At 47.6% G+C, this 142140-nt stretch overlaps 3 protein-coding genes and 1 pseudogene across 8 annotated transcripts; 2 read left to right on the top strand and 2 right to left on the bottom strand.

Moving 5' to 3' along the window:
* The first annotated feature begins 37121 nt into the window (after positions 1-37121).
* On the top strand, positions 37122-42214 carry PTMA (prothymosin alpha). Of its 2 annotated transcripts, none has more exons than XM_030874667.2 (5): positions 37122-37359; positions 40192-40263; positions 40515-40611; positions 41119-41192; positions 41470-42214. In XM_030874667.2, the coding sequence occupies exons 1-5, from the start codon at positions 37315-37317 to the stop codon at positions 41515-41517; spliced, it is 336 nt and encodes a 111-aa protein (XP_030730527.1). In that variant the 5' UTR covers positions 37122-37314; the 3' UTR covers positions 41518-42214. The 2 variants fall into 2 exon arrangements, with proteins under 2 accessions (XP_030730527.1, XP_030730623.1); XM_030874763.2 differs by having other exon boundaries at positions 37123-37359; positions 40518-40611.
* Positions 42215-55394: 13180 nt separating this feature from the next.
* On the bottom strand, positions 55395-107409 carry PDE6D (phosphodiesterase 6D). Its single transcript, XM_030874453.3, has 5 exons — positions 107142-107409; positions 59386-59474; positions 58710-58835; positions 57867-57972; positions 55395-55983 (listed from the first exon to the last, which is right to left on the bottom strand). The coding sequence occupies exons 1-5, from the start codon at positions 107189-107191 to the stop codon at positions 55902-55904; spliced, it is 453 nt and encodes a 150-aa protein (XP_030730313.1). The 5' UTR covers positions 107192-107409; the 3' UTR covers positions 55395-55901.
* Positions 107410-107771: 362 nt separating this feature from the next.
* On the top strand, positions 107772-135926 carry COPS7B (COP9 signalosome subunit 7B). Of its 5 annotated transcripts, XM_030873854.2 has the most exons (8): positions 107772-107961; positions 111102-111259; positions 114919-115096; positions 119440-119515; positions 121774-121862; positions 124708-124910; positions 126796-126901; positions 132820-135926. In XM_030873854.2, exons 1-8 carry the CDS (start codon positions 107899-107901, stop codon positions 132976-132978), a joined length of 1032 nt encoding a protein of 343 aa, XP_030729714.1. In that variant the 5' UTR covers positions 107772-107898; the 3' UTR covers positions 132979-135926. The 5 variants fall into 5 exon arrangements, with proteins under 5 accessions (XP_030729714.1, XP_060157720.1, XP_030730194.1 ...); XM_030874334.3 differs by lacking the exon at positions 111102-111259 and having other exon boundaries at positions 107842-107961; XM_030874249.3 differs by lacking the exons at positions 107772-107961; positions 111102-111259 and adding an exon at positions 113075-113234.
* Positions 116547-116952, bottom strand: LOC115851635 (large ribosomal subunit protein eL28 pseudogene; annotated as a pseudogene).
* Positions 135927-142140: the final 6214 nt, after the last annotated feature.

Here is a 142140-nt window from a genome sequence, read left to right as displayed (position 1 = left end):
GAGCAAACGAGCTTGGGAAACTCAAGTAAGGCAGTTATGACCTGAGAACGTGCTATAGCAGAGAAAGAAAGGACAGAGGAATAAGGAGGTTTTTCCTCCCAAGCCCCAGAAATGATCACGAGTCACGAGAATTCTCTGGGATCACCGGATGCCAACATTCTAGAGCTGGGGGTCTCCTCAGACATCACTTAGTGCAGACACTTCCCTGGCGGTCCCGTGGCTGGAGTTAAGACTCTGCGCTCCCGACGCAGGGGGCATGGCCCGGATCCCTGGCCGGGGAACTAAGATGCCGCATGCCACAAGTTGTGGCCAAAAAAAAACCCCACCTACTGCTGTCTCCGAATTTCACAGGACCAAGAAGCCCCAGACACCGAGCAACAGGGGCAACAGGAACTTCCGCGGCCCCTCCGGGCCTCGGAGCCTTTTCCATTTGCCCACCTACAGCTCTCCCAGTTAATCAAAAATTGGGCATGTATAACATGAACCAAACTTCTTAAGGCAAAAAAAAAAAAACACTGGCGGGAGCCATGCCAGCTTATTAAAGAGTGGTTGTCTTGTAAGGTGGGTTCACTACTTTTCCTGCTTTCCTGTACTTTAAGTACTTTTGTGTACTTAACCTCTCTGTGCTGCACTTTTTCCATCTGTACCTGGTTACGAAAATCAAAGCACTTAAAAACAGGACCTGGCATATAAGTAGTCGGTGAATGCCGGCTATTATTTCTTTCGAAATATTCTACGAAGAACATGTATTCCTTGTATGACGAAAAATGGTTTTTAAAATGTTTTATTGCTCTTAACAAACCTCTCTTTAATGGAAAAAAATTTACTTTTTGTTTATCAGTGTCCTCACCCTTCCCCCAAATCCACAGTCCCAATCTGAAGTAACAAGTTAAAAACTATAGTAATTTGCGGAAGGTGCTTTTCTTTTACGAAAAACTATGCGAGTCACATCTCAAAAACTTTCCGAAGAGCTACATCGCCCCGCTTTAGCGCGGACAGAAGAAACAATTTTTGGAGAAGGCCTCGGGCGTTCCCGGAGGCGAGCCCTTGTTCCGCTCTTGGGGAAAGGTGGCTAGCTCCCGCCATTAGGACGCGCGAGGGAAAATGGAGGCTCCCGGCCCGCCCCGCGGCGGCGGCAGCCACGAGCACGGCGCCTGCGCCCTGCGCGCCCACCCCGGCCCGCGAGGCCCTTACGGCTGTTGAGGGCGGGCGAGGGGAGGGGCAGGAGCGCCGCACCACGCCCCACCCCGCGCCCGAGCGCGCGGTTCCGGCGAGTCCGGCCCCGGCCTTGCGGTCCGCTCCAGGCCGCTGCGGTCCGCTCCAGGCCGCTCCGGCCCGCCAGCCGCTCCGTAGGCGCTATCGCGCTCCGTGCTTTCCCTCCGGCCCTTTGTGTCCTGGCGCGCGTCGGAGGAAACGCGGGAACGCGCGCCGCGCTGTGCGCCTGCGCCGGAGGGCGGATGGCGCGCCCTGCCGAGAGTCGGGAATGGGTACCGCTCCCGGACGCCCCGCCCTCTCCCCGCCCCCTAGCCGCCATTTCGTGCTCCGGCGCGCGCGGACACCGCGTGATGGATGCCCGGAAACCAGGACAACAAAGGCCCGAGCGCCAGGGCTACGCGGGCTGCAGGTCCTTCCGCTGCCCGCCGGGCGAAGATGGCGCTCGGAGACTGCAGCTGTGCCCGAGCAGGGAGGGAAATGGATGCTTCTACCTGTTTCGGTTGGCGTCAGGGCCACGCACGGCCTCGTGTGTGCACCATCGGTAGTGTGCACCTTTCCGTGTTTGCTCAACCTCTGGAGCTTGCACAGCCGTAGTATGCCCGAACTCGTGTTTGCACCCTCTGGCATGCACGAACCCGTGGGTTTCCACGCATTATTGTGTGTACGACCTCGAGAATGTGCTCGCACCTGAGTAGGCGCTCGCACCTGAGTATGCGTCCTCTTGCATTTGAACTGCCTGCCTGCTTACACAGGTCCGGGTGTGCACGGACTCGTGTTTGCACCAACCCGGTATGTGTATAGATGCGTGGACTCTTGAATCTGTGTATTCACCAACTTGTTTGCATGGCCCAGGATGTTTTCAGACCCAGGAGTGCAATCCCAGCCTCCCGCGATCTGGGGCACCCGGGAAAACTATCCCGTTTATGGCCTGTTTTAGATTCTTTTCTCTTTTGCTGAGTTTATACGCAACACATAACCACCTGTCCGCTACCCTATGCTGTTCTTAACCTTTTCTCTGTTGTTTCCGCCCCGTTTATCGGGCTCCTGCTGTGGACCTGACTTTGCACTGGGGGCATGTGGTGACAATGATGCAGGGCTAGTGAGGGAAACAGAAATGGGCAGTTAAGGGCATCATGCTGCAGCTTTGAAGGAGGCGCCTGGTCCAAAAAGGTCAAGAAAAGCTTCCTGGAGGAAGCCATGAACCAAGGCCAGCCTAGCCGGTCAGGCCTTAGCTGAAGAGGGTATCAGGGGTCAAGCCCCAAGTTCGGGCTCAGGACTGAAAACCTTATTCTAGGAGGCATTTCGACCGGAGATACCATCAAATTCGCACTTGAGAGAGCACAGGGGGTTGAAGTAAAGTGGGTAGGTGATGGAGAGGAGAGTGTGTGGGAAAAGGAGGCCTCTTTGTGGAGCCCAGGAGGCGAAAGACCTGGGGACCCAGCTCAGCAGGGAAGTGGCCTCCCCAGGGAGGAGATGGGAAGGGAAAGCAGGATGGGGAACTGTGGTCTCTGGTTTACACCTCCTGCTGCTTCTGTGTTGCACACACTCTTCTCCCCAGGGGAGGGGCACAGACTCAAGCCCCAGCACTGCCCTTTACCAGCTGGGCCCCTGCTCAAGCATCTTTGTCAGTGGGGATGGAGGGAGATACTGCTTCCAAGAGGACAGTGCAGGCACAGAGGAAGTGTTCAGTGAACATGGGATGCTAGCACTTGAACTGGACCGACTTTGCAAGTCCCCTTGTCTGGTTCTCCTTTCCCTTCCATCAGAGAACCACCTCATTTGTGTATCTTTCCTATGGTTAGGGATATTCTCCTGTTGTGCTCAGTATTCCTAGGTACATTTTTAATATATTTATTTATTTATTTGTTTTTATTTTTGGCAGTGTTGGGTCTTCGTTGCTGTGCGCGGGCTTTCTCTAGTTGCAGCAAGCAGTGCGTGGGCTTCTCGTTGTCGTGGCTTCTCTTGTTGCAGAGCACGGGCTCTAGAGCACGGGCTCAGTGGTTGTGGTGCAGGGGCTCAGTAGTTGCTCCGCGGCACGTGGGATCTTCCCAGGCCAGGGATCGAACGGGTGTCCCCTGCACTGGCAGGCGGATTCCCAACCACTGCGCCACCAGGGAAGCCCCCTAGGTACATTTTAAGGGTATAAAAGTCCATCTCTTCTAACATTCCCATTGAGAATCCCGCTAAAACATGGAGCGCCCACACACAAACCCACCCCCCACTCCCCCATTGAATGTCTCATGACGGAGAAAGGGCCACTTCACAGGATAGTCTTTTTAGTGAGACCCAGATCTTTGCAATCTGAAATGGCTTTTATTCCCCATCACCCAAAAGGTACTTTCTGAGCACATGCTGTGTGTTAGGGCTAGGAATATAGCAACCAAACAGTTCCTCCCTCCAGGCGCTTATAGACCCAAATTGCAGGATACCGGGCTCCGAGAGCAGACAGATAGCTCCTTTTTTTTTTTTTTAATATAAATTTATTTATTTTTGGCTGCATTGGCTCTTGGTTGCTGTGCGCGGGCTTTTTCTAGTTGCAGAGAGCAGGGGCTACCCTTCGCTGCACAGCACAGGCTTCTCATTGCAGTGGCTTCTCTTGTTGTGAAGCACGGGCTCCAAGCATGTGGGCCTCAGCAGTTGTGGCATGCAGGCTCAGTAGTTGTGGCTCACGGGCTCAGTAGTTGTGGCCCACGGGCTCTAGAGTGCAGACTCAGTAGTTGTGGCACACGGGCTTAGTTGCTCCGTGGCATGTGGGATCTTCCCAGACCAGGGCTCGAACCCACGTCCCCTGCATCATACTTGATATGTTCATGCTGGAAGTCCATGCAGTGTGTACTACCGCACACTGGGCTGCCCGATGCACCTTGAATTAAAACTGTAGGGGGCTGTGCGGGTGGGGATTGGATGGGCACACGCACCCCGCCCACCCCACCCCCCCACACACACATACACACACACAAGGGGAGTGACCTTGTCAAGCACAGCCTCCCTCTCCCCCACCCTGTTCAGGGCATGGTCCATAGTCCATGCTACTGGGGGTCAGGGGAGCTGACGCATGCTCGGAAGCACCAAACACTTTATGCAGAAAAAACCGGCAGGGGCCCTCCTCAGACGGGGACTGTGGGCACGGAGAACACCCCCGGCTGTCCTGACGGGTGGGATGGGCTGCCTCTGCCGAGCGCTCTCAGCAGCCACTTCTGGGCAGCCCCGCTTGCCTGGGAGCTGGGGCCTGCGGATCAGCAGCCATTTGTTGTTCCTGTGTCACTCAGGCTTGGGGCAAGTTCTGCCACCATTTTAATCTACCAGCAGGGCCACAGGCTGGAGCTTCCAAGCCCGAGATCTGATCTCAGTAAACTCTGTGTAACCTGGAAGTAGGTAAGGTAGCCCCACCTCTTCTGCTGAACGGGCAAGCTGTACTGGATCACTGCTCTACATTTCACTCTTCCCAAAGGCCCAAGGATCTGGGTGATGTCACCCTCCCTCAATGGCCCTTTCCTGGAGCATGGGCTCCAGAAGTGGTCTCCCAGCCCCCCTGCCCCTGACCAGGGGCCAGAGCTGCCCCCTCAGAATTCTGTGATGGGCATTGAGTCTGTGCCCAAGAAACACCTGGTGAGGAATTCCTCTAGTTTTCCAAGAATAAACCACAAGGACCTAGAAGGTTCCACCCTTGGGCAGCTTCTTTCCTCCAAAGGGTCACATCTGAGAGAGGAGGGATCCCTCGGAAAAATGAGACTGTTTGCAGAATGAATGCCACCTTGTGTCTGCCAACTTCCTGCAGAGGCTTGTGGGCTTGTTCTGTGTAAATAACTTAATGGAAAACTCCAGAAGGGGACGCAGCCCATATGAGCCTGACCTTGCCAGCCAGCAGACAGGTTATAAAATGTTTCCTCTCTAAGCTGTGGCTGGGAGTAAGGATGCCTCAGTCACAACCCACAGAAATAAAACAGAACTCTGGGCTCTTGGGGAGGGACAGCTTGCGGGGGGGTTGTGTGGATTTCTTCAGGGAGACCATCGGTCCTCGCTGCCCGCGGCGGGTCTGGGTGGAGACTCCAGGGTGTGGCGCCTCTCAGATTGCAAAGCCAGGTCCTGGTGGTCCCAGTGGTGTCCGGCCCTCTCCCCGCCCCCAACCAAGGCAGCCTCGGGCTCTAGGCAGTTGGCTGGGGGTAGGGGGCGGAGGCTAAGGCTTCCGGCGGCTCTCTTCCCAGCCGGGCGTGGTGTCCCCTTCGGGCAGCCAGGCACGGAGACCGCCGATCACGGCCCCTGCCCGCCCACTTCCCCGCCCTCCGCCGAGGCCAGTCGGGGGCTGGGCAGGTCCCCCTGGGCGGGTCCCCCCGCCCCCCTCAGGGCGGTTCTTCCGGGAGTTAGACCGCCCCAGCCCGGCCGGTCCGGGAGGCAGGCGGGCGGCCGGCCGGGGCGGGGCGGAAGGAGAGGGCGAGCCGAGCCACTGCCCAGAGGCCGCGCCGCCCAGGCACAAACATTGCCTTATGTGGTGGCTCCGAGGGCCAGGGCGGCGCCCGGGGGGCTGCCGAGGACGGCCGGACACGCCCCGGGTGATCCGCAGCTCTCGGGATCTCGGCCTCGTCCGGTGGACTAGACAGAGAGGAAAGGCCCCCTGCCCTGTTCTTTTTTCCGCTGGAGCACGTCCCACGTTCCCCTAGGAGGAAGTGGTCACTGCTACTCGGCCGGACCCTCTCTCTCCCCAGCTTCCCCTGCGTTTGTGGGAAAGTGTCCCTGAGGGCTGAGGTTCAGGCAGAGACCTCGGGCCTGGGCGCTGGTGGTGTGGACTGCCTGCCCCCCTGGAGCAGGGACCACCTTGGCGCCTCCCAGGTCCGTCTGCACAATGCCCACGATGCAGCACCCTCCGTTGCCTTGGGAGCTGTATTTGGCCATGGGGGGATAACAGGGTGACTCATGGGAGGGACGGCCCGGGGGTGGGAAGTAGATGAGCTGCGTCCCTGGAAACGCCGTTGGTTTCTGTTCCTCGTTTCTGTTCCAGGTGGGCTTCAGGCTCTCGCCCTCCAGGAGGGCTTGGCACCAAAACATGGAGAAGGAGCTGCCTTCCCACTGCAAGGGCAGGACTCCAGGGTCCCCGCACTGGGGGCACAGGGACAGTGACCTGTGCAAGCACCCCAGCTTCCCAGAGCCTGATGAGTGCACCCTTGTCTCTGACACCTCCCAGGCCAGATTCTGGGACGTCTGCTCTGACTCCCTGAATGATCCTGGATTCTGGGGCCAGTATCTCACTTCTCCGGTACTGCAGCCTTTGATATCTGACAAGGCAAGTTCCCTATGGGATATTTTTCAAATGGGGCTTTTAGTGGGACGTTCACTTCAGTGAATCTCTAATAGGCCTAATTTCAGGGAGTGTAATTTGAGGCTGCATTTGAGAGAGAATCCTCATCCAGCCAGGGAGGCATTTGCCTGCTCTGCGCCCTTCCCACCAGGCTGCGTGGTCACCAGCTTCCTGTGACTCCCATCCCTCCTCCGACAGCCCCTTGATCCCTGGCTCCCTGGGCTCTGTTCAGGAGTCTCGGGGCACTCATGCCCAAGCTGCCTTCCCCAGCTATTGTCCTAACTACCCAACACTGGGAAAATCATCTCCAGCCCTGTGCTGGCTCAGTGGGACCGGGCAGGATCCAAGCACCCCAGTTAGAGGAACATTCTTCTGTGGGACATTACGTTCCAGGAGCTAAAGAATCCTGTCAGTAGGCAATGGCTGTCCTTTCCCAAGGCACTGAAACAGTACATCAGTGGATAGACTGTCCAGTTTTAAGACTCTCCTTTCACACCGGGGAGAGATCCCTATGGAATCTGAAGAAGGGAGATGGGGAAATGGATACTCAAAAGCACGAGACACTCTGTAATCCGTATGCGGATGAAAAGGCCAAGTCTTAGATTAGAAGGGATTTTAGTAGTCTCCTCATTCACCCCAAATACCTGAAGCAGAAATCTCTTCTACTGAATTCCTGGATTGCTTCCAGTGGCAGGAAACTCACTACCTCAGTGTGTTTTGGTTTTTTAAAAATTAATTAATTAATTAATTTTGGCTGTGCTGGGTCTTCGTTGCTGCATGCGGGCTTTCTCTAGTTGCAGCGAGCGGGGGCTACTTTTTGTTGTGGTGCGTGGGCTTCTCATTGCGGTGGCTTCTCTTCTTGCGGAGCACGGGCTCTAAGCGTGCAGGCTCAGTAGTTGTGGCTCGCGGGCTCTAGAGCACAGGCTCGGTAGTTGTGGCGCACAGGCTTAGTTGCTCCATGGCATGTGGGATCCTCCCGGACCAGGGTTTGAACCCATGTCCCCTGCATTGGCAGGCGGATTCTTAACCACTGCGCCACCAGGGAGGTCCCTAGCGTGTTCTATCTTATACAGAGTTGAAATATGCCTTCTTTAACATCCATCTTCAGAACTGTGTGTTCTGTGAAGGCAGGGTCCCTGTGAGCCTTGCTGCCACCCACAGTGCTGGAGCACAGTGGTGTTCAGTGAACGTGTTGTCAGAATGAATGATGAAGCAATATTGAATGTTTGCCCAAGTGCCACCTTGAAACCCTCCACTCTGGGCTAAACCACACCAGCTTTTCCCCCATCCCATATGTCAATGCGGGTTCCAGAACATTCTTCATCCTTCCCACCAAGCTGCTGCACCCAGGTGGCAGTGTTTCTTCTCGGCTGTGCGCCCCCCGAAGCGAGCAGCGCAGCAGTGGAGTGGGGCCTGTCTCTCTCCCTGTGCGCTCCGTGCTGTCATCCACACAGCCTGCCCCTGGAAGGCCTTATTTTCAGCATCCTGCCGTGGTCGCTTCTCTCTGAGCCCGAGACTTGCCCTTTGTGCGGCGCGGCTGTGACTTTAACTTTCACAGTTTTAACGAAGAGGAGGGCTGCTTGCTGCACGTGGCAATGGTGCCGCGCCCCGGGAAGGGCCCGTTGTCCCAGCTGGCATCTCAGGGGGCAGGGCTGGGGACCGGCAGCCCCCGTGCCCCTGTGCGGGACCTGTTCGTGAGGCCGACACTCTGGTCGTGGGCAGAGAAGATGCCAGAACGTGACTTTGGCTCAGCAAGCTTTGGGGCTCTCCCTAAGACCCCAAGCTAAGACCCATAATCAGGTGATGAGCAGATCCCTGAGCATGATTGGTGGAGTTCCCCAGGGCCCCAGGGCTTCTGGACGCCGTGGCTCAGCTTTGCCCTCCCACAAAGCCGAACAGGTGCAGGGGAGCTGTCAACACACAGCTAGGGGTTAATATGTGTTTGTTGACTGACTTCTGGATAGCTAGGAAGTGGGGAGCAGTCCTGGGTCAGTGTCCACACCTTGGACACCTGCTCCTTCCCACCCCCCGTCACCCCTGCAGTTTGGGGCCAGGCCAAAAGCACACCTCCTGCCTCAGTTTGTGGATCTGATGAAGGGTGGAGAGGGGAGGCTCTGGCCCTGAGGCTGCCTCGGGTGGACTGGGAGTCCTCCTGGGACCAGGCCTGGCCTGAACTTGCGACGGAAGGCAGGTGAAGGTCTACAAAGCCCCCGCAGGAAGGACTCGGGGGGGGGGGGGCGTGGGTGTGGGCAGGCTCTGCGCAGAGAGGTTTTCCTCCCCTGAAGCGGCTTTATGGCACCCAGAGTGCCCACCCTCTAGAATGACTGTCAGCCGGGTGGGGGGGGGGCATTCCAGATCACCAGGAGCCTGATGGTGGCCTGGCCAGCGGGAGAGGGCACAAGGGCAGGGGGCAGATCACTTCTCCTGCGGACACCCACTGCAGGACCATTGTGACAGAGAGGAAACCCCGGAAAACAACAAGGTCAGTGCAGGGCAACGGAAAGGAAGATAAAATTCACCGGAGTCTGAGAAAGGAAGGCTTGGGGGAGGCCCCTCACAGGTCAGCAGAATCCAGCTCTGTCCTGGCAGAGGGCAGGGAGGGCACTGGGGCCACGGGCCCAGCTTAGCTCCAGGAAGACAACGGCTCAGCCCATCCCCCCCCCCAGGGCTCGGTGGGGGGCCAGATGTGCCAGGGCGGGCAGGAGCTCACCCAGAAGCCTCCTCTCATCCCCTGCCCGCCACCCAGCTCCCTCTCGATGACACTCTGTTAACCTTTCTCCACTGGGCTGACTCTGAGTGCATGTAGGTGCCTCCCTCCCTGCCTGCTGACAGCGGTATGGATTTGCAGACAGGCTCAGGCCCAGACCTCTGGTCCTGCCCCAGGCCTTAGAGAGCCTGAGAGAGCACCCTGGGACCTTTGGTGGTCCATCTAAGGCAGGCTGTGGGGCAGTGGTGGGGAAGAACCCTGGATGGGCTTTCAGGGCCAGGGTTGAGGTCCAGCTCTGACCCTAACTGGCTGGATGACCTCGGGCAGGTCACTCTGCTCATTGGCCCTCAGTCCCTGGATCCCAGCTCTGCTGGCCAATGTGTAATTGCTCTGATTCTCAGAGGGTGGGCCGTATGAGCCTTGCCCAGTTGGGAAGGAGCAGGGTGGAGAAGGTCAAGATCAGAGCCTGGGTGAAAAGCAAATGGGAGCCCAATATGTAAATCAGTCAGTGTTTGTTCCTTCTCTTCTGACAAGACCCAGGGAGACCCAGATGCCTCAAAGAGTGCCTGTGACCTCGCACCTGGGTGTCCTCGCAGAGAGAAGTGGGCTGGGCACCTGGGGTCATGGTGGCATTGACCATCCCTCCGCTGCCTGAGCCCACGGCCCTTGGTCCCCAGCCCAAGCATTCTGCCCCTTCTGCAGTCACTTGTGTCCTGTGTCATCCCACAGACTGTGGGTGGCATCTGTCCTCACCCCAGGCTCAGAGTGGAATGTCTTTCAGTCTGGGGCTGAGTTGGCCCTGTGGGTCTGGGGGCTCATATGGCAATGAACTTTGAGGAGCTGGCTGGTCACCCACTAAAGCAGGGACAGCTGTGGCTTTGGGCAGCGGTCTCCCTGGGGTCAAGCTTGAGACCCTGCCTCAAAGGATGCCAGACAGTCACATGAGACTAGGCAGGGTGACACCGGCACTGGGAGAGGGGGTGGTAATGCTGAGGCTGCTGGCCGGTCAGACAGCTGGGCCCCTGGGGCCGCAGGGAGACCCAGATGTTGTCTGTTTTCAGCTCGTTGCTTCCCGAAGTGGGAGGAGGAGACTGGGTAGGCCACAAGGAGGAACCAAAGGACCCCCCAGGGTTTACTAAGAGTCGGGGAGGGGGAGCAGGGGCCATCTGTTCCCCAGGCTGCAGGCTTCAGGGAGCAGAATGGGCTACAGGGAGGGCCTTCCAAGCACCAGCATGCAGGGCTGCCCCTCAGGCCTCATTCCTCTGGGAATGGGCTCCAGGGGGTCATGGTTGGGGGCTCAGTGGATTGAGGGGCTGAGAGATATGTTCCAAGACCTGCACAGAGCAAGCCCCTGGGAATTTGGGGGAGGGAGGGAACGAGGCCAGGAAAGGAGGGTCAGTCCCCATGGGAAGATGGGGGGGTCCACCCCAGCTCCTTCCCTCCCCCTGCCTAATAGAGGGCACCAAAAACACCTTGGACCTAGACCACCTGGCATTTTCAAAGCCCCTTCAGGCCCTGGACAAGGACAGGGGTCCCCATTTTACTGAAACTCTTATTTTCCACCCAAATCAATGAGCCTTAGTTCTTGAGGGTCTCTGGAGAGCCTCAGAGGAAGGAGGCACAGGGGGTGGGAGGCTGTCTCTGGGCACGGCCCCTCAGGGCTCTCACCTCTGACCGCCCCACAGCCCTGCCCCAGCTAGAAAGCCCCACCCCGCCCCGTCCCCTGTCCCCACCATCCAGGACCCAGAGAAGAGAACCCCTCCCCACAGGGCATCCCACTTCCTGCCTCGGTCACCTGCACACAGCTCAGATCCCTGTCCCCAAGGAGGAAGCTGAGCTGGCCCTGCTACTGCGCTGGCTCCCCTCCCCCACTCCTTTCCGGAACCGACTCCACATTCGATCTCAATGGCGGCTCCTTCCCGTCGACACTGAAGCCACCAAGTCCCTGCATGTTAACGGGAGTGCCCCGAGCCTGCCCCTTGGCTCCCCTTCCTCTCAGCCACCCTCCTGAAAGAGCTGTCCATGCCTGCCTCTACTTCCTTCCAGCCTCCTCATTCCTCAGCCCGAGGCCGCCCTGGGACCACTCAGAGGTTTGTCTCTGCAGGGCCATGTCCCGCTCGCCATGCTCCCCTTCCCTCCTCTCCCCTGCTTCCCCGGCCCTTCCTGTCCTCCTTGCGGCTCCCTCTGTCTGACTGGGTCTCGGTGCTAGAGTGGCAGAAGGTGTGTGTGTTGGGGGGCGGACGAGGGCACTGGCGTCAGACACCCTGGGTTCCACGAGGCCTCGCTGCCTACCAGCTGGGTGGCCGTGGGCAAGTTCCTTCACCCTCTGCGCCTCGGTCTCCTCAGCTGTAAAATGGGAGGACAACATGGAGGTGACCTGCCAGGTCCCATGAGGGTCTAGAAGCACTTGCCCTCCCTCATTTTGGGCGGGCCCCGGACAGCTGCCTCTCCGAGGAGCTGGAGGGAGTACCAGCTCTGAGCTCTGCCTGCAGGACCCCGGCGAAGTTTCACTGGGGCTGTCCCAGGGCGGCAGACAGTTTGGCTGACCTGGGAATCACACACACACACACACACAGACACACACACACACACACAGACACACACACACACACACACAGACACACACACACACACACACACACCCCATGCTTTACTCTCCCTGAGCCACCACGGGAGTGGGTGCAACTGCGGGGCTCAGTCGTTGGCACAGTATACCAGGTTCTCCCCTCTGCTGCCACTGCTCCCAAGGAGGTCAACCCCCCGCCCCCAGCCCACCCCACCATGAAGCCGGAGGCCCCTGGAGCATAAGGGGTGGAGGCTGGCAGCAGATGGGTTAACTCCTGGCTGGGGTCCTGGAAGGGATGCTTCTTAGGGCACACAGCTCCGCCCCTCCACTCCTGGCCTTTCCTTGGTCCCCAAAGCAGCTGGCACCCCTCCCCTCTTCACACATCCCCCCTCCACTCCCTCTGACCGAAGGGGGCACAGGGCTCCCCCAGGTGGCCAAATGTGCCAGGGCCTGAATCTGGGGAGTGTGCAAGGACTCGCTTCAGACATCTTGCCCCTTCAGCCGTATAAATACATCCGCATGGTCAGACCAGGTGTTCCAGTTTGGGGTTCAGAAAATCAGGTCACCTGGATGTGTATTCACGGCTGTAAGAAAAAAGCAATGAGTGCAGTCCAGGTGTAAAGTACTTTTAGCCGGGCTATAGGCAACTGCTGGCAGCCATTCTGAACACCAGTAGAGGATTGTCTGCAAGACCTGTCCTAACACTCTTCTTTGTGTCATGGGTGACAGGACGCAGACATGGGGACAGGAAGCAGAGAATAGAGGCCCAGCTAAGAAGCCAAAAGCACACCAGCACCAGTAATCACTACCATTTATCACGAGCCTTTGGTGTGCCTGTCACCATGCCCCAGGCTTTCCATCCTTCAACTCTTTACTTCTCACAACGACCTAGGAAGTGGCATTATTAATATCCCCATTTAGCAGACGAGGACACTGAGGCTCGGTGAAGTTGTTTAAATCCCTTGTTTAAAATCACACAGCTAGGTGAAGTCTGAATTTGAACTCAAACATGTCTGACTCCAAATTCCTTGCTCTTACGCAAGCCTGCCTATTCACAGGAAGATAATCTGGCAAAATAACTAGGAGAGACATGAGTATACTCATGAGATGCTCATGAATGAGGGTAGACAACTCCTTCCCACCCCAGGAGCACACACAGCAGGTGCTCGGCAGAAGCAAGTGGAACTACAACAGGCCAGTCATACAAGCACAGTGAATACACATATATGAGAGAAAGGGGGCGTTAAATCATCTTCCCTCCTAGGTGCACAGACAGGCCCAGGGTGACCCAATATTGGGTACTGTGTCACCTGGACACCATGCCGTACACTAAGATCCAGAAAGTTCCAGGGATGGGCTGCAGCCTTCCCTCGGCTCAGTGGTGGCTGAGGCCCAGCATTCTCAACCCAGACAGGTTTTGGTGATAGACACACACAAGCAGGGGACACACACATGAACACAGGCTCGGTCACACATGCCCCACCAACACATATATCTTCTGAAGACAGAACCTGCTGCCGCCATCTGTTCTGTGCAGACACAGCTGAACTCTTGGCCTCTTGGGCACACAGTCCAGCTCACACTGACAAGCACACACACACACACACACACACACAGCTCTCAGAGAAGGGGAAGAAAGGTCAAGCTGGCTAGGGGCTGGGAATCTTTGCAGCCACAGACATTTGTGCCTAAGCCCTGGGATCAACCCCCCAGGTTGCAGTCTGTTCTCAGGCATGGCCTCCCACCTTCCCGGGTTTGAGACTGTTTTCTGCCTTCCCATTTATTTTAAAGAATGGGCCAGGGCTTCCCTGGTGGCGCAGTGGTTGAGAGTCCGCCTGCCGATGCATGGGACACGGGTTCGTGCCCCGGTGCGGGAAGATCCCACATGCCGCGGAGCGGTTAGGCCCGTGAGCCATGGCCGCTGAGCCTGCGCGTCCGGAGCCTGTGCTCCGCAACGGGAGAGGTCACAACAGTGAGAGGCCCGCGTACCGCAAAAAAAAAAAAAAAAAAAAAAAAAAAAAAAAAAAAAAGAATGGGCCAAGGCCCGGAATGCCCAGGATGGCCACCAGGGGGCGCACGAGCATTGACTAATCCTTTTCAGCACATCCTCTTTCCAAAACCTCTTTCATTCATTCCTAAATATGTATTAAGTACGTATTCTGTGCCAGGTGAAAGGACCCAGAGAAGAAAGGGCGGGGTGGGGGGGAGTGGTTAGGGCAAAGGACCAGGCATGTACCTATGCTTCAGTAGGACTGGAGGTTAGATGGGGAAGGTGTTGGCAGAAGAGGCTGGGTCAAGAATAACAGCTAGATTGTACTGAGCACCAGCTGTGTTCCGAGGTCTTGGAAATTCTGATATGCATTAACTCATTTAATCCATAACTGTATGAAATAGGTACTACGTTATTCTACTTTTATTGTGGGTGCTGTAAAGCAGGCATAATGATAGTTACTTACTTCATAAAGTTGCTATAAGGAGTAAATGGACCGATATGATTATGTGCAAAGCACTTGGAACGCTGCCCAGTTCTTCATATCATCATATCCATTTTACAGATGGGGAAAATAAGGCCCAGTTAACAAGGAGGCAATCGTAAGCAGGCTGGTTCCAGAGTGTGGACTTACCCAGTTACCAGAACTCCCTGGTAGGTCCAATCAGGGGTTCCTGGGGAGAGAGAATTTTAGCAGGGAAGGGACAAGACCTAATTTGCATTTCATGCTGGCCATAAGGTGGGCAGCCTGGTGGGAGGGGGACTGGTCAGGTGGAGGTTGTTAGCAAGGTCCCAGATATGACTAGGATGGCAGTGGAGGGGAGAAAGGAGAAGACAGATTTTGAGAGACGTTAAGGAAGCAGCCTGGAGGGTCTTGGTGCCCAATTTCATGCCCGAGTTGGGGGAAGGAGGAGGCAGAAAGCAGTGGATGGGGAAGCAGAGTGGGGAGAGGATAGGGGCGTGTGGGTCCCCCACCTGCCTGCTGGCCTTGACCTAGGAGAGGGCGCCATACCCTTGGGGCTGAAGATAAAGGAAAAGCAGACCCCAGATCCTTCTGCCCCATCTTTCCCAGAGAGCCTGGGAATGGTGTGAGGGCCAGGAACCCTCAACTCCGGCTCCCTTTCTGGTTAGGGCCCATGGGGCTCTGGGCTCCACGGGGGTGGCACTGCACTGGTCTCTCCCATGCTACCTGGCACCCTGGCCCTTGCCCACAGGGCAGGACCCAGGAGTCCCACCCACCCTGTCTGGCTACTTGTTCCCCAGCACCGGGACAGAGTGCTAACATCCCTTTCCCCTCCTAAACGTTGAGGCTTCCGGCACACAAAGCCCCCTCCTTCCCAGGCTCTCATTTAATCCTCACAACAACCTGGAATCAGGCCCTTATCATCTTGGTGGCTGAAGGAGCCACCTTGGAGGTAAGGGGCCTGCCCTGGGTCCCACAGCTTGTGCCTGAACCAGCCCTCTGCCAGAACTCTTGCTGCAAATCATGGGGTTTGACCCTCTCCACTCCCAGCACCATTGGACCCTTGGTGGCCATCTTGGGGAGATGGAGGCAGCTGTGCCCTGTAGCTTAAGACTCTGTGCAGAGCTGAGAATGGGGCTGGGAGAGGGGCATGGTTTGGAGTCACTCAGGTCCTTGGACAGAAGCAGGGTCCAGCTTCAGTCCCAGATAGGGGAACCTGATGGGTGGGGCACAGGGCCTCCTAAAGGGTGGGTGGTGGAGTGGGACATGCCTGGGCAGGCAAGCGGGGACACAGAGGGCGGCAGCACACCTGGCGCCCGGCAGCCCGAGCCCGCCAGGCCAGATTCAAAGAGGAGCCGAGGCTGTGATTGGTGGCCTGGTTCCCTCGCTCCACCCCTTCTCTCTCACCTCCCAGGCAGCTGGGAAAGAGGGCTGGAGTAGAGAAGTCCCCTCACCCTAAATCCTTAAGCACCAAGCGGTGGACTGGCTGGCAGTGAGCTCAGTTAACTCCCTCCCCTGCTCCCAGCCCTGCTGGGACTCTACCTGGCGTTGGGGCGGCGCTATCAGCCCCAGCGACTCCCCAAGCTGCCAGGCTTTGGTGCCCGGGCCTCAGGTCATCCAAACACCCTCCTCTGAGCCTCCTTCAGCTCATGGCCGCCTCTACTCGTTTTAACCCCAGCTTGTCCTCAGTGTTCTCTCTTCTCTGACCCCTCTCCCAGTCCAGCCTCTCGTAAGGGGCAGCTTCCTGGGCCCTAGCCCCTTTCCACTTGGGCACCCCGGCCCTCCGGTGCTGGGGACCCTGCCCTTCGGGCGTCCCCGCGGGGCGGTGGCCCAGGGCCTCCCGGCCTGGGTCCCGAGAGACCCCGCGCCTGGGTCCCGAGAGACCCCGCGCGCAGCTGGGCGCGAGGTGGGGTGAGGGTGGGGTTGCGTGCACAGGTTGCGAGGCTCTGAGAAGGGCCAGCCGAGGGGGGGGTTGGGCAGGAACCCGACCCCCGCCTGCGCCCCACCCCCGGCGCAGATGGAGGGGTACAAGCTGTCCCGGGCCACAGTTCGGTGCTCGGGGTTTTGGCCACGAGGGGCCCGCTGAGGCCGCGGCCAATCACCGCCCGACCCGGCCCCCCCACGACCCCAGCAGCCAATCACGGCCCGGCCCGGCCGCCCCCCCACCCCCACCCCACGGCGTCCTTTGTTCCCGCTAGCCCCGGCGCCCCCGGCGCGGCCCCTGCGGCCGGGCTCCCGGCCTCCGGCCCTGCAACTTCCGCCCAGCTCGGACCAGGCTGCATGCAAGTGTCCGTGTATGCGGTGTGTGCACGCGCGTGTGTGCCGGGTCCGCCCTGCCTGCCCCAGGAGCGCTCGGGGCCCGGCCGCCAAGCGCAGGCCTTGCACACTCGTGTGCCCACAGCTGCCCCTAGTTGGCCTGGCCAAAGCCCCAGAAAAGCTCCTTGGAGAGGCTGGAGTTTGATCACGGGCTGGGGGCTACGAGTGAGCACCAGGACTGGGCAGTGGTCCAGCTCAGGCCCCACCTTTCCTTCCTGGGCCGCGGTTTTCCTCGCTCTCTCCCGCTTCCTTGCCTTTGCTCAGGCTGCTTCCTTGACTGCTGCCTTTCAGATCCCTGCACCTAATGAACTCAGAGCCTTCCTTCCAGACCTACCTTGGCGGTTGCATCCTCTGTGACGCCTGTGGGGTGGCACATGCCTCCCTCCCGTGTCCCCCTCACTCACCCGTCACGTGTCCCCTCTAGTCTGGGTCTGCGGCATCTGCATCAACCACTGAGGGACTGAGACTCGGCAGCAGCAAGCCCTCATTCCAGATACTCGGGGGTCACACAGCACCTTCAGGCCTAATCTTGGTTCCACCTGAGGCTGAGGCTTGTTACCCCAGGTCTGCTGTAAGGATTAAAAGAGCTAAAATCTGTGCAGAACAGAGTGAGTGCCTGGTCGCCACACAGGCTGCAGCCCCAGCCATGCCATGGACTTGTCCTCCCAGAGTCCCTGCCACTTCCAAATTCCCAAACAGTGGACATTCCTCTTGCTCTTCCTCCCCCTCCTTTCAGTCCCCTCCCGTGAACTCCACCCTCAGTCCCCTTCGCCCCTCATTTCCTCCACCTTCCGTGAGCTCATCCACTCCCAGAATTCCACCTGCCCTGCCCGCACCTGTCTCCTGGGTCCCCTGGAGACCTCCACCTGGACATCACTCAAGCAGCTCAAACCCAGTTTGTCACAAACCCAAGGTCCTCATCCTGCCACACCTGCCCCTATATCTGTAAAGGACTCACATCCTTGCCATTTTCCAGCCCAGAGACCCAGGTGCCATCCCCTCCCCACCCCCTTGCTCACCATCCACTGTGACCACGTCTGTGGCCCCAGGTCTGGCTGCCCCACTCTCTCAGGGCCAGTGCCTTGGCCCACGCTCTTCTCCTTTCGCCATTTCTCCTAACTGGCCACTTGCTCTCTGCCTCCACAGTCTGCAGGGCCCACTGCTTGCAAGATTCCTCCTCCCATTGCCCTCAGCATCCAGTCTCAAATCCTGGGTGTAACTGACGGGGCCCTGCCTTCCTGGGACAGCCCCAGGCACACAGTACTTCAGTTGAAGCCCTTGACACAGCCAGGAGGTTGGGAGTGGGTCCACCTTGCCAGGGCCCCTAAAAGGAGTGATGCCAGGCACTGGGGCGACCAGAGGAACAGCTAAGGCTGGGGAGTAGACTGGCTCAGCAAACAGGCTCTGCAAACAGGCTCTGCAAACAGGCACACCTGGGTCTGGGTTCTGGCTCTGCACTTGCCCACTCTGTGACTTTGGCTTTGTTACCTTCTCTGGCTCTCATGTCCCAGATGGGTTTAATATCGTGTCTTTGAAGGGCTAGAGGAGAACTTAGGGCCCAGGGCCAAGGATGGGCAGAGGCTGCCTCGCCTCCCAGGTACTCCTCAGAGCCTAAGCTTCTAAATCACCTGGGGGCTGGGCAGGGCCTGGGAGGGCAGAGCCAGTCGGGAGGCCTGGGGGAGGAGCAAAGGGGCAGGGGAGGGGGGGAGGGGAGGCTGACAAAAGAGACCAGCTGCTGTTTGCACACAAACCCCAAGTTGATAATGAGTGGAGGGGCGGGGGAGGGGCGGGGCAATGTCTTGGCAGGAGCCTCTGCCAGCTGAGGAGTCTGCCCAGCACCATCGTGCCCCTCCCTCCACCGCCCCCCACTCTGGGCCCTCGCTCCTCGCACCCAGCTGTACATCTGCTCCTAGGACTGCAGCAGGGGAGGGAGGAAGGGCCCAATGTGGGTGATCTGGGCGCCTCAGCCCAAGGCTCAAATCCTCCCCGTTAGGCCACACACATCCTGAGAGCAACCCTGGGGAAGCCCACAGGAAGGGCTGGAGCTCAGGGGAGCCCAAGGGTGCCCAAGGACTCAGAGCGGGCCCAGACCCCCAGTCTCTGAGCTCCTGGTCAGAATGAAGGCCCTTAGAGGAGCTCTGAGAGCCTGGAGCTTGGAGAGGAGAGGAGGCTCCCAGCCGTGAGACCTGGAAGAGTTCTCTGGCCCTGGGGCCTCCCCACAGGGGCAAATGGTAGACCAGGGCTGGGGGGAAGGCTGGGAGGCTCCTGGCAGCTCCTTGGCCCCCAGTAATGCCAGGAGGGCCCCTGGGTGGCCCATCAGACAGGGTGCAGATAAGCAAGGCCCGAGGAAGACCAGCTGGGACCCTGGGTGTCAGGAGTGGGAACGCCTACCGGTGACGCACGCCTGAAGGGTCACGGAAGGTCCCTGCTCCATCGGCACCCAGGGTCTGGCTGGCCTGTTGGCCTCTCCCCAGGGGGAAGAGCTGCCTCCTCCCCACAGCCAGCTCGTGCTATGCGGGCTGTGGGTGCAGCTGACGTGCTGTGCCTGTGCAGGAGTGTGTGCCAGCGTAGCAACAGCTCCCAGGGGCTGGGAAAGGCAGCGCCAGGAGGGGATGGCAGCTCCTGTGCACTCGCCTCCACTCACCACTCCTCTGTCCCCTGATGCTTGAGTTCCCTGTCGACACCTGCTCCAAAAGAGGGTCAGCCTGGCGCCAGGCTCCAAAGACAGAGGCAGGACCTGGCAAACTGCACGCCTTGGGGCCTTGGGCTTCTGCGGCCGGTCCTTCCTGGGGGTGGGGAGAGGTGGTGCACACAGTGGGAATGCTGATGGGCTGCGGGCAGGCAGGGGCCGGTCCAGAAGTTCAGGATGTGTCCCTGAGCCCAAGCTCAGCCTGAGCAGGGGCGGGGCTGAGGAAGAACAAGGGGTGTTGGGGTGGCGGCCTGCAGAGCAAACCGCTTCCAGCTGCTCCAGGGCCCCCGGGCAAGGCCTGGGTGCCACAGGGAAAAGGTGGGGTGGGATCACGAAGGCAGCACCCCACCATGTTCTAGATGGTGAGCGGCGCTTGACGTCAAAGGCTGTTGGAGGGCAGAGAAATAAAGCTGTTCTTCTCCCATCCCAAGTGTGTGCACAGGTGCCCGTTTTGTTGAGCCTGAATGAGTGTGTGTTCAGGGATTTCACAAGTGAGCACAGGACCAGCCTTGGCAGGAGGCTTCAGGGGCACCGAGCCCTGAGGATGGAGAATGCCCACAAGACCCCAAGGCCAGTGCTGAGAAGGCCGGCCCAGTGCCACCCCGAGAGGGGACCAGGCTGGCTGCGGCCCAAGCCCTTACCCGGCCCACCCTCCCAGGCCCAGGCCACAGAGGAGGCATTGATGGCAAAAGAGGCGCCCGGAGGCCTCTGCAGCTGGTGCAACGTGGGCACCGCTGGGCCTTGGAGGGAGAGAACGATGATCCCCGCAGCACTCAACCTCCATCAGACTTCGGGGCCCAAGTCTGAGCATTTGTGGTCAGTGTGTGTGCCCCAAGCAGCCTCATCCTGAGATGCTTCCGTGTGGCAGGCAGGGGTGCCTGACTCAGGGCCCACACACCCCGGAAGGAAAAACCTTGGGCCTTCCTTCCAGGTGTTGCCAGGAGGCAGAGGGCCCCCATCTACACTCATAATGGACAGTCTCAACCTTGCCTAGACTCCTTCAGTGACCCTCCGCCACCAGGCAGAATCAGGGCTCCTGTGCCCGGCCCACCTCTCAGGTCTTGCTTTTCCCACTGGACTCCCAGAAGAGCTTCCACCTCCCTGGCACGCCCCCCGCCTCCCTCTCTGACTCTGCTCTCTGTGTCCTGAGCCCATTGGGCCCTCACAGCCTCATCCACCTTGCCTGTCTGTTCAATTCTCAGGCTTTACCTCCCCCTCAAGCCTCAGCTCAGGCTTGCCCTCCCCATGGAGCCTTCTGGGATTGCTCCAGGCCAGTTTAGGCCCTTCTGGGCTCTCCCTGCATTTTGCAGGCACCTCCAGTGTCCTTATCATCTTAATTATTATGCTAGATTATAATTGCTCACATGCAAAGCTCCTTAGGGACAGAGGGCTCAAGTATCTTCCTCTCTTTCTCCTTGTAAGCACCGAATAAACATTAGAGTGGCCAGTGGCCAACTCTGCCCCTCCCAGCCTTCCACTGATGCCCGCATGAGCTGTCCACTCCAGGGACCACCTAGCCAGAGTGCTTTCAGAACAGGCAACTGCTTCAAGGCAAGCCAGGCTCCTTTCACCCATACCCGAGCCCAGGGGGACAGATGTGTGCTCTGACACACACCCTCACACAGACAGGCACCCACCAGACATAGAGACACAGGCCCGCTCAGGCATGGACTCAGGCACTCAAACACACCTGCACACACAAACAAATACAAGCACAGGTGTGCACACACTGACACATTCTTATGCAGACACAGATATACACACACCTACACACACATATGCACACAGACACATCTGCAGACACGTGCACAAGACCCTCACAGACATGTACATACACTTGCACACACAGAACACACGTGCACACACTGGGACTCACCAGTTCACACACAGCCAGGCCTTTGGGCAGGAGGAGGGACTGCTGATCTAGGGCCGCAGCTGCCACCTCCTTCCTCCCAGAGCCCCCAGGCCGGCAGAGGGTGCCCGAGGGCTCTTCCCTCCAGACCCAGCCCTGGCAGGAGGGAGAGTGCGCGGTTGCCACCCACCCTCCTAAGTTAGGTCCCCTTTGTTCCCCCACCCGGAAGGAGGCCAATGTGCCTGGGGAGCACCCAGCCACAGAGTCCTCCGGGCCCTGATCGTTCGCACTCATCTTGGCCCTGAAGATGAGCCTGGGGGGCCACCAGGCAGTGGGAGGACCGAGGCTCAAGGCCAGTGCCGGGCACGGGAACAGCAGTGACCACAAGGAGGGAGAGCGAGCCCATCGCCCACTGCCTGTGCAGGCAGGACCATGCAGCCCCCAGGGCCCGGCAAGCCCACACCCCTCACAGGCCTGCAGCCCTTCCTCCTGCCCCACTGTCTCCCTGCGTGTTTAAGTGTTCTCCCCTGGAGGGGGACTGCCCAGGAACACTGAAATGGGAGCAAGAATCCCAAAGGCAAGCCGTACACCATCCCCCTTTGCCAGTGCTCAGCTCTTCCGGCCCCATCGAGCCACCGGTAAGGCCTTTGATCTCCTAAGGACAGACGCCTGAGGTGTCCCTCACCTCCCACCCAGAAACCCAGAATCCTGGGGTTGTGCTAAGTAGATTACACACGGGAGTCATTCAAGACCTGCCTCTGCTGCTTACAAGTTAAGGGCCTTGGGTGAGTACTCTACCCTTCTGAGCCTCGGTTTTCTCATCTGTAAAATGGGCATCCTTAAGAGGTCGTACCTCCTTGCAGGTGGATGTGAGGACAAACAAGGCAGCAGAGCCCTGGTTTGGGGCCCAGCACACAGTGTGTAGAAGTTGGCTCCCTGATGTGATTCCTGTGTGCTGACCCATCTTCTGGCTGAGCCTTTGGGGCAGCGTTAGGACGCCCAGCAGAGGGCCACGCAGTATGTGCTCACTAAACCCTGGGACATGAACAGGATGGGGGCAGCCTGAGGATGCTACACCTGTGCCATCAGCAGACGGCACATGTCAGGGAGAGGCTGGCAAGACGCCAGGCCACGTTCTGCAAGCGGTTGGTTTCTCGGGGATGTGAGCGTCTATTCCTGGTGGGGCTGAGCTCTCAACCTGGTTCTTCCTCCTTCTTCTCCAGGAGGGGAGGGTGACTCTGGGCCTCCCCATCCGCTCCTCCCCATTCCCTTCCCAGTTGTCCACCATAATTAGGCTCTTTGCAGCTCAGGAGAGGATGTCCGTGCCTCCCCTCCACTCCCAGACTCAGGCTCGCCCAGAGAAGGGGTCTCCTCTCCCTCAAGGGCAGTGCTGCCCCTTCTGCAGGCAGGTGGGGAGCCCTGGCCAAGCCTGCGGCAGGGGTGGGCCCTCCTGTCCCCTGCTGCCTGGCCCCTTGCTCAGCGGTCAGCCGTGCGTGGGGCTCGGCAGGGCCCAGGCAGGCTGCTCTGAGCATTAGCGGCCGGCCTCGCTCCAAGTGAATTAGCTGGTCCTCGGGGAGTGCACGCTGAGGCCTGCAGACTCCTGGCACTGGCCAGTGATTCATTCACCACAGCCTCACGCCTGCCAGAGGCCAGCAGAGTCCCTGCCCCCCAGCCCACCGGCCAGACTGGAGACTGGGGGGCAGGAGGCTGGTGCCCAGAGCAGCCCAGGCTGCCCGTCCATCTGCCCCACCATCCTATTAATCAGGCTGCTCCCCACTCCCTTGGGTGGTGCTTGCATCCATCCGCGGGCCCCTCCCACAAGCAGGCCTGGTGGCCCTGGACCTGTGCCCGGCCCTGCTTCCTCCAACCTGGCCCACCCCACCAGGCTCTGTATCCCACTCCCTTTGTCCCCCGGGCACCTTGAGTGACCCAAGGGAGGCCCCCTCATCCTTTTTCCTCCTCCCTCTGTGCCTTCCTGCCCCCCTCAACCGAAGCCCTGGGATCCACTTAACTGGTCTTGATGAAAACCAGAGGCTCTGCCCATGTATAGGAGGCTCCTGGTAGCTGCCTGGGGCCAGTCCCTGCCAGCCTCGGGCCGGGGCCCTGCTTAGAACTCAGGCGGGCGGGGAAGGCACAAGCTTGGTCTCTGCCACAGAAGCCCTTAGGAGCCCACACGCATCCTCTGATGGCCCCCCTCCTCGCTGTCATTTACTCAACAGGAGATAGATGTTCAGAAGCAGGTGTTGCTGAATGAATGACTGCCCTCCCTCACCGCAAATGCGACTTCTCTTCATCAACGCATGTGACTCATATCTTGTCAAATCTCTCTGGCTTGAAAACTGTCCTACTGCAGCTACAGAGTGGAAAGCACCCACATTTCGTGGCCAGAAACCTGAATTCCGGGGCCGGCCTGCTGTCCGTGCGCTAGCTGATCACTCCTCTGAGCCAACAGGTCCCTGTCTTCATGTGGGGCTGGTCCGTCTCCAGGTTGGCTGTGAGGATTAGAGGCGTTTTATCTTGTGCAGGGAATGCAGGCCAAGAGATACCACCCAACGGCAGCCACAGAGGACTCGCTCAAAGTGCTCTTCCTGGGGGGCCTCTCTAGCACATATGTGTGCAATTTCCCCTCTATTGTTCTATAATCGTTGATGGTCGCTCTGTAATTGCTCTCAAATGGTTTAATCATAATAAATAGCATCTGCAGAGCAGTTTACAGTTGGCAACTGTAACTCTTCCCTCATCCCCTTCCCACCTTTACAAAAAGAGACTGAGGCTCAGAGAAGTTAATTGACTTCTCTAAGACCACACAGTGAGGAGGCGGCCTAGCTCACCCCTCCCCAGGCTATAGGGCCTACTGGTCCCCAGGCCACTGTGTCCTCAGTTCCAGGCAGGGGAGGGAGGCACCGGGAGGGAGCTTGGCAGGAGGCAACGAGGCTACCTGGGAGCTGATGGCCGGTGGGGACGTGGGCATTTCACTAGGCGCAAGGGCATCTGTGCAGGATTGTGTGCTCACCTGTGTGTGCAGGTAGGCATTCGGGCTGAGACCAGGTGACCCCCAAAGGGGGCTTATTTAGGGATCATGCTTCCCAGGGTGAGAAGTGGAACTAGGTTAGTTCCACAGTCCCTTTCTGTTCTTAGGTTTAGGTGAGTCGGCACCTTCTAGAAAAAGACCGGGTCAAATGAAATGCTTCCCCTGGAGCTGAGGATCCATTCTCACCCGGATACGCTGCATTACTAGCTGTTTGTTTGATTTGCTTGTTTGCTGTTGTTGTTTTGGTCAGAAAACCAAGGCACAAGGGAGGTACGTGGACTTGTCCCAGAGGCACAGTGAATGAGAATGGGAGATGGAGACAGCAAAGCAAGGGGCCACAGGAGGGAGGGTTCTGCTGGAGGAAAGGGGGTGGGGCAGGGAGGAGCGATCAGCGGGGAAGGCCCCCAACCAACCCAACCCACCCGGAGCAGCCTCCTCATCTCTGCGTCCCAGCTCAGAAGATGCCTCCTCTGGGAAGCCCTCCCTAACTGCTCAGGCAGAGCTTGTCTGCTCTCTCCCCTAGGTTCTCGCTGCTGTGGCCTTCATCACACACAGTGTGTACCTTCCCTTCTGTGCCTGCCTCCCTCACTGGGTGGTGACCAGGGCAGGGAGTGTGTGTGTGTGTGAATGCTAACAATCGGGAAGGTTTAAAAATACAGAAAAGTACAAAGGAAAATAAAGCAAACACCAGTGTACCTGCAGAGACTGGCTTTGTGCTCCAGCCCCTAGATGGGAGGGATGCTTGCATGACTACAAACATTGTAAGCACACACTTATGTCTGCACATGCGTGAACACACACGTCTGGCTCACACTCATGAAACATGTCACCAGACATGGCTACGTGTTCACGGTTGCACTTAAAGGCACGTGCACACTTGTAATCGGGAGGTAGAAGGACTGGAACGGGGCCTGGACCAGAGAAGAGAGAAGCTGGGCCAAGGCCAGGGGTGTGCCTGTCTGCCGAGGGTTTCCAGGCCAGCACCAGGCCTGCCCCCGGCTGCCATTCTCACCCCGTGCCTCTGTCTTGTTAGGCGAGGGGGGCTCCCCCATCACCGGGAGCCCATGAGTAAGGCACCAGGGTTGGGGCTCCCTGACCCTATTTCTGGGGTTTCAGGCTGTGACACTTCCTGGCCTCTCCTGTCGGCCCCTTTGCCTCCTATCCCCTCCAGCAGCCTGGAGGCAGCAGGCAGCCCTGGTTCCTGGTGACTTACACACGGTTGCAGCCACTGTGGACAGATAAGAACTGCGGTCCCCTGGAGCGGGACCCCAGGGCAGGGATCAGAGCCTTCAGGGCAGAGCTGGGTGACCTTGGGGCTAACACCATCAACCTCATGGCCACAGTTTCTTGAAAGGCAACCATCATGAGCTTTGTAAGCTGAGAACAAAAATTACCACCAAGTAATAATAATAAAAGTTACCAACAAGCTCTAAGTTGTGGGTTGCTTTCTTTCTTTTTTTTTAAAAATTAATTTATTTTTGGCTGTATTGGGTCTTCGCTGCTGTGCGCGGGCTTTCTCTAGTTGCGGCGAGCGGGGGCTACTCTTCTTTGTGGTGCAAGGGCTTCTCATTGTGGTGGCTTCTCTTGTTGTGGAGCACAGGCTCTAGGCGCGTGGGCTTCAGTAGTTGTGGCACACGGGCTCAGTAGTTGTGGCTCGTGGGCTCTAGAGCACAGGCTCAGCAGTTGTGGTGCACGGGCTTCATTGCTCTGTGGCATGTGGGATCTTCCTGAATCAGGGCTCGAACCCGTGTCCCCTGCATTGACAGGTGGATTCTTAACCACTGCGCCACCAGGGAAGTGCATGGGTTGCTTTCTTACTGAGATGTGAACAAAATGACCACTGCCCAGTGTCCTGGAAGAGCTCAAATCCCCCTCCCCACATCCTGCAAGCAATTCCACTCTCTCCATCTGACCCCAACTCAGCTCCAGGCCCACGTGGGCACATCCAGGGCTTCACATGTTCAGCTGGACTCAAGGTTCTGAGCCTCAGACGGCAGCTGGGAATTGAATTTGAAGAGTGTCCCCTCTGCATTTCACTGAGAATTTGTGAGCCCCTTGGGGTCCTGGGCCTTCCCTAGGAAGCCAGTTCAGGGAGTGAGGGGGAGCCAGGTGGGGTGGTGGGTCTTCCCAGCCTGCCTTTGGTTTCTCTGAGGGACCAGCCCAGGCTCAGCCAGGGAGCATCCACGTTGAAAGTCCCAGGAAAGGGGCAGGAGGCCGTGGGCGGCTCCTGTTCTGGGCTCCTGCGGCTTGTTCCTGGCAGGGTTGGACCACACTTCCTTGGGCTGAATAGCATGCCAGCATTAGGAACATTCCCGTCACGAGAGAGCCAACTCTGAATTAGGTGGTGTAGGTGCCATAGAGGGGGCCATGGAGAGGGGAGGCTGATTTTTCCCTCATCCTTAAATAATGCAATGAATTTTGCCATTTCTTGGAAAGTCCCCCAAAAGACAAAAGAATGATAACAGGGAAATGGAGTGGGATGGAAGGGAAGTGTGAGGGAGGGGCAGAATCACCCAGCCACGTCGGGGCAGGTAGGGGATGCTGGGAAGGGCTGGAAGAGTTGGGGGCAGCCTCTTCAGGGGCCAGGGCAGGGGCCAAGGGAGGCCGGCGCTGGGCGGCCGGAGTGACGTGGAATGACCTGTCTCTACCCCACCAGCTCCCTCCGGGGGCCTCCATTTCCTTTTCTGTATAATGGGGCACCTACCTGGATTGGTGTGAGGATTGGTGTGAGGCTTAAAGGGCATAACCTGAGAGAAAGTGCTTTGGTATAAAGGGCTCCAGCTTGTTTAATTATCATGGTCATTAATTTAGGCCTTGGTTCTAAAGTTCGTAAAAATACCTAAAGGCCAACAGGAAAAAAAAAAAATCACTGAAGAAGTTGGGCTAAGGGAAAATAGGGTAAGAGTAAGAGCGGGTAGGGCTAGTTAGTCCCATCAGCCTCGGGGTGGGACCCAGAAGGGCCCTCAGGGTGGGTGCTGGGCTTCTGGCAGCCCAGACAGAGACGGACATTGCTTAGTTGTAAGACACAGAGGATCTATAAAGAAAAACTGAAGCAAGTTATTCGGGAGAAGTCTTTTTTTTCTGGCCGTGCCCTCGGCGATGAATGCGAGGAGTCCTAACCATTGGACCACCAGGGAATTCCCCAGGAGAAGTCTTAGGAGGGTGTAATTGATCCCCATTTTACTGGTGAGAAAACTGAAGCTCATGGAGGTTAAATCGTGTCCAAGAACTCAAGCTAAGACACAGAGGCAGGAGAGGAGGAACTCTGGTCTGATGGGCTCCTGCCCCCCACAAGAGGACAGCGGGCGGGACCTGGCGTTTGTGCTTCTAACCATCGGGCTACACTGCCCTGCTGAGACCTGAGAGGAATTTGTCCCGTGGGTTGCTGTAAAAGGAACATTGTGCAATGTTGTGCTTCCACAGCCCAGAGCAAGGCCGTGGTCAATGGTAGCCTGGAGAAATGTTTAAGGCATTGTTGCCAATTGTCTACTGATGTCACGAAAAAGCTCAATGAAGCAGCCTGGGAGTACTTAGTTTTCAGCAGGCTAACTTTCCGGTGAGCTCTCAGCAGCAAACAGTTGCAAAACGCGGTCCCCCCCCCCCCCCCCGCCAGGATATCATATCCCACCAGAAAGAATCTTGCCTCAACCAGAAAGCACTCATCTGGGGAGGCTTCTCTGCTCCTTCTGCAACCTGAGGGGCATCTGCTGGGGGATAAGTGAGCGCCTCAGCTGGTGAAAATAAACGCCTTACCCATCGACAGAGGAAAGCCCAGGATCCTGTCCATGGTTCGAGGATGGCGGGGTGGGCACAGGCTGATAAGGATAGGATCGCCTATGACCAGTGACTTTTCCCTTTGAAAGCTGGGGCTGCACCTGTTTACATATATATATATGTAATAGAGAGAGAGAGACAGACAGACAGACAGACAGACAAAGACAGAGAGAGACAGAGAGAGAGAGACAGAGAGACAGAGACAGAGAGAGACAGAGAGAGACAGAGACAGAGACAGAGAGAGACAAAGAGACAGAGACAGAGAGAGAGACAGAGACAGAGACAGAGAGAGAGAGACAAAGAGAGACAGAGAGACAGAGACAGACAGAGACAGAGACAGAGAGAGAGAGAGAGAGACAGACAGAGAGAGACAGAGACAGAGACAGAGAGAGACAGAGACAGAGAGAGAGAGAGAGAGGGCACTTGTATTCTTTATTTTTAAAATTTTTATTGGAGTCTAGTTGATTTACGATGTTGTGCTGTACGGCAAGGTGAATCAGTTATACATATACATGTATCCACTCTTTTAAAAATTCTTTTCCCATATACGCAGCTGGTTTTAAAGCCCAGCTCTGCCATGTACTTTGGGCAACACCCACCCACTTTGTGCCTCAGCTTCCTCTTTTGTGAGGTGGGGATAACGAGCCAGATAGGATTGAATGAGCTACTGTGGGTCTAGAATTCAGAACAATGTCTGACCCAGACTTTGTTCAGTAAACAGGAGCTGCCTTTCTCACGTGGCCTCTCTACCGCTTACACCTCAGTGTGCCGGGGTTGCAGCTGTGTCACTTGCTCCGTCCCGGTGCGGCAGGTCTTCAGGGTTCTAGCCCAGTAGCCATGCCTTAAGGTGGAAGGGCACATCTGGAATGTCTCTGCTTGGTTGAAGCAAGGCAGATTTCAGAAGTACCCTCTTCCCTCTGACCCTCCTGCCCCTCGTTCTTGTTTGGGTGCCTGTGTGGCTTGTTTCCATGTTGGAGCTGCCCAGACTGTCTCGGCCCTGCTCTCTCCCTCACCTTTTAGCCCGACTTCAGGCTCTTGCCAAGCCCTACTTGCTCGCGGAAGCACCCCTGACCCCTCTGGTCTGCCCCGGCCTTTGGGTTTTTAGAGCTGGTGTCAGCCAGGGCCCGTCATTCATCGAGAAGGAGGGTGGGTGGCATGGAGCCCTGACAGCCAGGGCCGAGGGGGCTCTAGTCCTGGCCAGGGGCCACGCTGGTGGCAAATCGGGCTCCTGTTCTGGGTCCCAGGGTCTCCATCTATAAAACGAGGCTCTTTCCCATCCTCTCCATCTGCAGGGGCGTTTGCCGTAACTGTTTGAAGCGGGTTCAATTCTTCTCTTCTCCTCTGGCACAGGGCAGGCGTTAACGCCCAGGATCGGGGCTGGCTCAGTGGGTCGTCGGGCACAGTTCCATTTGATTCAGAGCAACTGAAGGGTCATTTCTTGAAGTATAGACAGATGTATAATGCACAGGGCCATGCCGAGCGAGGACACAACCAGACCTGCCCCTGTCACCCCCAGCCTGCAGGGAGGGGAAGGCTTACACAATACGCCCAGAAATCCCCTCTCGTTTCAGCCCAGATGATGCGAACAAGGTGGGGAGGGTAAAGGGGCTTGCTTAGAACGAGTGTCCATCAAGCCTAGGAATGGATCCTGCAGCCCCTGGTGCACCCCACTCCTACTGGTAGCCCCGTGAGGAAGAGAGGTAGGACTGAGGAGAGGAATCATGGAGAGTCCCCACCACTGCCAGGTGACGGCCTTCCACAAGGCTGAAAGCTTTACGTAAGCAGAAGCTGGGGCTCTCAGCTAAGCTTTTCTTAAGGCTTGTCCTGCTCTGCTCTAGAGCTGTTTCATTTCATGCAGGCTCACTTGTTAACATTAATCATTAATTTCTAATTTCCCTTTTATCTGTTTCTACAGGTATTCAGAGCACATTTTACTTCCATCATGGAATGCTCCTTGTTTAATAGTACTGGTGGCTTCTGAAGAACATTCTGGAATACATTTTATCGTCCCGAAAATCTTAATTGAGGAAGCCTCCAACCTATCACATATGGCCCAAGAGGAGACTGATTACTACCAAGGTGATAAATACTTCAGGGGGTCTCAAAACCATGTGTTGGCCAAGGACTTTGCACCTCAGAGCACTGTGGCCCTGTGAACAAGCCAGGACGGGGTGGGGACCAACAGCCATGCTGTTGTCTCCCTGGGACCTGCGTCATATTCTACCCTCCGCTTAGCGAGTGGGAAAACGGAGGCCTTGCCAGCAGCCAGGTGGATGCAGAGATGTCTGGCCTATGCTTCTGAGGCAACACTCTTCAAGCACCTAAGTGGCGAGAGAGAGTGGCCTGCCCTGGAGAAAGCTGCTAAGAGCCAGTAAACGGTACAGTTCCAGGCCTGGCCACAATGCAGCGTGTTGAGAACACACTGCAGCTGAGGAGGCCTGGGGAGCTCTCAGTTCAGGTGCGTGAGCTCTGGCTTTCCTCCCAGGCTTTAAATGCACGTGGGGCTTGCACTTCCCTAGAAAAGGTGCTGCCAACTTTCTTTCCCTTCCCTGGGGAGGTTTGAGTTCTGGGGTAATGGTTCGTCCTGTTTTGAGATTTTCCTATAGAATTGTCCAAGTGAGAGCCTCACTTTTTTTTTTTTTTTTTTGTGGTACGCAGGCCTCTCACTGTTGTGGCCTCTCCCGTTGCGGAGCACAGGCTCCAGACGCGCAGGCTCAGCGGCCATGGCTCACGGGCCCAGCCGCTCCGCGGCATGTGGGATCTTCCGGGACCGGGGCACGAACCCGTGTCCCCTGTATTGGCAGGCGGACTCTCAACCACTGCGCCACCAGGGAAGCCCGAGCCTCACTTTTTGTCCCCTGTGAAATTCTCAGAAAACCTCTTGGAGGAGAGAACATTTTTTTAAAGGAGACTGAAATCTCCTCCCACAGTTCTAGAGACCCTTGCTCCCACCTGGACCTGGAAACCAACAGATTCCTATGCTCGCGACCATCACTGCACGTGGCATCTGCAAGCCCTCCTGGGAGGGTGCGGGAAGTCCTGGTCCCAGCGTCACCAGCTTGCTCTGTGGTCTTCCCTAAGCCCCTCAGTCCTTCTGCTCTACCATGTGCAAACCAAACGCTCCCAGCGCCACCCTGGCTTCTCCACGGTAGAGAAGCAGAATCCAAGCGGGAAGCTGTTTTGGGATTGAGGGCTACAGGACCCTTCTTCCTGACGGTGCGTCATAGGTTTCTTGAGAAATGCCATACTTACCAGTGTGTGAATAAGGACCCGACCAGGGTAATCAGTGTGTCCGGTGGTGCATCCAGGAGTTTCCTAGTTGTAGCACTGAGAGTTCTGCCTCCCGGAGAGCTGGTTACCCTGTCTGTACCCCCCTTTGGTGTAAGACAGTGAGCAACTCCTGGCTGGCGATGGGTCCTCCATCCCTCATACCTTCTCCTCCCAAACAAGACTGGGGGGGCTCCTCCGCCAGGGGTGAAGGAAAGGTGGAAAAGACCCATTTGAGTTTTTTTTTTTTTAATTTTAATTTTTTTTTTTTGGCTGCGTTGGGTCTTCGCTGCTGCACGCAGGCTTTCTCTAGTTGTGGCGAGCGGGGGCTACTTTTCGTTGTCGTGCGCGGGCTTCTCATTGCGGTGGTTTCTCGTTGCAGAGCATGGGCTCGAGGCACGCAGGCTTCAGTAGTTGTGGCACATGGGCTCGGTAGTTGTGACTCATGGGCTCTAGAGCGCAGGCTCAGTAGTTGTGGCGCACGGCCTTAGTTGCTCTGCGGCATGTGGGATCTTCCCGGACCAGGGCTCGAACCCGTGTCGCCTGCACAGGCAGGTGGATTCTTAACCACTGCGCCACCAGGGAAGCCCCCCATTTGAGTTTAACAGAGAAGAGGAAAGAGGAAGGTTCAAGATGTCAAAGAGCCTGCCTCTCCCAACTTCAAGCTTAACTGCACTGGGATTTCTGGCCTGGCCTAGAGCACCTAGACCCTCAGCTGGGGCCCGCTCTTGGCTCCTGTCTTGCTGGGTTTCCATGCAGGGCTGGGTGGCAGGAAGGGACAGGTGTGGAGACGCCTCGTAAAATGTCTCCTCGTGGTCACACTGAGTGTTGCCGCACAGGGTTGCCTCCTTGTACGTGTTTAACCTCTCTTCAGGCGCACTGCTGTCGCAGGCAATCCCAGGCAGGGCTACAGGGCGTGCGCCCACACACGTGCTCCCCCAGCTGGCACCTTCACCTGCCACCGTGATGCTGGGCCCACGCACTCACAAACGGTACCCAGAGCTTAAGCAAAACACCCACTCGAGCTATGCAGATAGGCCCACACACGCTCGATAGATGCAGGGAAGAGGGACTGGGAAATGGCACAGGCCAGCAGAAGATTCCTGGAGACACCATGGCATGAGTGTGCTCAGGGGGCGGCAGTGGCACTGTACAGAGCACGCACACCTCCCCTGCGTCCTTAGCACGCCTCCAACCAGGACTCCAGTTTGCCATCAGTTTGGGAGCAGGCCCTGAACTTCAAGAGATGTTCCACCCTCTCCCTGCCAGGAAGGAGCCTTTGGGTGGCCAGACCTGTGTGGGTACCAGGGCCTTCTGGCCGAGCTCCGCAGGAGAACGGGCAGGCCCAGGCGTGCTGCACAAGAGAGCAGGCATGTGGGGGGTGCTCTTACACAATCCCAGCTGGGCTCAGCAGGGCGGGAGAGTTGAAAGGCCCCTGGAAGCTCCCCAGGCCCTGATGCCTGGGCAAGGAAACCACAGCCTGAAAGTCCTGGGTTTCTAAAGGCGGGATTTTTTTGAGGCCTGTTCCATTCAGGGTGCCTCTCAGACTCTGTCATTCCTCTGAGGCCAGAGGGGCTGCCAACATGTTGGGCACCGAATCATAGGCTTCCAGAAACTCAGCTAGGCTGGTGCCCTCATTTCCCACTGAGTATGGGAAGAATTTTCTGAAGACATTGTTCCTTTGTCCAGAGTCCTGCCGAAACTGTGAAACCAGCCCACTTAGGTACAGATGGCAGCTGGAAGATGGAATCCTGAGAACACTGACAGTTTTCCTGGATGTGCCAGACCCTATTTTAAGCACTTTCTGAATATTAACTTGTTCAGTTCCCACCATGACTGTGGAAGGTAGGTACTATTTTTGTCACCTTCATTTTTTAGAGGTGAGGAGGTAACTCTCCCAAATTCACACAGCTAGCATGTGGCAGGGCTGGGATTTGAACCCAGGCAGCTTTAACAGCATTTATATTCTTTCTGGTCTCTTGGGAATCAAAATTGTGAGATGAACAATTAGGAATATGTTGGAAATGGCTTAGGAGCGAGAATTGCAAACATACGTGCCTACAGGGTCAGGCAAGCGAAAAAAATGTGTGCCTCAGGCCGGCAGAGAGAGGCCTGTTGTCCAACTGAGAGTGTCCCTAACGCAAATTCCCTAAAAACAAAACTTGCCTGGAGGCCATTTGGGTCCCCTGGCTTAGAGCAGCTCTAACCTAAGCCCAGTGCACTTCAGGCTGTAAACAGACCAGGGACAGGAAATGTGGGCTACCAGGGCATACCAGTTTGTCTTTGGGTGGGGGGGAGTTTGAAAGGCTACAGAAGCAGCAAAGGGCAGAGATGCATCCAGTAAGTGAAAGTGATAGGGGATAGGAAGAACACCCCGTTCAGAAACAGCAAAGGAGGGGCGGGGTTGCGTGTCACTGGAGGAATGAGGCTCTTGATTAGCCTAAATAACTCCTTCACTTATGAGCTGTCAAATACCACACTTCTATGGCAAGATGGAGGTCCAAGTACACTTTTTTTTTTTGGCTGCGTTGGGTCTTCATTGCTGTGCGTGGGCTTTCTCTAGTTGCAAGCGGGGGGGGGGGTGCTACTCTTCGTTGCGGTGCGCAGGATTCTCATAGCAGTGGCTTCTCTTGTTGCGGAGTACGCTCGAGGCGCGCGGGCTTCAGTAGTTGTGGCACACGGACTCAGTAGTTACGGTTTGTGGGCTCTAGAGCGCAGGCTCAGTAGTTGTGGCGCATGGGCTTAGTTGCTCCGCGGCATGTGGGATCTTCCAGGACCAGGGATCGAACCTGTGTCCCCTGCATTGGCAGGTGGATTCTTAACCACTGCGCCACCAGGGAAGTCCTCCAAGGCCACTTCTGATCCATCGCTCATCTAACAACGCAGATTCCTCCATTCTAGGCTTTTAGCCTCAACTTAGTCACTGATTCACTTGGTTACTCCAGGTCCCTTGGTCTGCTTTCCTTTTTTCTTTTCTTTTTTTTTTTTTTTGGCCAGTCACCTGGCATGAGGCATCTTAGTTCTCTGACCAGGGATCGAACCCGTGCCCCCTGCAGTGGAAGTGCAGAGTCTTAACCACTAGACTGCCAGGGAAGTACCCTCTTGGTCGGCTTTCTTGACTTGTTAAAAGGAGAGTGATATAATATTAGAGGCTGAACCTATAAATTTGCCGATTTTCAACTGGTTTTGACCTATAAAAAACATCAATTTCATATAATTCAACCCTATAATTGTCCTACCTACTTTGGAAGGTGTGGAGAATAAACGAAAATGCTTGAAGCATGAGCCAAAGGCTTACTGCCATGTACACACCAGGCAGTCAGTGCTCAGTGAAGGTAAATGCTGGTTCCAGAACCAGGTGGACATGAGCCTTCCTTACCCACTTCTAGCAAAGTTAGCTGCATAGGCACAGGGCCAGGCAAAGCAGTTTTTCGAGGGAAATTCACATTCATCCAGTTGGATCCACCCCCACCCCTGGCCCCCCATAATGGCCAGAACCCAGAAGAGTCACGTCCAGTCTTCAGCCGTGGACACAGAGAAGACTGCCCGATGCCACTATCCAGACAGGGAAGAAGGCTCAATCGCTTAAATGCGGCACAGAACAAGCTCTCAATGCATCTGGGTTTTGTGGACCAAACAATCCCCTCCAGGGTAACCAGAGTTTAATGGTTGCGCCGCAGGTAAAAGGCGCTCTTCTACCCCATTTATGATACCGCACAATCCCTCCACGTCTCGGATAATGTGACACAAAGGAAGGGTCGCGGCTGCAGCAGCCAAGGAGAACCTTCCTCCTCTGGGGCGAAGGGCGGCCTCAGGTCCGCGTCGCAATGAAGGCAACTGATGGCGGGCGGGAGGGGACCGAACAAAAGGTTTGGACTCGTGGTCCTCACCATTGCGAGTCCCTTGGATTGGCGCGCGCCCGCCCTGGGGAAAATCCCACCTCCAGCCATTGGGGCGCCCTGGGGCAGGGCGGGGACCCGGAGGGCGCCCCCTCCGCCGCTGCGTAAAAGGGACGGGATGGCGACCGCCAGGCAGCGGGAGGTGGCGCCGTGCCCCTGCCCTGACCAGCACCTGCCCCACGTTTCTCCCCGCCAAAGGACAGGGAGCCCGGGCTTCTCCCTCCCTAAAGGACAATTCGCTTGGGAAAGCCCCCACAGGCCAGCGGCCAGACTGGCAGATGTAAAGGGGATGCCGGCCTGAGGCGCGAGGGACAGGGGGAGTGGGAGGGGACCCAGATCCGGGTGGCCCTACGCGCCTGCTCGCAGCTGGGCAGCCGAGTCCGGGGCCTGGGGAGGCAGCCGGGAGAGTGCGGGGTGAGCTCAGTTAACGGGGTCTCGCGGTGGGAATGGGGCCACTTGGCCCCTGAGCTAAGAAAGCCAAGAAGGGCGACCCACTCAGCCTCTCCTCTCGCCCCCGACTTCAAGCACTGCAGGACTTGGCATCCGTCCCTCTTCCATAATCCCAGACTCCGGGTTTTCTCCATTCCCAAATCGGCGGCCCCAAGAGACAGACAGCGGAACCTGCCAATGGCAAGACGCAAAGCGTCAACTTTGTGTTCGCCCGCCACTCTCAGCCAGTGTGCACTCGCTTCTCCCGAGTCCCGCCTTCCGTGTCGGGCGCCCCCTTCTGGCAACACGGGGATGAACCCTATCTGTCGCCATCTTGTGTGTGGCACAGGTATTTTCCTGGACCGTCTTTCCACTTATTCTAATCTTTCCTCCCACACAGCTGGTTTCTTAGTTCGACAGCCAAATGCGACGGTGATAAGGAGAGTCTCGCCGACGGTTTTCAGATAGTCCGAGTGGGTTGGGTCGCCACGTCACGCCAGGCTTGCCGAGTCCAACGCCATCTTGAGTGTGGCGTCTTAATGGTTCCCTTCTTCGGGCTCCGCGTGTTCCCTAAATGGCGCCCCAAACTTCATGGAGCCCCCAAGGACTAGATCAACTGGTCTAAGGGACGATTATTTTCCCTCGAATAACCCCGCAAAGAATAAGTTCATGTGCCCTTGGCAGAGTCTTAAGCGGTGTGGGAGAGCGATAGACTCGAAGGCCGGGCCCTGGAAGGATCCCAGTAGCTGTCGCGACGGCAGTGACCGCTCGGGGCAGGCGCAAACCAGAAACCTAAAGTGCGGGGACCGTTGTGTGGTGCGACGCCCGCGGGCTGTCCTGTTCGAGGGCAGAGCCTACACAGGCTCTCGAGTCCCCTCGATGCACGAATCCCCGAGTGTGCGTGCTTGGCACGGAACCCACTCGTAGGCTGGCTTAGGCGGCAGACGCCGGGGCTGGGAGTGGACGACGGGGTCACCTCCCCAGACTCCGGGCGCCGGGAGCTGGGCAGAGGAGGTGGACTTGGTAGAAGACGGGGCGCCCCAAGTACGCGGGTCTTAGCCTCACGCCCTCATTGCTCGTCGTGGGGCTTCCGCCGACTTGCGCTGGGACAGCTCGTGGTGGGATGTGCCAAGGCGCGGGGGGTGGGCATACGGGCAATGTGCAGGGCACCGCCCGGGGCGAGCACAGCCCAGCACCCGGCCTTCCCCTCCCCCTCGCTGGCAGCCGTCGTGTGGGCCGGCAGCCTCCTCCTCTTTCCTCCCCCACTTCTTCCGAGCAAGCGCGGGGAGGGGTGAGGACCGGGGGCTGGGCGCGCAGCTTTGCCGCGCTTTGGCTTTCTGCGTCAGCAGCCCCAAGCAAAACAGCGGCGGGAGCGCGTGCCCCGAGCGCGAGCGCGCGCCCCTCCCCCACGGCGTTGGTGCCGACGAGACCCAGCAAACTCGGGCCTTGAATGACAGTACGGTCGGCGACTGCGCAGCGCGGGACGCACGAGGGCACTGCCGCTTTAAGCACGCTTGCCCATTGTTCGGAATCGAGCCAATGAGTGAGCGCCCGCTCCCTGCTGCAAGCCAATAGCATTCGGGCAAGGGAGGCCGAGCGCCGCCCACTAATCTATATTAAAGGTTCTGGCGCCGCGTGAGTTCTCCACTGGCTGCTCTGAAAAGCCATCTTTGCATTGTTCCTGTGTCCGGCTCCGCGCTCGCCGCAGCCACCTCCGCCGCGCGCCTCCTCCGCCGCCGCGGACTCCGGCAGCTTTATCGCCAGAGTCGTCGAATTCCCGCTTTCTTTTCAATCCGTGCATCGGATCACCGGCGTGCCCCATCATGTCAGACGCGGCCGTGGACACCAGCTCCGAAATCACCACCAAGGTGAGGTTAGACGCCGCCCGCCCCTTTGGGGTTCGCGCGCCGCCACCACCGGAGCGGTGTTTGGCGCGCGGCACCTGGGTACCCCGAGCCCGCTGTTGCTCCCTTCTGCGGGGAGCCCGCCCGCCCCCAGCCTAGGCCCCCAGGCAGCCCACTCTTTGTGCTTGCGGGGGAGGGGGCGGGAAGCACCGCGGGCAAACGTGATGCCCGTCGGGGAGTGGGCCGGGGCCCCTCAGGGACCCGGAGGGGCTGGCGCGGAGGCTGAGAGGCTCGAGGGGAGGCTGCTCCACGGCTCTCGAAACTTGTTTGGGACTCGTCTGAGTGGCGGCGGGAGGATAGGGGCCGGGCTGGGGGTCGTCGGCCCGCGGGGCGCACGGAAATAACTTTGAAACTCCGGCGCGTTTGGAATCGGAAGTGCTGGGGGGGGGCGCGTGTGCGGGCGCAGACCGGCTGCGGGAAGTGGCGGCTCCGCGGCGAGCGCCCGCCGGTGGCGCTGCTCTTTGTTCGGCGCCGGACCGCCGCGTTTCGCGCCTTGTAGTGGGTCCGAGGAGGCTTATCTGGACTAAGCTCTGATAAGGCGGAGTGGGGCGGCGGGCCGGCGGGCCGCGACGTCGGTTGTCTCCGCGGAGGTGTGAAGGTCTTCTCCGCCCTGGGTGCCCTCGGGGAGGTGGGGGTGGGCGTCCGGGGTTGGGGGCAGTGTGCCGGGAGCAGCCGCCCAGCTTCAATAATTCTCCGGCAATACCGGGCTTGACTGAGGAGGAGGCGAGCCCACGCGCCGGAGGGGAGGAAACGGAAAGTGAAGGAGCGGCGCGCCGGGGCGATGATGGGCGCCCCCCGCGGCTGCCCGGGGGCACCGTATTTGCGGCTGCTCCGGAGGCTACGCGGGCGAACAAAAGCTGCGGCCGCGACTGGCTTGTTGCGGAGTCGAACCGGGCACCAGAGGCTGTTGGGGCCCGGTGCTGCGGGTTCACTGCCCTCGGTTTTGAGGCCCTGCGCGTTTGGCGCAGCTCCGCTCCTGCGCGCCGCATCGGTCCCGCTGCCTGCCCCGGGGAGTGTCTCCGCCCTCGGCGGGACCACGGTACTTTCAGGAGGGATCGCTTTTTTATCTTTCGGCCCTTGTCCGCGCCACTGTCGTGCCCCCCTGCAGGGACGGGCGCGAGTCACCTTGGCGTCTCCTTAACCCCTGTACCCCTGGCGTCACCTCTGGTTCTTTCCCAGGAGCGACTCCCCCGAAGGAGCGGAGATTGGGACCCGGATCTCCGCAGGGGCTCCCTCCGGCCCTCACTGGGCCCAGCCGGGGAACTAGTTCGGAGGGGAGGGTCAGCCCTACCCAACGCGGGCTTTCGTTTTCCTCTAAGGTGATTTCCCCTTAAGAGCAATATAGCCCTGTGGAGTGCGTCTCCGACGGCCTCGGGCTGTGGGACTGAAAAGGCCCCGCGGACTTCGGGGCAGCCTCCCGCGGGACTTTGCCCGCCAAATGCAGAGACTTAGATACCGCGCATCTAGGTCTGCGCGGGGAGGCGGCGGGTGCGTCCAGAGGCCGGGAAAGACAGCAGACCAACTGGTGCGCGCTCGGCGGTGCCAGTGCCGCCCGCGGGCGCCGGGTCTCCGGGGTCAGGGGCGCACTCGGCGGCTCCGGGCCACGTGCTCCGCGCGCGCGGTGCGTGCAGAGGCCCGCGCGCAAAGCCCGCCGGGCGGGGGTGCGCGCCTGCGCGCCGCGACCTCCCCGCCCCCACAGCTCCCCGGGGCTCCGGCCACCAGGGGGCGGGAGCGGGCGGCGCCGGGGTCCGCTGTGGACTGCACGGGGAGAAGCTGGAGGACGGGGCCGGCAGGTGCCCGGGGGCTGTTCGCAGGACGGCGGCTGAGCGCTTTCCGCTCGCGCGCCGCTCGACGTCTGTGATGGCGGCGGAGTCTGCCGCACTGAAAAAGTTAAGGGGTTTCGGAGTGTCCGCGGCGGCGCTGCCCTTTGGAACCCGGGCCGTGGCCGCCTTGCGAGGCGCGGTCCGACGGACACAGAGCTGACCCGCGGACGGGCGAGAGAGGCAGGGACGGAAATAGGGTGCTGCGGGCGGCGCGCCTCTGAGTGCCCAAAGGCCTCTCTCGGGCCCAGGAGGAGAGCGTCCCCTGAGACCGCGCCCATTTCCAGGCATCGGTCTGCCACCTCCTGGGACAGCTGTTGGGTATGGAGGGATTGGTGGGATTCCGGTTCCTTCAGATAAAAAAAAAAAAAACCCGTGCGCTTGCCAGGTCCTGCGCTGCTGAGGGCTTGGAGCTCGAGCTCGGCTGCGGGGCTTCTGGCTGGCGAGGCTGCTGCCCCGGTTTTGCCGGTTAGCTCCCTCCCATCCCCTTCCCAGGCTAGTCCACCCACGGGAGTCCTCCCGCAGTGTCAGGGCCCTCCCCCCCATTGCCTTATTTATTTACGGCACATACCTGGTGTCTTCCAAGAAGGATTTGTGAGAGGCGGAGTTCCCTCTGGTTGGAAACAAGTACGTGATGAGTGTGAGTGAAGTGTTCCCAGGCTCGTTCGCCCGGCCAGACAGGTTTCGGGCTGTGGTGCCACATGGCTCCTTTCCTAAGGAGCATGAGTAAAGCCGCAGGGGGAACAGCCGTGGTGGGCCCCTTTTTTTAAAAGTGTGTTTGTTTTTAAGGGTTGAGAAGTAGGACGAAATCCTGACCATAGACACTCGGTATCCTGTGCTCCGTCCACCTGTAACATTCAGTTTTTAGCTTTGGCCATCCAGATCAGCACCGCATCCTTCGTACTTGAAGACCTGGGCTCCTTTGGCAGCCCTGGGTTGCCCAAAAGACTGACTGGCTTCCTTTTCCGTTTTGAAGGACTTAAAAGAGAAGAAGGAAGTTGTGGAGGAGGCGGAGAATGGGAGAGAGGCACCTGCTAACGGAAATGCTGTGAGTGTCTACCTTGGACATGACCCCGTAGCAGCTCCTGGCTAAGATTCCTTACTTAGACTTTGGGCTTAATCCGGGGGCGGGGGGGGGCTGAGGCCTTGGACAGCTACGTGTCAGGATCTCTCGGTGGAGCTTCAGGGGGCGTGTCTTAGGTGGTCTGGTCTGTAGAAGCATTGGGCAGGGTCTGGAAGAAGGGATGGGGCAGAGTGATGTTCTGTCCTCATCTGTAAGCTGGTCTGTTTTCTGTCGAGGAGAACGAGGAAAATGGGGAGCAGGAGGCCGACAATGAGGTAGATGAAGAAGAGGAGGAAGGTGGGGAGGAAGAGGAGGAGGAGGAGGAAGGTGATGGTGAGTAGCTTTGTCTCTTTTTGGGGGGGGTACCTTTTTCTGTCCTCTAGCAAGTGGGGAGGGATTGGGGGCTCCCCGCAGGGGGGCAGATCGAATGGACCACCTACGACGGGGCTTGCACCCGCAGAGCTGGCCTCTTTTTCCTTGCTTTAGGTTAGTGGTGTGGAGCTGTGCCCCAAACACCACGGTCACACTCCCACTGGAGAGTGCCGTCCACACACTGATCGGTTGGTCGGCTTCTCTGGCTTTTGCTTGCGCCTTCATTTCTCTGGAGACAAGATATCTGAAATGGGCAGTGTGGGTACCCTGACGGCCCAGTTTGTCAGGCAGCAGAGACGGATCAGGGGCACTCCATCCTGCCAAGGCTGTTACTGGGAGCTTGCCCAAGGAGCTGTAGTTTTGCTGTCCCCTCCCTGTTTCTGGCTGCCACTGCGTGGGAGAACACCAAGACCCTCCCTGGTTGGCGAAGGAAGGCAGAGTGCTTTACCTGGGCTTTATTCTCTCCAGGTGAGGAAGAGGATGGAGATGAAGATGAGGAGGCTGAGGCCGCTACAGGCAAACGGGCAGCTGAAGATGACGAGGTGGGTCTGGTCTGGCTTGACGCGGTGAGAGGGTTGGGATCTGAGGCACTAAAACTGGAGAGGCTGATGGGACTTGAGTAGTTGTAGTTGGTGTGGTGGGTGGTCCCGAGTGGTTCCCTTCTCATCTTGAGCAGGAACAGGAAGGAGCATGGGCCCAGCCTCCCGGAGGCCTCTGGGGCTGCTTGTGCCTGTCTTGGCTCTGCCAGCAGGAGCTGAGGCAGTTGGTGGGTGGGCCCGGTGGGTTGAAAAGGGACCTTGACCATCTTTCCCTTCCCAGGATGACGATGTTGACACCAAGAAGCAGAAGACCGATGAGGATGACTAGACAGCAAGAAAGGAAAAGTTAAACTTAAAAGGCCACCGTGACCTATTCACCCTCCACTTCCCGTCTCAGAATCTAAACGTGGTCACCTTCGAGTAGAGAGTCCCGCCTGCCCGCCCGCCCACTGCGGGCAGTGCCACCGCAGATGACACGCGCTCTCCACCACCCAACCAAAACCACAACGCGAATTTGCAACAGGGGAGGGGAAAAGAACCAAAACTTCCAAGGCCCTGCTTTTTTTCTTAAAGTACTTTAAAAAGGAAAATTTGTTTGTATTTTTTATTTACATTTTATATTTTTGTACATATTGTTAGGGGGTCAGCCATTTTTAATGATCTCGGATGACCAAACCAGCCTTCGGAGCGTTCTCTGTCCTACTTCTGACTTTACTTGTGGTGTGACCATGTTCATTATAATCTCAAAGGAGAAAAAAAACCTTGTAAAAAAAGCAAAAACAACAACAAAAAAACAATCTTATTCCGAGCATTCCAGTAACTTTTTTTGTGTATGTACTTAGCTGTACTATAAGTAGTTGGTTTGTATGAGATGGTTAAAAAGGCCAAAGATAAAAGGTTTCTTTTTTTTCCTTTTTTTGTCTATGAAGTTGCTGTTTATTTTTTTTGGCCTGTTTGATGTATGTGTGAAACAATGTTGTCCAACAATAAACCGGAATTTTATTTTGCTGAGTTGTTCTAACAAAGCTGTCTCAAGCCTGGTTTTTCTGTTTTGGTTTCTTCTGGTTTCTGTTTTTCTTCTTTTGGTTTCGGGGGCAAGGAGAAGAGGGGAGGATCTTGAGCTCTGGCCCAGCTGTCCTTCCTGGGGACAGTGGATTTGAAGACACCAGTTGGGGGGGCGGGGAGATGTGCCCCTTGGGCAGCAGGGTCTGTTGGGTGGCCATGCTAGTCTAAGACTGAGCTGCAGTTGGCTGGTGGGATGTGGTGGGACCGCTGGGGCTTTGGGCTGGAAGGGGAGCCACTTACCAGGTTAGTCCCCTCCTACTGATTTGTACTGGGAGCCTCTTCTCAGGACCCTGTCATTGGGTGCTGCCACGTTAACCCGGTTGCCCTGGCAGGAGGTGTATACATCTCCAGGCACTCTGGGGGAACGGGCTATGAGTGGGGCTGCCCTCTGTGGAACCAGGGGGTGGGGTGGGGTGTGTGTGAGCCCAGGGCCAAAGATCCCAGAGATGCCACCTCCCAGTGTGGGCAGCTGGTAGCTGGTCCTTCACCTCAAAGGCCTTACTGGATTTTCCTGGCCACAGAATGGCTCCCCCTGGTGGTGACATGTGGTACCTTCTGGTCCCTTAGGATATAGTTCCAGGGCAATAATGCAGCCTTGCCCTCGTTTTCCAAACTCTGGCCTCCAGGAGAAACAAATACCTTGGTGTCTGGTGGGGTGGGGCAGCAGGGGTCAGCACCCTACCTCTTAAACACAGGGGTGGTAGGTGAGCTGTTTTGATAGACAGGTAAGCAGTGAGTCAGAGCAAACGAAGTGTGACCTCAAACTCAGGCCCTCAGGGAGAGAGGTGACTGTTCAGAGCACTCTAAGAAACTTCTGGGGCCCACAGATGAGCTTCATGGGCTGAAGCTCCCTGCAAGCACCCATGGTGTGTGGTATGCCTTCTCCAGGGGTCAGGGAGGGTTGAAACCGCAGGGTTGGAGCCTGGAATTTGATTTTAAGGTGGAGAGGCTGCAGGACCCACCTCTGCCGGCTGGATGACACTGGCTGCCTCTTGTCCCTCCTGAATGCACTTTCCTCAGCCTGGAGTACCCGAGTCTGTCCTGCAGGGGGGCTGACTGGGCAGAGGATGGGGTAGGGACCCAGAAGCTGCACACTCTCCCTCCTCACCCCTGCCCTCTGACACTGGCCACGTGGCATTCCTTGCATAGCCTTGGGACCCCAGCGCCTCCTGATGGAAGAAGACTGGGGTATTTCATCTACACCCTTCTCCCTCCCTCCCTCCCTCCCTCTCAGGCCCCCACCACTTGCATTAAGGAGTCATCTGTCTTCAAGACAAGTTTGTGAGGGTGTGTGAATGGGGGCGAGCAAATGTTAATAACCAGGTATCAATTTACAACTCCTTAAGATGGGCTATTGATACAGGTGCTCTCGGCACAAGGACAAGAGGAACTGACAAAGCAGGGAGGGCTTCCCGGGGGAGGTGGCATTGACGCTGAGACTGGAAGGGTCAGGAGGATGAAAAAAAGATGCGTGTGGGGGTTGTTTTTTGTGGGGGAGGAGCAGTGCGTGGGCAGCCCTGATTCAGGAGGCCACAGAGGGCACATGGGCAAAAGGTAGAGGCAGGGACAGGCAATCTGAGCCAGGTACGGAGGTAGGATTTGGGGAAGCGTGGAGATTTTAAATAGGAAAACTCCCTGGGAAGCACTAAAGTGACATCTGCGGAGGTAGTGTTGGGGAGGGGACTGGATTAAGGGAAGGTGCTGGGAGGGAGAGAACTGGGTCATCATGTGGGGTAAAGCGTCTAGACTCGGATGACATAATTGGATGTTGGACGCAGTTCCCACCAAGGATCCCAGGCTCAGGCCTGAGCCCTCTGGCACACCTGAAAGGGGCAGGAACTGAAGGTCTGGTGCCACGTGGTGGCCTCACTGTGTTTGAGGCTGTTGTGTGCACAGGTCTGGAGGGCGGGAGAGAGGCCTGGGCAGGCCAGAGTAACCAAGGCTGAGGTGTGAACACAGTGGGCCAGGGCGAGGGCATAGCCAGGAGAGACAAGCCTAGTCACACCAGGGAGCCCACCAAACTGGGCACAGTCCCTCCCAGTGACAGCTCCGACACCAGGGCCACCTCTCCCTCTGCCCGGCCTCCCTTACTCACCAGCCACATCAGCCTCCTTGTGCCCGTGGCAAGCTTGGTCCTCCCTCAGGGCCTTTGCACTTGCTCTTTCCGCCCCAGGAATGCCTGCTCCGACTTCTCACTACTTGCTCCGTGTTAGGCCTCAGTACTAACATTATTTCCCCAGAGAGGCCTTCCCTAGTCCCCAGTTCTCCCTTGGCCGCACAGCAATTCTCATACAAGCAATGTGAGCTTGTATATTTACCTGTTTGTGTGCTTTTTGGCTGTCCACCACTGAGGTCAGGGGCCACTTCTTACCAAGTTTTCCTGCACATGGTAAGTATTCTGTCCATTCCATTCATTTGTTCATTCATCCCCCCACTCACTTATTTACCAAATGCTCTGTCTGTGCCAGGCGCTGTTCTAGGCTCCAGAGATCCGGAGAGGAGCAGGAAAGCCAGAGCAGGACACCTCCTGGTGGTGGGATGGCATTCCACACCTCATCTCTCCCACACTTGTGGTTTCTGCCAGGCACCCGTGTTCTGGGAGGGCCTCGCCCTTCACAGGAGCTGGAGCCTGTGGAGTGTGGAGTGAGGATGCAGTGTGGAGGCCCCAGGCTGCACGTGTTCCCTTGAGCTATCCCCTAACTGCTGAGTCAAGGCCTGACCAAGGCTTTGGAACCAGGGACCCTCTGACCCTGTGTGCCCATCCCACGTGCCCTGCCAGGCTGGGCTGCTGGCCCCTTGAGGCAAGACCAGATGTTCCTTGTCCTGCTGCCCAGGGCGGCTCGTCCTGAGGATGTTCCCCAGGCCCTAGAGGGGGCCTAGAGGCGGTCTCCAAGGCAGGGGAAGGGGTCTAGGAAGACCACATAACAGATGACATATGGAGCTGGGATCAGGTGTAACCCAGTTTGGAACTATAACCCCCAAACCCCCCAGAAAGGAGGACAGAAGCTTAGTTAGCCCTGTCCAGACACAGACATGCAGCCATGTTCGTATGGAGCAAGTAACTGAACTCTGTTGGGCCTCTATCATCTCCTCCTCTTCAGGAAGGGAATAGCATGAGGCATGTGCCATGGCCCAGAGCTGCCTTTCTGAGGGTCTCACGTCTGCGCTGAGCTCCCGGGAAAGCTCCCCTTTCCCATCTGCACTGCCTCATACCTCCAAAGGTTTGGTCTGGAACGGCCCTTGTTGCCTTCAGCAGAACCCACTTTTCTCTAGTCCGGAGCTTAGTACACAATTTATCACTACCTGGGACCCTCAGGGCCCAGGGTCACCTTGATCCTACTCCTAACGTCCCCTCCAAGGGCAGACAGGGCGCCCAAGGAGCCCAAGTTGGAAGATTTGTGAGGAACAGGCGCCCTCTGGTGGGCATAGGGAACTGCATGCGGCTCCCCTGCGTTCTGCTCAGTCCAGGAAAGAGACCTTCAGTGGCCCCTGGACCTAGGAAACGCAGCCACAGCAACTCCCAGCCCCCAGCAACATGCTCTTCCTCCCTCTCTGTTGCTGGCACCTCAGTCAGACATGAAAGTCGGTGCTCATTTCCGAAGCCTTCCCTCTGGGCCGCTGATGGCCCGTCTCAGGGGTCTGGTCCTTTTTTTCCTGGAGGGGAGACCCCAGGCCTCCCCAGACAGAGCCAGAGCTGAGGCCAGGGTTGGCTCCTGTGGAGCCATGGACCTTCCCTGGGTTCTGGACCCCTGGGCTCCCTCTTGTTTAGTTCTGTTCAAAGGCTTCGTGTGCAGAACACCCGCCTTGGGCAGGCCCGGCTCTTGGCTGTCTCTGGGCCCTATGGTAGGACGGCTCACAGTGGCTGCTGCCCTGAGTGCAGCCTTAGGGCCTTCAGCTGCTTGGAATTGGGGGTGGGGGTCCGGGCTTCCCAGCTGCACTCCCTGGAACTCTGAGCTGCCTGCCAGTCTGCCCCAGACCTGAGTGTCAGCATCTGGGGTCACCTCTCCACAGCTCCACTGCTGGCCCAGGGGCCCAAAGCCCTCCTAGATCCAGTCCTACCAGGGCCCTGATGTCCAGCCTCCGCTGTGGCTTCCTGTGTCCCGGATGCAGGCCAGCCCTGCCCTGCCTCAAGCCCCTGGCCACCCTGTGGTTCCCTCCTGGTGGGAGCTGCTTCAGGAGGATGAAAAGCCCGGTAACAGCTTTACTTGGGGCAGTCCAGTTCTGCAGTGTGGCTGCTTGTCCCTCCCAACCTCAAGCCTTTGAAAGCAAGGGCAGGGCTGTCCTCAGGTACCTCCTCTCCAGAGACCTCAGCCTGGGTCTGATCTGAGCTCAGAGAGATGATGAAAGCTCAAATTACGAAATGCGGCTGAAACATTCTAAGGCTGCCTGGGACATTGACCTTATATACTGGGTGAATGATGTGTGCATTATTTATGGAGAGGGCCTAGCAGCCAGTGGCTGGTGTGGATTCCATGAAGTCCTGGGCATAGCCAAGAACCCAGCTTGGAAGGGTGTATGCCCTCATGAGCTCTCCATCAAGCCTGCTGCCCATGGCAACAAGAAGTGCCAGGTGGTCATTTGAGACAAGCTCATTTCACAGGCACCCATGCTGGGGCCCAGCTGTGAGGCTCTCGGCAGGGAGCAGATCCCTTGCAGGAAGCAGATGCTGGTGAGAATTCCAGAAGGTACTCGGGACATCTGTTGTTTTTGCCACCAGCAGCCTTCACCCTTCTCTTGGCAATAATTTCCTGAAACTGTCCAGTTTGCCTCCTGGAGAATTTCCTCTCCCCCAATCATAATCATGCCCCACAGGCAGGATGTGACTCAGTCCTGGCCAAACAGTACCTGAAGCCTTCCCACCCCCCAATGCCTACTGATTGGCTCAGAGCTGGCACACGACCCAAGCTGATCCAATCAGAGTGAGCCCTGAGATCTTTGATTGAGTTGCTGGGAAGGGAAAAAACTTGGGCCTGAGCCTTGAACTGAGGCAGCTGAGTGAGAAGCTGAGGCTGCAGCCCACACACATAGGAGCAGAATTGAGCCAAGAGGAAGAGGAACCCTAAGTCCTGATGACATCGCTTGAGCCCGAGTCCAGCAACACCTGAAGCTAGAACAATCTCTGGACTTTTTAATTATACAAGTCAGTAAATTTCTTCCCAGCTTGGGCTGGTTCAGGGTGGGTTTTCTGTGGTCTCTGAGTCATACTAGGAAACAGGAGAATACAGGGCTCCAGGTTCCAGTCTCCAAGGCCAAACAGGCCTCCATGAACAAAGACAGCTTGAAGAGGGAGGAGCACATATGTGTGGGGGATCGCTTCTCTGGTGTGGTTTCCAGGTTGAGAGGGAACAGAGGGAGGTGAATCAGCCTCAGAAGAGGCTATGATGCTAGCTGTCCATCTCTCAGCAGGACTGCAGAGTACTGCTCCACTCATTCCCAGCCAGCGGGGAAGGGAGGGCCCAGGGTCATCTGAGCTGCCCCTCTTGCATCACCAGCCTGGAGCGCCCCCTTCCCTCATCTCTAACCCCAGTACTCTCTGGTCCTCTGATCTCCCAGGGACTCATTGAACTTCCAGTGTTCCCAGCTGTGCCTCATAGCCAAACAGTCTCATTTAACTAACTCAATTGCTCTGGGAGGCTCCTGGATAAGAGGTGAGACCCCTCATCTTTATGCAGCCTGGTGCCTCCCAACTGTCTCTCTGCCCCAAGTTGTGCCTGAGAGGTGAGATCCCCTGTTTGGAAAAGTGCTGGGCTAAACAGTGTTAAAAAGTGTCTTCTTTCCATGGAACTCACTGGGTTTTTAATATACCAAGGAGTTGCCAAGAATAAGGTTTAGCATGCAGCTCATCCCAAGTTTTTTTGACCTGGAATTTTTTCACAGAAAGCCTATTAACATATTGAAGGACAGTCATGTCTAGAAAAAGCTGATCTTGCAGAAGGACCATCACCAGGGCTCAGGGAATATTTGCTGAACTAAGCAGACTTTGGGAAAGGATTCTTGGGAAGCGGTTCCACAGCCTGGCTCCTAGAGGCCTGCATGAGCCTCATGCAGGCTCCCTCGGCTGCAGGTGGTCAGGTGGTTGGAGGCCCTGTGCTCATGGCAGTGCCCTTTGTCAACACAGCCCAGGAGGTGACTGGTATCAGTAGGGTGAGGGACAGCAAAGGGTGGACACTGATACAAACCTTTCTAGAAAGCATTTGACCCTATATATCAAGATTCACAAAATATGTACGTACTTTTCTGACATAGAAATTCAGCTTCAATGCCATTCTGTATCCTAGGAAAACTTCTACCCCTTCTCACATAGTTATTCTCTGGGTCCTTTTTGCCAGTTTCCCTCCAATGTCCCAAGTCTGACTCTTGTGGTTTCCACTGGAGCCCGGGGCCATGACCTGCTGGATAGCGATGCTGGGCAGTCACCTAGCCTTGAAGGGGCTGAGGAAGGGTGGGTTCCAGTCGCAGGAGGAAGTGGCAGTGGTTTCTACAATTCTGACCCCTCTGTCAACATTGTCCCTGGTGAGCTGCTCTACTAGTCAGCCTCGTGGTGAGCATGTCTCCCCAGGAGCTCATTCCTTTCCTTGGAGACAGTGTGGTCTGAATCCATTTTTTTTTTTTTCTTTGCGGTACGCGGGCCTCTCACTGTTGTGGCCTCGCCCGTTGTGGAGCACAGGCTCCGGACGCGCAGGTTCAGTGGCCATGGCTCACGGGCCCAGCCGCTCCGCGGCCTGTGGGATCTTCCCGGATCAGGGCACGAACCCGTGTCCCCTGCATCGGCAGGCGGACTCTCAACCACTGCGCCACCAGGGAAGCCCATGCAGTGGCTTCTCTTGTTGCAGAGCACGGGCCTTTGAGTGAGCGGGCTTCAGTAGTTATGGCATGTGGGCTTTAGCAGTTGTGGTTCGTGGGCTCTAGAGCGCAGACTCAGTAGTTGTGGCGCACGGGCTTAGTTGCTCTGCGGCATGTGGGATCTTCCTGGACCAGGGATCGAATCCATGCCCCCTGCGTTGGCAGGAGGATTCTTAACCACTGAGCCACCAGGGAAGTCCCTTGACTTCTGAATGGTAGTCTCTTGTTATGCAATGACATTTTTCAGTGGGCACTCCCAGTGGCTACTTGACTGCCTGGGAGGCAGAGGAGGTGTTTGTGGACAGAGGCAAGGTTTTCCTCTGCAAATGACTGTGCGCCTCCTTCAAAATGCCACCAGATCCACAACTGAGCTCCCAGAATTCTGTGCCATAATGATATCATTTGAGCCTGGAAATGCTTGAGGATCACTATGGTCATAAAATCATTTCAATATCATAAAACGTCTACTTTTAAGTAAATGTGAACCCTCCAAGAAAAACCTTAGCCTAATTCTACCAGATGCATTATAGATCGTTGCTGAATACAAGCCAATTAAAAGAGTAATAATCAGTAGACAATCTGCCAGAAGAGATAACGTGGATTACAACTCTGGCCAAGGGTTTGGCCCCAAGTAACCAATACGTATGACCAACAATGTACCATGAAAGAAAACCAATGACTATTATCAGCTTCTGTAATAACACAAAACAGTGAAATGAAATTCCAGTTCTGTAAATAGGTAGACCAATCATGTACGGCTTGATTATACAGGGGTGTCCTGTGCACCATTCAGAGAGCGTACTGTATAGCTCAAAATACACACTTTAGCCCAACACAAAAGTAATCATTATAATATATATGAAACATTCAAGTGACAATAATCTTGCTTATCCTCTTGTAATTGAGAGGAGTTATTTGGGGGATGATTTGAATAAACCAAGTCACTTATAAAGTCATTCTAAGAAATTTGAGTAAATGCCTTTTTTTTTTTTTTTAACTTTGAATACATTTCCTTCAATAAGTGCAACAATTTAAAAGCATTCCATGGTGGGGAACTTCCATGGTGGGGGACTTCCCTGGTGGCGCAGTGGTTAAGAATCTGCCTGCCAATGAAGGGGACACGGGTTTGATCTCCGGTCCAGGAAGATTCCACATACCGCGGAGCAACTAAGCCCATGCACCACAACAACTGAAGCCTGTGTGCCTAGAGCCCGAGCTCCACAACAAGAGAAACCACCACAATGAGAAGCACGCGCATCACAATGAAGAGTAGCCTCTGCTCGCCGCAACTAGAGAAAGCCTGTGTGCAGCAATGAAGACCTGACACAGCCAAAAATAAATAAAATAAAATAATTAAAAAAAAAAATAAAAACATTCCATGGGGGACTTCCCTGGTGGTCCAGTGGTTAAGACTCTGTGCTCCCCATGCAGAGGGCCTGGGTTCAATCCCTGGTTGGGAACTAAGATCCCGCATGCCACATCGAGTAGCCAAAATAAATAAATTAAAAAAAAAAAAAAAGCATTCCATGGAACCAAAGGCTGTCTCAGAGTTCAGAGCTGGGTGGTCAATATGCATTTGATGCTACTGCTGCCAGTGATGTTTGTGTGCGTGTGGTTTCTTTTCTTTTTAAAAAAATTTTTTAATTTATTTAATTCATTTGGATGTGCTGGGTCTTAGTTGCAGCATGTGTGATCTTCATTGCCGCATGCGGGATCTAGTTCCCTGACCAGGGGTTGAACCCAGGACCCCGAGGTTGGGAGCACAGAAAACCACTGGGAAACCAGGGAAGTCCCTGCATGTGTGTTTCTAATCCTCTGAAAGGCATAATTTTAAACTAAGGGCTTTATCAGAGATCCCCGAACGCTCTCTGTTTACAGTAATCTTTGTGTCTCAGCAATTTTTTTCACGGTGCAACTAGGTCAAAACAAATAACTAACAATTCTACTTAAGTAGTTAGGTCCAAACAACTTATTAAGTATTTATGTCCTAACTTAGTAGCTGTTGTATTATTTTGGAAAAAGAAAAGCCACATAGATTGAGAGAAAAAAATATTTTTATTTCATTTATCATCACAGTGACTTACTAATGGAGTGTGTGTGCCTGTTGGGCACTGCACAGCTTCTCAAACCTGGAATCAGATTGGACACCACTCCCCTCATTTCCTGTTCACGTTGATTTTGAGCAGTGTACGACAGATGTCCCGTGTCACTGCATGTCCTTAAAAAACTAAACGATCCTACGGCAGCCCTGTGAACTTGCTGCAGTGCCCGGGGTGCCTCGGTGTATATGGTTTGGGAACCAAGTATATTTACCAGATTTCTGCTTCTCAGTCCACTGCATTGCATCCCTCAGTTTATTCAAAGCTATAGTTGAAGCTGCTCAGTTTCAGACCAAACAAAAGCACCAAAAAGAACTGCTAAGCCATTTAATGTTTTCACTTTGAGGACCATTTTAACAGTGCATTTTGAATGCTGCAAAACAATTACCAGGTCACTAGCAAGAAATTCTAAAAATAAACTCGACAATACCCAGGAATTGGTGAGCAGATGCACATCCTGGGGCTCTCTGGTTGTGATGTGAAGGATAAATCACAAGGGGAGGCCATGCCATCAGCTAGACTCGCCCCAGATGGATATAGGAACTGCGGCCGGGGTGGTAGGCATGGAGGACACTATAGGGGAGACGGTTATGAAGCTAAGTGAATAGGCCTCCGTCTACTGGATTGCTGGGCAGCCAACCCTCCCCACTAACCTCTAGGAAGTTCTCATCTTTCCCCCACACCTGGGCAGATGTTTCTATCCAGCGTTTCCACCCAGGCCTGATGGGTGGAGGAAAGCGAGGACATCAGCACTGGGCCTCTTTGCCCTGCTTCCTCCTCTCCATCCTTCGCAGGGTGGAAGGGGAGGCTGTCACTCCTCCCACAAGGCAGGGCCTTCCCTGTCATACCCTGAGTCCTTTGTAGTATCAAGTGTGGCACATCTGGTTCTTACTTTGCTGATGATAGGTTAAGGGATTTAAAAAATCTTTTCCTTTGAGTAAATCCTGGCTTTCCAGACTGTTGACTTGCTGGGGACTCGTCAATCCTGTTTTGGGGTCAAAAGCTGAATGCTGACTTCTTTCTGTTTCTTCACCTCCTCATTTCAGACATGCTGCCCTTGCACTGTCCTGTTTTCTTCAGAGCACTGACTACTATCTGAAATTATCTGCTTTCTGTCTCCTCTCATTAGAATCTAATGGTAGGGACTTCACTCATCTTGTCCAACAAGTGTCTGGTACATAAAAAGTGTTCAATAAATATGCATGCAGTGAATGTATAATGCTTAAGGAATTTGCACAAGTGGGAATTCCCTGGTGGTTCAGTGGTTGGGACTCCGAGCTACCACTGTAGGGGGCATGGCTTTGATCCCTGGTTGGGGAACTAAGATCCTGCATGCTGCGAGGTGCGGCCAAAAAAAAAAAGAAGAATTTGCACAAGCATTTTCTCAATATATAATAGCTAAAAAAAAAAATCCCAAATCCACCAACAAACATTTTAGGGACAAGGCAGCTGGAGGAAAATGAAGAGCCTGCAAAGGGGCAAGGAACAGACACTCAGCAAAGAGGCTCCCAGAGTCCCAGCAGATAAAGCAAGAAGGACCGGATGGGGGCAGTGGCTCAGTGGAGTTCACTGATGCCTCGAAGGAGAGGAAGCCACAGGCCAGAGCCAGAAAGCCGTGGGTTGAGGAGTCAATGAGAGGTAGGGGGTGCAGAGAGTGAGTGGAGACAATTCCGAGAGGTTTGAATCTGTAGAGAAAGAAAGGAGGGAGCGGGAGCTGAAGGCCATGTGGGACTGAAGGAAAGCCTTCTTTATAAAAGCTTATTTTTTTTAGGGCAACTTGAACATATTTTGTAGGCTGAGAGTTGAAGGATCCAGAGAAGAGAGGGCTTTCCTGATTTTTCTGAACTGCATGTAATCTCTTCTTCCTTTAAATGCCCACCTTGTCCTTCTCTTATGGCAGGCACTTATAATTGCTCAACTAGGGACAAAGCTCAGGAAAGGCCGGCCTGTGCCTCACACGACATCTTACTGATATACATAACAGGCCTGTAAGCGTGGCCTGAATGTGGCTAGATCCTCTTCGGTAGACTGTGATTCCTCCACCCCCTCATGCCCAACCAGGGCCAGACTCAGTGCTTCCCCACGTGCTCCATCACAGAAGTCACTCAGCACACTGGCCAGTAGAACAGATGGGAAGATGGACGAGACTGTTTACTCACATCACACAGGAAACCTTAACCAAAACTCTCTAAATGGAAATCTATGTTTGACAGATCCTCTAAGTTCTCTCAAGTCTTTCTCCAAGGCCATGCTGCCTGGGATTCTTCTGTCCTCTCCTCTGAAGACGCTAAAGTTCCTCTTGATTGCCCTGAGCAACTGAAAGCTTCCCCTCCCTGGCACAGGGCAGAACTGGGACCACCCTTTGTTCCTTAAGCATGCTTGGAGATCTCAGTTTATCTTATGGCCACCAGTGTACACAGGTATGTCTCTAATATTCACTAAATGCCTCTACCAGTATTTCAAAATACGGTCCACAGAACACCTGTAGCAGAATCACTTGGGGTGCTTCCATAGGCAGATTTCTGGGACCCACACATACTGAGTCAGAATCTCTGGGTGTGGGCAGGTGCCATAGATGTCTGAGAACCAGTGGCTGTCACTGTGCCAGGCCTGATCTGTATGCTTCTCCTTCCAATAACATTTTGTGGCCTTTAATATATCCACAAACCCTCCATATTTTCAGGCATTTGGACCAGCACCCACCCTACAAGGGCTGACCTTAACCTACCTAGGGCCCTGGTCCCTGCAGCTCCCGTGTCCTCCCTCTCCTTCTGCCTGACTTCTTCCCTGGCCTGTACCACTTCCCTTCTCCTCCCACCATAGCATTCAGCGATCCTTCCCATCAGTTCAAATCCCACCCACGCTTGCAACCCCTTGATCAGTATTGTGCCTGAGGCACACGCTTCTTTTGTCTTGCTTGTTTCATGATAAAATGAGCAATTTTGCCTGAGCACATGTACCTGGAGAGATGGCAAGCTTCTAAGAACGACTGGACTACGATTCTTTTTGTTTTTCTCAGAGCGGCTAGCAAAGAAGTGTGTCCCTGACTGTTGGCTGGGTGAGTGAGTGGAGAAGGGCAGTGAAGGAGGTCTAAGCGGGTCGAGAAGCCTTCCCTGGGAAGTCCTTTCTCCATCAGCATGTGTCCAGGCCCCTGACAGCCTTCCCTGATGGGACTCTGGGGAGAAGATATAGTCCAGGAAAAGGGAAGGAGACAGGTCCACTCTGAGAAAAGACATGGCAGTTTTGGAAAGCAAAAGAAAAGCTTGATTCACTTTTACCTTGTTGTTGTTTTTTTATCCAACCTTTGGTATTTAAAAATTAGCTTTTGAAGATAACAGATCTAATGTGAAGAATGGAGTCATCACTGAAAGATGGCGATAGTGTACTAAAAATGTACTGCTTCTCCTCCCCACCCACATATGCAAACAGGCCCTTTGCGGTAACAGATGGAAGGAGAGCAGGAATCTAGGAGCAGGGGCTACACCAAGGAGAGCCCATCTCTCGGTGTATTTTCCCTCCTCTGGCCTCAGACCTTACTACAGGAGGAACCAGAAAACTTTTAATTGTTGGTATTTTATAAAGGACAGTGAAGGCTACTGGTAGCTCAGAGCTAAGTTCCTGAAAGAGAGCCCTTTTTAGTTTTCTCTCTATTGTCAGACTTGGAAGCACTGCAGATATAACTACTTCTCTGTCACATGGGCTTCCTCTGACCACTGGTTTTAAGGCCTCTCAGCATCCCACCCCATCCTGGATGCCTTCCCATTGTTCTCCAGTTGAGTTTAGGGAGATCTTTTCTTCATTTTGAAAATTCTAGTTTCTCATTTAGGAATAAGAGTCCTTACTCTACCAACTTAGAACTTCTAACCTTTCTGGAAACTTCTTGAACAAATGCACATTATAAAAGAAGGGAAAAAGTTAAAAACAGTACAAACAAGCAGAGGGTGCATGTATGTTGTGGAAGAGAACCACGAAATATCACATCTAAAAGACAAATGTCAAGGTCATGGGTCTTGTTCAGGTATGTTGTACCTTCTTGGAAAGCAGCAACTGAAGCACTCAGGAACCACAAGATCTATCAGTTGATCTCTGGAGTAAAATATACCTGTGATCCTACTGTCTGGTCTGTTAAATGTCTTTCTTCCCATCATGGAGCCAGGTTCACATTCCAAAAAAAGGAGAGATGAAAGCAATGCCATGCTAAAGACATAGGAATATTTTAATTCATATGTTTTAATTCACTATGTAACAATAATATCACAGTCTATTTTACAAGTTAAATGTATGAGAATGTATGAAATAGAAATGGTAGGAAAAAACTAAACGTGGGTCAGGAACTTGAACTTTTCCAAAACCAGGGGCCAAAGGAAGATGTGTTGCCTGCAGGGCCCAAGAAGGAGGCAGGGTGACGGGAACAGCTTGTGGTATGTGTTTGTCCCCGTGTCTACTCCAAGAAGGAGTTGAGGCATGCCCTCTGCCCTGGTCCGGGATTGGGAGTTTAATCTGGTCAGTTGAAGATGGTGGCTTGAGAGAAAAAAGCCATCTGGTTACCTACACAGAGCTGGTCCCCTGGTGGCCGCAGGTGGGTTTTGCCGTAGAGGGAATTAGGGGTGGAAGTGTCAAAAATCAAATGTATAGAGGAAAAAAGTAAACAGTTTCCTCCTTCCCCCTAAAAAATGAATTCTTGAAATGCACACATATTCTTCTCTCAAACGTAGAAAAGTCTCACTCTGGATGTGCTTACAAGAAGATCGTCGTCAAAAAACTTTGTCTCTATGATAACATTTCCACTATAAGTAAGAAGAGAGGGCGAAAGAGTGAGCGTGTTAGACAACAGATCTCATTTCCACAAAGTGGTTTCAATCTGGGTCTGCTGGGCCTGTGGACATGCACTCACCTATAACCTTGGCTTGGGGATGTTAAAATCTGTGTCCATACGGGGTTAGATGTCTAACATGACATTTAACTTATGTGACTAGGTAGGTCTTCTTCAAGTTCAGAAATCATAAGAGGGAGCATGTGTTAATCCACAGTATACCTAAGGCCCTTAGAGTGCTTTGCACACAGCAGTGCCTATAAATATGACTGACTTTCTGATTCACATGGAAACCTGCGGACGTATCTTTTCCTATAAAACTTACTCTGGTGGACAGCTGTGGGTTGGCCTGTCCTGCATCTATTCTCCTCACTTTGAGTAACAGCACTCTGTTCTTCTCTTGGGGAACCACCCTATCTCCAGTCCATGGGTCAACCAAGTGGCTCCCCCCTCACCTGGCAAAGGGGTGGGCACAGGATGTAATTTGGGCCAATCAGACTCTCTCCCCTGAGCAAGATCCTTCCCACAGCTGCTCCTTGAGGAAACCATCCACAGTTCCTGCCACCTGCATCTTTCGAGTTTCTCAGGTCTCGGCCCTACCCTTTCAACGCTGTCCTGTAAGCCAGAGTCAGTTTCTATGGCTTATGGCTTAAGAACCTCAAACAATACACCTGTATTGTATACAGTGTGCAATTTCATTTTTCTTGGTGGTTATCTCAGTGTTTCCAAATCAAACTACTCTTGTACTAAGTTAAAGGTAACAGTGGTACTACTCTGGGGTTCTAAAAAGTAAGACATAACTTAAATAAACTAAATATGTTATCACAGACTTAGTGGTGTTAATACCTGAAAGAAATCAGGCCTGGACAAGAATAAGTCAAATAATGGTTAATAAAATCTAAAAAATGCCCTTCTACATATGACACTGTACTTTCCCAGGGTAATTAATATCCAGCAGATATCTTCTTGCTAGTAATTAATTATAAAATAGGTAAATAAGGAACTCAAGATCTGACTGGTTGATGGAATATAAAAATACGTACTATTATACAAATTAAAAATCTATTCAAGACTTATAAAATAAATAACCTCTATTTACAAATTCAATGTGGCTTTCATAAAGGACCTGTTTAAAGAGATGATCCAATATTGCACAATTATCTGTGTGAATAATTTGTTACTAGGCAATATTGCTAAAACTTTTAAAAGACTAAAATCTTTTCCCAAGAGAAAAATGGTAGGTAGGCAGTTATTGACTGACTTTTGGGGACAAAGGACAAACTAATTATTCTTTGAGCTGGAAGCATATCTATTAAAATTGTAAGCTAGTCTCTGAAAAACTATAACCAAATATTATCCTCTAAAACAGAATTAGGACTTTGCCAGATTCCACTGAAGGCCATTCAAACAAAGTACAGAGCAGCAGAAGTTTGATAGTAAGGAAAGGGGGCCAATTAGCATAGACTTAATATATATTATATGCCAGTTTCCTTCCATATCATCTCATTTTATCCTCACTATACCTCTGTAAGAGATAACTATTAATTCTACATTTAGAGAGGAGGAGAATAAGGCCCAGAGAGGTAAAGTACATTGTCCAAGATTACACAGCTAGTCATGGTTAATCAGGAATTTAGTCTAAAGGTTTAATCTGACGTTTCTAATTCTTTCCATTCTATCACACTGTCTTTTTCACATGACAAAAGTCAGTAAGCTGTAACTTCGGATACCACTGGATACTCTTTTACCCTTGTTCTCAACCTAGATTGCCTGCCTGTTGAACGGGACCACGAGTCCCACGTGCCTGGAATTCCTGCTTCTAGACACCTCCACAGTTCCTGCGGCCCGCTCACTCACGTTAGCACGCTGGCTGGCATCATCTGGGACTCGGGCGCTGCCTCTATCAGGGACTGCCAGGTGTTTGTGGAGTTAGGGATCACAAAGCCAAACTCGAAGAACCATTCTGAAGGAAGAAGGAAAAGCAGGTGAGCTGGCACCCTGGGCAGAGTCTCAGGGCTCCATGTCCCCATCCTTTAGGGCAAGCCTCTTCCTACCCCAGGAAGCACCACTGAAGCCATCAGAAACTTCCCAGGCCAGAGGCATAAGAAAGGACATGGAAGCCCCCTTCAGGCTGTGTCCCCTGAACCACACTAGAGGCCTGCTCCCTATGCTCTGGGATCTAAAGCACTAGGGCCAGCAATATTTTCTTAGCAGTAGGCTGGATGTAAATTATATACATCCAGGAAGTATGGAAGTACAGAACAGGCCTTTTCACTTGGAATTTCAGCTCTAAGACACATATGTACACTCTTAGACTTCACGGTAAAAACTCAATGCAGAGTGGCCTTGCCAGTCAAATCTGTACAAGACGGTATGGAGAGCACTGTACCAGGCCCTAACCAGCAGCTTCCTTGTGACCATGTTATAATACCACGCCAGTGACAAAGCAGGCACCACCCTCAGGCCCTCCAGGGTCAGTAACCCTTTTGTTGGGCTCAGAGCCCCTTGTAGTTGCCAGCTTTGCTTTTGCTTCTTTTCGCCAGGGCTCCCCAGTCTGCCAGGGTGTAGGAACCCTATCACAAACTGAGTTGCAAAATAAATGTTATCAAAGCAGTGCTTTAGTTCACTGGGTCTTGACTTCTGTCCCTGTCCAGATTTTGTCCCTAAGCCCAGATTTCAGGCATGTTGGCAGCAGAATACCTTCTAGGCATTGCCCTTTGAAGTAAACTTTTTGTTCCAGGCGGAATTTTTCCATTTGCTCTGCTGAAGAGAAGTTCAATTCTCGAGACACTGCCTTGCACTTGAGGATTTTCTTGGGAACACGGGCTGGTAAAGAAAAAGAAATATTGAAAGCATTTCTGGGAGCTTCTTAGAGATGATTTAGAGCGTATATTATCTATGTTAAATTTCATAAAATGCCTTGGTAACAGAATTACACTTTAATTAAAGGCAGAGGTCCCAAACTGGTCCAGTGCATTTGACTGAAAGATCTTCAAGGAACAATAGATTTAGTGCATCTAAAGGCCGTACCCAGCTCCTCTTATCAGGAAAGGGGCTGAATGGGAACCTTCTTTCTATTCTGTTCCCTTGGTTTTTCTTTTATTTCAGGGAGATAAAAACACAAAGTTTCTTTCAGAAAAAAGTTGAGATCTTTGTATCTTTGGGTATGTTCTAATGCTAAAATTTCAGCACGAGGTGGGTTTTGGGAAGTAGGAGAAAGAAACATAAGAAAGAAACTAGACATCTCAGCACCACGTGGACTGACGTGCTATGCCTGCAGAGGCCCGTCCCCTGGTGGGTCTCCATTAACTCAGTTCCCTGATGCCTAGGCCTGCTCTGCGTCATCAGCCCTGTGCAGACAAAGGGTGGAAAGTACCTTCATGCTCCACTCCAGGGACTGACAGGTCTTCTGTTCCTTGCCAGAGTATCTTCCCTGTCTCAGCATCCCGAAGGTTCATCCAATTTCTGATCAACATATTAAGGAAAAACAAGGCACTGAAGTGACTCCTACTTTGTACTCTAGGTGTTTCAGATTTGCTCCTATCAACTCTTGTTTATTTTTTAGCAAGTGGGCCTAACTGCTAAGTGCCAAGAAAGCCAATAAGAATGTGTAGGAGAGGGACTTCCCTGGTGGTTCAATGGTTAAGACTTCATGTTCCCAATGCAGGGGGCCCGGGTTTGATCCCTGGTCAGGGAACTAGATCCCACATGCCGCAACTAAAGATGCCGCATGCGGCAATGAAGATCCTGCTGCCGCAGCTAAGACCTGGCACAGCCAAATAAATATTTATTTAAAAAAAAAAAAAAAAGAATGTTTAAGAGAGTACAAAAGGCATTTAAAGGAAAAAGCAGAGACCCAGGGGAGATATTTTTGTCTACAACATGAGAACTCAGACTGTACACATCTAGAAATTGCAAGAAAGAGGTAGAAAATGAACAGTGCAAAATTTAAAATTTTCCAACAGAATATGACCAGCCAAGATAAAAGACCTAAAGAAACAGATATGAGAGAAATTCCAGTAAATGACTCAGGCAGATTGCCCTACAGTGAAGATCACAGTCCATAAGCTTTACTCACAAGTTCAGACCTCTCAAGTAACTTTTTAGTGGCCTGCTCTTAAATATGAGAAGATAACCAAGGATCACTAGAAACTCAAGAAAGCATTTACTATGAAAGACAGACCAAAACAAAGAGGAAGAAAAGCAACTTAGAGGGAAAAAAAGACTACAGAGGAAGATATAAACTTTTAAAAATGAACATTAAAAACAAACACAAAAACAACCAGCAAAACATAATCCTTACAGGGACTTCCCTGCTGGTCCAGTGGTAAAGAATCCACCTTACAATACAGGGGACATCGGTTCGATCCCTGGTCAGGGAACTAACATCCCACATGCTGCGGGGAAACTAAGCCAGTGCACCACAACTACTGAGCACATGCACCTCAACTAGAGAGCCCGAGTGTCACAAACTACACAGCCCGAGTGCCACAAACTACAGAGCCCACGTGCCCTGGAACCCACGCGCCACAACTACAGAGCCCACGCGCCCTGGAGCCCATGCACCACAACTAGAGAGAAGCCCGTGCACCGCAACAAAATATCCCACATGCCTCAACGAAGATCCCGTGTGCTGCAACTAAGACTCGAAGCAGCCAAAAAAAAAAAAAAAAAAAAAAAAATCTTAAAAAAAACATAATCCTTATAAATACTGTACTAAAAATTGTATACCATTGAATTTTGTGTATTTTAGGTGATTTTTCTTTGGCTCAAGGTTACAACTTTTGAGACTGGTCAACTGATTATCTCTTTCAGTCAGAAAATGCCTTCTAACTTACATATTTATATTTTCTTGTTTCTGTATTGCTCATCATACAATAAATGCATCAACAATACCAATTAAATAAAAAAAGTATGTTCAGAGGACAAAAAAAACTCTAGGAAAATATACATTTTGATAGCAGAACCAAACAACTCCACACAAGGTTTGGAAGACAAAGTTGAGAGATTATTTCAGAAAGAAAAAGAAAAAGACTACAAGGATAAAAAACAGGAGAGTAAAGATGCAAAAACTGGACATCAGTACAAGAGGTTCAACATCTAACTAGCAGGAATTTGAGAAAGAACAGAAAACACCAAGGAGAGGAAGTCATCAAACAAATGAATTCAAGAAAAGGTCCAGCGAGGGCCCAACTCACATCATTGTGAACTTGCAGAACATCAAGGTTAAAGAGAAGCTTCCAGAGGGAAAATAAGTTGTTACGCAAAGGGTCAAAATCAGAATGAATGAGACTTTTCAACAGGGACTCTGGAGGACAGAAAAAAATGGAGCAGTGCCTTTAAAATTCTCAAGGAAATGATTCCTAAAACTAAAAAAACCTTTACTTTCGCAAGAAACGAATGGTGGGCTTCCCTGATGGTACAGTGATTAAGAATCTGCCTGCCAATGCAGGGGGCACAGGTTTGATTCCTGGTCCAGGAAGATCCCACATGCTGTGGAGTAACTAAGCCCATGGGCCACAACTACTAGAGCCCACGCAACTAGAGCCCATGCTCCGCAACAAGAGAAGCCACCGCAATGACAAGGCTGCATACCACAACGAAGAGTAGCCCCTCCTCTCTGCAACTAGAGAAAGACCACAAGCAGCAACGAAGACCCAACGCAGCCAAAAATAAATAAATAATTAAAAAAAAAAAAAAAAAAGAAACGAATGGTAACATGCTCCTTCAAAATGACAGGGAAGACCACGGAAGAGGATGACACTGAATCGAGGAAGCAAGGGATCTAAAACAAGAGACAGGTAAAGGGGTCCTTAGAGTGATGTTGAAGGAGACCCCAAGACAATAATAGCTCCTTAGCAGGCTTGGAGGGTGACTGGTCCAGGGTCCAGATAGGAGCAAGTCAGAACACTTAGGAAGAGATTTCTTTTTAAGAAGATGAAATTTGGACTTCCCGGGTGGCACAGTGGTTAAGAATCCGCCTGCCAGTGCAGGGGACATGGGTTCGATCCCTGGTCCGGGAAGATACACATGCCACGAAGCAACTAAGCCTGTGCGCCACAACTACTGAGCCTGCACTCTAGAGCCCGCAAGCCACAACTACTGAGCCTGCATTGCTGCAACTACTGAAGCCTGCACGCCTAGAGCCCGTGCTCCGCAACAAGAGAAGCCACTGCAATGAGAAGTCGCGCACTGCAACAAAGAGTAGCCCCCACTCGCCGCAACTAGAGAAAGCCCGCGCGCAGCAATGAAGACCCAGTGCAGCCAAAAAAACCCCAAAAATTAAAAGATGAAATTAAAAAAAAAAGATGAAATTCATAGAATATCTAATGTGTTTATATGGAAAGAGGATTTAATCAGTTAGGGGAGATTTGGGGGTCACGTCAGTGAGAAGTATAGAAAATTGAAGCAAATGAATTAAAAAACCAAGACAATTATTAACATCAGGGAAAAATCAAAGGTGGAGAAAGTAGTAGTCACATTATACTACATGGCTTCATTGCAAACAGTGTCGATGTAATGATAATAAAAACACAGGCTATGGATCCAATACAATTATCCTGGGAGGATGGGGGAAGGAGAAGAGAGTGTATGTGTGATTAAGCATAAAGTGTTGAGAAAGAACAAAACTCATTTCCATCGTGGGAAGTTGATAAATAATGCCCCAAACGGAAACATTAAGACATCACCACAGTGTGCTATTTAGAAATATCAAGATTAATACCAAATAAATCAGCTAGAAAGAATTGAAAATAGTTTTCTCTGGGGAGTAGAAAATAGGAATGGGAGCACATGGAATGCTGTTCTTCATTAGAAACTGGGTAGAACTATGACTCTAAATGATGTACACATACAACTTTGATAAAGACTGAATTTAAAAAGATAGTCCCAAGTTATTTTGTCTTTGTTTTTAAAAACAATGAACAAATCATTAAAGGAAAATGAAATTAATATTCTCCATGCATGCTGGCTGAGCCTGAGAAAGATGGTTAATATCTGTGAAGACACTGAGCTTCAGATAGATACAGTTTACATGCCTTATTTTTTTTTTTTTTGCTGTCTAGCAACCAAACCTTCTTCCAAACCAGCACCCTGCAGCCTCCTTTCCCCCAAGGGAGGCAGTGACTGCTTTGCACTACAGCAACTAGAAGATCCAGATCCTTCTCTCCTGGTCATGGTGCAGCTGGGGGCAAGCACGTGACCTAGGCTTGGACACCTGGGACCCTGAAGCTGTAGTCACACAAGGATTTGAGGAAAAGTCAGCATTTCTTCAGGGTGGGGCAGCAGGTAGTGCCAACCCCACCTTTTCTGCAGTGCTTCCCCTGTTCCTCCAACTTCAGTCAGTTCTGAAAGCACCAGAGAGCCTTTGAGGGCCTTTCCTACTGTTTGGTAGCTTGCAGTGAAGAACCCTGAACAACACAGTTGATTAGCATCATTATGTACTTAATGGTACTACATTTAACCCTCTGGAGAGATTCTTTCTAAGTTTTGCTGCTATATAAAAAGAAGTCACAAAAGAGAACCAAGGGTTATCTAGTAGTGTGCCTTGAATGTGATGGGTACCCTAAACTTCCTATGCCCTTGGTCTGCTTGTGCACTGTCCCCCGACATGAACCCACCATTGCTTTGAAGTTGTGTTCGTTGTGCTACTCTCCTCTCCGTGTGTATAATCCTAATAAACCCTCCTTGTATGCTCACTGTATTGCTGAATACTGCTGCTCTGCTGTACCTACGTGGTTTTCTCTCCTCTGTTTCATATTTCTACACTCCACTTTTTTTTAACAACTAAATCCAAACGCAAGTCAAAAGTATCCATACTTGCTTAGGCCATGTCTTACAATTCTAATTACTACACATATTCTTTTTTTTTTTTTTTACACATATTCTTACCCATTCTAGAGTCTCCATATATTAAGAGACAGCTTCCCCAACTGGAGAAATAAAACAACAGATACTACGCTCTAGCAAGTCCACGCTGAGCGCTGATCTAAACAGAACTGCCTTAGACACTTAAGCCCAAGGTTTTCAGAAGACACAGTATTTATTCAACCTGCTGTGTACAAGTTTTTTATTCTTTTTCTACAGATAGTCTCTTATGTACAAATACAGCCACACTGGACACCAAACTTTCTTAAATTAAATAACAGAACTAAAATTACCTCTAAAGTTCCAGGCTCACATGCAAGTAGGACATTCCAGCAAAACGACTGCAAGAAAAGCCTTGGGGAAGGGGTTCTCCCCACAAAGCAACAGATGGATCAGACCTAGTAGCTTCTAGAAAAAGAATTACTACCCCTGGCCCAAGTCAGCGAAGAAAAGCCTGGGACCAGGACTTACTCTTCCATCTGTTAGGGGATGAAAAGAAAACAGCCTTAAATTAGAGTATTCTCTCTGATAGTGGATAGTGAATTTAAGTTTCCTCCATTTTATAACAAGGGAGAGAGGCTGCTAAAAACACATGGTTTGTCTAATATAAGCATCTCTTCTCTTTATAAATAATCAGATTAAGGACTTAATTATCTTTTTGGGAAATATAGTAAAAAAAAAATCTTTGGCCAATTCAACAATTAGGCAGTTCCTGCATGTACCCTAATCAGATATGTGGTCTGATATGATTTAGGTGCAGTCCAGTGCAGGAGCTGGGGACAGACCTCAGGTAGAGAAGGCAGTTGGCAGGTGGTGGTGGAGTGAGAAGGGAAAGCATGGGGATTGGAAAAAACCAGTTAGATGAGTGGGGTACTAGGTAAATAGACACTATCTATTAGTGTCTACATCATGTGCTTCATTTCATAATCCTAACAAAAACCTATGAGATTTTAGCTTCAGTAAATAATACAACATTAGGGAAATATAACAGAGCTCTATCCAGTGATGCTGGGATTGAGGCTACTTAGAGCCCCTCCAAGTTCTGTGATTTTAGGAGTGAAAAGGAAGGCTCTTAGTTCATTATAGAGCTGCAGTCATTTGGGAACAGCTTTCTAAATCATAAAAATACAAATCCATGATAGCCTATCAGTAAAAAGAAATAAAAATTATTGAGGTAAGTGTCTTAAAATAATAACAATGTGAAAAATTGGTCCACAGAAGAGGAAGCATATTTGGCTGAAAATGTCAGAAATGAAAGACAAGCTCTCATGACTGATCATCATCCTGCCGAGAACATTTTGGTTTTAACAGCTTTTTGCCAACCAGATTTTTAAAAGAAAAAGAGCCTGAGTTTTAAGACTCAAAGGTCAAGTCACTTCCAATCTTGAGAGAGGAGAGGATTAGGTGGACAAGCTTTAAAGAGGGGGGGCTGGAGGACTATTTATAAATACCACCTTCTGGGTCAGCCAGGTCTTTTCTCATTTAAAAGCTCCCTGGTGATTTATATGCAGGATGAGCACAAAGGAATGCTCGTTACCAAGGGAGCCTCTGCTTGGAAGAGAGCTGTCCCTGGTAGCCGCTATTCGGAACTAGGCAGGCAAAGGAAGCAGTCCTAAGCAGTGGTGGAGTAAGAAGGGAAGGTGTGGGGATTGGAAGAAACCAGTTAGATGAGTGGCGTACTAGGTAAATTTCCTCCAGAGATGTGAAGGCAGGAACTGGGATAAAAAGATTTAAAATACTTTGTAACAATCATCTATAGAAGCATTTTGGAAGGAGTACACTGGCTCTTGGGAGCCTTAATTAGTTTTAAACGGAAATTGTCAATATCAATTTTTATATATCAAGCAGAACACATTCACTGTACATGCCAGTACCTCACCGGCCAGTTGAGGGAGGAAGAAAGAATGAATGAGATTAGGGGAAGGGAAGAGAATAGAGAGAGGGAATGGGGAAGGCAAAGAGGGTAAAGAGGAAAGAAACACAGAACACACACAAACAGGGAAAGAGACTCAAGGGAGAGAGTTAAAGGAAAAAAAAAAAGACACTGAGAAAAAGAGACAAATAGAAATGCCCACATAAACTCAGAACCAAGAGACAGGGTTAAGACAAAAGGGAACAAAAAGGAAGGGCCTCAGGAAGTTTAGAGATGAGATTCCACAACTTTTCCTACCTTCATATTGTACTGTAGAGTTGTCTTGGTTAGTGGCTTTCATAGGATGATTTGAAAATGATGGGTAGAGGAGACTGAACACTCCAACTATCAGCCCCTCTGAAAATGTTAATTGGCTGATTCATAGTTTCCTGGAATTTATCATACAAACTGTGGTTACCAGTGGGGAGAGGGAATAGGGAGGGGGAATATAGGGGTAGGGGGGGTAAGAGGTACAAGCTATTAGGTATAAAATAAGCTACAAGGATATATTGAACAACATGGTGAATATAGCCAATATTTTATAATAACTATAAATGGAGTATAACCTTTAAAAATTGTGAATCACTATATTTATTGTATGCCTGTAACTTATATAATACTGTACAGCAACTAGACTTCAAAAAAATGTGTGGTACTTTCGAGAATGAAAGAGGGTGCTAACGGGGAAGCACACTTAAATGAGTTGGTTCACGTAAAGTGCTTAGAACAGTCCCTGGGCATTTAGTAAGCAGTGTGTTAACTATTATTATTATTATTAATTATCATCTCCAATCTGGCCTCCTTGCTTCCATTCTTGACTCCTCCTCCAACCCATTCTCCTCACAGAAGGAAGTGGTTTTTTAGGACTGCAAATTAGATGTCAATCCCATTTTTTCCTTTCCACTTAAAAAAAAATGGAGTCCTTTCCATGGTTTCCAAGGTCCCCAGTCACTATCCTCTGGTCACAGTGGGCTCCTTCTTCTGTCTCCGAGACAGTAGTCTCTTCTGCCTGGGTGATGCCCGTCCAAGAGCTTCTGCCCTTACTCTTTACACCCTCAGGTCCTGGCTTCAGTGGCACCTCCTCAGAGAGACTCTTGGGACCACTCAGGTTCCAGCAGTTTCTAAATCCGAATCTGCCTGACTCCTAAGTCAGGGCTCCGTCTGTGCCCCTAGGCCAACACCTGGCCACACCTTGGCCTCCCTTAAGCAGATTTGTGATATCTCCACTTCCCCTGAGAAAAGGCTAAATACCACTCCGCCTTTGCGTATTAGCTTCCTGGTCAAAAACCTTCAATGGCTCCTCAGAGTGATCCAGGGCTCTCCATATATCTCAATGATCTCAAACTATCATTCATTCAATAAATGCTTACTGACAACCTACTAGGTGCCAAATATTGACATCAAAGTTGCATGTAAAAAAATTTAGGCAACACTGTTTCATAAAAAGGGACAAGTGGAGGGAAATAATATTTCTAAATTCATATATTATTTTATTAAAATTATGATCTTAAATATGTATGTAAAAATATGTTTTCATTGGAAAGATAAGAAATTGCCTTATACTCAGGGTCACCTTATATTTGGGCATTATTCTGATAATGTTGTGGGTTTTCTTTACTTAAAACCAAAGAACTTTACTCATTTCCTTCAAGATAATTCATACTCAAGCTGGATAATTTGCAATGATATTGAGATAATTCTCTAGTGATATTAACTCCCATTCTGACACCAATCTAAGGATGGAAGATATATAACATTTTGATTCATAGCAATTCACCAAGAAGGGAATTGGTTTACCAAGTATTATTCTATTCTAGTCTTTTTTAAAAAAATAAACTTTATTTATTTATTTATGGCTGCATTGGGTCTGTTGTTGCACGTGGGCTTTCTCTAGTTGTGGAGAGCAGGGGCTACCCTTCGTTGCGGTGCGCGGGCTTCTCACTGTGGTGGCTTCTCTTGTTGCAGAGCACGGGCTCTAGGCACGCGGGCTCAGTAGTTGTGGCTCGCAGGCTCTAGAGCACAGGCTCAGTAGTTGTGGCATATGGGCTTAGCTGCTCCGTGTCATGTGGGATGTTCCCGGACCAGGGATTGAACCCGTGTCCCCTGCATTGGCAGGCAGATTCTTAACCACTGCGCCACCAGGGAAGTCCCTAAATAAACTTTTAATTTTAGAATAGTTTTAGATTTGCAGAAAAGCTGTAAAATAGTAGAGTTCTCATGTAGCCCACACCAGTTTCCCTTATTATAAACATTTACGTTTGTTACAACTGATGAACCGACACTGATACATTATCATTAATTAAAGTCTACAGTTTGTTCAGATTTCCTTGGTTTTAATGTAATGTCCTTTTTCTGTCCTAGGATCCCACATTACATTTAGTTGTCATGTCTCCTGAAGCTCTTCTTGGCTGTGAGAATTTCTCAGATTTCCCTTGTTTTTGATGACCTTGTTGAGGAGCACTTGTCAGGTATTTCCTGAGAGTCTCTCAGTTGGGGTTTGTCTGATGTTTTTTCTCATGATTGTGGGTTTTGGGGAGGAAGATCACTGATGTAAAGTGCCATTTTCATCACATCGTGTCAAGGGCACATACTACCAACATGATGTTGACCTCAATCGCTTGGCTGAGGCAGTGCTTGTCAGTCTTCTCCATTGTAAACAGTCTTTTTCCCTTCTTTCCATATTTTACTCTTAGAAGGTAGCTGCTGTACACAGCCTAAATTATGGTGTGGGAGTTATACTCCACCTCCCCATGGTAAGACTAACTATATAAATTATTTGGAATTATGCAGTGGAGATTGGTCTTTTCTCCCATTTATTTTTAAATCCAATTATTTATTTATATCAGTCCAGTTCGTTTTATTATCAAATGACTGTGCTCTGATACCTAAATTTTTATCTGCAACATGAAAATGTTTCAACACTAAGTGATCTATTTAAAAATATTTATTTAAGGCGTTCACCTATAAGTCTCAGGGATTCATTTGGACTGTGGGGGGGAAGATAGAGACCACAATGTATATTAGTATATAGTCACAAGGAAAAGTTGACAGAGAAGAAAACAAAATTAGTTTGGAGCAGAACACCTGGATTAGGGTTCAATTCTACCACATAATAGCTGTGTGATCTTAGATAAGTCATTTATCCTGCCTGAGTTTTTGTTTGTCAACTACCGATAATACCAAAGCCTTAAGGTTATTGCAGGATTATATGAAATGCCTACAAAAATGGTTTATAAATTGTTAAACATGATACAAATGTAGGACATTATTATATCATAATTATTCAGGATTGGAAAAAGCAAAAAAAAAAAGGAAGTTCTTCTGAGCTATTTCAAATTCTCTAATAAAAGCACATTATCTTAAACGCTGTATAATATTCAATAGGGAAAAATTAAAAGTTAGTGGTATTAGTTAATGGTTTGTTTTTTTTTTTTTGCGGTACGTGGGCCTCTCACTGTTGTGGCCTCACCCGTTGCAGAGCACAGGCTCCGGACGCGCAGGATCAGCGGCCAATGGCTCACGGGCTCAGCCGCTCCGCGGCATGTGGGATCTTCCCGGACCGGGGCACGAACCCGCATCCCCTACATCGGCAGGTGGACTCTCAACCACTGCGCCACCAGGGAAGCCCTAGCTAATGTTTGATTTTGGTTTTACTCACTCAAAACCTTATAATTCCCAGAATATCTGTTGCGGTGCTTTTTGTTGCTCATATATTAATCAGCATTTCTTTTCCCATCTTCATCTGTTTAAGAGAACAGGTAAGACCTAATTCTACTCTATACTTCTAAATATGTTTATACTAAATATTAGATATACAGAGAGCAGAAATTGTATTTAGGGGTTTGAGTAGCTTAACCTGGAAAAAATAAAGGCAGGGATGGCTCCCTTAGATTTAGCATTTCAAATAAAACCTAACTTTAATTCCTTCTGGTTTTCTACTTCACTCACATTTTACACTGATATGTATTAACTAAGAGTTAGGTAGTTTTTTTTTTTTTTTACATCTTTATTGGAGTATAATTGCTTTACAATGGTGTGTTAGTTTCTGTTTTATATCAAAGTGAATCAGTTATACATATACATATGTTCCCATATCTCTTCCCTCTTGCGTCTCCCTCCCACCCTCCCTATCCCACCCCTCTAGGTGGTCACAAAGCACCGAGCTGATCTCCCTGTGCTATGCGGCTGCTTCCCACTAGCTATCTACCTTACGTTTGGTAGTGTATATATGTCCATGCCTCTCTCTCACTTTGTCACAGCTTACCCTCCACCCTCCCCATACCCTCAAGTCCATTCTCTAGTAGGTCTGTGTCTTTATTCCTGTCTTACCCCTAGGTTCTTCATGACATTATTTTTTTCTTAAATTCCGTATATATGTGTTAGCATACGGTATTTGTCTTTCTCTTTATGACTTACTTCACTCTGTATGACAGACTCTAGGTCTATCCACCTCATTACAAAGAGCTCAATTTCGTTTCTTTTTATGGCTGAGTAATATTCCATTGTATATATGTGCCACATCTTCTTTATCCATTCATCCGATGATGGACACCTAGGTTGTTTCCATCTCCTAGCTATTGTAAATAGAGCTGCAATGAACATTCTGGTACATGACTCTTTTTGAATTATGGTTCCTCAGGGTATATGCCCAGTAGTGGGATTGCTGAGTCATATGGTAGTTCTATTTGTAGTTTTTTAAGGAACCTCCATACTGTTCTCCACAGTGGCTGTATCAATTTACATTCCCACCAACAGTGCAAGAGGGTTCCCTTTTCTCCACACCCTCTCCAGCATTTACTGTTTCTAGATTTTTTGATGATGGCCATTCTGACTGGTGTGAGATGATATCTCATTGTAGTTTTGATTTGCATTTCTCTAATGATTAATGATGGTGGGCATTCTTTCATGTGTTTGTTGGCAGTCTGCATATCTTCTTTGGAGAAATGTCTATTTAGGTCTTCTGCCCATTTTTGGATTGGGTTGTTTGCTTTTTTGTTATTGAGCTGCATGAGCTGCTTGTAAATTTTTGGAGATTAATCCTTTGTCAGTTGCTTCATTTGCAAATATTTTCTCCCATTCTGAGGGTTGTCGTTTGGTCTTGTTTATGGTTTCCTTTGCTGTGCAAAAGCTTTGAAGTTTCATTAGGTCCCATTTGTTTATTTTTGTCTTTATTTCCATTTCTCTAGGAGGTGGGTCAAAAAGGATCTTGCTGTGATTTATGTCATAGAGTGTTCTGCCTATGTTTTCCTCTAAGAGTTTGATAGTTTCTGGCCTTACATTTAGGTCTTTAATCCATTTTGAGCTTATTTTTGTGTATGGTGTTAGGGAGTGATCTAATCTCATACTTTTATATGTACCTGTCCAGTCTTCCCAGCACCACTTATTGAAGAGGCTGTCCTTTCTCCACTGTACATTCCTGCCTCCTTTATCAAAGATAAGGTGACCATATGTGCGTGGGTTTATCTCTGGGCTTTCTATCCTGTTCCATTGATCTATCTTTCTGTTTTTGTGCCAGTACCATACTGTCTTGATTACTGTAACTTTGTAGTATAGTCTGAAGTCAGGGAGCCTGATTCCTAGAGCTCCATTTTTCGTTCTCAAGATTGCTTTGGCTATTTGGGGTCTTTTGTGTTACCATACAAATTGTGAAATTTTTTGTTCTAGTTCTGTGAAAAATGCCAGTGGTAGTTTGATAGGGATTGCATTGAATCTGTAGATTGTTTTGGGTAGTAGAGTCATTTTCACAATGTTGATTCTTCCAATCCAAGAACATGGTATATCTCTCCACCTACCTGTATCATCTTTAATTTCTTTCATCAGTGTCTTATAATTTTCTGCATACAGGTCTTTTGTCTCCTTAGATAGGTTTATTCCTAGATATTTTATTCTTTTTGTTGCAATGGTAAATGGGAGTATTTTCTTGATTTCACTTTCAGATTTTTCATCATTAGTGTATAGGAATGCCAGAGATTTCTGTGCATTAATTTTGTATCCTGCTACTCTACCAAATTCATTGATTAGCTCTAGTAGTTTTCTGATAGCATCTTTAGGATTCTCTATGTATAGTATCATGTCATCTGCAAACAGTGACAGCTTTACTTCTTCTTTTCCGATTTGGATTCCTTTTATTTCCTTTCTTCTCTGACTGCTGTGGCTAAAACTTCCAAAACTATGTTGAATAAGAGTGGTGAGAGTGGGCAACCTTGTCTTGTTCCTGATCTTAGTGGAAATGCTTTCAGTTTTTCACTATTGAGGACGATGTTGGCTGTGGGTTTGTCATATATGGCCTTTATTATGTTGAGGAAAGTTCCCTCTATGCCTACTTTCTGCAGGGTTTTTATCATAAATGGGTGTTGAATTTTGTCGAAAGCTTTCTCTGCATCTATTGAGATGATCATATGGTTTTTCTCCTTCAATTTGTTAATATGGTGTATCACGTTGATTGATTTGCGTATATTGAAGAATCCTTGCATTCCTGGAATAAACCCCACTTGATCATGGTGTATGATCCGTTTAATGTGCTGTTGGATTCTGTTTGCTAGTATTTTGTTGAGGATTTTTGCATCTATATTCATCAGTGATATTGGCCTGTAGTTTTCTTTGTGACATCCTTGTCTGGTTTTGGTATCAGGGTGATGGTGGCCTCGTAGAACGAGTTTGGGAGTGTTCCTCCCTCTGCTATATTTTGGAAGAGTTTGAGAAGGATAGGTGTTAGCTTTTCTCTAAGTGTTTGATAGAATTTGCCTGTGAAGCCATCTGGTCCTGGGCTTTTGTGTGTTGGAAGATTTTTAATCACAGTTTCAATTTCAGTGCTTGTGATGGGTCTGTTCATATTTTCTATTTCTTCCTGATTCAGTCTTGGCAGGTTGTGCATTTCTAAGAATTTGTCCATTTCTTCCAGGTTGTCCATTTTATTGGCATAGAGTTGCTTGTAGTAATCTCTCATGATCTTTTGTATTTCTGCAGTGTCAGTTGTTACTTCTCCTTTTTCATTTCTAATTCTATTGATCTGAGTCTTCTCCCTTTTTTTCTTGATGAGTCTGCCTAATGGTTTATCAATTTTGTTTATCTTCTCAAAGAACCAGCTTTTAGTTTTATTGATCTTTGCTATTGTTTCCTTCATTTCTTTTTCATTTATTTCTGATCTGATTTTTATGATTTCTTTCCTTCTGCTAACTTTGGGGTTTTTTTGTTCTTCAGGGAAGTCCCAGGGGATGCTCATTTTAAAAAGCAATTCTGGACTTCCCTGGTGGCACACTGGTTAAGAATCCGCCTGCCAATACAGGGGACACAGGTTCGAGCCCTGGTCCAGGAAGATCCCACATGCCGCAGAGCAACTAAGCCTGTTCACCACAACTGCTGAGCCTGCGCTCTAGAGCCCGCGAGCCACAACTACTGAGCCCACGTGCTACAACTACTGAAGCCTGGGTGCCTAGAGACTGTGCTCCCCAACAAAGACAAGCCACTTCAATGAGAAGCCTGTGCACCGCAACTAAGAGTAGCCCCTGTTCACCGCAACTAGAGAAAGCCTGCACGCAGCAAGGAAGACCCAATGCAGCCAAAAATAAATAAATAAATAAAAAAGCAATTCTATGTGCAATAAAATTGAAGTTCCACTTGTCTAGCCTTTACAATCTAATACACTGTGACTAGAGTTACATTCCTAAAGTACGAGCTGGATCATATCATTACTTCCTCTTCATAAACCTTCAAAAGACTTTCACTTCAGAGAAAACTTCCTAACTTCTTAGCTTGGCATTTAAAATTCTTTACATTGTGGCACAAACATCTCTCTAAGTCTCCCTTTCTGCTTCACAGCCCTTCCTATCCCTTCCTGTACCCCATTCTCATCTAGGCACAGTGAATATACTATGCCCCATGCAACTCTACGCTCTCTGGTCAGCTTGGGCACTTGTTTGAAGTCTCTCAGGAGAGGAACCAGAAAGATCAAGAGAGTTGAGTGGCCTTTTGGGGACCTAATCAAGTGTTATGATCACCACAAGGCCACACCAGACAAGCTGATAAAAGGAGGTGGGAAGAAACCTTTCTTTAGCTTAGAGGACCCCTGTGGAGGTAACCATGATGGAGGAAAATGGGAGTAAAAAAGACACAATAATTATCATTGGCAGAAGCTGGCTATAATTGCCCCAGATGTACCAATTGCAGAGCAAAGGCACCCATATCACCTCAAGAAAATCTCTCTAAAATACATCAAGTGTGACCAGTCTTTACTTCCATCGAGAGAAGGAAACACCCTTTGTCCTTTTCATATAATGCCGTAAATGTTGTAGAGCAAAACTTGTTCCCAAAAATGGCAGCTTCTCATCATGTGATGGGACTAAGAGAAAGGCAACAAAGCAGAGCTGTTCAGTACCCTAACCAACATTACACAGTTGAGAGGCAGCAGCCCAGGATTTGGAAAGATGGTCAGACTCTGAAGCTTAAGCTTCTTCCACTGTTCCCGCTGCCTCCCCATTAAAGGGAATAAAGCAACGATAAAACAACTGTCTTAGTCTTCGTGCTCCTTCTTACCCTTTCCTCCAAAGATTAAAATTCACCCTTGTTTCTATTACAACTTTAAAAATTACCATGTTTTTTTCTTAATGAAATGAAAAACAACTTATTTGTAAAAAGACTCAGAAAAACTCTTAAGTCTTCAGCACTTCTAGAAACACCAAACTGCTCAAGCCAATGGCAATTCTGGTTTCAGTCACTGGTTCCTATTCCAGGTGAAGCTGACTGCTCATGAAGTGATTCACAGGTAAAATACAGCTTTTAATTCTTTCAACCATTAGTAGTTCAGGTCTCCCTTAGTTTGCTCATTCTCCTATACCCTGAGTTTGCAGTCTTTGGATGATGCAGAGTTGAGGGTGACTATTAGGCTATGGAAGAGGAATATACATTTTTAACAATGGATGAAAAGAAATATTTTGTTTTCAAGGAAGAGAATGGGTCAAGAAGTGTTGAGTAAGGAGAAATAAAGATGCTAGTATAAAGTAAGCCATGGGGAAACACCAGAAGCATTCCCTTTGAAGTCAGGAGTAGGACAGAGATACCTTCTAGCACCACTATTATTTACTTTATTCTGGAGGTACTAGACAATACAATTATAAGAGAAAATAATATGAAATATAAAAATTGGACAAGAGAAAATAAAATTATCATTATTTGCAAGTGATATGATTATATATCTGGAAAACCCAAAAGAATCAAAAGAAAACCTACTGTAAATAATAAACAAATAAGGATGCTTGGCCCCAAATTAATACTATATTAACAAATAGCAGAAAATATAATGGAATGAAAAATCTCACAAGCAAAAGGAACAAAAAAGTTAAATACTTAGGAAGAAACATATCAAGAAAGTTGTAAGCTCTGCAAGAAAAAAAACCTCTAAATGCAACTGAGGGGCACAAAAGAAATATTAAATAAATGGAAAGACCCTAATTTTGGATGGAAAAATTAATGTCATGAAGATTAATCTGTAAATTTAATGCAATCCAAATAAGTTTAACTATAGGATTTTTAAAAAACCAGGTAAACTGATTTTAAAATTCATATGGACAATATGAGAATCATCAGGGAAATCCTGAAGAGTAACAAGCAAAAGGTAACAAGAAATACATCCTTCCAGATATTAAAACTTATAAAGCTATAGTAATTAAAATAGTGTGTAGAGCTGAACGTGACTAGGCAGGTCAATGGAAGAGAACAGAAAATTGACCAATGGAAGAGAATAGAAAAAATCATACGGAATTTAGTATATATTAATAGAGACATTTAAAATCAGCGGCAAAAAAGATGGACTAGTGAATAAATAGTGTTAGGACAAAAGGGTGGCCATACAGAAAAATTAAATCTCTAACTCACTCCTTCCATTAAAATGTATTTCAGATAGATCAAAGTTAAAAAAGGAAGGAAGGAAGGAATAAAGGGAGGAAGGAAGGGGAAAAATACAGAGGGAAATGTGGGAATCTTTTTTATAATCTAGGAGTGGGAAAGGTCTAATGTGATGAAAAATCCAGAAGGCTTTATAGGAATTCTCTTCCTTCTCTGACCAAACCTGCAAACTGCCAGAAATCTTCACTTCCTCTGTCATTGCTATATTCCTCCCACTTAAAGCCTGTAGAGGCTCCCTATTTCATATATAATTTATTCCTCCACTTGATTTAAAAAAAAAAACAGTCCAGCTTTTAAACTGCAAGAAAGTTTTAGTTTTCACTATATAACCTTTTATACTGTTTGAAAAAATTTTAATCTGTATATTACTTAAAAATAAAAGCACAAATAACTTTGGTAATAATCACTTCCTAATTATTAACCAAAGGACAGGCCTAATTTTTCATGCTCTAGGTCATTTGAATTTCTTTCTTTCTTTGGAAGCTTTTCTCTTTAGTGATGATTTGGACCTGGGTTCCTCACTACTCTAATATATAATAACTTCTGCAGAAGGAGAGAATTCCAGTAGGATCTATTGAATTTGATCAGATTAATCTTTGCAGCAGCTTCTGCCATGTCAACTCTGGTGTCACTAGTTTCACTTCACTAAAGGCAGTGTGTGCGGCTTCTTTAAACAGAGGGGCAGAATTACCAGGCCACATGTTTGTACCTCCTGGCTAAAACAGACACTATAACCAGACATCTCCGAACGAATCAAGAGTTAAAAATGAGCTTCTACTTGCCAAACGGCCCTCCTCAATGCCTATTTTTGTCTTCCTCTGTCTGATTTTCTAGTACTTGCTCCCCATTACACTTCCCTTTATTCTGAACTCTCATAGGCTTTTAGCAGGTGTTTTGTGTACTAGTTACTGTTTCCCTAATTTGATTATGGGTTTCTTGAGGGCAGAAGTGTTCCCACTCATTGAGTTTATAGCAAAAACAGGGAAATCTTTGGCTGTGAGTTCCTGGCTTTTGTGTCACATCAATCAGTACCTTTCCAGTGAGCCAAAAGTAATTAGCAAAAATTTTATTTTGGAGGGGGGGTAATAGGGCTAAGAAGGATGAACAATGAAGAAATCGCTTACAAATTATTAGGTCTAGGGTACTCTACATAATGGTAGTCAATATTAGTTTTTTACAGGGTACATTTTCTTAGGAAGAATTTTTATTTTAGGATTATGCTTGAATTAAGGCAAAAAAGGGACTAATTTCTTAATTAGCATTTTATTTTTATTCTACTTTGTAAAGTACAATTTATCTCTTTTTCATGGCACTTATTAACAGGTATCTTAGAGTTACTGTATAGTTGGGTTTTTTTAATTTGTTTGTTTTTGCCGTGCCTTGTGGCATGCGGGATCTTAGTTACCACTTCCTGCAGTGGAAGTGTGGAGTTTTAACCACTGGACGGCCAGGAGGGTCCCTACTGTACTGTTCTTATTTACTTAGAACTTGGTTATCGTTTTCAGTCTTCCTTAAAAAATAATCAAATTCTAGAAATAATCTTTTCCTGCCATTGTAGTAACAATTTAGAATTATAAACTTTGGAAAATGTAATCTCTTAAAGATGCTACCAAAGTCAAAACAAGGGCACATTCCTAAACTATGCCAGAGAAAACAACAAAGACCATTAGCTCTATTAGCTTGAAATGTGACCGAGTACAAAGGAATAATTTTTTTTTTACATCTTTATTGGAGTATAATTGCTTTACAATAAGGAATCATTTTTCTCTTTTTTTTTTTTTTTGAGGTAGACGGGCCTCTCACTGCTGTGGCCTCTCCCGTTGTGGCGCACAGGCTCCGGACGCGCAGGCTCAGCGGCCATGGCTCACGGGCCCAGCCACTCCGCGGCATGTGGGATCCTCCCGGACAGGGGCACAAACCCGTGTCCCCTGCATCGGCAGGCGGCCTCTCAACCACTGCGCCACCAGGGAAGCCCAGGAATCATTTTTAAATGGGCAATTATTATTATAAATAAATAGCACAGTCTCCTTTATATTTTCATACTATTTTTAGAGATTGGATAGTTTGTAAAGATAAATATGTTTGCTGGTCATTTGAATGCACACATTTAACTAGAAAAAGGTACCACACCTAAGATCCTGTGAGATTCCTTAATATAAGAGGAGAGAGAGATTGAAAGGTAGAGACGAGAGAGAGAGAGAAGAGGGAGAGAGGAGAGAGAGAAGAGAGGGAGAGAGAGAGAGGAGAGGTGGAGAGGAATGGGGAGAGAGGGAGAGAGGGAGAGAGGGAGAGAGAGGGAGAGAGAGGGAGAGAGAGGGAGAGGGAGGGAGAGGGAGGGAGAGGGAGAGAGAGAGAGAGAAGAGAGAGAGAAGAGAGAGAGAGAAAGAGAGAAGAGAGAGAGAAGGGGGGGGGAGAGAGAGAGAGAGAGAGAGAGAGAAGGGGGAGGGGGAGAGGGGGAGAGAAAAAGAAAGAAAAACAGAGAGAGTGAGCCTGCTTTTTCATACATCTGAATTTAATGTTAGCAATTTAAAACAGTTGTGTGAAAATGAAGGGTATTTTTTTTTAATGAAAAAAAATTAAGTGGTTTAAAACGCTCTGCAGGAATTTACTGTTTTAAAGGTACCAAATAAGTTACCTTATAAATGGAGTAAATTTTCTGTAATATTAATGTTTAAAGCCCTAATTTGAGAGTTATAAGTGAATTTCTGTTTACTGTGATTTCTTCAGGCAGGGCACATCTATGGTAAGTCTTCACTGTGATAGGAAAGAATGTCAGTCATATTGGATAACTTCTGAAGATTATACCCCACTTAGATACAGTCATATTTCAGATCTGAACCACCTAAAAGCTAGAACTTAATTTGTCACACCACTGTAATATATCTTTCCCTACCGCACAAGACCTCTCTCTTAAAAAAAGAATTCCTTTGATGTCTTCATAAAGTTACATTTTTTGTGTGTTTTTAAGCCAAAGAACCTGGAGTGCATCACTGTCACATCAATGACACCTCATAATTAGCATACACTTTCAATATGGCCTCAAGCAAGGGCCAAGACCAAATTATCTATATGGGAAACAACTTCCAGGGCAGCACTAACTTTATACAACCAAGAGAACCTGAAATTCTCTGCTATATTAGCATTTGCTGGCAGAGGAGGCTGCTGTCAATTTGCTCCTGTCACATTATTTTCTTTTGTCTCAGACAGAAGCCACAGGGGAGGCTACAGGGTTTGCTTTTCACTTGAAACAACAGCAGAGATTATGGATTCCCTCCCCTGCCTAACTTGACTACTGGCTCCTCTCCTGGAAACAGGGTAAAACTGGGGACAGAACATACCAAACAGGACGAGCAATCTGCTATTCCATGAAACTTTTGGTTGGCCACTTGGGGAACATGGAGATGTCTGTCAGAGGAAGGAAAATAAGGAAATTCTGTAGAGCTGGCTTTGACAAGAAGGTCCACTAGCTTCCTTGTTACCCTCTATGTTTCTTTGCTCCACTTCTCACTTCGTCTAATACACATTGCTGAGTCTGACTGTAAATACGATAGCTGAAAAGCAGCTGGTTCCACAACTGTCTTGCATGGTTATTCACCAAATGGACTCTGGGTAATCCTAGAACGTATGCTACCCGGGGAAACAACAGTTGATGGTACTGTACCGATGTCCATTTCCTGGTTTTGGTAATATACTGTGGCTATGTCAGCTGTTATCACTGAGGGTCACTGGGTGAAGGGTACAAGGAGACTCACTGATCTATTTTCACAACTTCTTGTGAGCTAAAATTATTTCAAAACGAAGTTTAAAGATAAAAAAACAGACACCCATATGTACAGCCACACTACTAGTTTCTAAGACAGCATTTAAGACTCTAAGGCTGTGCTTTTCTTTATGGCCTTCAATATTCCATTGTTGTTTTACTTTACTTATGTTTAAACTTTATCACTTAGTTTTTTTCCTTAGTGATAACGAAGTAAATGATATTCAGTAATATAACAAAGATTTCAATAGGGAAATAAGGCAAACAGAGGCCTTATTTCCCAATGAAGTTAAAGAGAAACTGTAGAAAGGGTCACAAGGAGGAGATTTCTTGTCCTCCTTTGTGGTTTATCTCTCATGCTGAGAATTATAGGTTTCGGGGTGGGGGAAAGATGCAGAAGAGTTAACCAGTTAACCAGCTGCTGAGTTAAACAGCTGGTGGTGGTTTTGGACCCAGGTAACTAGAAAAGTAATGGTACCTTATAAAAAAATTTAAGAGAAAAAAAGAATTTTATTTTCGAGAGGAGGGGAAAAGAGTTGGTAACGGTATGGCAAAGGAGGATGCAACACGGAGGCCCCTCAAAAACCTCAAGGATGAAAAAGCATGTAGAACATGTAGGTGGGAAGTACACTAACGAATACTTCAAGCTACAATAATTAGTTATGGAACTAGCATAAAAATAGGCACAACGATATACTAGAAAACATAGCCGTGACCCCAGCGTATATTAAAACTTCTATACTATACGCTATATTCCAAATCACTGAAGAAAAATGACTAATTATCTCACATTCTTTACTATAACACACTACAACTGGCCTCAAGAATTAGATATAAAGAAAATATACGTGAATATTTATGTGACCTAAGGATGAAAAAGCCCTCTAAACAGACATGCAAAAGAAAAAAAATCATAAAAGGAGTAAAGAGTATACAATTTGAAAAACAATAGTTCAAGACCCGAGTGGTTTCAGCCAGAGAGGGAGAGTACTAGGGTTGGGGACAGAGATTAAAGCAGACTAGTTTATTCAAACTGTTTTAAGTTTTTACAAGATGAATATATTTGTTTATTACTTGAGTTAAGTTAATTTAAAAAGTATCTCAGAAAGTAAAACCATAGAACACCTGCTACCTCAAAATCATCATAAACAAAGTTAAGTCAAATGAAAAACTAGAAAATTATAATATGACAAGCAAAGGGACAAGGTCTTTACTATACAAGGAGCACGTATGTAAGAAAAAGACAAAATGGCTCAAAAGAACACTAGGCAAAACATGGGGGAAATGCAAGTTTTCACCTGTCAAACGGGCCCCCTGAGCCTGGCCCTCAGAGAAGGTGAGGGAGAAAGAGCTGTCTCCCCAGGGTTTCCAAGGGAGGTGCCTCCCTGGGGGAGGATCAGGTTTCAGAGAGGCAAGCAGGCAGGACGTGGTGGGGGCTCCAGGAAGAGCTCCTGGACGGAAGAGACTGTTTTTAGGATGGAAAAGGGTTTTCTGACAGGGTGGTGTTGGGGAGGACTGGGTGGAGTGTAAGGCAAGGGGATGAGACTACCAGAAAGGACTGGTGCCTGGAGGAGCCTGCATTTTGGGAGGGTACAGGAAGTTTATGGAGTCACTGAGTCATTTATAGCCTATTCTCAAGGTTTCTGACTTTACAAAATTATTTTGGTGCCAAAATTGCCCAAGGGCTTTGTTTCTTCGGGCATTGACCTTTTTGACCTTCCTTTCCAGTCAGTCACCAAGTCCTGCTATTTTCTTCCATTAAAATGCAGTTTCATATTTTTCCCCCCTATCCAATCTGCATGCTACTGCCAGACTGTTGTTTCTAAAGTATCACTTGGATCATGTCTCCTCCCTGCTCAAAAACCTTTTAGTGCTTTCTACTGTCACTGGATCAAGTATAGACACACACACTCATCCGCCACCCTGAGGTGTCTCCGGTTCACTTCAAAAACATCTGCTCCAGCCAAAGTGGTTCAATCACAGACCTGTCCCTATATGTGACACCACCCCCAAAACCTTTTTTGTGCTTTTCCTAAGCTGATTTCACACTCAAACACCCTTTCCTTTTTACTTCTCCATAGTCTAGCAACCTTTCACATTCAGTTTCATTCCCTCATCAGTATACAATGTGGTTAAAGCACAGGCGTGGAAACTCACAGCCCTGGTTATAATCATGGCTCTGTCATTTAATGGTTTTGTGACCTTGGGCTTAGTTTCTTAAGGCTTAGTTTGCCTCAACTCCAAAATGTAATAAATACTTTTACGACTTTTGTGAAGATTCAGTAAGAACTGATGTACGTAAAACTAATACAGTGCCTGGAACAGAGTAGATTAGTAGTAGTGCCTGGAAACTCACTAGATTAGTATTCATTATTATTGTCCAAACACCCTCTTTTCTCTGAGTGTAAAGTTTTTCTTACTAGCTGGTAATAGCTTGTGAGCACTGCTGTTTTCTCTCTTATATTTAAACTTTTTATACTTCTTAACACTCAATGTGCCAAGCCCTGTGTTAGGGGCTTTACAAACACAAAACCACATGAGTTAGGTACCGCTCTATCACTTCACTTTCTGGATGGGAAAACTAAGTTTGGAGATATTAAAAACCTTACCTAGGGCTTCCCTGGTGGCGCAGTGGTTAAGAATCTGCCTGCCAATGCAGGGGACATGGGTTTGTGCCCCGGTCCGGGAAGATCCCACATGCCGCGGAGCGGCTAGGCCTGTGAGCCATGGCCGCTGAGCCTGCGTGTCCGGAGCCTGTGCTCTGCAACGGGAGAGGCCGCAACAGTGAGAGGCCCGCGTACCGCAAAAAAAACACAAAAAACAAAAAACCCTTACCTAATATTAAACAGCTAGTAAAGAGTAGAAGGAAGATGCAGGTGATTCTTTGATTGGTCTATTTTTAAGATGGAAAATTGCCTAGGATTTTCATGAATGATGGTTGGGCAGTCCTAATGAGTCAGGTCCGGTCTTCCCTCACCTGGAGATTTCTCCCAGGGAGAACTGAGCACTGTCACTAGATCCGGCTTCAGCATCACTCTCCAAACAGCCAGAGCCTGGGCTTTCCTCCAGGGACCACCATGACCCTTTGACTTTCAGAAAGAAAGCATACTAGCAGCCCCATGTTTTGTTACAAGAAGAGAGGAAGATCATTTCCAGAGTCAGAAATCATGCCATAAGGCATCAAGAACAAAAACCAGGTTTCCATCAGCAAAAAGCACCCTTTCTGAGGAGAAAAAAAGGGAGGCTCTTAATAGAAAGAGCCAAGCCTTCTGAGTACAGAAGAGGCCAACTTTTCCCAAAGGTAACGTTTAAAAGAGTGTGAGTCATAAGAGTCAGAAAGACAAAACCCTAAAGGGCAAGGGAAGGACAGACCTCACTATTAATTTATTCTTCACTCCGATGACAGTGCCAGTACATGCAATTAGAATTTCTTTTTTCTTTTTTGGTAAGAATTGAAGAAAGACAAAAATGAACCATTATATTAACTGATACTATAATTATGTTTACAAACTGATTTCCAGTGGAATCATTACACATTAGGCCTCTTTAGGAGCCTATAGTTTCCAGACTGTGAAAAAGCATTTCCTCTGAGTGAAACCTGCAAATTTTATCTCCCTAACTAAAGATAAAACTGTTTTGGCTGATAAAGGTTAAAGAACTCCTCTAAAACAACCAGAAAAGAAACAAACAGCCATACAACAAAACAACAACAACAAAAAGCAGACTTCTCATGTCTCGGAGAGTTAACATACACTGAGCTAAGGCTCAGTGTATGTTAACTCCCTGAGTTGGGAGACTGGGATTGATGGACGACCAACAGGGGTTCTGAGGTTTTGCCCTTCATTCATCCACTTGTCAAATTCTGCTCAGAGGCTCTTTGCTTGTGGAAGGAGGGCAAAGAATTTTTTTCTCTACAGTGCTTTTTGTTATTCTCTCCTGTAGGTCAAAAGAATTACGAGGACTGTTCAAATATCGTTAAGATGGCAATATTTCCCAAATTCAACTTGATCACTATCAAAATCCCAGCTGGCTTTTTTTGCAGAAATCGAAAGACTGATTCTAAAATTCATATGGACATCAAGGGACTCAGAGTAGCCAAACAATCTTGAGAAAGAAAACAAAGTTGGACAAATCACACCTCCTGATTTCAAAACTTGCTACAAAGCTACAGTAATCAAGATGGTGTGGTACTAGCATAAGGATAGACATATATATCAATGGACTAGAACTGAGAGTCCATAAATAAACCTCACATTTATGGTCAAATGATTTTCAACAAGGGTGCCAAGACAATTCAATGGGAGAAAGAATAGTCTTTTCAACAGATGGTGCTGGGATAATGGGCTATCTACATGCAAAAAAAAAAAATAAAGTTGGACCCCCAACTCTCACACCATACATAAAAATTAACTCAAAGTGGATCATAGGTCCAAATGTAAGAGTTAAAATTATAAAACTCTTAGAAAAAATATAGGAGTAACTCTTTGTGACCTTGGGCTAGTTAAAGCCTTCTTAGATATGACAGACTAGAAAAACACAAGTGACAAAAGAAAAAATAAACTGAACTTCATCAAAGTTAAAAACTCTTATGCTTCAAAGGAAACCATTAAGAAAATGCAAAAACAAGGGACTTCCCTGGTGGTCCAGTGGTAAAGAATCCACCTTCCAATGCAGGGGACGTGGGTTTGATCCCTTGTCAGGGAACTAAGATCCCACGTGCTGCAGGGCAACTAAGCCCGTGTGCCACAACTACTGAGCTCGTGCGTCTCAACTAGAGAGCCTGCATGCTGCAAACTACAGAGCCCATGCGCTCTGGAACCCATGCGCCACAATAAGAGAGGAGCCCACGGGCCCCAACGAAGAGCCCACATGCCGCAAGGAAAGATCCTGCATGCCTCAACAAAGATCCCGTGTGCCGCAACTAAGATCCATCGCAGCCAAAAATAAAAACAAATAAATAATTAATAAGTACTAAAAAAAAAAAAGAAAATGGAAAAACAACCCAAAGAATGGGAGAAAATATTTGCAAATCATAAATCTGATAAGGGAATTGTATCCAGAATTTATAAAGAACTCTTACAACTCAATAATAAGACAAATAACCCAATTAAAAAATGGACAAGAATCAGAACAGACATTTCTCCAAAGAAAATATACAAATATGGAGAAAAGGGAACCCTCTTGCACTGTTGGTGGGAATGTAAATTGATACAGCCACTATGGAGAACAGTATGGAGGTTCCTTAAAAAAACTAAAAATAGAACTACCATATGACCCAGCAATCCCACTACTGGGCATATACCCAGAGAAAACCATAATTCAAAAAGACACATGCACCCCAAATGTTCACTGCAGCACTATTTACAATAGCCAGGTCATAGAAGCAACCGAAATGCCTATCGACAGACAAATGGATAAAGAAGATGTGGTACATTTGTACAATGGAATATTACTCAGCCATAAAAGGGAACGAAATTGGGTCATTTGTAGAGACGTGGATGGATCTAGAGACTGTTGTACAGAGTAAAGTAAGTCAGAAGGAGAAAAACAAATATCGTATATTAACACATATATGTGGAACCTAGAAAAATGGTGCAGATGAACTGGTTTGCAGGGCAGAAATAGAGACGCAGATGTAGAGAACAAACGTATGGACACCACGGGGGGAAAGTGGCGGGGTGGGGGTGGTGGGATGAATTGGGAGGTTGCGATTGACATATATACACTAATATGTATAAAATAGATAACTAACATGAACCTGCTGTATAAAAAAATAAATAAAATAAAATTCAAAAAAAAAAGGGGCTTCCCTGGTGGTGCAGTGGTTGAGAATCCGCCTGACAATGCAGGGGACACGGGTTCAATCCCTGGTCCGGGAAGATTCCACATGCCATGGAGCAACTAAGCCCGTGTGCCACAACTACTGAGCCTGTGCTCTAGAGCCTACGAGCCACAACTACTGAAGCCTGCATGCCTAGAGCCTGTGCTCCACAACAAGAGAAGCCACCGCAATGAGAAGCCCGCACACCGCAATGAAGAGTAGCCCCCGCGCGCCGCAACCAGAGAAAGCCCGCGCGCAGCAACGAAGATCCAATGCAGCCAAAAATAAATGAGTAACAAAAAAAAAAATTTATTAAAAAAAGAAATTAAAAAAAAAAAGAAAATATACAAATAGCCAAAAACACATGAAAAGATGTTCAACATCATTAGTCATCAGGGAAATGCATATTAAAACCACAACGAGATACTACTTTATACCCTCTAGGATAAGTATTCTCAGGAAGACATAGCGTGGATGATGATGTAGAGAAATTGGAACCCTCATATACTGCTGTTGGAAATGTAAAATGGTGCATCCACTTTGGAAGAGTCTGGCAGTTTCTCAGAAGGTTAAACAGAGTTACCATACGGCCCAGCTATTCCACTCCTAGGTATATGCCTAAGAGATATGAAAACATATGTTCACACAACAACTTGTACATGAATGTTCATAGCAGCATTACTCATAATAACCAAAAAAAGTGAAGACAACCCAAATGTTCATCAACTGATGAATGGATAAACAAAATGTGGTATATCCACACAATGGACTACTATTTGGAATTAAAATGGAATTAAGTACTGATACATGCTACAACATGGATGAACCTTGAAAACAATATCTTAAGTGAAAGAAGCTAGTCACAAAAGACTAAATATTCTTTGGTCCCATTTACATGAAATATCCAGAATAGTCAAATCTATAGAGACAGAAGGTAGACTAATGGTTTCCTAGAGCTGGAGTGGGAGGGTAGAGGAAACAGGGGATGCCTGCTAATGGGTACAAGGGTTTCTTTCAGGGTGATGAAATGTTCCAAAAGTGCTTGTGTTGATGGCTGCACAACACTGTGAATACACTAAAAACCACTGAATTGTACATTTTAAATGCGTGAATTGTACCTTAATAAAGCTATTAAATACGTACTTTAAAAAGAACTATAGAGATATCAGAAAAAGCCTTCAAAATTAATGAAAGGATCATAAAATGTTTCAAAAAGCAAAAATCCAGAAAAGAATCAGAGAGACACTTGGTAAGTATGTGGAAAAGGAATCTGTAGGACTAGAAAGGATCCAGCAGAAAGTTAAAATATTCTTGGTCTGGATCTATTCTGAAAAACAGAAAAACACATGGTGGGAGGGATAAATTGGGAGTTTGGGATTAACATATACACACTACTATATATAAAAGAGATAAACAACAAGGACCTATTGTATAGCACAGGGAACTATATTCAACATCTTGTAATAACCTATAATAGAAAAGAATCTGAAAAAGAATATATATATATAACTTTGCTGTACACCTGAAACTAATACAACTTTGTAAATCAACTATACTTCAATAAAAAAACCAAAACATATTATATATCAATTCTATCTCAATAAATTTAGAAAAAAATTTAAAAAACACGAGCGGGAGAGTCTAACACAACCTGTTCTACCTTTTTTTTGAAGTTTTATTTTATAAATGACAAAAAAGGGATGGTTTGCATATGAACTCTTTAGATATAGGAAAAGCCTAGTAGTAATTTCTCATGCCAAATCCACCTTCCACCCTAATGTTTTCTGAACCATTACTTTAATAATAAAAAAAATACAGAATTAGGCTATCAAATCTACTAAGGCCATCAATGAAATCCATCATTCATTTGTGTAGTATCTTAAAGTTCATAAATCACTTTTATACCTATTATCTCAGCTGACCCTCTTGAAGCAGGTATCACACCCATTTTACAGATGAAGAAACAGCCTCAGAGACATTAACAGGCACTTAAAGCCTCACAGCTAGTGGGAAGTATAGACAGATTAGAACCCGGGTCTTGCTCTACTAAGCCACCTTCTAAGTTTATAAAGAAATTGCTCTGGGATTCCCTGGTGGTGCAGTGGTTGAGAGTCCACCTGCCGATGCAGGGGACACGGGTTCGAGCCCCGGTCCGGGAAGATTCCACATGCTGTGGAGCGGCTGGGCCCGTGAGCCATGGCCGCTGAGCCTGTGCGTCCGGAGCCTGTGCTCTGCAACGGGAGAGGCCACAACAGTGAGAGGCTCGTGTACCGCAAAAAAAAATAAAATAAAATAAAAGGAATTGCTCTTTTGTATAGAATATTCCTTTAGTAATATTCCTTTAGTAAATACACTTTTTTTCTTGTTGAATTTTCTCTTACATATAGTGTTAGGAACTAATTTAAAATAGCAATTTGGTACATATTGAAACATAGTTTAATATGTACTATAACATATATTTATTCTACACTAATCTCAATCATATATTTCATTTTTAAAAAATAAAAAAACAATTACTCGGGAAGTTCCCTGGCGGTCCAGTGGTTAGGACTCAGTGCTTTCACTGCCTTGGCCCCAGGTTCAACCCTGGTTGGGGAACCAAGATCCTATAAGCCTCATGGCATGACCAAAAAAAACAATTACTCAGGATGAACAAATTCTAAGCTGACTACTACAGTGTTTCTGACTAATAGCTAAGAAGTCAAAATAATGCTTTTGTGCAATAATTTTGCTAGGCATCCAAACATCAAACATGTGTCTCATCTATTTAATTTACCTTATATACTAACATCAGTGGCCAGGGAAATATTCTTTTCTTAATTTGTGTTTTCATATCTTATTTAAGAGTTAAGGTACTATAATGACACGTAGTGCAGTATATGCACATCCTCCAAAACACAATGCCATTCTGAACATAAATAAATGTGGTCTAAAAATTGAATCCCCAAATTTTGATGTAATTTTAGATAGAAGTTTTCCTAATTATTTCCTCTTTATTTTCCCTCCAGAATGTCCAGAATAGTCATCTACTATACAGTTGTTAAACAGTTACTGGTGTGAAGTAATGATCAACTTACAATTGGTAAAAAAAAAAAAAAAAAAAAAAAATGTTAATCCACATTTGAATGACCAAAGGGTTTTGGATTATAACATGGCTGGCTGGACATTTCATTTGCCTAACATTTACTGAACACTTATGAGCGTTAGGCTCAGGGCTAGGATATACTATGATTAATAAGACATGACTCTGTACATGCTCTCTGGAGTTCTCCTCCAGGTAGGGAAAACCACCAGGTAAAAGAATAATTACAATGCAATGTGAGAAGTACTATCTATAATGGAGGCTTGTACAAAGTATCGTCTTTGGCTTGCTTGTGATCAGGTCTTGTGAGATAAGATAAGTATCAGTGTCTAAAACATGCCTCCAAAGCTGAATATCCACTCACTAACTTGTATCATCTTTCAATACTGTGCCATACCCAGGTGTCGCCTCTCTTCCTGATTTGCATAACCAGGCAAGATAGCCAAGGTCGATAGCACTACTGTCTCAGGTTAGGCACAACCTCAGATCAAACACTACTCAAAGGAACACACATCCCCTCATGACCTTAGTCAGTAGGTACAGCTCCTGAAGTCTTTAGGTTGTGAAGTGTTGTGGAATCTTTCTCCTCAGAAGAACTGCTAAGTTTAAAAGCTGTGTTAGTCAGAACTACAAATCTGTGAATAAAACATTTAGCCTATTTCTCTGAAATTAAAAACTGTATATTTCTGAACCTTTTATATATAGATTCTGGTAGAGAAAAGGTTAAATGAAGTAAAAAAGATGACAAGCAGAACTCTTCCCCTGCAGAGTCAGCTACTGTGCATCTTTTAAAAGGTTCCCCAACTGTAGAATGTATCTCCTTTCTTCTGATTGTAAAGAGACCACTAGCAAAATTATTCCTTTCCCATACAATGCAACTTGACTGGGTCAGGAATAGAACAGCCAAGAGGAAAAGGCAGATCATTTTTTTTTGAAGCTGGAGGACTGGTATTTATTCCCAAGTTCAGGAAAAAAGAGGTACTTGACTTTCTTTAATTACAACATAGCCTGGCCAACTATATACCACTGATGTTTTCAAGATGTTGCTCAAAGGATATTCCAGCTCTTCATATCAAAATGTACACATTAATGCAGAGGAAACTCAAACTGTAATAGATATTAGTTGTCTTGAAGCACAATTCCAACTAAACCAAAAACGATTTGAAGAGGAAGTTCAGAAATATAATGCCCTCCAATAGGACACATAGGTTGCGAGACAAACATCATTAAGGATTCCCTAGGGTACAGCATCTTCTGGGATGGTAAAGTCAAGTTCTATGTGTTAGGTTTAAGTGCTCAGAAAAATGCTGGTACTCAATTGATGACAGTTGCAAAAGCCTCTGGGAAGGTCTGATCTGACCTCACCGCAGTTCTGACATCTCCATTTAAACATCTTCCCTTCTGTGGACAAGGAAAGCTTCCAAGCACTAAAGGTTTCCAAGAGTTAAACAGTCAGTCTCTCAAAAGACTCTAGTCAGTATATAAACATACCTTTTAAGTAAAAATCCAGTCATCCTGGGTCAAGATTCACTTTAAACAATATAAAAGCCTATGTAAATGATATTTAATGGTATGAGAAAATATTTGTAATATACTGATGTGTGAAAAAGGATAAACTTTTTTTTAAAATGAGGAGGTTTACAAAATACATATAATGTGATCACATTTGTTAAAAAGTATATATACACATATGAGGATTTTTTACCAAAAGAATTCATGGTTATTATAGGAAGTCTGGAAAATAGAGGACAAAAAAACAATAGCTGTAATCCTATAAACCAGAGATTACCATTTAATATTTTAGTGTTTATATTTCCAATTTTTTCTATGTGTATATATATGTCCTCCCAATAAATGTAAATGTAAAAAACATAGTCTTTTACTTAGTCATTAGTTTTGCACTGATTTACATATAATGCTATTCTAGGAAACTAGGGCAAATTTTAAGATTCATGCACTAGAGTGGTTCTTAACCTTGGCTGCATATTAGAATTGCCTGGGGAACGTTTAAAATTCCCAATTTCTGGACCACCCCCCAGACCAATTAAACTAGCATCTTTGAAGATGGTACCTAGGCATCAGTATTTTTCAAAGTTCCCCAGGTGATTCCACTGAACAGCCAGGGTTGAGAACCACTACTTGCCAGCTTTCCCCCTTCTGAGCAAAACATGATTTACAGCAGTGCTTTCTTAAACTTTCATGTGCATACAAATCATGTGCGGATCTTGTCAAAATATAGATTCTGGTTCAGGATAGGACCTGAGATTCTGCACTGGCTCAGGGATCATACTCTGAGTAGCTGTAGGGTTCTGGGAAAGAAAACTCTTTTAAAGAATGGAAAGAAAAAAATTATAGCCACTGAAGCCCATATTCTATGCCAGCCAGGAAGGGGTAATCTACAGCGGATGAACAAAGAATTGATATGAGGAGAAAAAGATGTTTCTAGGAAATAAGATTTTAGGGGACTGAAAGAAAGTTTGGAATAACTACATTTTTCAGGGGAAAACAGTCGTTGGAGCTTATATAGTTTGTGTGCACAAAGAAGGGCAAGCAAGCTTAGAAGACAAGAGAGGTGGGCAGTATGAGAAAAAAAAATCAAATGTGTAAAACATTGTTATGGAAAAAATAAAATCTTTGGCTGCCGTGCTGGAAATGGATAGAGAAACACCACAAGAGAACCTGCAGAATATTTCACTGTCAAAAACATGTTTGGGGGCCTCCCTGGTGGCGCAGTGGTTGGGAGTCCGCCTGCCAATGCAGGGGACACGGGTTCGTGCCCCGGTCCGGGAAGATCCCACATGCCGCGGAGCAGCTGGGCCCGTGAGCCATGGCCTCTGAACCTGCGCGTCCGGAGCCTGTGCTCTGCAACGGGAGGGGCCACAACAGTGAGAGGCCCGCGTACCGCAAAAAAAAAACACCAAAAAAAAAAACCCATGTTTGGGAACCAGTACAGCTAATAAACTGAAGTTGGTGTAGATTAATAATCATCCTCCATCATCTCCCTCCTGGGACATAAGAGACCCCAGGAGCATAAGTCTCCCCTGGCAGTGCTTTAGGAACCAACAACAAACAGTGGACTATTTGCCCAAATGCTTCTCTTCGTGTGCAGAAAGAACGTGGGAAGCTCAAACATGGGGTTTCTTTGCAGCTTCTTGGCAATACTCTTCTTCGAATTTCTAAACTTCACTAGAGACGTAACAAAAAGGCGGCAGAGGGATTTTTTTTTTCCTGAGGGCTTTCCCATGGAAATTAGAAATGTTTAGCATATTTTTTAGAATGACAAAGTAAGTATTTAATATAAAAGTATTCATAAGTCACCATCAGACTGTTATTCCTTCAAAATAATTTCTAAAACCAATAAAATAGGAAAACTTTCATATAAAATTATCTGGGGCATTATATGAATCAGCTGGTACACTTTATCAGACATTATCAAATGGGCCATATCTGAGAAAACCTCTGTTTAAATAAACAGAAGAAACTAAAGGGGAAGACTTTACCAAGAAATGCAAGAATTCTGATGCCAGATGATTCATGTTACACATCTCTTGGATGTAAGAATCTTTGGCAGAATCACGCACAACCATAATAGTCCCACTGATCCTTGTATTCAGCACTTATTTACTGTATAATGGTGATAGTTAACATGTCTTGAGTGCCAGATACTGGCTAAGTGCTTTATCCACATCTAAATCAATCCTCACAACTCTATGAAATAGGTATTATTATTATAGCCCTTGTATGGATGTGGTTTAGGGATGGCAAGTACCATGCTTAAAGGTCACAAAGCCAATAAGTCATAAAGTTGGTTTTTGAGTACCTGATTTCAACAACCATTCTCTTAACATTTATATGACATAAACAGGCCTCCTGCATGCCCAGTCTGTACCAGGGAGAAACAACACTCAAGACTGGGGGACAGAAGAAGAGTAAGTCATGATCCCTAAGCTTGTGGTACAGGACAAGCAGTTCTTCCAGGACACGAGGCTAGAAAGGCACTTCAAACACTGCAGAATACAGGATGCCTTCTGGTGTGGAACGCCAGCTCAGATAATGCTGTTAGTGTATTCCACAGGTCAGAACTCATTTACTTTTGGGGGTCCCTGATTCTTGATCCTTTACATATCCTTGATGGATAGATGACATATTACAGAGGATAGGCTCTGTGCCTAGAGACACAATTTTTTTTTAGCTTAGGCAAGCTTTCCAGAAATTACTGAACCACTCTAACTATATAAAATCAATAAAGGCACAAGAATGTCCAGATAACAGATCTAGTACTAGTTGAGGGGTTGGTCTCTTCTACATTCAAATGATAAGGGGTATTGCTGGACAATCCAGTCCAGTCAGGATTGGGGGAAATCAGTTTCAGATTGAGGTTCTTGTCTCTCTTCTGAGTTTCTATAAAATCTCCAAAGGCTAAGGGAAACCCCACTGATTATAGTAGCCTAACAATGCTGTAAAGGTCAAATAATTCTTAATCTATGATTCATTACCAGTGCAGACAGATAAAGAAAGTCCTAACTCTTGCCTTTCTCAGAGCTAGCTTCCTAGCAGTCTTGTTCAACTTGATAACTGCAGACACAAGGCCAGGGAAAAGGTGAATAATATTTCCAGCCTTATCTGGCATCTGGCTACATTAATCGCTTAAAGCTGGTCTTTCAAAGAAAGAGGAGGCAGGGTAAAAGAACTAATATCTGAGTACCCACATTCAATGCACATGCTAAGCACTGTCCTAAGAGCCCCTCTCTTTTCTATTTTTCAATCTTATCTCACTTAATAATGACACTCACATGAAACACTACTGCTCTCAGAAGTTAAACACCTTTCTCAGGAACTCACAGCTGGTAAACATAGCTCTACACTATAATCTGTGGATGCTCAAGACCCTTATTTATAAAATGGCATAGTATTTGCATATAAAATGGCATAGTATTTGCATACAACCTATGCACGTCCTCCCACATACTTTAAATCATCTCTAGAATATTTACAATACCTAATACAATGTAAAGGCTATGTAAATAGTTACTGGCATGGCAAATTCAAGTTTTGCTTTTTGGAACTTTCTGGAATTTTTTTTCCTGAATATTTTTGATATGCAGTTGAACCCCAGGATGTGGAACCCACAAATATGGAGGGCTGACTTTACTGATCCACAATGGAAACAAAACTCTGTTTATGATAATAAAACTTCCCTGTTATAAGTTGCATTCAATTAATTAAATATTTCAAATTAATGATCTCCTTGAAATGCAGCTATGTGTTCAAATACTAAAAAGTACACCTCTTGCTTTTCTATTCCCTGAATGATGCCATGAATTCCTTATTTGAAAGGGATTCAAGACCTTACAATTTGCTTTTAAGTACTGAAAATTTGCAGTGTTATAAGCAATCTGAAATTACCTTAATGGACATAGAAGTCTTGTTTATTACAAAGTTTTTGATATAAAGACTTCTTATCCTATTCAGCTTATCTTCTGAGAACATGCAAAAGGAAATGAGAAAATCTCAGGCAGGCAAAGCATCTGGCAGTATGGTCCACATTATAACACAGAGAAATACTTTCATTTAAAGAGCAGGGGTTAGTATTTGAAATCAATCCTTGCCAACTGTAGAATTGCTCCTAAAACCTAGTTCAGATAAGCAGGTTGACATTTTTTCTGCAAACATTCAGAGTAACTTTTATATTTTTTGGCAAGATCAAAACTAATATTTCTCATAAATTCACAAAGGTGATTTACTAGTACATATTTGCCTCACGAGAGAGCCAAAGGAACAATGCTCTGAGAGTGATGACAAAAAGTTTATTTTACATGGAGGGTAACATTACTAGAGTACTCTTTACTTTCTCACTAAATCATTTCCCTTCAACTCTCCAAAGAGAGCTGCCACTATCATTTTTCCCCTCCTATACTATAATCACGCTAACCATCTCATCCACATATTTATTCCCCAAACATGCACTGAATTCTACTGTGTATCAGGCACTCGTTGTACTGGGGATTCTACAGATGTGTTACTCAAAATATGGTCCACAGACTGGTGCTGGTTTGTGAAGGCATTGGTTACCAGTTTGCAACAAGTATTAATTTATTTATTTTAAATTAAATTTTATTTTTTTAACATCTTTATTGGAGTATAATTGCTTTACAATGGTGTGTTAGTTTCTGCTGTATAACAAAGTGAGTCAGCTCTACGTATACATATATCCCCATAACCCCTCCTTCTTGCGTTTCCCTCCCACCCCTCTAGGTGGTCACAAGGCACTGAGCTGATCTCCCTGTGCTATGAGGCTGCTTCCCACTAGCTATCTATTTTACATTTGGTAGTGCATATATGTGACAAGTATTTAAAAATTTTAATAGCAATTTAGCAGAGTAATTTGAATGTTGATTCTAATAATAAAATTTTTGACTTTTATTTTCTATGTTATTTTTCTAATAATTCATTTTAGTTATTTTATAAAAATATCAGTCTGTAAAGGATTAGAAGTAAAAACCTGGTTTGCTACCAGTAATAGTTTAAGAAGCTTTAAATTTCTGTTCTAGAGGACAGAAAGACCTCTGCTCTTGCTTGACATGGGCACGGTTAATCCTATGTGACTGTCCAAAAAAAAAAAAAAAATCCTTCCATCCTCAGACACACACATTTCTGAGGAACATATAAGTTCAGGCTTTGTAAATAGGTTTGGGAATACTGATTTTTAAAAAAGGTTGTAAGTTAATAATAGGTTAAAAGAACAATGGAGAAGGGTGAGATAGGAAGGTAGGTCAAGTAGAAAGGACAATTTAATAAAGAACAGGAAATCAACAGGCAACCAGGACGGTAGCAGGTATAATGAACTGCTATAAGTCTGGAGTGAAGAAGTTAAGAGGGTAACTCAAGACTTACTGGAGGGAGGAAGACACCAAGTCTAGTCTCTGCCATCCTTTGCATTCTCCAGTCACCTCCTACCCTAGCTCCTAGGCACAGCCTATCCTCCAGCCATCCCTAACTGCTCTACTTCCCAAAGACAATATCTTCTTTTGCTTGAGTATTTAGCAGACCGCTGCTCCGCTCCCACCAGAATGGGCATCCCACCCTCCAGTACTCTCCTTAAGAACCCAGTGCTATTGTCAACCTCTCTGATTACGTTCCCTGGTACACCCTGAGGCAAAGTTTTGGTTCCTCCTCAGTGCACCTGTACACTTGTTTATACTCGCGTCACAGTACTTATCAGAACGTACCATGCATATAAGTCTGCAAGTCAAATTCCATTGGCACTATATTATTTATCCTTCTCTTCTCAGTGCTCAGCACGTAATTGCCTCTCAAATATGTGTTGAACCACACTGAGCATCAGAGAGCGAGTCAGAGGGGTTGATTAGAATTCTCATTCAGGCTGAGCAACCAGAAATCAAGGCTCACTGAAGAGTGTCTAGAAGCCAAACAAGGAGAGCTGCTCATTCAGGGTTCAGCAGGCTATGGAAAGGCCAGACTAGAGATGGAGCTCAGCGAAAACCAACAAACCAAAAAACCCCCATTCTCCTTAAGGAGAACAGTTAAGTCAGGAAGCTAAATTGCAGGTAAAAACACATTCGAGTTTAAAAGCCCATTCTGAAGTTGTATTCACGACTTGGCAGAGTACCTGTAAATTATACATGGGCATGTGGCTCATTACCTGTAGTCTGAGGAGTTTCAAGGTGGCTAGAATTTTCAGGCAAAATGGCTGACTAAGCACAAATGACATATGCTAATGTCTACTATGGCAGACCTGAGTAATAGGAGGCAAAGCTCCAATACCAAGGTCACAGGCATGAAGAAAAACTTCCCCCTCTCATTCCTCTGGGGTGGAAGCAGCTGCAATGACCAGCAGTAAACAAAGGGAGTTTCTGTTTAGTGGTATCCCGAACATTTTCATCACAGGAATGCCTTCCTTGGCTCTGCTTACCTAGTTTTTGGTTGTGTTTTTTTCTTTTTGTTCTTGTTCTCTGTCCTTTAACACTCTGCCTTTATGATCTCTCCCCTCTCAAACTCTCTCTTCTTTGTTCACTCTCTGAACTCACTTCCTTCTCCTACTCCCACTTTCATTAATTCTTAAATATCAAAGCCCTCCTCTTAGGCTCCTCCTGCACTAGCATTGGTTATACAGAGCATCTTATTTTTTGGTATATTTTAAGAACCAGTTCTAATTGATCGGCAGTTAAACATCTTTCTTTGACCAATAAGTTCCCAGTGATTTTTCCCTGTGGTACTTTTCCTATTTATGGGGACAAGGTGAGAAAATATAAACGGATCCCTGAGAAACCTGGTTTCAGTATCCTTGAAACATAATATGCAGCACTGTAATCAGTGGTGATATGCCTGTGAAATGATACTCTGGCCCTGGCAGAGGTACTATGCTTGGAAAGCATACAATCAAAATTCAAACTGGTCTGGGAACCAGTGGAGGCAAGAAAGTTAGTAATGAGAAAAAGATCGCTATTTGAAACATAACACAGTCCTCTCACTAGCAAAGTCAAACAGTGAAACAAACCTTTCTTTTTCTAGTAGGTCTATTATTCTACTGATATATGTGCAGTTATGTGCCTGAAACTGCTCAGAAACAAACTAGAACAGACATAACCAAAGAGATTCATAGAGACTCCCTTTGCATTTTTATTTGCTTCCCAGAACTACCTGATCGAAGGAGAGATAACAGAAGGCACTTTCCTGAGGTGCATTCCCAAAAGGGTCAGCAACTGTTTCTTATACATTATTCAGAAGAATGGGGATATTACCTTAAATCCTATCGAAATCCACATTTGGAGATCCTGAATTTTACCTAGCTTTAAAAATGCTACAGTACTGAGAAATCAACTTCCTCAAATTACAACCATCTTTTAAAAAAAAAAAAGCAAAGCCAAAGATGATTTTGGCTTTCAAATGGGACATACGTGTCATGTAGGGGGCTTTTTTTTTTTTTTTTTTTGCGGTACGCGGGCCTCTCACTGTTGTGGCCTCTCCCGTTGTGGAGCACAGGCTCCGGACATGCAGGCCCAGCGGCCATGGCTCACGGGACCAGCCGTTCTGCGGCATGTGGGATCCTCCCGGACCGGGGCACAAACCCGTGTCCCCCGCATCAACAGGCGGATTCTCAACCACTGTGCCACCAGGGAAGCCCTAGGGGGCTTATTTTGCTATCACTCCAACAGCCATAATTACTTCCCAGAATTGTGAAAAAGGCTTCAGATGTCTAATCTGGAGTAAAAAAAAGGATCACTAAGACTCTGGCTTTATCAACACCCCGAAACCTGAAACCTACAAATTTGCAAAATAGAAAGCAACCCTGAACTTCAAAACAAAGATAACTAAATAATTTTAACAATGTTATAGTAAGCATAATACATCTATAGAGCTATAGTTTTTAAAGTTAGTTGGCATATATTATTCCACTCAAATTTCATAACACCTCTGTAAGGCAGACAGAGCAAGCATCTTTGTTTTACAGGTGTTAAGCAACTTGCACAAAGCTGGATAAGCTTAAATAAGTGACTTCCATCCTTTAGTAAAATCTCTCTACCTACTCCCCTAATATCTGCTTTCTCAAGTCACCAGATTTCTTGGAAGAGTAATCTATTCTTGCTGAATTTATTTCCTCATCTAGTATCCATTTTTTAATCCTGGCAAATGATAGTTAATTTGTTTCCCCAAATAGCTACTATTCTCAAAATCTGCTATTCTCAAAAAGATCACCAGTGACCTACAAGGTATTATGGGACTTTCAGTAGTCTCAAATATTCAATGAGTGAATGAAATTTCCAGCAATTTCAAGGACTTGTTTTTGATCCTCATTCTTCCTCATTCTTGACCCCAACTCCCCTCTGAAATCCTCTCTTCCCTCATTTTTCATGCCATCACCTTCCTTTCTCTCTTACTCCCCAGTATCTTTATTTTTACTTATGTATGTATGTATTTATGTTTGGCTGTGTTGGGTCTTCGTTGCTGCGCGCCGGCTTTCTCTAGTTGTGGTGAGCGGGGGCTACTCTTCGTTGCGGTGCACGGGCTTCTCACTGCGGTAGCTTCTCTTGTTGCGGAGCGTGGGCTCTAGGCATGCAGGCTTCAGTAGTTGTGGCACATGGGCTCAGTAGTTGTGGCTCGCGGGCTCTAGAGCACAGGCTCAGTAGTTGTGGCGCACGGGCTTAGTAGCTCCGCAGCATGTGGGATCTTCCTGGACCAGGGATCGAACCCGTGTCCCCTGCGTTGGCAGGGGATTCTTAACCACTGCGCCACCAGGGAAGTCCTCCCCAGTATCTTTAAAATTAAACTGCTCAACAGCTACTCATTATCCAAGATGCGATTCAAATGATAATTCTGAAGTCTTCCAGAACACCTTCAGCAGCGGGTCCCACATTACTTCTGAGGTTCCACAGTACTTCATACTACTAGGCACTTATCACACTATATTTTGATTGTTATCATCTCTGTCTCTGTCTCTCCCTCCCTCCCTCATAAAAGTTCTTAGGATATAGAAACTGGCTTATCATTTCGTATCTCTTGGGTTTAGCAAATTACCTGGCACTTATAGACCCTGTTAACACATGTCTGAATGAACCACCAGATAAGTGGCAGCAGTAAGGCCTCTGCCTTTATCCTTCTCACAGAAGGTGGCTCAAAAGCAAAGGCTTTTAAATCTCTTACTTCTTATTCCATGAAAGTAAGTGATCAGGCTTGATTCTCACATTTAGTCCCTTAAAAATTTTTTTTCTTTTCCCTGCAGTGATCTATGAACCACCCTTTCCAAGTAGAACAGTCAGACAGGTAGCGGTGCCACACATGGTATAATAGTTATGACTCCTACAATTTGCCCATCCACTCTCTACCATGTGAGGACACAGGGAGAAGGTGGACATCTGTAAGCCAGGAATCAAATCAGTCAGTACCTTGATTTTGGACTTCCTAGCCTCCAGAACTGTTGAGAAATAAATGTCTGTTGTATTTTGGTATTTTGTTGTGGTAGCCCTAGCAGAAAAATACATGCTGCTTCAATAGTTTCTGGAAAATGTCTTTTTTTCAGCTAACGCTAATTGTTAGAAAATTCTTCCTTATCCCAAGCTAAATCCTGCCCTCTGTATCTGAGAGGTGAGGAAAAACAAAGAAGAATACAGGGGATGTGATCACTATGGAAGAGAATAATTTTCAAGTGAAAAATAAATCTGTGACTTAAACACTGAGGAAAAATTTTAAACTCAAAATCGATAATACGGTAACAAAAATAAATTCTCCAGAGAGGAATCACGGTATACTATAGAAAACAGTAGTTTGTAGAAAGACAAACCAAGGTTTAAATTAAGGTTCTGACTTTATCTGAGTGACAACCTTGTCAATCCTTATTACCCCCATTTATAAAGTATGGATAATAATGTGTAGAGTTGTAATAATGTAATAATATGTGAAAGTGCTTTGAAAAACTGAAAAAGACTACAAGAATGTCAAATATTATTAGGCTATCCCCTTTCTTCTTGTGGCTATATTTAAAGTGTTATTTATATTAGAGCTATTTATGTTTAGTTCTCTAGACTTTATCCAAATTCAGAGGCAAAAATTGCTCTCCCTAACTTTAAAATCAGTGGATCCGCAATGCACTAAACAAAATACATCATTAATACTGAGTAGTATTAATCTAAAAAGAGTTGTCTGAAAAACAAAAAGGAAACAATATCATGTTTTAATTATATCAAATCACACAAAAAAATGTTTTGCCTATTTTAGGTGTAGTACATACCTTAATAGAAATATTGCTGAAAAGAGTCCTTGTTAACTAAGAAAGGTTGTCACCAAATCAAAGAATTGCAGTGTTGAAAGGATTTGAGTCCTTCTGGAGTTTATCTACTCTAATGCCTTATCTGATGCATACATAATTTCCTTCTGCAATACTCCTGATGGACAGGCATCCATCTGGTGCTTAAAATATTTTCTGAAACAACTTTTTTCTTCAGGTAACTCTAATTATTAAAACTGGGCTAAACTCTGTCCCCTGTAACTTCTAACCTTGTATCCTCTGAGAGCCACACAGAACACATTTACTTTTTCTTCTTTAGAACAGATTTTTTTTTTTTTTTGGCTGCATTGGGTCTTCACTGCTGCGCGCGGGCTTTCTCTAGTTGAGGCGAGTGGGGGCTACTCTTTGTTGCGGTGAGCAGGCTTCTCATTGCGGTGTCTTCTCTTGTTGCAGAGCACAAGCTTCAGTAGTTGTAGTGCACAGGCTTAGTTGCTCCGTGACATGTGGGATCTTCCTGGACCAGGGCTCTAACCCGTGTCCCCTGCATTGGCAAGCGGATTCTTGACCGCTGTGCCACCAGGGAAGCCCCTAGTACAGTTTTTTAAACTTTAGAACACTCATATCCTTTGCCCAACTCATCTTCAGGTTAATCCTCCTCAGTTCTCCAGTTATTGTACTGACATGTTTCAAGTGCCTCTCCTCTGGACCAGTTCCACTTTGCTGTACCCCTCCCCGCCCACAGCAGCCTAAGCAAATTCCTCTATAAACAGCGTGCTTATTTAGTCCAATCCACTGAGATCTTTATGGATATTGGACTATAAGAAAATATATTTGCTTTTCCTCTCAGTTTCAAAATTATCAGCAGATCAAAAGCAAAAGAAGAATGTTGCTCCTAAAATCTTGATAATTTGAGTTTTATATTAGAAACTGTCAAACTGTCTGGAACAGTCAGATTACTAGAAAGATGGCCTTGCCTTTACAATATCTTCCTATGATGCTAAAGCTCAGGAATAGGGACAGGTCCATACTTTAAGAAGTCAAGGCCTCCTCTAACATGGGGATTTGTGGATGCAGAGTGCTGACAAGTGAAGCCTGTGAGGCAAAAGTGAGGTCAAGCCTAATAAGAATCTAGAGCTGGCAAACCTCAGCCCTATTGACAGTCCTTTATCAAATATAGTGATGATACAACCAGAATTTTCCATGAGAGTCTTACCATATTCTGTTTCATTTTTCCAGAGGTTAATATTTCACTAGAAACACAATCCTGGAAAGAAATTTAGAAGGTCTGAAGAAGACTATAAGTATCTAATTATATTCCAAATTCCTCCCCCAAATGCAAAAGCAGCAATTCCTGTTTAAAAATCCTAAATAACAAAATCAATAGGACGTTATAGTCATTTAATCCATTTAGGATAACGATAACAACTTCTCGGAGCCCATGCAGGAGGATTCTGGAGAACAAACTACTGATCACAATCTACATGAAGTCTATTACTAGACCATCTGTGATCAACACAATCTGTGTATTTACTGGCTGTATGGGTGGTATGTTTTGGTTGCTTTCCCAAAATTTGGGTTGATAAGATAAAAACTATATTTTAGGAATTATAAACCCCAGACTCATTTTTAACACTTGGCCAAGGCACCTCTCAGGCAATACTGACATTCAAGAAAAGTTCAACAGTCTACTACTCTTAACAAGGAAATCTAAGTGAATAGAAGATGTAAAGCCAACTATTTTTGACTGGAGGTAGTTAAAGATCAAGGTGCTGTGAGAAAGAGAATGTGGGAGATCCAGGAGCAAACTATGGAGAGGAAATGCAAGAACACAAGTGAAAGGTGCTTTCAGAAACCTTCTGAGCCAAACTGGTTCTTTTTTTGCTCACCTGCCATAAATTGGAATGTGATTAGTTGCTAGAAAACAAGCTAAACACTAGGTACACAACAATGCTTCTCAATTGATTAATTTCTTCAGAGGCAAAACAGATATTACAGTTGCTCAGTTAGAAAGCGAATAATAGCATGAAGTCATTGGTTATACCTCAGAAAAATAAGTGGTTTTACAGAAATATTAACGCTATTATTATCGTTAATAATATTAAGTATTAATTAAAAAATAATACAGCAGTTAACATTTATTACTGTATGTGAGGCACTGTACTAAGCATTTTATATGCAGTCTCATTTAATGCTCATATCAACCCTCTAAAGAAATGAAATGGATAGTGAGGTTCAGAGTTTGAGTGCTCCGCCTCGGGTCACAGTGGTGGGGTAATAAAGTCTGAACCTAGAGTCTACTGATGACAGCTCTCTGCTTTACTGCACTTACACGTAAACTTTTGATAGATATCAATTACTTTCCATAAAGGTCTCTCTCTCTCTCTCTCTCTCTCTCACACACACACACACACAAACACACACACACACACTCACACACACAAACACACACACACACACAGAGCAAATGAAGCATCCCTTTTCCGCAATACTTGCCAACACTGAATATTATCAGTCTTTTAAATTTTTGTCAGTTAATTGGGAAAAAAGGGATAGTCTGTTGTTTTAATAGGGTTGAACATCTCTGAATTTATTCATTGGTCATTTGCACCTTTCTTCTGTGAACTATTTGTTCATCTCCTTTGCCCATTTTGAGTTAAATATTTATCTTATTGATTTGCAGGCAGTCAATTATATTCTGGATATTATATTAATATCTGGAGTATAAGTAAAGAAAGAAATGGAGACAATTAGCTAATCTTTAAAAAAATTAAATCTGCTTCATACCTTATACCCAAGCAAATTCCAGATGGATCAAAAATAATGAAATCATAAAAGCATAATCCTTTCTTATGGCAATGTGTCAGTTTCTTGGTATTAATTTAATAAAATTATGGATTTATGTTGAGGAAAAAGTAATTTGAACAGGCTGAACAGGGCATTTCAGCCTATACTAGAAAACTAGTATAAGACTTTCAGTGACAAATCTATGTCACTGAAAGCAACTGAAAGCAACTATATTCGAAAATTATGAACGTGGTAAATTTATTAAGTTTAAAAGTTTCAAAATAATACTTATGATTCCATTTTAATAAAAGGAAACACATTAAACATTAGGTACATCAGAAGGCTATATTGAAATATTAACAAAGGTCATTTCTAGGTAGCTGGAGTTTGTAAAAGAAAAATTCAATACTATTTTAAAAAATGCATTGCTTTTGAAGATATCCCTTCTAAACAGACACAAAGATGGTTAGACTTCTGGAAATAAGGGTTTGTGACTCATTCATTTTTATGTCCTTTAAGCGCACAGTGCCTGTTCAGAAGTCTCCCGAAAGACCTCTGTTGAATGAATGAAATGGGGAACACAGGATTTACAAACAAAATCTCCATATCAGCTACTTAAAATACTCAAATTCAAAACTTTGCAGGAGAATCATATTTGTTCCTCAAGTAATATTTCATTCACAACTTTAGTTTATAACTACAAAATGTTCTGTTTTTAACAAACAAGAAATAAATGTAAGACTCTTAATGTGTATGAGCTAAAAGCAGTGGGGTGGAGATGATGTGGAAAAGAAATCTTGGGAATTCCCTGGCGGTCCAGTGGTTAGGGCTCCGAGCTTCCACTGCAGGGGGCACAGGTTTGATCCCTGGTCAGGGAACTGAGATCCCACAAGCCCGTGTGGCCAAAAGAAAAAAAAAATTTTTTTTAAATATTTTATTTTTGAAAAGACTTATTACAAATACAAAAGTTTATGTTGAATTCTCTCAGACACAAAGACTATCCCTGATTTATGAAGTATGTTATTCATACTTACTGAGTATCTATTATGGGCATATGGGCAAGCTTCTATTTGTATAAAAAGGGCATGAATATTTACAAGGAACTTATAATAGGACTTCAAACACATAACTCTGTTCATGACATATCAATCCTATTGTAAACTGTACTAAATCATACTATAAAACTATAATAATTGAACTAATGCGTACAGGAAAGGAATGGGAAGAGATAAACAGACCGATGAAACAGAAATATTCCAAAAATAAACCCATGTCTTATGAAGACTGAGTATTTGACACCAAAGATAGCTTTCAAAACAGAGGGGAAAGGATGGCCTAACTACTTAGGAAACAGTAGTGGGCAACTGGCTATCCAAATAGCAAAGGAAGTTAGATTTCTACCACATACCATCTGTGTAAATACATTTCAGATGGATTAAAGAGCTAAACATTACAAAGAGAAAGAAACATAGGCTATTTAATTAACCTGAAGATAAGGAAGGTCTTCTTAAACGAGACACAAAATTCAGAAGCCACATGAATAATATTGATGAATTTGAAGTGATAATTTAAAATTTCTGTTCAACAAAAAACAGACAAGCAATACATTGAGAGAAAAGATGTGCAACGTACAATACAGGCAAAGGATTGATACTACAAGAAAGAACACCTACAAAGCAGTAAGAAAAATAAACAATTCAATATCAACAAGCAATTCACGAAGAAAAAGAAATGGCCAAACAGAAGATTCCGTGACTTCTCTACTAACAACAACGACAACCATAATAGCTAATACATAATGCTTACTAGGCATCAGGAGCTTGGCTACGTGCTTTCAATATCAACTCATTTAATCCTCCCAACAACCCTAGGAGATAAGGTATTATTTTTATCCCTTTTTACAGTGGAGGAAATTGTGGCAGCAGTTAAAGAAGCTGCTCAGGGACACACAACCAGGAGTGCAGGGCTAGAATTCCAATGCTGAGAGTGTAGCTCTACAGGCCAGTATAGCACCGAACCACTGTCCTATATGACCTCTCCAGGGATCTAGGCATCAGGGAAATACAAATTAAAACAAGATGTCATCTGTTGTTCAAACTGACAAAAATAAAAAAGCCCAACATAGTCAATGTGGCAAATGAGGATTATCAACATTGTTGGCAGAAGAATAAAATGGCGATTTCTTTTTGTAGTAAAAACTCTTCAGAAACAGATGCTGTGAAAGTTCAGAAAAACAATTTATGCAATAAAAGGTGGACAATAGTCAGGTAGTTTCTTACTAAAATGTTAATTTTATTTTCTCCTGAAGGTAGTAACAAATCCTAGAACTCCTTTCCTTTTCTCTCTTAATTCTCAGATGCCAATAAAGGCCACCAGAGGATGAGCATTCCTTTGCTCCCATGCTAACTGTTTTTTGGTGGCTGCTTCCCTTGTGATTTAATCAGCCCAGGTCAAAATTTCCCTGAAAACCTGCTTCTTGATGCACTAAACAACACAGATTCTGCTTTCTATTCTTTTCCATATTTGTCCCTTAGCCTCTTTCTCAAGAGCCAAAGTTTCTCTTGAACAAGGTTCAAGAGACAAGACTGAAGGTGAGAAGCTCAAACTTTCCCTTTTTGGGGTGTTCAAAAGCCATTAAAAAGACTCTTACTTTCAGCAACAATGTTAACTCCAGACAAAAACATGGCTTGTGAAATCTCTCAATTCTCCAGTCCAGTTTACTGTTTACAGCATAAACGTTAAGTAATAATATAAATTACTTAAGGGAAAAATAAAATCCATGTCATAGCTTTTCTAATACTTCAGCCATGCCTATCTACTTATAGGCACTATTATGAAGAGAAACACGGGAAGGTGCATGGAGCTATAAAAGAGGCTGTTACTAAACATCACTGCATAAAAGTACTGAAAGTTCATCATGAATGGCAGTATGTAAAGGCCTTTTTTAAGGGCCTTCCCTTAAAAAAAAAAAGCATAGCAGGTCAGCTTCCACTTGAAAAGTTTCATTTGTACATCCAAAACTTCCTGTAACTTTTTTGCTGTTGTGTTCTAAAACTTACTACCAACTTGGTTTCTGATTATGACAAAGCAATTAAAATTTGCAGGGGTGAAATGGACACTGTGGAAACACACTGGCAGCTCAGAGAACGGTGCTTGACGAAACCTCCAGGAGAGGAACCCTACATCGTCACTGAGAGACGAATTTAAGAGTGTTCCATATTGTAGCCATAGGATGTAAGAAGAGATTAAGGTCAGCAGGAAAATGTAAGACTGGAATGAACGAGATTGGGTTTTTTCATCTGCATCATATGGTCACAGATTAACATTCCATTAAAACACAAAGCTTCACTACGGAAGGGGAGAAGGTTGCACCCGCGGCACCACCACAGGCCTGAGGCAATGATTTCGATATGCTGCTAAATGCTACCGTGTCCCCAACGTCATCAAATAATTGCTGGACAGCTCCACCATGTCTACGCGTTAACCACACAAAATCGAGGGAGCAGACACCTTTGCCAGGAGTCCCAGTGCAAAACCATAACTCCTCAAGGCTTCGCACGCGCAAATTTAGGGTTCTCATTCCGCTGGAAAGAAAACTGAGGATCTGAGGGAGAAGCAGCGACCGTCCAGTGCCTCCAAGGGCCAAGACAGAGTTAAGATGAGGTCCACCTCGGACTTCTCACTCCCCACCTTCCTCCGCTCCAACCCTGGAAAAAGCCACAAGTGAGCAAGAGAAGTTGTGGAAACAAGACCGGGGTGGGGGTGGGGGGTAGGAGGGGAGAACCCGAGAGAGTTCAACACCAGCGCCTGCATTTGTCCCACACAAGGTCACTCGCTCCAAGTCACTTTTCCCTGCTGCCCTGGTGGGCTTCCCGCCAAAGAGGCAGCTAGGCTTCGAGGCCAGCCCACCGCGCCCCCTCGGCCCTCCCCTGCGGGCCGCAGCCCCTTCCCGGCCTCTCTTCTCGGACCCAAGCGCGCCTCTCGACACCTGTCTCCGACGCCCGGCCCCTCTCTCAGCCCAATTCCGCGGCTCCTCCGCCTCTACCCACGGGGCCCCCATCAACCTCCCCTCCCTCCCTCCGGACGCCCCTTTCCCCGCCTCCCGCGCCCGGTCCCGCCGGCGGCCTGGGACGGCGTTCCTTTTTTCCCTTCCCGCCGCCCTCTCCTCGGGTGCCCACCTGGCGCGGCCCGCCCCCGGCCGGTCTCCTCAGTGAGCGGCCGCCTCCCAAGTCCTCCCGGCCCAGCCCCGCTCCCGGGAGGATACAGTTTGAAGCCCCTCAGGATCTCCCTGGCCCGCTCGTCCTTGGTTGACATGATGCGGCGGCCGCCGCCTGCGGCTCTCCCACGCTGGCCCGGCGGAGCCTCCGTAGACTGTGCCCTGGAGCCGAGGACTGAGCCGCAGCCCGGCCTGCAGACCTCGGGCGAGCAGCGACAGCGTCCAGACCCGGACCGACCTCTTTTCCCTCAGCTCCCGCTCCTGATCCCTTCTCCTTCCCTCTAGCCTCGGAGCGCCCGCTCTGAAGCCAATGGAAAGCCTGCCTCGGCGATTGGCATCTTGATCAACCAATAGAAACATTCAGCGGCTTCGCAGGGGGACGGAGAGCGTCAATGGGAAGGGCCCTCCCCGGGAAGTCCCGTAGGACAAAATTTTCATTTGGTGTTGTTGCCTAGAGTTTGACCCTGCGGAGGGTTGGCTTCAGATCTGCAGACGCTCGCTTCGAGCCCGCTCCTGCCGCTGGGCACAGTAGGGCTCTGAGATAACGGCAGGTTGCCCTGTGCGATGTGGCGGAGACTACACTTCCCAGAATTCCAGGGGAGAGCCCGGGGGACCACAGATCCCAACACGCAACAGAAAGCCCAGGGACTACAAATCCCAGCATCCCCTGCACTCAATTCCTCTGTAACTTAGATTCCAGTGTGCCGCGCAGTGCGCGCAAGTTCATAAACCTGCTTGTAGGTTTCGTGGTTTCTGAATCCCTAGACTTGAAACCAGGCGGGAAGATCCTCTTCAGCCTCAAAAGATGACAGCCCACAGAGAGGTAACTTCTATTTGCATGGAACTCAGAAATCTCCTGCAAATCATGGTAAGGACGAAACAACAAACACAAACACTGATTAAATTATGAAAGATAATATAACAAATGACTCCTTCAAGTCGTACTTGTTCGTTGGCCTGGGGCGCCGTTTAGGTGTTTTGCAGGGGTTTCTGGTGTGCTCCTGCGTTGGACTGAGAGAGATATCGATTGTATACTCAGAATATCAGTACAGTTAGACTTCAGAGAATTTGCTAATCCAACCCCTGTTATTTTTATATATGAAGAAACTGAGGCCCAGAGAGGCAAAGAGATTGTTGAGGGATCACAGCAAGTTGGGGCAGAGTTAGAATTCGGCTCTAAGTCTCCTGCAGTCTGGGCTTTTTCCACTACACTAGGGTGATGATATTTTTAGCAGCATGGCTATGCGATCTTACTCTCCTTGGTGAAGTCTTCCCATCACCGTTGAAACACCCAGAGGTGTTGCCTGCCATTTTCAGTAAACAATGTTGCCTGCCATTCCAGTAAACAACAACAACTTTTGGCCACCATCAAGCCATCAGCCACTGAAGCCACCCTTGAAGATGGGCCCAGAGGGGAATTCAGGATGGAGAAAAACAGGATACTTGCCCCAGATAATTAAGATGCATATCTAAGGAATAATTTCAATGAGCTCAGACACTTGCATCTTCCCATACATAGAAAGGCACTAAAATCATTTATTTGAGATGTCTGTTTTTTGTTGATTAGCACTAATCTTTTGGTGTTGAATTACATATTTTCTTTTCAGCAAAAAGTCCTTTGTATCCTGGTTCCTCTGTTACCTCTTCGGAGCAGTTCCTCAGAGCTATCTGAGAGGCTGTCTCCTGGGCTATAGTCCTCAGTAAGGTCCCCAAATAAAACATAACTCACAACTTTTAGGTTGTGCATTTTTCTTCAGTCGACATTAGGTAAACATTTATTTGGTGGCTTTCCTGCAAGTGAAGGAGTGCAATGTTTGTTTATCCACTTGGTATTTTGATTTGTTCTTTTTTACTCAAGGTGACATTTAATACGATTTCAGAAACTAGGTAAAATTGTATCTTAAGGTTTCCTTGGAGATCTGCTATCTCTTTTCCTAGGCCTTCCTTCCTCTTCCTGTACCCCTTTCGCCTATCTGGGCACCCACCCAAGTTTTCCTTCCATGTAATTCAACAAACACCTTTTTCAGCTTTTGTTATTTGCCAGACTCTCTGTTGGTAGAAGGTGAAAGGCATGGTCACTGCCACAAGCAAGATAACCATCTAGTTAGGGAAAAAAAGAGACTCCACTGAAATTCAAGATGAACTGTGATGAATGGCACAAAAGAAAGGACATTAGAATGCTACAGAGGCCCCCATGGAAAGATATATTTCAGCTGGCAAAACTTGATGGAGGAGGTGGCATGGGTAGGATATTTTTCTGTGTTAAAAAGTTTTATCTGTAAATTTTTTTTGTTAATGAAGTGTAACATATACAGCAAGAGCACAGTTTTGGCATATGTATACACCTGTCACCAACCCCCAAATCCAGATACTGAACATTTCCAGCACCCTCCCCAGGGTGCCCCTGCCCAGTTAGTGCTGCATCCTTCCATCCTGATAACCACTCTTCTGACTTCTATTACCATAGATCAATTTTGCTATTCTTGACTTTCATTTAAATGTAATCATACAGTAAGTGCAATATGAGTCTGGCCTTTTTCCTTCATCAATATTTTTGTGAGATTCATCCATGTTGTATGTAGCAGTAGCTTTTTTTTTTTAATTGCTAAGTAGTATTCCATTGTATGTGTGTAGCACCATTTACCTTCTCTAGTGTTCATGGGTATTTTGGTTTTCATTTACCAGTTTCTGGCTTTTATTAACGAAGCTGCAGTGAACATTCTTAAATGTTTCTTTTTGTGGATTCATGCATTTATTTCTAGGAGAGGAGTTGCTGGCTTGTGCGGACGGCATACGATCAGCAATAGTAGATATTGCCAGTTTTCCAAAATGTTTGTACCAATTTTCACCTTCACCAGCAACATAAGAGAGTTCTAGTTGACTCTTACCCTTGGCAATAGAGGGTGGTGTCAGTTTTTAAAATATTAGCCATTTTGGCTAAATGTGGTATCTCGTTATAATTTTCATTTACATTGTCTTTGGTGTTGAGCCCTTGTCATATGCTTGTTGGCTACTTGATGTCCTCTTTTGTGAAGTGCCTGTTCAGGTCTTTTGCCCACTTTCTTAATTGGGCTAATTCTTATCGATTTGTTGTCCTTTATATAGTCTGGATATGGAGTTCCTTGTCCGATACATGCTTTGTAGATATCTTCTCCAAGTCTGTGGCTTTCCTCTTAGTCTTGTACTGGTGTCTTCTGAGAAGAGAAGTTCTTCATTTTAGTCAAGTGCCGTAGTTCAGTGCTTCCTTTTTATGATTAGTGCTTTTTGCATTGTTTAAATCTTTGCCTACATGGTTGGTGGAATTTGAACAGAGAAATATGAGGGAAGAGCACTGCGAAGAGGAAGAGAGAGCAAGTTTGAGCATAGGCCCTGGTGTCAGAGAGGGAAGATGTGAGTCCTGTTAGGCCGGGAAGGCATGGAGTTTGGGCTCTAATGAGGTGGGGCGAGACAAAGCTGGATAGGTAGGAGGGAGGCATACTGAGAAGGGCCTTAACTGCAACCTTGGAGTCTGGACATTATTCTGGAGTCTGGAGAGGCACAGCTGGAATATTTATGAACTTAAACAGAACTTAGTTGTTCTCCTTCCACCACTGACTTTGCTCCTTCTCCTCTGCAGCCCTGTCCTCTAACACCACCTCCAGACAGCTCTGGCCTCCCCAGCCAGAATCCTGGGGGGTATCTTCCTTTTCTATCCCTGCATTCAACTGGTCACCAGGTCTGATAGGTTCTGAGGTATCTAAATGTCTCCAACAATGTCCCTTCTATTTCATGCCCAGCTGCAGCTACCTTTGTTCAAGATCTCACAATCTCTTAACTGGAATACATCAGTCACCTCAAGGATTTCCCAGCCTCCAGTTCTGTCCACATCCAATACATTCCTATAGCAGCTAGTGTCCAAAATGGCAATTATCCAGACCCCTCCACAGCTTAAAAACCCTAAATAGCTCCCCAGTGCCCTTAAGGTAAAACAAACAAACAAACTCTAAAAGAGTTTGCTCTTTCTTCCAGGCTCAACTCAAGCCTCATTTCCTCCAGAAGGCTTCCTTAAACCACCTCTCTCCAGGACACAGCCAGGAGAGCCTTATCTGTACCCCTGGGGCTCCTTGTGGCATCATCTGTCCTAGCCAGATGGACCTGTCTCTCCCAGGAACCTTGAGCTCTCCCAGGTAGGAACTTTGCTGTATTTAGATTTTTACTGAGTATAGGGCTGTGCATGTGGTTTCCAAGAACCTTGATGACCTGACTCCAGCTCTGTAGCCCTCATTTCTTACCCTTGAACCCTGGGTTCCAGTCACTGTGGGTTTCTTCTCTGCATTAGTGTATGCTGCACAGTGCAGGCCTCTGTGACTATGGTCACTGCCCTCTTTTCTTCCCCTTTTTGCCCATAAGATGCCCACTTTCTCTTCCTCAACACATTCTCTTCTGTGCTTCCGAAGTATTGTCATCTCTCTCTCATAGCACTTAACACATTGAAGCTTTTTGAGGGCAAGAACCTTGTCTTATCTTCATATAAACTTCTAGAACATAATATGTGCTAAAGAAAATTTTAAAATAAATGAATGCGTTGGTGCTCGGCTCCTTTGTATCTGTCTAATTTCTGCACTCGAATGCACGAAAGGTAAATAGGGTTTTTTTCCTCATCTTCAAGACCTGAAAGTCTGTGGTGTATACTTTAAAGGAACCAGCCTAAGTGTTCAGTTACATGGCATTCTTATCCATCTTCCAGGGGAGTTGGTAAGTACCAAATGCAACGCCACGGATGTCATTTTGGTCACAGAACCATTGTTGGCTCAACCCATCTTCTGCTTATTTTAAAATATTTTCTGAATAAAGATGAAGAGCATGGTCTTTGGCTTCAGATAGCCTGGGTTTCAAAGCAGACTTTTTTTAAAAAATTATTTTTGGCTGAGTTGGGTCTTGGTTGCTGCGCGTGGATTTTCTCTAGCTGCAGCGAGCAGGGGCTTCGTTGTGGTGCGCGGGCTTCTCATTGCGGTGGCTTCTTTTGTTGTGGAGCACCGGCTCTAGGTGTGCGGGCTTCAGTAGTTGTGGCACGTGGGCTCAGCCGTGGTGGCTGGCAGGCTCTAGAGCGCAGGCTCAGTAGTTGTGGCACATGGGATTAGTTGCTCTGCGGCATGTGGTCTCTTTCCGGACCGGGGCTCGAACCCATGTGCCCTGAATTGGCAGGCGGATTCTTAACCACCGCGCCACCAGGGAAGCCCTCAAAGCAGACTTTCATACTTACCGGCTTTTGGATTTTTTAAATCATTAATTAATTAATTAATGGCTGTGTTGGGTCTATGTTGCTGCGCGAGGGCTTTCTCTAGTTGCGGCGAGCAGGGGCTATTCTTTGCGGTGCGCGGGCTTCTCATTGTGGTGCCTTTTCTTGTTGTGGAGCACAGGCTGTTGGTGCACAGCCTTCAGTAGTTGTGGCATGCAGTCTCAGTAGTTGTGGCTCACGGGCTTAGTTACTCCATGATCTGTGGGACCTTTCCGGACCAGGGTTTGAACCTGTGTCCCCTGCATGGGCAGGTAGATTCTTAACCACTGCGCCACCAGGGAAGTCCCTGGCTTTTGGATTTTTAGGCTTAGTTATGTCACCTGAAAAATGGGAATAATATGACAGGCCGAGAGTTATTATGAGAATTCAGTGAGACAATGTACAGCACCTGGCACATGGAAAAACGCTCAGTAAACGGTAGTTATTAGGCTTAGTATGTCTCTGTACCCCGAGGGTAGCCACAGTCGCCCTACGGAACTTCTGAGGGTAAAGCTCGGCCAAAGAGGATGGATTTAGGGCCCAGGATGGTGATGGCGATGGTTGGGGGGGCCAAGTACTGCCTAGGCTATATTCCTCTTCTCAGGGCCCCCACCCTGTCCTGGGCTATACAGCCCAGCTCGGGACCCACTTTCCCCGGCCGGGGCCGCCCTGGAGATCTGAGGCTGCAAACGCGGCGGGGGAACCTAGTGTGGGCGGAACTCGAGTGCAGCGGCGGGAGGCTTCCGGGGGAGCCGCAAGGGCAACGGGTCGGCGGAGGCAGAAAAGCGTCGGACGCCGGGCCGATCATGGACGCTTGACAACCTGCGGGCAGGCGCCGGGAGGCCAAGCCAGCGACCGAGAGGACGGAGAGGCGGCGAGGACAGGTAGGGGCCGGCGAGAGGGTGGGGCCCGGCGTGCCAGATTCGTCTGGGCCGTCAGGCTTAGCGCCAGCCGTGGGAAAAACCCTCAGCCACACCGCCCCGCCCCCGCTCCGGGGAGCGCGATCCGCGGCTCATCACCCTGCACCCGCGGCTCTGCTTGGAACACGCCACCCGCCCTGAAGTACACCCCAGTCCTCGACTCTCAGCATCCGCACCGCGGTTGCTCTCGCTTCCCCACCCGTAAAGGCTGCTCCTTTGCCCCTCTGCCGTCCATCAAAATAGCACCTCCCCCTAGGACGGGAATTCATCTCCCCTGAGTTCCTAGCCGCCTCCTCGGGCTCTCCCACTCCAGAAGACAGCGATTATCGGCGCCTCCTCATCTCTTTGCCCCCGCGGACTTTGCTCCTTAGGCCGAGGTTTTTTTGAGGGACCGAAGTTATGTACGTTTTTCTACCCCTTCTCCATCTCCACGCCCTGTCATTCAATGTCTTCGCACGTGTCCACTTGGAAGCGAGGTTTTTGTTTTTCCTCTCCTAACCATCACCTTCCCCCGACATCTCCTTCCTACCCTCTCCCCTCAGTTTCCCCTTCCCTCAGCAACCTTTATTCCCTAGCACTTCATTTTTGCTGCTTCCGACAAGACCTCCTTAGGTAATCCTGGATGAAGCGACATACTTGCTTTTGTAGTACTGTGAAAGGGCTGCCACTCTTGGTGCCTGCCTCCAGAGGAAAACTTAGTTTCTCACGAAGCTAACCTTTTTTGATTTATTGTCTTTTTCACTGTACTATACTTCTTCATTTTGTCACACTGCCCAGTATATTATCATTTTAGGAGGAGTAATCTTTTCTCATGGAGAACTCCTGTAGAATAGATACGCAGTGTGTGTGTTCACACACCCAGCTTGTAGTAAGTAGATTATACAGTTGAGGGACCCTCCTGTCCTAATGTCTTCAGGGTGGCAATAGTATATCTTCATTGTTTTCTCAAATCTTTTTATTGTTTTCTTGAGATTTTATACAAATTCTGAAGTCGTGTTTGGTAAAATGTCACATATCAGTAGGAGGCCAAATAAAGGGATTTTCCTCATGGACTTACACAGCCTGTATGTGTGTATTTTCTTAGTTTGAATATGTTGCTGCTTATCTTTCAAGATGATTTCCCCCTTTTTCTATCTGATCAATGACTTATTTGATAAATGGGCCATCTTTCTTGTCTGCTTTTTGTCTTTCCTTATCTGCATCTGGCTATAGGTGGGATTCTAATGACACACCGAAGCTGTAACTGATTGCTTTTGCTTACATTTGCTGCGTCTGTGTTTTGGCAAGATTCTCTGCTTCTTAACCAGAGTCTAAAAATGAGGTAGATATAAGACACCTACTGAGATACTCCTGTGTGTTTCTTGAGGTCCTGGTTAGGTTTAAGGGCTTAGAAGGTGCTGCCTTTGGCAAAGGGCCAGATGGAATGAAATGGCTTTTACTAAATGTATTTTAAACCTCAGAATAAGGACAAAATCCCTTTAACTCCCAGTTAAACGCTACCCATCTCACAAAATGAGATCTGGACTGAGGAGCTGTTTTTTCCTTTTTGAATACTGTAAAATTAAAGTATTCTGATGTCTAATCCAGCATTAAATAGGCATAGACTTTGCAAAGGAGAAGGAAGAATGAAATACTTTTCTTTGGACAGATCTCAAGACCAGAGAATGGCAGGCGAACAGAAACCCTCAAGTAACCTCCTGGAACAGTTTATCTTACTAGCCAAAGGTACCAGTGGCTCAGCCCTCACTGCTCTCATAAGCCAAGTTTTGGAGGCTCCTGGAGTATATGTCTTCGGAGAACTGCTGGAGCTGGCCAATGTGCAGGAGGTAAGAGCAGTTTCTAAACAATTTTTCTGTCTTCTTTGTTCTCAACCTTCCTGTGATTCTCCAGGTTTCCAAGGAATTTCCATGCTGAAGCATTGTGGACCCATGAGATATCCTTTTGAGGAATTGGTGAGGCAGGGGAAGAGAGCAAGGATAATGTCCTGGACTCCTTCTGGTCAATATTTTCATCTGAATTTGGGGCAAATTTTGATTGGGTTGCTAGTAATTCTAAAGATAGGGGAAAAAATCCAACTGAACCTGATGAATTAGAAAAGTAGAGTATAAGCATGGACTGATGTTTAACAGGGGTAGTTTCAGTCATTCTTAGGGACAAAAAACCTCCAGTGCAAATATAGACATTGAAAATTGGTCAGATACATACATAGCAGAAAATTTTTGTTATCGAACATGAGATGGGCATGAATAAAGAATATATTGTTGGGCTTCCCTGGAGGCGCAGTGGTTAAGAATCCGTCTGCCAGTGCAGGGGACATGGGTTCGAGTCCTGGTCCAGGAAGATCCCACATGTCACAGAGCAACTAAGCCTGTGCGCCACAACTACTGAGCCTGCGCTCTAGAGCCCACGAGCCACAACTACTGAGCCCGCGTGCCACAGTTACTGAAGCCGGCAAGCCTAGAGTCCGTGCTCTGCAACAAGAGAAGCCACCTCAACGAGAAGCCTGTGCACTGCAATGAAGAGTAGCCCCTGCTCACCACAACTAGAGAAAGGCTGTGCGCAGCAACTAAGACCCAAAGCAGCCAAAAATAAATACATTTATTTTAAAAAAAGAATGTATTGTTCCTGTGAAAAGGGCAGTGTTGTGCTGAAGAAGGTGTGTAAAAAAGATATGACAGGGCGTCCCTGGTGGTGCAGTGGTTGAGAATCTGCCTGCCAATGCAGGGAACATGGGTTTGAGCTCTGGTCTGGGAAGATCCCACATGCCGCGGAGCAACTAGGCCCGTGAGCTGCAACTACTGAGCCTGCACGTCTGGAGCCTGTGCTCTGCAACAAGAGAGGCAGCGATAGTGAGAGGCCCGTGCACCGCGATGAAGAGTGGCCCCCGCTCGCCGCAACTAGAGAAAGCCCTCGCACAGAAATGAAGACCCAACACAGCCAAAAATAAAAAAAATAAAAAAAGATTCCACATCTTCCCCCAACGTTGGCCAAAAAAAAAAAAAAAAAAGATATGACATGAAAAGCTGGGAAGTAGTCCTTTTTGCTTTGTTTGCTTGTTTGATGTTGTTATTAAAACCTTGGGTATCACTTTTGGTTGTTGTGCCTTAAAAATGAGAAGATCTGGTGAAGAGTAACCAGGTGGAACAGACATGTAAAGCAACCTATACTTTTTCAACCTCTACTTCCCATTTTGGATATTTTTATATTTATTGATTGATACTTTTATATTGATTGATCGAAAAGTCTGGTGACATCTTCTTACTTTGGAGGATGTGCTCAGGAGCTCTTGGTAGGGTGCGTTGGCTTCCTCTTCACCATCACAGCTTCTTCCTGGCTGACCAGGGTGGTGCCTGCTCTGCTGACGGCCACCATGTGCAGATCTGGGCAGTACTTGTTCTTGTGGATCATGTGCGCGATGCTACTGAGTGTCGCCCAGGCATTCTTCTTGATGGTGGTCCACACATATGGGGTGGCTGACTTTTGCTGGCCAGATCTTCTCTTCATGACACTAGGACACCTTTGCCATTGGCTGCTGGCTGCATGCCTGTAGCCCTGCTGTGAATCAGCCCGTTGTAGCAGAAGGAGTATGGGTCTTCACGTTACTGGACTTGCTGCTGTACATCTGCTTATTCCTCTTGGTTAGTAAACTTGAGCAGTTCCCCATGATCATCCATTGCAGGTGTGTGGAGTGGCATCATTTCCTCTCCCTGCAATAGCTGGAAACAGGAAGACCTACTTTTATTTATTTATTTATTTTTTTGCGGTACGCGGGCCTCTCACTGTTGTGGCCTCTCCCGTTGCGGAGCACAGGCTCCGGACGCGCAGGCTCAGCAGCCATGGCTCACGGGCCCAGCCGCTTCGCGGCTCCTCCCGGACCGGGGCACAAAGCCGCGTCCCCTGCATCAGCAGGTGGACTCTCAACCATAGCGCCACCAGGGGAGCACCTAGTTTTATTTTTTAATTGTAAATTTTTGTTTAATGTCAGCCTGTCTTGCTAGATTGTAAGCTCCGTGACGGTAAGATCTATTGTGCTCACCATTGTTTTCCTTAGAGCTTATTATGTAGCCTGACACACAGTAGACTTTCAGTAAAAATTTAATTACCAGAGATAGAAAAGGAATCCTGTGAGGGAAATTTAAGAAAACTGAGTTTTTTTTTTAATAGGCTTTATTTCTTTAGAGCAGTTTTAGATTCACAGCAAAGTTGAGAGGAAGTTACAGACAGTTCTAATATACCTTGTGCTCTCATACATGAACAGCCTGCCACCAGTGTGGAACTACACTGGCACGTCATTGTCACCCAAAGACCATAGTTTACATTAGGGATCACATTTGGTGTTTTATAGTCTATGGGTTTAGACAAATGTATAATGACATGTCCCATTACAGTATCATACAGAGTATTTGACTGCCCTGAAAGTCCTCTGTTCTGCCTCTTCATCCCTTCCTCCCCTCTAATCCCTGGCCACTGATCTTTTTACTTCTTCCAGAATGTTGTGTAGTTGGAATCATACATATGGAGCCTTTTCAGAGTGGCTTCTTTCACTTAGTAATATTGCATTTAAATTTCCTCCCTGCTCTTTCATGGCTTGGTAGCTCATCATTTTTCAAAAGAAGAGATGACCAAAGGGTAGTGTGTTTCTTCAAGTTTGTGAAAAGCCTGAATGAATATGCCAGGTGGTTGTTTCATATGGAAGTTTGGGTAAGAGGAGATGGATGAAAATTAAAGCCAGAAAGACCTTGTTGACTTAGGCCAGTGGGAGAAATTTTGGAGTGTCTGCTTTAGAGAAAATAGTCTTTTATGGCTAGTTTTGTAATCGTCTGTCTGAAAAGTGGGGGCTAGATTTGATGGTCTCTTCCACTTATGATTCAGGGCCTCAGGAGATTCTCGGTAACCTGAGACAGTAGGCTGGGGTATTCAGATGCTAGAGTTCTCGTTGGAGTGCTTAGCAAATCACCCTTATCTTCCCATAGTTTGTTTTTTTCCATATGTGAGCTGGGAATAAGCTAGCTGCCTTTCAGTGGTCAGAAATTACAGACATAGTTTTTGGAAGCTTTTTTTAAAAGATGGTTAAAATCAAGTGGTATTGTTGGTGTCCACAGAATACCACTTGGTTCCTGTTTAGACTTTATTGAGTTTGGTAAATTGGAAGAGTAACAGGTACATATTTGTGAGTAAGGGAAACACCCAGTTACGGTAACTGGCAGCAGAGCAGAGTAGAGCAGTTCCTGGCAGAACAGTATCTCTTTCGTTTTTCTTCTACAGATAGCTCTTTGCCATTAGCATTAGCGAGGAATAAGTAATTCTAATGAAAACTTTTATTTGGGGCTGGTATCCTGGTTTCCTGTCGCAGCTGGGCTGTTCTGTCACGCCTTATGCTGTGCTAATCTCCAGCATTCACAGTCCACATGTAGTCCTGAAGCTTGGAGCCAACCCTACACTTTTTTCAGTTTGGATTGATAGTGGCTTGTGCTGTACCCGCCAAGCTGGTATATTGACAAGACTGCTCCAGTCTGTTTTTTTTTTAACTTATTTATTTGATTTATTTTTGGCTGTGTTGGGTCTTTGTTGCTGTGCACGGGCTTTCCCTAGTTGTGGAGAGCGAGGGCTACTGTTCGTTGCAGTGCGCGGGCTTCTCATTGCAGTTGCTTCTCTTGTTGTGGAGCACAGGCTCTAGGCGCGTGGGCTCAGTAGTTGTTGTGCATGGGTTCTAGAGCGCAGGCTCAGTAGTTTTGGCGCACAGGCTTAGTGCTCCGCCGCATGTGGGATCTTCCCGGACCAGGAGTTGAACCCGTGTCCCCTGCATTGGCAGGCGGATTCTTAACCACTGCGCCACCAGGGAAGTCCCTCCAGTCTGTTTTGATGGCAGGGGAATCCTGAGCAAACCTGAACTGCTCCCAGTGCTTACTGCTTTGTGTGTGTGTGCGTCTGTGTGACAAAAGTAGCTCCTGGGCATGCTCTGTGCAGTATAAAGCATGTATTCCTCAGAGAGAAAAATTAAACTTGGGGCCTTATTTATTTTTTCCCAAAGACTCAAAGAGTTGGGAGGGACCTCAGGGACCAAGCAATAAAACGGTCAGAACTGTGGCATGTGATCACCTGCCCTCTTCTTGAACACTGCAGTGATTGGTAGCTCGGTCTGTGAACTGCTGTTTTTTTTCCTCCTCAGCTTGCAGAAGGAGGTAATGCTGCTTATTTGCAGTTGCTGAATCTGTTTGCCTATGGAACATACCCAGATTACATAGGTGAGTTGGTTAAGATCCTCCAAAGACTTTTCTTAATTTTGTTGCTCTGTCTGGATATGTTGCCTTCATGAGGGTCACTGAGGTCTGGGATATAAAACATGGGGTGGTATCTTCCTAACCTGGCTGTTTCTCATTTTACTGTGCTCTGTAAGTGACCTCGCATGAGGACTTTCGTTCCCGCCTTTTATTTCCTAGTGGGTAAATGGGGACTGTGTTTATGCTCATCCATAAATATAGCCCTTGTTTATTTTCCAGATGAGATTCTTGAGGACTGGTGTTTGTAGAACACTTGGAGTGTTGTGAAATGTCAGAATACTTTGTAAAGTATTTAAGCGTTGTAAATATTATCTAAATACTATCATCATATTGAAGAAAGTTTGGAAAACAGGGAAAAAAGTCACTTGTACTCCCATTAAACTGCTGTTAGCATTATGGTGCTGGACTTTTCTTCCTTGTGCTTGTGCTTTCTGATATGTAGGTGTAAGTAGATTATGTGTACCATTTTATATCTTGCTTTATTCACTTATTTCATAGGCATTTATCCACGTTTTAAGTCTTGTAGTCATGTTTAATATTCCATAATCGAATACTCCATAATCTACTTACCCCATTCTCTTTTGTAGATCATTTGAGTCATTGTATTGATAAATTAGAATCTTAAATATCAGGAATGAGGTGCATGAATGTCCAGACACTAACTTACCTTCCACCCAAGCCATTTTTGTCTGGCTTCCCTAGTTTATTTTAGTGATAATGATATAGGCCTGGCAGTTTCTTTTAGTGGTGTGACTCAGGGTCTTCTCTACTATGTCCTCGACTTCCCCTTTTTTCTCATTTTCTTTCTCCATGGTCACTTCTACTTACTCGGTGCTGCTGCCAGACTGGACAGTTTGCCACTTGCCAGCTTTTTCTGACCTTCACTTTGTTCCAGTGTGTGTATCCTTTGTTTCCATCCTCACTAAAGAGCAGCATTTTACAGACTCTAGAACCAGGATTCTTGCATTATATTCTGTGTCCACTTCAATAGTTGTGTGTTCTTTGGTAAATTAAATGGTCTTCTGTACCTCAGTCTCCTTATCTGTAAAATGGGAGTAATAAAAAGGTCCACAACCCCTTATCTGCACTTCTTGGGCTAGATGTTTCATAATTTAGAATTTTGGGGACTTTAAAAAGGTAATATGATGCATATACTTTTTTATGTAACACCCTCGAGAGGTGTGGGCAGCACCGGTAGTCAAACACATTCACAGTTTTGCAGCAAAACAAATGAATATTCACAACAAGTGGGATAAAAAGCCTAACTCAATTTAGGTCATGATTTGCCACCAAATGAATTTCAGCACCGTGCTCAAGGGAGCAAAAGCAGTGTGGATTCACCTTTTTGGAATCCAGCATTATGGATAAGGAATTGAAGACATTTGGAATCTGTCTTGTGGGGCTGTTGTGAGGACTAACTGGATGTGTGTGTATATGAACGGATCTGTGTGTGCACTTACACTAAGTAAAGCTTGCCATATACGTTGCCTTGGCTGGTGCCATTGCTGTTGCTATTATTGTTATTGCTAAAGTTTTGCCTGTCCTTCAAGGATCATCTCATAGTCCACCTTTCTTTCTTTTTGTCTCCTGTACCTCCCCAGTTCCCCAGTGTGACTGCACTCAGTTGCACTTTCTCTTTTTTCTCTCCCCCTCTCTCTGTTTCCCTTTCTGCCTCTCCCCCACCTCCTCACCCTCTTGTTCTCTTCTGGTAGTTTGTACCTTTCTTCTGGTAGTTCTCTTGCATTTGTAGCTGTTGAAACATTGGATGGTAAGACTGAGGACAAGTTCAGGGCGATTGAGTTGCACAACTCTGGGTGGTAGTTGGTGCTCCTGGAGTTGCGGAGTGTAGCAGCCCTGACAAGCCCCGTCTGTTCCCCTTGCATCACTTAAGACAGTGCATTGGACATAACAGACGCTCAGTGAAGACATGTTGAAAATAGTACTCCAGTAAGAGAATTGTCATGCCGTTTTGTGCACTCATGCCCGGCTTCTTAGGAGACTAAGCTTCTTGTGTGTAGAGATTCAGTTTTGTCTTCTTTGGTAGCACATGGTATTTCAGAGAAGATGGGAGGTGCTTATGGAACATTTGCCTAGTGAATAAGTGCAGAGTCATGACAGTGATTCAATAGCAGGTTTGATGTGGGGAGTTGGTGTGCTTATTCCATGAAGAAATCCTAATTTTATTTTGTGTCTTGATTTTTGTGGTGGGTGGGACTGAGCAGCCAACAAGGAGAGCCTGCCAGAACTGAGCACAGCTCAGCAGAACAAGCTGAAACACCTTACCATCGTGAGCTTGGCGTCAAGGATGAAGGTACGATCCAAACCCTTTCCTGTCTTCCTCCTTACCTCGAGGCAGGTGTCACGTTGGCATCAGTGTGGGAACTCCCATCTACACACAGTTGAGTTGCATCATAAATGCATAAAATTTGCCTGGCAAAGGACAAAGGAGAAAAAGATAACAGTTAAAATAGTGTAGATAATTACTCACCATTCCATTTAGGAAAAGTATGCCCAGGAGTGATTGTGAATCAGCAGGTCTCAGTTCTGGCATGCCGTGGTACCCCACGTGCTGTGAGCATTTTGCCATGCTTAAAGGAGACTGCTGTTTCAAGATACAGATTTTTCAAACAGCAAGGCATCTCAAGGCAAGTTAACTGCTTCAGCTGTTGCTCAGTGCACAGTGAACTGTTCCTGTGCTGGAGGAAAAACTTGCTATGTTGAACTTACTGAGAGATAGATTTTTTTTTTTTTTTTTTTTTTTAGATTTTTTAATATGCTGCCTTACTCTGGGGATTTTCAAGGTTAATTATACTAATTGGAATTTTTGCCTTCTGTGCTAACTTCTGACCCTAACCTTCTGTAAGATACCACTCCACTATATCTCTGAGTTCTTCTTTTTAGAAGATGTGCAACCAGCTGCTTATAGCCATTAACAAAGAAGATCCAGGTTTGATTAATTTATAGTTGATTTTTGGCTCTCTGCCCAATCCCAGCCTAAATGTCTATAAAGTTTTGGGGGGCTGTGCCTTTGAAAAAGTTTGCTTTTTGCATTTCCCCTCTGTGATTGAGCTGGAGAGATATATATTTGTTCTTGGATTGCTGTTTCACGTGCTAAAATTATTTTATCTGGCCTAATCACAAATTTCGGATTCTCAGCTGGGCACTTCAGGTGGGAGGCCTATTTTGTTAGGAAATGAGGACCTGAATTTTTTTTTGTCCTGATCATGAACTTCTCAAGTGTAGCAAAGAGTAGGAGCGACTTTTTCCCTCGTTTCTGCAACCTGTCATTCTTTTTTTTTTAACATCTTTATTGGAGTATAATTGCTTTACCATGGTGTGTTAGTTTCTGCTGTACAACAAAGTGAATCAGCTATACATATACTTATATCCCCATATCTCCTCCCTCTTGTGTCTCCCTCCCACCCTCCGTATCCCATGCCTCTAGGTGGTCACAGAGCACCGAGCTGATCTTGCTATGCGGCTGCTTCCCACTAGCTATCTGTTTTACATTTGGTAGTGTGTATATTTCCATGCCACTTCCTCACTTCGTCCCAGCTTACCCTTCCACCTCCCTGTGTCCTCAAGTGTCCATTCTCTACCTCTGCATCTTTATTCCTGTCCTGCCCCTAGGTTCTTCAGAACCTTTTTTTTTTTTTTTTTTAGATTCCATACATATGTGTTAGCATATGGTATTTGTTTTTCTCTTTCTTACTTACTTCACTCTGTATGACAGTCTCTAGGTCCATCCACCTCACTACAAATAACTCAATTTCGTTTCTTTTTATGGCTGAATAATATTCCATTGTATATATGTGCCACGTTTTCTTTATCCACTCATCTGTCGCTGGACACTTAGGTTGCTTCCATGTCCTAGCTATTGTAAATAGAGCTGCAGTGAACATTGTGGTACATGACTCTTTTTGAATTATGGTTTTCTCAGGGTATATGCCCAGTAGTGGGATTGCTGGGTTGTGTGGTAGTTCTATTTTTAGTTTTTTAAGGAACCTCCATACTGTTCTCCACAGTGGCTGTATCAATTTACATTCCCACCAACAGTGCAAGAGTGTTCCCTTTTCTCCAAACCCTCTCCAGCATTTATTGTTTGTAGATTCTTTGATGATGGCCATTCTGACTGGTGTGAGGTGATACCTCATTGTAGTTTTGATTTGCATTTCTCTAACGATTAGTGATGTTGAGCATCCTTTCATGTGTTTGTTTGCAATCTCTATATCTTCTTTGGAGAAATGTCTATTTAGGTCTTCTGCACATTTTTGGATTGGGTTGTTTGTTTTTTTGCTCTTGAGCTGCATGAGCTGCTTGTATAATTTGGAGATTAATCCTTTGTCCAACCTGTCATTCTAAGCCCCTGTACCAACCCTGGATTTCAGACCTTTAGTCATAGAAAAACCCCCAGGTATGTTTGCCCTCTTCTCCTCATACATCTTCCTCCTGTTTCTGCAGATTTGATTGCTGTGTTAATTTTCAAACTAATAGTGATGTGTCATAGGATTTACAGAAAACTGGTATTTAGATATCCAGTTGTCTTGGAGTCATGCAGAATGTCGGTACAGTCCATTACAGGACTACTGTTGGGGAATTGACATTGGTTGTCAGAGACCAAGAAAACATGTAAACTTCAGGATGACCTCTGAGCTTGCAGTATCCACTGGTCACCTGTAGGTGGGTGCATTAGACTGTAAGATTTTTAATTGTGCTCTGCTGGGCAAGCAGCCAGTTTGTGGGTCCAGTGTCTGAGATTCTTTGGAGTTTTTTTTGATGATCTGGCGTCTTATACAAATTCTGCCAGCTTCCAAAAGGCAGCAGAGTGCCACATTCTGAGGATATCCCTTTTTCCTCTAGAAAGAGTCTTTGGGATCTCTAAGAGTGTGCTTCAGAGCATGAAAGCTGGAAGCTGAGCAAAGTCCAGGAGGCAGGGGATGGAGGAGAACGCATTCCTAGATGCTGTGGGTCTTGTTTGGATCCCACGGGTCTCACAGCTCATTTATCCATCTCTTGTTGCCATAGATGTTAATAATTACCACTAGACTGCATTTCCCAAAGCCCTGAGGCATATGTTGGCTATCTGAGTAATAACCTGAATTTTCTTTAATGTTTACCAATGGTTTTTGTAAACATCACATGTACCTTATCTATAGTGTATCCCCTACTCCGTGCTGCTGAAGGACCTGGAGATGCGGAATCTCCGGGAACTGGAAGACCTCATCATCGAGGCTGTCTACACTGATATCATCCAGGGCAAGCTGGATCAGCGAAACCAGCTGCTAGAAGTGGATTTCTGCATTGGCCGTGACATCCGAAAGAAAGATATCAATAATATTGTCAAGACCTTGCATGAATGGTGAGGCTCAAAGAAGGAGGTGCCCCCCTCTTTAGGGAGGGGATACCTAGCATGCCCTCTATGCCTCTGTTTGGGGAAATGTGGTCTCCAGGTATCAGCTGGGGCTGCCTGGGAGCTGGGGCCTTGGGACAGCAAGCTAGGGAGTGGGGCTGCATTTGTGACTACAGCTGTGTGGCAGTAGGAATCACTTCAGGCTTCCTAGTGCCATGGTTGTAAAATAGTTCTTGTCCTGTGCAGTTGGGGGCTGTTTAGTAGCAGGCTGTAAAATGCCCAGAGTTGGCAGGTGGAGCCTCTGAAGCCTCGCTGTGTGACACTGATCCTGTGCTTTGCAGACTCACCCTCAGTGTTTGACCAAGCTTGGGAATTAGTGTTGGTAAGATTCTTTGGATAAGAGAACCAAGTTCGGCATCAGTAACATTGGGCTAGTGTTTGTAAAACATTGTGAAGGATATTAAAGACAAGGAATGGGTTATTCTAAGTTGGAACACAGACTCATATACTGAATATTTGATAACCATATTCCGGTATATAAAAGGAAGTGGAACATTTGCATGTACTCCATTTTAATGGAATTTGATGTTCGCAAGAGCTGTTGCACGTTCTACATGGATTTGTCATGGTGTGATTCAAGGCTGAGTTGTGAAGGAGGGCCAGGGTGAGAGTATAATTGGAGGTGAGGAGAGTGTGTTCCCAGGCGGCACATGGCACGTCGGAGGCCATGAAGCAGAGTAGGCAGACTTTGTGCAGAGGGCTGGGGTTCATTTTGTCTTTAAACAGACTGACTCTCTGGCTTAGCCTCTAGGGGTGTGTATCCAGGGATGTACAGACTGACTCTCTGGCTTAGCCTCTAGGGGTGTGTATCCAGGGATGTACAGCCCAGCTTTGACCCTCTGGGGGTCCACAGCCCCCTAAGTTTCCCTCACTTCAGCTACTGTTGGATCCCCAGGCATGTACTTGCCCACCCTTTACCCCAGGTTCTGTCCCAAGTGTGACTCCAGACCCCTTCCCTTTACAACATCTGACACAAGCAGTAACTTTCAAAAGATTTTAAAACGGTGAAGTCAGACTAAATGGGAAATAAACTTAGAAAACACCCCTAACATGAAAATGGTCTGGCATACAAAATCTAGGTTTCCAGTCCCACTAAAGTTGGCTGTCTTTTTCCGTTTTTGAGATGACTGACACCGTCTTTCACCTCCATAGTCTGACTTCAACGTGTTTGCATCCAGAGGGCCTATTCTAGCCCCCATTCCAGGATGTTTACTCGTATGAATTCCTACAACTTGTTTTTATGCATTGGAGTTAGATTTGAAACAAAATTGGTATGTAGAGCGGCACCGCAAATACACAGAATGTTCCCAACTGTTGACTCTAAAGTGGAGGGTATGTGGCTATTTATTGTACTATACCTTCAACTTTTTTTTTAACGTATTTAAAATTTCAAAATAAAAAGTGGGGAAAATGATATAATGAGGAGGGGGTGGCAGTTGGGAAGTAACACACTTCTGAGAAAAAGGGCAATCTTCAAAATAGGATGCTTTTAGAAAATAAATTTTTCTATTGAGAAAACTGATTAATCAGTGCCATCTGTGAAGTCCCTCCTAATTCCTTTAATTGCACAGTCCGTGAAGCTTTCCCATGGGATACAAAGGTTGGAAATTAAAGCTGTATTCTAAGAAACCACCCCACATCCTCCATGTTTGTTTCCATATGCCCTATGTTATGTATTCAGAAACACCTGTCTTTTGGAAGGAGTGAAGGGGCAAGAGCGCTGGCAGACGGAGTGTTACAGGAAGTCTCTAAGGAATCGGGGAGGGAGATTTGGGAGGCTGCAGGACAACTACCAGGCTTTTCTGGGGCTCAGGGCTGGTTATCTCTTATATAGGTGCGATGGCTGCGAGGCAGTCCTGCTGGGCATCGAGCAGCAAGTTCTGAGAGCCAACCAGTACAAGGAAAACCACAGCCGAACTCAGCAGCAGGTAGAGGCCGAGGTGAGGAAGAGAACGCCTGTCCCCACTCCAGGGTATCCCTGTTTGTCCCTTGTCTTGTGATCTTGGCGTAGATGAAACAGCACTCACTCGCTCGTGGGCACTGGGTGAGGTGCTGGGGTAGAGGCGAGTGTGACCCAGGCCCTCCTCTTGGTGCTGTCCGTCTCGTTTCTGATTCCTGGTCACCAGAGCGTGAGCGGGCTCGGGGAGCGGAATGTTGTAATTCCTCAGTTTACACGCACTTTGCAGCTGTAGAGCAAAAGAAACGAGTTTGGGGATGGGTCTTAAAGATGGATGGAGGGATGGTGGTTACCAGGCGGGGCAGAGGGCGGGGTGCGGCTGGGCTGGGGCACATGGGGCTTCAAGGCCCCGGTGCTGCTCTGCCTCTTAGGTTGTGTGGTGGGTGCACAGTGTTCATTGTATTCTTCTCTAATCTGTATGTGTATGTTGTAACCATTTAAAATGCATGATATGTTTCATCTTGAAAAAAGAAAAAAGGGAAAAGATTTGGTGGATGAAATGCAGGTGAAGATAAAAGTGTGTGATTGTGGTGTTAGATGCCTGGTTGTTCAGGACATTTTTAGCCTCTGGGAGAGACGCAGGCTCCAGCCCTTGAGTTAGTGGGTGTTTGTCTGCCTATAGCCTGGACACCTGTGGCGCCATCTCCCAATTTGTTTGGAGCCCTGAAGACCAGAATTTTAGCACTGAAAGTCCTTTTCTAGCGTGATGGAGCTTGAAGCATTAATGGTATTTAATGAATTTTAGAAGTCAGGTATCCTAGAGTGTAGCAGAATGGGACCCAGAGTTACAGCTAAGGAACATAAGAAATAAGTAGTTGTGCCTTTCTAAGGGGGATTTGTAAAATTTGAAGATTTCCCCTGCTCTGTTATATGTACTCCTTGAAAATAAAACCTGGTCTTTGTAAGCCCAGCTCCTTGTCCCATGCCTAATGAGCACATAATAGGTGCTCAAATGAGTGTTTATATTTCAGGCACACCCTATAGGTGTCAGTGGACTGCTGAACTCTGCTTCCATGAACTAGAGTGCATTTATTTCAGATACACACATCCCTGTATATATATGCATACCTACGCTGTGAATGTTCCATCCACTGTAAATTTTTAACTCTACTTCTAGCCAAAGAAGTGTGAACTATATTTAATTTAGCATTAGTCAAAGACAGATGCAATTAGGAAAGTAAGCCTGCAGCTTCTCTAATAAGCTCTGTGATCCCCCTCTTGAATATTTTGCTCTCTTCTCTGACCTGGGATTGATGTCTGAGCAAAGTAGGACAGTATTCACTGATTCTTCCCTGTACATCAGACCCTGGAAACAGTAGATTTGGAGGCGAAATGCCCACCTGACCTGGGATAGCCTGAAACACTCTTAAACCTGGTTGGTGGCACAGGAGGAGGAGTCTGATCGCTACTGGCTGCCCCATTGTGCTCGGACTGTTGCTAATTGTGTGGCAGGTGGTGGGCTTGACTGTGGTCATTTGCAAAACTGAATGATACTAGTTTTAGAATTTTGAATGGCTCAAGTTTATTTCCAGAAAAAATGGCATCTGATGAAAGAAGGCACTGCCTAATGTTGAGGCACGACCAATACGTAGACAACAGTGTGGGCTCCTTAGGTTATGGTTATTAAATGAGAGCCAGCACACATGGATTAGCTCGCGGCGGCCCACTGCTGGAAAACACAGCTGGCAGAGCCTGATGCTGCCACCAGGTGGCAGTAAAGATTTGATTAAGTTTGAGAGAAAGAAATTTGAGGAAACCTCCAAGGTCACCTCCACTACCAATTAAAACAGTTTACTAATTTAATAATCTTCTAGGAAATCTAGAACAGACAGGTATGAGAAGAGTGGGAGTGTGGTCAAAGCCCAGAGCCTTGACAATTTTTCCATTCACAGATGCATGATCTGGCTACTATGTGAGGGATGCTGACCGTCCCCCAGCTGAAGGCACATGGAAGGTGCTCACTAAGTATTTGTTGACTTGAAAATAAAACAGATCTACCACAAACACAGCTGTAATTCTGTCCTATTCTGCTTGTATTTATGCTTCCGTTACTCTTGACTTAACTTTTTTTTTTTTTTTTTTTGCGGTACCCCGGGCCTCTCCCTGTTGTGGCCTCTCCCGTTGCGGAGCACAGGCTCCGGACGCGCAGGCTCAGCGGCCATGGCTCACGGGCCCAGCTGCTCCGCGGCATGTGGGATCTTCCCAGACCGGGGCATGAACCCCTGTCCCCTGCATCGGCAGGCGGACTCTCAACCACTGCGCCACCAGGGAAGCCCTTGACTTAACTTTTATAGTCATTTTCTCAACTGAGTTGATCTTTTCTTTACTTGTCCTTAAGTTAGATTGCTTGTTCCCAGAGGGGAAATCTTGACGTTTTCCTCCCAAAATCTTATAACAGCAGCTATCTTCTGTTGAGTATTAGCTTTAAGAGTCTTCCCTCTTAACGAAGTCAGCCCTGTCACAAACTGCCTAAGAATATTCTCTCCTTTTAGTTTTTCACAGAAATAGCGCATAATTAGTTACAATTCCAGCATACCTGGAGGAGATAGAACAATAACATTATGAGCTGTGTCATTACCTCTGAGCAAATACCCTGGAGGGGAGGTAATGATCACCTCCACAAAGCACCTCTTCATTTACATTTGATTTTGGAGTGTATTTTTCTTTATATTTCAGTGTGCTTATAAGTCTGATGTTCTCTGGAATGTCAATCTGTAGTTCTTGCTGCATTCACAAAATAGGCTGTGTTCCAGTCAGGTAGGTAATAGAGCATAATTGGACAAAGTAAGCCCTGTTTTTCTTTATGTAGAAAATGCCCCAGGAGTTAAGTTAGTGACAGATCTTGAGCCTGTTGGCTGTGTGGTGCGCCAAGAGTGTGCTTCTCTCCATCTCCCCGTTCTTCTTTTCTATGTAACCCTTTCCCCACTGTGTACTCTACTTCTGTTGTCTCCCTTTGCTCTGCCCCATAGCTCAAAGAGGTTTTCCTACCCTAAGACTCTCTTCTTTCTCCTTTTGCCTGAATATTTAACGTCTCTAGTAGAACTAGGCTGTGATTTTGTTAGCAGGCGCAGTCCCACCTGAAAACTCCTGAGGCCCATGATTTGAGGGGCTTGACAAACTCTAGGTCATCTGGGGTAATGGGATGGGGATGGCCTGCAAGCCAGACTACTCAAGGAAGAAAATTAGAAGGATCAGGGGCATTTAGGCCAAAGAAGACAAGTCTGCGGGATACTAGTCGTCGTTTAAAGGGCGGCTCTGTGCAAGAGCAGTTAGACTTCTCAGGATTGTTTCTTGAAGCTGAGATGGGCTTAACTGGTGGACCTACATGAATGGCCACTCTTGGGTCCCGGAAGGAGCTATCTGCAGGTAGACCTGCACAGCTATTACAAAAAGCTAGTTGACTCTTAACTCCCCTTCAACTATGAGAGTCTGTTATTGGCTTGGCAGTCCACTTTGTGAGTTCCCTGTGTTTAAAATGCTAACAGTCAAACTGATTGAGCATGACATATCCATAATAGGGCCCCTGTGAGCCATGTCATCCCCCCCATCCAGGCTGAGGCCTTGTTTAAGATAAAGGGCCTCATTTCCTAGGCTAAGAGACACTTGCCCAAGAAGCCCTCTTTTTCCCTATGGCATGTTTACCTGACTGTGGAGGATTCAACTTTGTCAGTACGTAGTCTTACTGGAAGCTAGATGTGAACTCCTGAAACACAGAGGAGACACAGCACACAGGATGCCGCCATCCGAGAGTGAGAGGGCGCTGCCAGGCAATATAGGTTGAGGGGAGGCTAGTGGTCAGGACGGGTTTGTGGAAGAGGTAGGGTCAGAGGTGGCTAGCGAAGGAGGAGGCTTGCCCAGGCTGGAATAACAGGGTGCAGGAAAGGCAACAAGGCAGAAGAAATGACTGCTTCCGGGTGTGAGGCCGGGGACTAGCGTGGCTCGAGTGGAGGGCACATGTTGTGGAAGGGAAGGAAGGTACAGGGTCTTGAGTGGCGTGTCAGAAGTGCAGAACAAACCAGATTTTTCCTTGGGGTAAGTCTCATTTCTTTTTCTGGCTTACCAGGGTCACTGAGCACCTGAAATAATAGCTTACTGGGAGATAGTTTCTATAAGAAAAAGCTGCTTGAGGAGGTAAATAGGCATTTGAATGAATGCTTAGAAAACATATCAAACTGGACAGACCTTGTTATTTTATAAAGCGGTGATAACGGAGAAATCACATTTCTTAACCTTTCCCCCAAGGCCATCAGAATACACTGAAGTGAAACAAAAACAAATATCTTTTATTTATTTATTTAAAAATTTTATTTGTTTATTTTTGGCTGCGTTGGGTCTTCGTTGCTGCATGCGGGCTTTCTCTAGTTGAGGTGAGCAGGGGCTACTCTTTGTTGCGGTGCGCGGGCTTCTCATTGCGGTGGCTTCTTGATGCGGAGCATGGGCTCTAGGCGCGTGGGCTTCAGTAGTTGTGGCTCACGGGCTCTAGAGTGGAGGCTCAGTAGTTGTGGCGCACGGGCTTAGTTGCTCCGCGTCATGTGGGATCTTCCCGGACCAGGGCTCAAACCTGTGTCCCCTGCCTTGGCAGGCAGATTTTTTAAATTTTTTTTAAATTTAAAAAATTTTTTAATTTTTAAATTTTTTGCGGTACGTGGGCCTCTCACTGTTGTGGCCTCTTCCCTTGCGGAGCACAGGCTCCGGACGCGCAGGCTCAGCGGCCATGGCTCACGGGCCCAGCCACTCCGCGGCATGTGGGATCTTCCTGGACCGGGGCACGAACCCGTGTCCCCTACATCGGCAAGCAGACTCTCAACCACTGCGCCACCAGGGAAGCCCTGGCAGGCAGATTCTTAACCACTGCACCACCAGGGAAGCTCTGGCAGGCAGATTCTTAACCACTGCACCACCAGGGAAGTCCCCGCCTTTACTTTCTTACCGACAAACATACACCTCACTCTGCATGCACCAATACACCTCAGCTAGCTGAAGGGCAAAGGCATGAACAATCCATTAGAATTGGTGTTGGGGAATGTGTGTAAATACGGGCACAGGAGTACACGATTGGTAGAAGGACAAGTTGGTACAATCATTTTTCAGAAGGCAGTATGGCAATCGTTACTAAAGTAAAATGTGTAAACCCTTTGATGTGGAAAGCTCAATTCTAGGAATATGTCCTCCACAGGTGTTCACAAAAGTATGCAAAGGTAAACATGGGGGGCTGTTCACAGGAGCACCATACATAAGTGAAAAACAAACTGGGAACTAATTAAAAAATGGTAGAACATTCATCCTAGAGCAGTACACAGATATTGCATAGGATATGCTTAGGAGTTGCTTAAATATTTCGGAGCCTTTCTGTTAATCGAAGAAAGGAATGCTGAAAACAGTACTGTGGTCGCATTTTTCTTTTACTACATTTTTTGTCATTTGTCACTTAGTTGGCTGAAGTTTATCCTCTAGTTGCTTATTCAAGAAGGGCTCGTGGGAATTCGGGAATTGTATTCCCAAAGTTCTGGTGAAAATATCTGTGGTTTCATATGTGAACAGTAATGAGCTGAGTATAGCATCTTGTGTCACCCTTTGTTTTTCTATGGCCATTTTAACCAGTGCTTTCTTTCACTTGCTGTGTTGTACCTTTTTGCCAAATGGTCCACTACCACTTGGCTTATTCCCCATTTTCAACCAAGAAAGCATTAGTTCCACTTTTTTGCTTGACTCATTTCCATGTATCTTCCATGAGCAGCCCCTGCTTGTTTCTCCTCATCTGAGTTTCTGAAGATAATCTCAGATTTTCTTGCAGAGGATTCTGGCTTCTTCCCTTGAGTGGCCCCCCTTATAGCGAGAACAAGTTGCAGTGAGTTTCTGGAGCTTACAAGCTGACCACACCAATTCTGTGTCTCCCTCCAGGTTACCAACATCAAGAAGACACTCAAAGCTACTGCGTCCTCCTCAGCTCAGGAGATGGAGCAACAGTTGGCTGAACGAGAGTGTCCCCCCCATGCTGAGCAGAGGCAGCCCACTAAGAAGATGTCCAAAGTGAAAGGTCTGGTCTCCAGCCGCCACTAGGGCCGGCTGGGGCAGCTGGCACTCACCAGGCCTGGGTCAGGTGGGGAGGGGACACCAAGGGCCTATTTCCTCCCCTCTCTACCTTCCATGAGTTCCAGACCTGCCCATCCCCTCACCAGCGCCTCCCCCCACATTGGTACTGTTCCAGAAGAACCGTTAACTCCCTTCCCTCTCCCACTCCCTCTTCCCCAGTTGCTCCCTTCAGACTCAGGGGCTCCACGGATGCCATCCCAACAGGGCCAGACACTGCCCAGCTTCCCTCCAGGAGGTTCTTGTCTCTGTCTAAGGGCTTGTATCCCTCCCAGTTTTTCTTTTGCTTCGTGTCATTTTGTCAGGCTGGTCATAAGCTGGAAGCAGCTTTAACTGGCCCACAGGGATGACTGCGAAGGAGGCCCCTCTCTGAGTGACGGGAGGCACTCCTTCTCCAGCCCCATGTGCCACAGTGCCCACCATGGTGCAGGCGCTCTAGCCAGGTATCAGAATGCTTTGTTTTCCCTCTCCTGCCTTATCCCTTGTTGGCAGCTCAGATCAGGCCATGGAGGGATGTGATGCTGGGCTATGTTTACTAAACCTGCGGGTTTTCAGCCTCTTACGCCCAGCTCCAGTCTCTCATTAGTTGGGAGCACCAGGCTGATTAACCTCTGGAATTTGAGCACCCGTAGGGGTCGCTGCGGGTCTGCTGGGTGGCAGAAGTTTCTTCCGGCTTGGTGTTCTCCGCTGGCCTCGCTCCCTGCTGCCTCTGACTACTCAGACTGGTTTTTGGTGTCAAGGCCCCGGCTGCCCACTGGGGCTGTCTGCCAACACTTGTTCTCCCGAGATCTTTAATTCTTCCCGGCTGCATCCGTGGTGGGGATGGTGGTGTTGAGGCCCCTCTATCTGGTGAAGGATCTGTTGCTGCTTCTGTTTCTTTCTTCCCACCCTCCCTGGCTGGTGACCCAGAGCCCTCTGATGATGGCATTCTCCTGGCAAGAGAAAAGGACTTGACTAGCCTTTCTGAACTTGAACAGTTTCAGGTTATATTTTAATTTTTTTTTTTTTTTTTTTTGTACAGGTTCTGATTCTAATACATTTCAACATGCTTTTTTCCCCCCTCGTGTCAATATTTGTTATAGACTAATCGCCGGGGAGTTTCACCTGGTTGGAGGGTGGGGTGTGTGTATGTGTGCGTGTGGTGGTGTTTTTTTTTTTTTTTAAGGGGAGGTGGAGGTCCTGGACTGATATTAAAGAGAGAAAAAGCACATTTTAGAAAACAAAATAAAAGTAGATTTAATGTATGTGACTGTGGAATGTGAGGTTGCATAGCTGGTAGATCTTGAGGGGCTAGAATTAGGGTGGTTCAGGGAAAATGTGATACTGTTTCAGTGCCATGGTTAAAAAATGGATTTCTCCTTTTTCCAAAATGTCCAACAGCTGCCTACCATTGATCAAATGTTAACAAAATACTCTTGTTTCCCTTTTTATGATTTATGTCCCCATATAACATTATGCCCAGCTGGAGGGTTTAATTCCCAAAGTATGTTTCATGAAACCCTTTGATAGATGCTCTGTGGAAAAGGGGTTCTGTTGTTAAATAAATTCGGCACATCCTGCATCCCATATCCTCACTGGAAATTCATTGTTAAGGTCTCAAAGAAGGCCTGGGGGAGGAAGCCTGTTCCCAACACTGATTTCACCACCAAATCCTTTTTTGGTAATATTTAGTGGAACACATTTTGGGGAAATTTTTGGAAACGTATTTCTCAAAAACACCTCCCAGCCTTATAGGTTTTTCCAGCTATTCTTTCCAGACAAAACAGTCACTCTCACTCTTGCAAGTGGTCTTCCATCCTTATCTTTCCCACTGGGGAGTGGACTAGGTAGGAAGCGTGACTCACTTGTATGAAATGTGTGACCACTAGTTGTTTGACTGCCCCAGGCCCTAGGAAGCTCTAGGTTCACCTTCTCCATGGGTCTGCTGTTCCTTAAAAAAGAGTAATGACAGTAATAAGAACAACATTCATAAAGTGCTCTACAGAATGTCTTCATCTACAATAAGTCATTGAATCCCTTCCACCAAACAATCTCCTGAGGTTGGTAAGGGTAAGTATTGTTACAGTCATCCTCACTTTGCATGTGAGAAGTACCCTGGTGTTCAGTGGTAAAACGAAGCCTCCTGGATCTCCTTACTTATATGCCCTGCCGTCTTCTCTGTGTTGCATTCTGATTTAGAGTTTGCTCCCCAGACTGACCCTTGGTACCCTTCTAGCTGCTTATTCCTCTGAGGGCTCATCTTGCTCTTAACTGACACCCAACACATCGCAGCCTCTGCTTCCCAAACCCACCCAGCCCCTTTATATGGAAGCAGAGAGTGTGGCAGTGGGGCTCCAGGAATTGTGGGAACAGCTGGAATGTTCTTTGCTCTGTCGGACTCTGGTAGGAGGCTAGGCCTCCGAGCTCTGCAGTTTCCCGTCTAGTATGCTTGGGTCTGAAATGTGCATAGGTGTTTGACATAAAAATACAGTGTTCAGAAGAGGTGTCCTCAGCAACAGGGAAGCATCTTAGGTCAGGAGGGAGACACTGCAGTATGAACAGTTCGCTTGGTAGCAGTGCTTACCGCCTGGCTCTGGCTACTTTAACTCTAAGCTGTCTGCTCCCTGAGGGCCTGTTTGGCCTTCTTTACTTTCTTTCCAGATGAGAGGCTTTATGGTTCTTCTTGGGTAACATTAGGGAGGTGGTCAAAGCCCCCAAGTACAGGCTGTTGTGTTCCAAATCCAAGATGACCACCACTGGTCACGAACTTCCATCCCCAAACTTTAGAGTGATAGGGAAGGGTAGTTATCAAAGAAGCTAATATGACAAACAGCTTGTGATATTTTACGTATTTGCTGTTTTCTCTATCTTTCATGTGCTGGGTTGCCTGAAACCAAACCACATTCCAGTTTTTGTACTTAAAAGTCATTATTCTCATAGCTTGAGACTTCAAAACTTTTTTTTTTTTTTTTTTTTTTTGGTGGTACGCGGGCCTCTCACTGCTGTGGCCTCTCCCGCTGCGGAGCACAGGCCCCGGACGCGCAGGCTCAGCGGCCATGGCTCACGGGCCCAGCCGCTGCGCGGCATGTGGGATCTTCCCGACCGGGGCACGAACCCGTGTCCCCTGCATCGGCAGGCGGACTCTCAACCACTGTGCCACCAGGGAAGCCCACTTTTTGTTTTTTTAATGTAGCAATTGGTTGATTTTTACTGGACCTGATGGAATGTCACAGTGCTCCTGTGTTTGAGTTTCAAGTATAGCATACCTTGCTCAGTACTTGATTGTACCTGTCTTCCTGGGGACCTGTATACAGCCATGAACATCTGACTGCTTTATTAGTTCTTTTCTTGTAGTTATGCTTGAGATTTACAGATTGAAATATATGTATATATTTTAAAAATCTATTTTTGGCTGCATTGGGTCTTCGTTGCTGCGCATAGGCGTTCTCTAGTTGCAGCGAGTGGGGGCTACTCTTTGTTGCAGTGTACAGGCTTCTCATTGCAGTGGCTTCTCTTGTTGTGGAGCACAGGCTCTAGGCGTGCAGGCTTCAGTAGTTGTAGCACATGGGCTCAGTAGTTGTGGCTCGTGGGCTCTAGAGCGCAGGCTCAGCAGCTGTGGCTCACGGGCTTAGCTGCTCCATGGCATGTGGGATCTTCCCGGACCAGGGCTCGAACCCGTGTCCCCTGCATTGGCAGGCAGATTCTTAACCACTGCGCCACCAGGGAAGCCCTGAAATATATTTTTTATTATAAATTTCATTTTACATTTCCTTTACATTACCCTGAGGGCATTAAATGGATCTTTTAAACCTATGTCTGTTAAGCAGGTTATTTATAATGACCTCAGGGCAATAAAAGTGGGTATAATGCGTGTTCATTATAAAAAAGGAATGTTGGGTCTATTAGGGATGAGAACTGTTGTCCTTTGGTTAAGGATGAAACCCACAATGCAGTGATGGGGAGAGCCAAGATAGGAGCCAGCCCAGATCTTCTTGGGGTCATTTGTGCCTGTCTTTACATTGCTTTTTCCTAGCAAAACCCTACTATGGATTCATCCAGTTAGTTACCTTTACAAACTTTTGAGTCATAGGAAATGGGCTGGAACCATGGGGGTGAATCATATAACCTATGGAGAATGTATAGAAGTAAAATAAGAAGGTCACAGCGGAACCCTAGCAAATACCTTCAGCTGGGTTCTAAAGGAAGTGATGCCCCTGAAGAAATTTTAGAACAGGCAGAGAAACACAGGAAGATCTAAAGAGATTGGGGCCTCATACAACACCCTCACACAACCGCTGGAGAAATCACACAACCGCAGGGTGGTGCCACTACACTCGTCTCTAAACTGGCTCCTCAGAGCTGTTGGGCCATCACGTCATATGCCCCTTGTCAGCTCTCATTCATTCCCTATAGCTGTTAAGTTTCACTGTTCTTTTGTTTTTTTAAATTAATTTATTTAATTTTTGGCTGTGTTGGGTCTTCGTTGCTGCACGCGGGCTTTCTCTAGTTGCGGCGAGTGGGGGCTACTCTTAGTTGCGGTGTGCGGGCTTCTCATTGTGGTGGCTTCTCTTGTTGCGGAGCACGGGCTCTAGGCACGTGGGCTCAGTAGTTGTGGCGCGTGGGCTCAGCAGGTGTGGCTCGCGGGCTCTAGAGCACAGGCTCAGTAGTTGTGGCTCACGGGCTTAGTTGCTTCACGGCATGTGGGATCTTCCCAGACCCGTGTCCCCTGCATTGGCAGGCAGATTCTTAACCATTGCGCCACCAGGGAAGCCCTCCCTGTTTTTTTAAAACCAATTACTCCATACCTCTCACTCTAAGCAGATGACTATTCCTACTTCAGAGTGAAAATCACACTAGGTGGGGAAACTGTCAGTTTCTGTCTTCCACCTACAGAATCATCTACATCCACCCTTTACACTTTTGTTCTTATCACAGTGGAAAAGGCAACCCTCCTTCCATGGGAGTGTCGTTTGTCCACCTGCGTGGTATTGATCTGCCTCACCTCTTCTCCCAAGGGTTTTCACTCGTGGCTTTGGCCTCTCCTCTAGTGGCTGTATGTGATGGAGAACTTTACACGTTAAGGAGACCCTCCCTGAGCCTGATGTCCCTTTGCAGCCACCACTTTTTTCTTCTTATCAAACAAGCTTCTTGAGAGTTGTCTACCCTTTCTGTCTCTACCTCCTCCCTCATCCACACCTGAACCCTTTGCCACGTGACTCCTACTGCCAGCCATCTGCTGATGGTTTTCTTGTCAAGGAGACCATAGATCTCCAACTTGCTAACCTTTTTGGTCTTTATTTGGCTTGATCTTTACGTTACAATTGGCAATGTTGAGTCCACTTCTTTATGTGTTCTTCTCTTAGTTTTCACGGCCCCAGTAATCTCTCTGGGTTTTCCATGTGTTTTTCTGCCTATTCTAAAATTTCTTCAGGGGCGTCTCTTCCTTTAGAGTCCTGTGGAGATGTCTGCTGGAGTTTCATTGTGACTGTCTTATTTTACTTCTGTGTAAACATCCCATGGTGTTCCACTTCCATTTATAACACCCAAATCTCTATCTCTGGCTCATTCTGCCAACACATATGGTCAACAGACAACTGGGCATTTCTACTTGCTGTCTCCCAGGTCTGCTCACATAGTCAGCAAATGGTGCCCACAGTTCACCAAGTGCATTATTTTATAGGGCTTCCATAACAAAACACCACAGACCAGGGGGCTTAAACAGCAGAAGCTTATTCCCTCACAGTTCTGGAGGCTGGGAAGTCCAGGATCAAGGTGTTGGCAGGTTTGGTGTCTCCTGAGGCCTCTTTCCTTGACTGCAGATGCCACCTTCTCACTGTGTCCTCACATGGTCTTTTCTCTGAGCATGTGCATCCCTGGTGTCTCTTCCTCCTCTTATAAGGACATCAGTCATATTGGATTAGGGCCCCACCTTTATGACTTCATTTAACCTTAATTACTTCTTTAAAGGCCTAGCCCCAGATACAGTCGCATTGGGGTTAGAGCTTCAACATATATGAGTTTGGGGAGAAGATAATTCAGTCCATAAAACAGTTACCTGAGCCAGAACTTGGGGTTCATCCTTAACTCCTCCCTACCCTGTGTCTGATTCACCACATCCTGACAATTCTATTTTTATATTTTTTGAACCCATCCTTTTTCCATTTTTCTGCCACTTCACGTCTTTGAACATTCATTCATTCAGTATACTCTTTGGATACCCATTATATACTAGGAAGGCAGCCAAAGAAAGCTAAAAAATACAAGATTAAGGAAAGTATATGGAAGGAAATGATGAAGATAAATACAGAAACAAATTAACCGGCAAGATCAAAAGTTAGTCTAAGGGGTTTTTTAAATAATGAAAAAGATATATACCTGGAAAATCTAATTAATAAAAGACAATAAATGAATAAAGGGAACAGTTAGGATTTTAAAACTGTAAGATGTTACCCACTATCAATCTATCTGAAATTCAATGATAGAAAGAATTTTCTGGAAAATTGAGTGACTGTAATTCACTCAAGAAATAAAATACTGGAACTGGCTAAAAATCAAGAAATGAAATGTAAAAGCTACTGAGGATGTATCTAACAAGGCTCTGGGTTCATATTGTTTACTGGGTGAATTCTTGTTATTAAAGGATTCAGTGATTCCTTTCATCACCATAGGCTAAATAGGTTTTTGTAAAAAAAGAAGGAATGGAAAACTCAATTTAAAAAAAATGTTTCGGGCTTCCCTGGTGGCGCAGTGGTTGAGAGTATGCCTGTCGATGCAGGGGACGCGGGTTTGTGCCCCGGTTCCGGGGGGATCCCACGTGCCACGGAGTGGCTGGGCCCGTGAGCCATGGCCACTGAGCCTGCGCGTCCGGAGCCTGTGCTCCGCAACGGGACAGGCCACAGCAGTGAGAGGCCCGCGTACCACCAAAAAAAAAAAAAAAATGTTTCTAGGGAATCCCCTCGTGGTCCAGTGGCTAAGACTCTGCCGAGGGCCCGGGTTTGTTTGATCCCTGGTCAGGGAACTAAGATCCTGTAAGCTGCCTCATGCGGCCAAAAAAAAAAAAAAAAAAAAGTTTCTAGTTGAGCCTTAATACCAAAATCTAACAATGATAGGTTTTTTTCTCTTAATCTGGTTTATGAATATAGATGAATTCTCTAAAGTTAAATATACAATCCTAATAAAATCTCTTAGGAAGCTAGGGAAGAGATGCTTCCTTAGCATGATAAAGTACTATGTATATTAAGTCCAGGGACCACATTGTCATTTCAGTAAATACACCAGGGTGTTCCCACTAAAGCAGTGGTCATGCTGTGCTGCTGGCCATTCAGAATGAGCTGTGAATCTGAATGGTGACTGATGGTGCAGGGAAAGCGCCCTTCAGTCACCTGACAAGTTTCTTGAACACCTGAAGTCTTGGGTGAAGCAGAGCCAGTGAGAGGCAGTGTGTCCTGCTGGTTAGGGGAAAGAGACCTGTAGCAGGCAGTGTGACCTTCCGCTCTGGCCTCTTCCCTCTTCTGCAAAGGGAGCACAATAGTAGGGGGATTGTGACAGATTACAATCCCCTTATTAGGGGGATTGTGAGGATTACAGGAGGCAAAGCCAGACTTGCCATGAGCACAGGTGTTAGTGGTTGTTAACTGATGTTCGTATTTTTGTTGTAAATGTTTGGGTTCCACTGGTGGTCAGGATCTTGGCACACTTCATTTCAGAACCCTCTATCTTGATGCTTTCGGTTAGAATGGAGATCTTTCAACAACGTGGACCCCAGGAAATAGGCTGATAGCTCTGCAAGCGCAAATCTGCCACGTCCCAGTGTTCTATCCCTGTGCTGGCTGGTCCTCCCTCCTCCCCAAGCCCTGCACCCTCACTTCCTTGCCTTTCCCTTCCCCCGCTCCCCCCTGTGCCTCCCTCGTCTCTCAGCCCCTCCGTACTTCCCTGTCTACGGCGGCAGCCTCTCCTGCAGTCGGTGCAGCCTCCCCCTGCCTCCCAAGTCCTCTTTCAGTGTTAGTCCTTGCTGCACACTCTCCAGCGTCCTCCCCTCCATGAAGTCCAGGTTTGTCAGAGCTTGAGAAATCCCTCGAGCTGTGTGTCACGTGTCCCTCTTCTCCTCACCCCAAGTCTCCAGTCTCCCTGAACGGTTGTTCAGAAAGCGCCATGCCGTCTGCCCGTATGACCTCTGTGCCTCTGTACCGTCTGCCTGGGTGCCCGTCTGCCCGTATGACCTCTGTGCCTCTGTACCGTCTGCCTGGGTTTCCTGCCTCCCCTCCTCCTCGTCCACCTGTCACATGCTCATCCATGAAGCCCTATTGTAACCTCTCGCTGCCGAGGATAGTGCCTCCCTCTGCACGTTTGGTGCCCCACATCTTTTTCTGCGCCCCCGCCTGTTGCCTACAGTATAGCCCCGTGTTCAGTCATCTGCACCCGCTGCCAGAGTGTGAGCTCTTCCAGGGCAGGGGCTGTGGTCTCCTCTCCTGTCTGCGTTGCGTGGCGGGGTGCTCAGCACGCAGAACAATGCCTGTCCTATGGGAGGGAACTAGCGGACGCACAGTCTGGTCCTGCTGTGGATGGAGGGTGGCGTCTTTGCTTACCCAGAGCTCCGGGGAGTGGGAGTGGCACTTCGCCGTTTGGGGGCTTACAGCAGTGGCGCGGCGTCCTGTCATTGCCGCAAGCTGTTCACCAGGGGCTTGGCTCCAGCTGTGTAGCCTCCACCAGGCGAGGCTTGTGCAGGTGGAGCCACAGCATGTGAGCACTTGTTATGTGCCAGGTGCCGGGTTAAATGCTTTTAGGGTAGCTCACTGGACCCTCACAGCAACTCTAAGGTCGGTTCTGTTATAACTCTGGTTTTACTCCTAAGGAAACAGCTCTGAGTAACGACATGGTGGAGCTGGGTTTATATCCAGATCCCACTCCGAGACTAACCCTGAAGCTCAGGCATGGCCGCACCTCCAGAGGCTGGGAGGCAGGGAGGCTTGAGGTGGCCGGGTTTAGGTCCTGGGACTAGGTGTGGTGTGGACAGCAAAGGGGCTACTAGCTCTGCCAGGCTGTTCACACTGTTCTGTAATTTGCTTTTTTCTCTTAATGTATTGTGAACGTCTTTCCATGCTGTGGTGGTTTTAAAATATGTCTACAAATTTTTGGACACTCCTCCCACAAAAG

Source organism: Globicephala melas, chromosome 7, assembly GCF_963455315.2.
Source record: "Globicephala melas chromosome 7, mGloMel1.2, whole genome shotgun sequence".
Taxonomy (NCBI): Eukaryota; Metazoa; Chordata; class Mammalia; order Artiodactyla; family Delphinidae; genus Globicephala; species Globicephala melas.
This window is presented reverse-complemented; position numbering and strand designations above follow the sequence as displayed.

Bases quoted from the DNA above. Each gene is read 5' to 3' on its own strand.
- PDE6D (XM_030874453.3), bottom strand. From the start codon at position 107,191: ATGTCAACCAAGGACGAGCGGGCCAGGGAGATCCTGAGGGGCTTCAAA. The intron at 59,475-107,141 runs GTATCCTCCCGG...TATGTTGATCAG, and splicing joins ATCCTGAGGGGCTTCAAACT to AAATTGGATGAACCTTCGGG. The intron at 55,984-57,866 runs GTGAGTGAGCGG...TCTTACTTATAG, and splicing joins ATGCCAGCCAGCGTGCTAAC to TGGAAATGTTATCATAGAGA.
- PTMA (XM_030874667.2), top strand. From the start codon at position 37,315: ATGTCAGACGCGGCCGTGGACACCAGCTCCGAAATCACCACCAAG. The intron at 37,360-40,191 runs GTGAGGTTAGAC...TCCGTTTTGAAG, and splicing joins GCTCCGAAATCACCACCAAG to GACTTAAAAGAGAAGAAGGA. The intron at 41,193-41,469 runs GTGGGTCTGGTC...TTCCCTTCCCAG, and splicing joins GGGCAGCTGAAGATGACGAG to GATGACGATGTTGACACCAA.
- COPS7B (XM_030873854.2), top strand. From the start codon at position 107,899: ATGACAGCCCACAGAGAGGTAACTTCTATTTGCATGGAACTCAGAAAT. The intron at 111,260-114,918 runs GTAGGAACTTTG...TTCTTTGGACAG, and splicing joins GGAACCTTGAGCTCTCCCAG to ATCTCAAGACCAGAGAATGG. The intron at 115,097-119,439 runs GTAAGAGCAGTT...TTTCCTCCTCAG, and splicing joins AGCTGGCCAATGTGCAGGAG to CTTGCAGAAGGAGGTAATGC.